Source organism: Papaver somniferum, unplaced genomic scaffold (genome assembly GCF_003573695.1).
Source record: "Papaver somniferum cultivar HN1 unplaced genomic scaffold, ASM357369v1 unplaced-scaffold_21, whole genome shotgun sequence".
NCBI lineage: Eukaryota > Viridiplantae > Streptophyta > Magnoliopsida > Ranunculales > Papaveraceae > Papaver > Papaver somniferum.
Window position 1 is genome coordinate 7,256,899 of NW_020631041.1, and position 144,179 is coordinate 7,401,077.

The following is a 144,179-nucleotide window of genomic DNA, read 5'->3' on the forward strand; positions in this document are numbered from 1 at the left end:
TTCTGAAAGGAAATAAGATGAAAGGCTCACCTTTTCTACACCGATATATCTCACAATTTTGAGCATTCACATTGAAATTGTGAAAACGAAGGAAACAGAACAAGAAAAAAGGAAGTATGATTATTGAGGTTTCCATTTAGCAAACACAGACTCATTTTCCTGCTCCCATCTCAATTGTATAAGAACTTTAAGAATATTTCATTATTTACGAAAGTTTCAAGAAGTTAAGTATCCAATGTCTTTGATTTCTTCTTCAGTTGAATTGTAATTTTAATATATTTGAAGTTTTCAAAAGGGAATTATAAGGGTCATGTCACATGAGAGTTCTTGCAGAGTCACACGACATGTTGAGTTCCGATGCAATAACACAAATTCATGGACCCAAATTCGTAGTCCATATATCCGCCAAACATACATACTAGTACTAAATAAGATGCACAACCATTTCCACAAGAAAAATAAATAAAATAATAATAATGAAAAATACATCTCGAACCCCATCATACGTGAGGATGAGGTGGCTAATTTTATACTCCTAATTAATGCCTAGAAATTCATTTATATCCCGTCCATAATTCTGCTTCACCCATAAATTTGAGGACCTGGAGTGGAGATTATTCTGATAATTTTTGGCAAACAATGAAATTTAGAAAGTAATGGAAATAGAATAAGAGGAAAGGAAATATGATTATTGAGGCACCCATAATCTAAACTGGGGGTAAATATTGATACATTTTGTTCCTCCATTTTGAAAATGGGTAGGATGAAACAATTTACATCCTGGTGATTTTTATATTTTTGTCCATTTAAACAATATCAAAATTTAAATGTCTTTTTCACCCAGAAATTGTTGATTTTGGTCTTTTTAACCAATTTTGTGGAAATTTAAATCTCATGTTATTGTTAATTTGATTTCATCAAATTTGAATTGTTGTTTGAATAGATTTTCAAAGGGTTGTTCTATGAAGACCTGGTAGCTTCTTGGAAGGAGAGATGGTATGTGAAGCTTTTGTATGTAACCAGACGAGGTTGTATAATGACCGGTGGAGCTTATTCCCGAAGTGTCTTTCATTTTTTTCCGAATTACCGCTCATCCATCTCTAAATAACGGCCGAAAATGTACATGTGAAGAAGAAAAGGTGTTTTCTGGTCAGATTGTTATAGTGCCAGCTGCACAGTTAGCAGGTGGAGATTGTAACTATGCGTTGCGTCACCTCATCTGTGGCCACAAATTAATTCTTCCCATAACTTCTTGTGTTCTACCAAGTCAGCATAATTCTTCTACGCATAACATTTCTCTCGAAATCAAAAATGCCCGATGAATAAACTAGTTAAACAATAAACATTGATGCTAATTACATTGTAAACTTCATGAGTAGAGAGGAGGTATCCACAAGTCTCTCGGAAGTTTCAAAAAGTTAAGAGTGCAACTCTAGTCCTTGATTTTCTCAAAGTTGAATTTTTAATTTATAGTACATATTTGATGTCTTCAAAATGGATTTTTTTTTCCTGCTTGAGTTTGTCAATGGAGGATGGTTAGCCGTTTTAAGCAACGAGAAATTTCCTGCAGACAGGACATGATGACTTCAAATGTAGCCAGACATCAATGCAATCAGCATGAAAACAATGATTACACGAAGGGAAAATCTTCAGTGTCTCTTTAGGTTTATATTCTGACAGACATATTGCACAAGTATTAATTTCTGGATTTGGTAGACGTCCGCTCTCTCCAAGAACTACCATGGGAAATGATTGTATTGCAGAGCCACTGAGACCGGTGGTGTTTATAATTGATAGTGGTGTAGTTTGTACAACTCTTGATGATACATCTTGTGTGGGGCTGTTTGCACGGGAGATACAGTACATAACAGAGCCAAATAGAATTGTAAATGCGATGCCTATGCTGATAAGGAATTTTCTAGTATCTGCAATAAGTAAAAATAAGAAAAAAAAACGTAGGATAGCTTGTTGTTAGTAATTTATAACAATTGGCTAAAGGCTGATTAAGGTCGGGGGACTCGGGAAGAAAACTCTTTCATGCAAAGCTTAATTGGGAAAAGAAAATGTAAGGAGAGGATGCTAACCAAAATTATCAGCAGTATTAGAAACGCCGGGGTTCTCATTCCATTCCCATGTAAGATGAAGAACAATTTCATATGGAAACCGATCAGTGTAAATATCCGAATAAGCACGGCGGTTTATTGGAACTTTTATGGTATCAATTAGGGAACACTTTAATGAAAGCCATGAACTATCTCTACTTGCTTGAGGTGTGGCAAATACTTTGTGTGTGGAGCTACTAAGGCAGCTAATGCTCGTGGAATAGGACAATATGGATTCGGAAACATTTGAAGAGCAATTAAAGAATGAATAACTCTTAAACCTGATAACATTGAAAGGTGTACCAGAGGGATTGAACTGGTTTAGAAAACGCCTAGCGAGACAGTTATCTGGATCCTGAAGTTGTATCTCGTTATAAATACTGTCATAGTTGATTTTGTTGACGATGAATCGTCCAGAAAATGGAAACTCTAGTACTGTTCTGGTCATATTATCACAAGTAAGATCAAAACCTGGAAAACCACATCGTTCGTCTTGAAGACCTTTTATTCTGAAAGGATATGAGATAACAGGCTCATAATTGCTACACTGATTATTCCGGCAATTTTTGGCACTCGCTATAAAATTTGGAAAATAAAGGAAAGAGAACAAGAAGAGAGGAAATATGATGATTGAGGAACCCATTATCTAAACTTGGAGTAAATACAGGTACATTTTCTTGCTTCAACCTCAATTATATTAGAACTAAAAGAACATTTCCAAATAAACATTTAGAACTAAGAAATTTAAAATCTAATGTTAATGTTAATTTGATTTCTTCAAAGTTGAATTGTTGTTTAAGCTAGTATTCTTCGAAGACCCGGTAGCTTCTTGGAAGGAGAAACGAGGAAGTGCATATTATGTAGCTTCTTTGATTGGGTTGTATAATGTTCGTTGGAGCTTGTTTAATGTGAACTTGTTCCTAAAGTGCCTCTGATTGTTTACTTATTACTGGAAATGTACATGTGAAGAAGAAAAGATGTTCTCCTGTCTCATTTTATTTTTTTTAATTTATGTAAGAAGGTTAAAAGAAAAACGAGAAATAAAATGAGCGGCGAGGTAAAAGGCAACCATGCAATCACCAAGGCTCTTCTTGGGCAAATGGGTTCTTTTCCCAAGGTCCTTATAGCTCCGGTCTCATCGTTATAGTGTCAGCTGCACGGTTAGCAGCTGGAGGCTGTAACTATGCATCAGCTGTGGCAATTAAGTCAGTCTTCCATGGCTAAGTTTCAAAGGAACCCAAATCCTCAATGAGGAGCTTCTCGAATCATACTACTGAGACCCTAACCTTGTAGTGTGAATGTAGGATGGGCTAAATGGAATAACAAAAATTTGTATTTATATAAGTTTCAAATTCTAGTTTGAATTGGTCCCGACCCAAAATCATCCGGGCCGATATAACCATGAATCAACGGCCCTTGACACTGAGTTATACCTCAGATTGGATTCGACTCAATTACCAATCGTCGGAGTACATAAAGGCAGGGCCTGCCATGATTAGGTAGTAGGTCAATCCAAATTTAGTTTCGAAACAACTCACAATGAAATCCATATATGTCAAGAGAAGAATTTTGAGATTGTATTAGTTCATTGATCTTCCTTTATTCCTCCGTTTCTGGAAAAGTGTTACTTTTACTTTATCAATTTGGTTTATTCACTTTTCCAAAAACGGAGGTAGTATGTCGGAGTCTGAGAAGAATCTGTAAAATGCTAGTCATGTGTAGATACAGAATACCACACACTAATAACGCATGCGAAGCACTGCTTATCAAGACCAAGCGAAGACAACCGTGTACAACTCGTTCAGAATGACACATTTGGTGACGTCAGCCTAATTATGAGTAAAGTGTGAAGATCGTGCGATGTTATAGAATATGTGTGAAGAGGCAGTGTAAGCGTGCGTTAATGACGAATGCCAAATCCGAAAATAAGGGCTTTATTAGCTGTCATCCACTATGTAAATCCCTATATAAGGGACCGAGCGACATTGTATTGAGAGAGATCTTTTTGAGAGCTTAGATAAAGGAATTTAGGAGACAGAAAGATTGTTTGTTCTCCAAGTTAGAGCTTTCTTATAACTTTGTATCCAAATTAAAGATCTAATGAATGTTCTTATGAATTTTATGATGATTACTTGAGTTGTTCTATAGATTTCATTAAGGTTGTGGTTGTGGGATTTCATGCAACTACATTTTGACGCTAGAAACAGGGACGGAGTGATACGCACTGTTGGTGGAGTTTCTTGAAAACAAGTTAAAAGATATTCATAATCTTGGAAAATTTGAAAGTTTAGATCTAAAAGATTTAGTGAACAATCTTTGTTGTTTCAAAAAAACAATCATCATTAGTACATTGTTATAGACAGAAAAGATGGTGAGACAAGCAATTGCAGCAGGACAAGCAATTGCAGCAGAAAAAGCAGTAGCAATTAGAAGGAGTAGAAGAATCTCCGGTAGAAGAAGGAGCGAAATGGCCGAATCCTCAAAGATGGGAGAAAGAAGCAACAGAGGAAATCAAGTCCAAACTCATATTCAAAATGAACCAATGCAGAATAGAATTATCGATTACGATAGAGTAAGCGATCATACTTCACAAACAGATTCAACAAAAGAAGAAGAACAAACAACTGTGGAGGAAGGACTTGTAGAAGGAAATGAAGAGAACATGACAATCTAAAAACTTTGACAGAGACTAGTTGCAGAAAGGAGGAGAGAAGATGAGGAGCGTGCGAATCTAACACGACAAAATAATGAGTTAAGAGAAGATAACCTAAGATTACAAGAGAAAAGATCAAGAAGCACCACACGCTCAAGGTCAAGGTCAAGTAGTAGTACATCAAGACGTGGTCGATCTAGTAGGAGAGATATTAAAAAGAACCACCTTCGGATAACATTGCCGATAACTTTCAAATAAATGATGATTTACAGGATCCACGCGATGAACATCGCATAGAACAACAACAAATTGATGATCGGTACGTACAACATGACGATGATAACCGCATGTAAGAGGGAAACAAAGGTAATATACATGAACAACAAGGCGAGCGGTATCGCGTGCGTCATGATCAAGATGTTGTGAATGACTCGGAACAAGGGAGAATTATATTGCACGGAAGGGAATTGCGAAGACATCAACGTGATCGTGCATATGAAGCTGAGAGATATAACACCGCATAGATTGATGCAAAATACAAAAGAGAAAGGCTTATGAGAAGAAGAGAAGAAACCAAAGAATAATAACTACAAGAGTCGATACGTCAGAACAGGCGTGAAAATAGAGAATAACAAGCAAAGGTTGAAAAGGCCAATGAAACAACACCAAGTGGTGAATGGACAAATCTTAAGAGAGTTAGCGTAGGTAAGAGAAATGATAACAACAAGAAGAGAGGGAGGAAGACGATAATTGGATGAGGCCATTGAAGAAGCAGGAAAAACACCATTTGCAAGGCAGATACATATGACGGGAATACCACCTAAGTGCAATTTACCTGTGTACACTAATATTTTTGATGGAACCACTTGTGTTATACAACACATAAAATCTTATGTGAGATTTTTATTATAGTGGGAAGATCATGATGCGGTTCTATGCAAATATTTTCCATCCATCTTATCAGGAGAAGCTCTAAAGTGGTTCCAGGGATTACCCAAGAGAACAATAAGGTCATTTAAACCATCTACAATTAATATTCCTAGGAGTATATATCAGTAATAATGTATTACACCCAAGTGTAAAAGAGGTGTTTGGTCTGTGAAGAATGACAAATGAGGGCCTGTGAAGCTTAACCATGCAATGGAGAACTATGTGTAGTAACATGGCTGGTAGATTAGATGAGAGAAACCTCATACTAGCATTCATTAACGCACTCTTCACAACAGACTTGTTGTATACGCAGATATTCAGAATCAAAAATACCATATCAATGACAGAGTTACGCGAGTATCAGGAGGAGTATATCGCTCTTGAAGAAAAGCAGAAAGAAATGGAGTCTTATCCTGTTGCGAACGCAAGTACAAAAGAAGGGAATGCAAGTCTACTCCAAAAGATAACAAACACAGTTGCAAGCACATCTCAAGGAAGACAAGAAAAAGTGATGGTTGAAGATCAACAGAAGCTATTAGCTATGGGTAGTCGGGATCAAGAAGAATCTCAAAGAGAAAGACAATTCAATAATCATGGAGGAAATAATAAGATTAAAAGACTTAATAACCAACCAGAAGGATATGGAGGTCAAAAGCAATATTATAATCAAGGTCAAGGAAGTAATAAAGTAGTCTGGGGCACATAAAGAAGCCACATCTAAATACTGCAATAGACAAAATCTGGGAAGCCATTATGTTAATGAAACAAATACCAGCACCACCAAAATGGGAAAAGAACCACCACCATGGAGGAGAAGTAGAGAATTATGTGGTTATCATTGCTTTCATGGTCACACAACAAAAAACTGTAGGAGTTATCTTGTATATTTATTAACTCCATGATGAATACACTAAGTTTCGACTATGTGAAATCATCAAAACAAAGTTGATATGTTATCTTTTAGTCATGAAGTATCTCTATGAGAATTTCATTATGATCCCGTTAGTTTTCGTACCGTTGCCAATTTATATTGAAAAAAAGGGGGAGAATTATTTTGTAGTTCACACTACATACATATGTTTCATTGTGAGATGAAGTATTGACTAAGGGGGAGTGATATATATCACCATGGTATTATTGTCAAAGTTGTGATATAACTGAACTTTGATGCTGTGTAATAATACTATGACACTGTGTAACAATATTTGAGAACAACTTTTTTCGTATTGTTATAGCTACGGATCTTCAACAACAATCATGCTGAGTCGAACACATTCAGAATCACTGTAATACTTGGATCGGCGAAGAATTCAAGGAATGTTGAAAAACCAAGGAAATCAAGCATGATGGATGAGAAGCTACAAAGTTTGTTTATTTTGAAATCCATATGTATTGATAGTTTTATTACTATAATTATAAAGGGGGAGATTGTTAGAGCACTGCTCGGTCAAACTCGCAAGCATTGCTATCTCAAGCTTGTTTGTCAAGTTTAGTTGATCAAAATTATAGTCTTGATTTCTAGTCTACTTATATGATTTTCGGATTAGGATAGATTGTGTAGTTGAGCTTTAGACTTCACAGCTCTTACAACTGAAGATGAAGATCTACTGAAGAACTCGGAGGAACTTCATCAACAAAAGGTATGCGGAGACTAAAACTTATCTATCACTCAGAAGTCTTTCAATTCTATTATATCTCCTATTCAGACAAAAGTCGTATAACGCACTACAAAAATAATCATCTTTAGCCATGATAAGGTCCCATGGATATAAGTCAATAATCCGTGGCAAGAGATATTTTGCCACGACTGTCCCCTCGTAACTAATAGTCCAGTGGCTAATAGTTTTTGCCACGATGATAGCCACGATTTTCCTGCCATGTCTATTGGTGTTATTCCAATTGCCACGAATTATTTCGTGGCTAATTAATAGAGCAGATTCACACGTTTTGTGTTAATTAGCCGCGGAAACAAACCACCTGTGGATATTGGTTTAACTATTTTTTATGCTTCTGTTTGACAAAAGGCCATTCAAGTTATTTGATTTTTGCTTCTTATTTCAGTTTCAAATAGTCATGAAAAAATAATTATTTACATAAGTGATTCCAACAAAATTATCCATTCATTTAAACAAATATTACAAGGTTTGCAATTGATTACATTCAAACATCGCAAAGAAGAGCTAAATGAAATATAATTTCGAGTCTAATCTTGAGTTTCCAACTAACAATTAATTTGAACACTAAAAATTAAAATTAAAATTAAAATGAAAAAGAATAAACAAGGGATGATGTACATTCCTCCACTTCCAATGTGAATCAACAATTGTATCTCCACCGCAACCTTCAAACATATCATTTAGTGAACCTGGAGCATAAAATAGGTACAGTTACACATCAAATCATCAATAGAAACTTAGTACACAACAAGACAAATAAATCGATCTTTTAGCTAGGAGAATTAACCTGCCCAGTGACCAACATGCCAACTTAAACCGAAAGCAACTAGTCCACCACCTTGTAACAGAGTAAAACTAAAGGTTTTCCTATAAAACATACTCTTTTTCACCAAATTCCATCTTGCAACTCTTAAGGAAGACATACCTGCATGTGTTATAAAAATAAATAATCGAGAACTCTTAATATTAGCACCGCTCTTTTTATAGCTATGTTTCAATGATGGTGGTGGTTACTCTGATGAGCTTTCAGTTTCATGGAACAATAAGAATGCAAGTTCAATTAGAAGGCAGGAAAACGCACTGGCAAGAACAATGTGACAGAACTATCAACTCAACCAAAAAGGGTGTGCCAGCGCCAAAAATTGCATACTAAGTTAAAAAGGTAGCATCCAGAAACAAGAATTAATAGACATAATACCATGGACATTTTCTATGTGCGGTTACTTCCGGAAAGAGATATATTGTGCGCACACGACCAATCCCTTATCTCATCCTACACTAGGAAACCAACTCAGTTTAAACATCCATATGGGATAACAAATAAGTCAATCTGGAAATTAAACTTAGACCTTAAGAGAAACATAAAAGAAACATATTCCACTACAAGCGCTTATAAACCATATATGATTTCAAGAGTAAGAGTTAGAAGACTTAAATATCTACAATTACACCAATCAAAGAACTTCAATAATACTCCGTTATATGTGTATGACAACAAAATCACAATGTTTACCATTACCATCATCGAAGTTATCTACTGTTAAAGAAAGTTCTTTAATCACACAATTCAAAGTTTGGTAGTACCAGGAAATCGAAGGAACAAGAGATTTACTTCCAGCCGAGCTAAAAATCAAGGGACTTAAATCCTACAACTACCACTTCACTTATTTGATGAGTGCAACCAATGCATTTGGAAATGACCATTAGTACGAAAACAAGTATCTCCAAGACTAAGTTTAACATATGAAATTGGATAGAATGAAAAATTACCATATAAGAACTTCATCATTTACAACTTCGAAGAGATCATTAGTCAAAGAATGTAAAGGAATTTCTTTAGAAATAGATCTTCTCAGATAACTGTTGATATGAGCAACATATGATGACTTTGCAGATTCATCAAGTGTATGTAATAACGTCGTCGTCCTTAGCAGCCTAGAGAAATGAAGATAAGTCATTTGCACCACCACCACCCGTTTTAGCATTTGTATGGGCTATCAGTTTCAAATACACCTGCCAATGAAGACAATAGGTTATAATTTCATTTCTTACAATAACAACAAAAATAAATATCAAATCACTCCTCTGCAACGTCCTAGTAGTATCTTCAAACCCTGAACAATTTAACTTACCAATCAAAAATTAGATTTTTAAAATCTCAATTCTCACTAGATGTTCTATTTGTATCAAACAAATATCTAACTTTTAATCAAGAATAAAAAGGTTACATGACTAATACCTGAGCAAATCAATTGAAATTCAATAAATTCAGTATAAAATTGAAATCCCTAGAAACAATTTCCTTCGGAAACTAATATCTTGATGATTTACTTCAATCAATCCATTAGAACAGGTACATAAATATCAGGAAATCAAAGGAACAGGTACATAAATTTCGTTCCAACTTGGCAGAAGTACCACCCGACCTATAAATCAAATCAATGAAGTAAGAAAAGAAGAAATTGGTTGATTTCTTGATTTCATCTGTTCCAACATCAAAAAAAAAAAAATATAACCCGAACAATATAGAAAAATGAATGATATAAAATTAGGTGAATGGTACAAAAGGCTTAGGGCCGTGTCGAAAAGTTGATATTTTTGTAGTGACGATATAGACTTTCATATCATATACATTTTTATTTCGAGTTGAGTATAACTCGCTTATCTAATTTTCGAAATATGTGTTGGTAGCTTTTTCCTTTAGCTACATTCATCATTATTCTTGACGAGTTTAGTTGGAAAAAATTTATTTGTTCGAAACTGAATAATAAGTAAAAAGATGATCATGTAAAAATTTCCTTGAAACATCTTACATGATTTGTTTGAGAAATAAATTGCCCGGAAACATCTTAGTATTTCTCACACAAATCATGTAAGATGTTAGAATACAATTTCCACATGATCATCTTTTGACTTATTATTTAGTTTCCAACAAATATATTATTTCTAACTAAACTCGTCAAGAATAATGATGAATGTAGCTAAAGAAAAAAGCTATCAACACGTATTCCGAGAAATAGATGAGTAAGTTATACTCAGCTCGAAATAACAAATGTGTATGATATGAAAGTCTATATCACTATACGAATTTTGTCTCAATAGGAGATATAATAGAATAAATATATTTCTGCGTGACAGATAAGTTTTAATCTCCAAATACCTTTTGTTGATGAAGTTCCTACGAGTTCTTCAGTAGATCTTCGTATTCAGTTGTAAGCACCGTGAAGTTTAAAGGTCAACTACACAATCTATCGTAGTCCGAAACTCCTACAAGTAGACTAGAAATCAAGACTATAGTTTTGATCAACTAAACTTGACAAAAAGCTTGAGATAGCAACGCCTTGCGAGTTCGACCAAGTAGTGCTCTAACAGTTTATGTTTCTAAAAACACATATATGGAATGGCGAATGTGTGGGGTTTATATAGTTTCAAGGAGACTCTTGGAGCTATCCTTTAGCGAATAGTAAATTCTTTCACATCCCTTGGGGGAAGACACCATATGTTGAAAAGGATTAAGTGAGTGTACATACTAAATCGTATTTCTATTCAAAATTTCCAACACATTATATGGAAACCTACAACATCTCTTAAAATCAATTTCCTGATATGGTGCTTGATACATGGTAAACTAAATATCAAGGATATGTTGCACCGAAAAAGTATGAGTCTGTAAAAAAATTGTGAATTGTGTGTAAATGGTGTTGAATCACAAGATCACTTATTCATGCATTGCATAATTGCGCGTAATATTTGTTCTGCAAATCCCTAGTAATTATTGGTCTTATGTTGCTCTTCGTTCCATGAGTATGGTGACAGATACTTGGCATCACAATTATTTATCTGATTCTAGAAATTATTTTTGGATTTTAATCCCGGTTGGTGTTTTCATTTCAATCTGGAATGAAAGAGATTGAAGGACATTTGATGTAAATTATCAATTCAAGACAGATCCTGAGTTAATATTCGATGTTAAGTTCTCTGTTGATTGTTTTGCGTGAGAAGCAGCAGTAGATCAACGAGTACACCTCTAACCGGGACACAATTTTCATCTACTTCTTCTAGAACGTACTTGTGCATTCTTCTCATGTCAATATACATTCTCTTTTGATCAAATATAAAAATTTGTGTTAGTTCTTATTTTGTGGGAGTTTATGAAAGTTGCAACAAATACTATGTGTGGCATTACTAAACAACTGATGTCTAACCCATGGCATATGGATAAAGTAAATGTATATATACTTTGTTGTGTTGATGCTTTATCTGTCTTACTTTTCTTGGGTTGAGTTTACCTTCTGTTTTTGCGCTTAGGCACCTCTTGTTTTATTTCTCTTTGTTATTTTTCTAATATTCTAACCTTCTGAAGATAAACTTATTTGGAGGTTGACAAAGAATGGCAGTTTTACTCTTAAATATGCTTATAACAAGCTTTTTGAGAATAGTCTGGGCAATTTACAAGTCTCAACTATTATTCAAAACACAAACATTTATGGAAGGAGTTCTGGAAAATCAGCACATGGCCAAGGGTTAGACACTTTATTTGGAAGTGTCTTACTGATATTCATCCTACCAGAGTTAGATTAACAAGATATAGTGGGCATTTGTCTAAATTATGTCCATCATGTGCTCAAAATGATGAAGAAATCATGCATGTTTTCTTCAGTTTTCCTTTCTCTAGAGCAGTTTGGATGTCAGTCCCAGGAGGTAGTAATGTTCTCTCAACATCATTTAACATTGGATTTGAAACAATGTTTGAAACCTGGTACAATCAAAGTATGGCGCAGAATGATCAGCATGAATGGCTGAATATGGAAATGGTGGTCACCTGGAGCATTTGGAATGAAAGACGTGAAGTAGTTTTTCAGAACCAAAAAGCCAATCCCAAGGCTACTGCTACCAAAGCCATAAACTTTGCTACTTATATAGTAAATATCCATGAGAGAGATCCACCTCTGCATAACACAGCTTCCGTACCCTCTTTACCCCCTGCTTTATGGAACCTTATTCTGCACCTTACTTAACTCTTAGCTGTGATGCTTCTTTTGACTCAAACACTAGACTAACTGGAATAGGTCTGGTTTTACGTGATTTTGCAGGAAACTGGAAGGGAATCCGTGCAAAATACTATGCAGGATTAGATGACTCAGAGCAAGCAGAATGTCTTTCTCTCTTAGAAGCGGTCACATGGAGCAAGGAGTTGTGGATATCTCATCTTGTACTGTAGACAGATCTGAAGAACATTGAGGGGTATATCAATAATAAATATCCTGTCATTTCCTGGGAGAATGAAGCTATTCTGCTTGATGGTATGAACTATTTAAACACCAACATATCTAGTTGGAAGTGCTTTTTTATTCCTAGAGTATGTAATAAAGCTGCTGATGAGCTTGCGAAATTCAGCAGAAAATTTAGAGTTGAGAGAACATAGTTAGATAGACCACCTACTGTTACTGAAGCTCAATTGTCTTTTGATTCTTCGAACTTTATTGATTAATAAAATCATAATTGTTTACGGAAAAAAAAATAAAAGATAAAATATTCTAACCTTTTTGAGTCATGCAAAAAGAAAGGTGAGATCAAAACCTGGATGCCCACATCGTTAACCTGGATTAAATAATAGGCTCACCCTTGCAACACTGAGGAAGGAATAATTTTCTTTCTCCATCTTAATATGAATTTAGTGAATATATCCTGATAAACCATATTGACGAAAGTTTCAAGAAAGTAGCCCGGTTTCATTGTCGTACAATGGTAAAATTATTAGGTGAGGATATCAATGATTTGAGTTCGAAACTCGCCAGCACCAATAACGATCAACAAAAAGAAAAATCAAGAAATTTACGGTCTTTGATTTCTTCAAAGTAGGATTGTAATTTATAATTAAGCATTTGATCGTTTCCCTACAGTTACAAAGTCAGCAGAACATTCTCCATCATTTGAGTAGACACTCAATATCAATAAGTGAAAACTACAGGGAGACCCATTCTCCCGGACTTTTCTACTATGAAACCCACGCACAGAAAAACACAGGCGCGCACCCATTTTCTGGAAGAAAATTATTCTCAAACCCACAATTTCAAAAATTATGTTTTCGTCTGTTTTAATGGTCGAATTACACTTCTTCTTCAGTTCCTTTTCCTGTTCCACCAACTGTGAAGTAATCGTTAAAATCTCTGGTGAAGGTTCAGGATTTGTCTCACAAGACCTATATCTTCATGGGTTCTTTAGTGTTTCGATCAAATTACCAGCAGATTATACAGCTGGGGTTGTCGTTTCCTTCGATGAAGAAATCAAGTTAGAACTGGAAGATGGTGATGCTATTAATGTTTGTGATTAATCTCTTCCCTGTTGCTGCATCTAGGGTTTGAACTTGATGCTGCCACAGATCGAGAAAAAGAGAAGAGTTGCTCAGAAATTGAAGCTCGGATTCTGAATTTGCTTCTGAGATTCAGATGGAAATGGTGGTGAATTTTAATTCAAAGCGGCGATTTGAGAAACAGATGATTAATAGAAAAATGGTGGTTTAGATGAATTTCAAGGGTTAGAAGATAATATGCCGTTGTTGTGTATTGGGGGTTTTAAGTGAAGAAATATGAAACTGGGTTTAGTGTTTGAGCAGTTGAGGAAGAGAATAAACTGAGATGCTCATGTCACTAGATTCATCATTGTTTTGTTGTTGGTGATGACTTGTAACCGATAGTGTTGTCTCAATATCTCCAATAGTTGAACCTAAGTAGAAGCTGTGTTCTGGTGGTTGTAGTTCAATTTGCAGGTCAATTTGGGTATCGAAATGGTGGCTGCTGTTTGGTGAAGATGTCAGTGGAATTGAGATTTGTTCATGAGCAGAAGCAATGGGTTTTTGAGAGCACTTCGATTGCAACAAGAAAAAGGAGATGTGCCTGTGCTTTGGTGGTTTTGCAACCGAGTTTGGAGCTGAACTGGGTTCGATTTGAGCTGATATTTCAGCAGTAAAATGTTGCTTCTATACAACTGAATGATGAACTGTTTAAAGGGATTCGAATTGGATTAGTGTTGACAGCGGTGTGGCTCAAGTTTGTAAGGGTTTGGTCAAGTTTTTCTCAGGCGAAGGAGCTGGTGTTGCTGTTACGTCGGAAGTAGAGCTGTTGAATAAAGGGCAGTTCAGGCAAGCAAGGAATGAGGCTGGAATGACCAAGTTTGGGACTTATTTTGGTTGTATGTTAAGCTGAAGTTCAGTCTTAAGATATGTATTGTTGCAGCTGTTTTCCAGGGATGCTGATGAATATTTACAGAGAGTCAGTGAAGGAGATATAACAATAGGAGGCAGATATGATGGCATTCTAAGCCGTGTACTGCTGGGATGATTTGCGTTTGTGTTTGAGGACTCAGGGCGTGGTTTAGAAGCCTGAGATGAACAAGGATAAGGAGGTTTATGGCACATATATCATGGGTTTGTATATGGCAGTAAAGATCTCTTACTAACTCGGCATCATCTTCTATTGACCCATCAAACCAATTAGTTGCTGCTCTTAGTAAATATTCCTCCATTACGATGATCTTCAACTTAACGTATACAATTCACCGTATTACCAGAAGAAAAAGAAGTATTGATGGTAGTATAAGTAAAGATGATGAAATAAAGGGATAGGTGTTGTTGGTTGGAAAGCTACATATGTATTGGTGTTGTTGTTGTCCATAATGGCTGAATAATCTGTTATGCAACTCTAAAAACAGTTGCATAACCTGTTATGCATCTACAAAATTTGTTGCATAACGTGTTATGCAGTCCGAAAAATGATTGCATAACACGTTATACAACAACATTTTTGTTAGTATTGAAACCAACAAAAAATAAGGTTGCATAACTTGTCATGCACCTACAATAATATCTACATAACATGTTATGCAGTCGTGAAAATGGATGCATACCCTGTTATGCATCCGAAAATATGACTGCATAATGCATTATGCATCGAGAAAATTGTCGCACAATCTTTTATGCATCGAGAAAATAGATGCATAACATGATATGCATTCGTAAATATGGATATATAGTGCATTATGCATCAATTTTTTATACTCAAGAAGGGTGCGAAAACAATGGGTACATGACTTGTTATAGATGCATAACTTTGTTATGCAGATGCATAATTTGTTATGCAGTCGAGAAAATGGTTGCATAATTCGTTATGCGTCTGCATAATGCGTTATGCATCCTTTTTGGTGGCTGCATAATGGTTATGTATCAAGTTTTCGAAAATTTTGCCTAAAACGATGATCACCTCCGATTTTTTCATGAAAAACAAAAATTTGATATTGTTGTTTGTACTCGTTGCGTAGGTCTCTTTAAAAGATTTCCAACCATGTAAAATTTGTAAATTTCTAAGGTGCGGATTTTTAGATATGTTATGTCCAAGTTGAGTTGCCAATTATACCCCTGATGCATAACTCAGTCATGCAGATGCATAATCCGTCATGCAGAAGTTTTTAATAATTTCATATAATTATGAGTGTCACGGAAATAATTATGGGTGTCACAGTATCCAAAATTAATTGTGGGCCTGAGAATGAGAATTTTTTTTTTTTGATCTCCCCCTAATTTTCCCTATCAATAAATTACATGAAAATATTTTAAACGGTCCGCGAGTTATAACCCCAAAGGTGTCACCATCCTTCCACAAAAAACCCATAAAACAAAAGTAACACAAAAACCCCATCAAAACAAAATTAACACAAAAACCCCAAATTTAAATGTTGGTTTCATCAAATTTTATGATGAAACCAAAATAAAATTTGATGAAACCAACATTTAAATTTGGGGTTTTTGTATCAATTTTTAAAAATTGGGGATTTTTGTATCAAATTTTGTTTACGATGGACTTTTAATGGATCCCAACATTTGAGTGGGGTTTTTGTACCACAAATTTGATCACCTTGAGTTTTTATGACTAATTTTGTATTTTAAAATATAAAGAAGTGCGCAACATAAAAAACGGATGGGAAAGGAAATTTTCTTTTTTAAGGGAAAGGAGATGTCCGGCAGACAGGACACGTCAAGTTCAAACGAAACCAAGAATCAATACAATCAGCATGGAAATAGTGGTTACAGATTGGCATTATCTTTACCACCTCTTTAGGTTGATACTCTGACAAACATATTGAACACAGATTAATGTCTTGATTAGGCAGTCGTCCACTCTCACTAATAACTACTGTGGGAAAGGATTGTACTGCAGACACATCAAGACTGGTGTTGATAGTGACTACTTGTGAGGAGTTCGCTATCTCAGCATGACCACGACCACCATCAGAGAAAAAGCCTTTATTTCTTAAAACATGGTAGCACAAAACAGCGATCACTAAGACAGTTGGTATAATGATGCCTACGACAAGATGAATTATTCTATCAACTGCGATATTAAATAATTTGTTATCAGAAGGGTAGTTTATTTAATTTCATCTACTGAAAATGCATAAGGATGGTGCAAGAAAGGAAGGATGCTAACCATTACGGATATCACGGCAATAGTAAGGTGGAAAGTTCGATTTTTCATTGCAATTTCGTTTGCAGTATGGTGCTTTCCAATTCCACGTAAGACGAATGGTTTCATATGGAAACCAAAGATATCTGTACATAATCGAAATGTATTCAACTGGAACTGGCATAGTAGCAATTAACGTACAATTTGCATTAATACCAACGGAACTTGTTGAAGCTGTAACGAATACTTTGTGTGTAGAGTTACCAAGGCAACTGATGTTCTTCCAAGAGTAAGAAGACGAAAAGAAAGTATCTGATGGGCAGCTAAAAAACGAAAAAGTCTCATACTGATTAGCAAAGAAAGGGGTACCCGAGAGATTCAACTGATTCGAAATACGTCTAGGAAGGCAGTCATCCGGATCCTGTAGTTCTATCTGGTTAGAAGTTATACCATAGTTGATATCATGAACGAAGAATCGTCCCGAAAATGGCAGCTCTACAACCGTTCTGTTCATATTATCACAGGTAAGATCAAAACCGGGGTGACCACATCTTTTACCTTGACGTCCTTTTATTCTGAAAGGAAATAAGATGAAAGGCTCACCTTTTCTACACCGATATATCTCACAATTTTGAGCATTCACATTGAAATTGTGAAAACGAAGGAAACAGAACAAGAAAAAAGGAAGTATGATTATTGAGGTTTCCATTTAGCAAACACAGACTCATTTTCCTGCTCCCATCTCAATTGTATAAGAACTTTAAGAATATTTCATTATTTACGAAAGTTTCAAGAAGTTAAGTATCCAATGTCTTTGATTTCTTCTTCAGTTGAATTGTAATTTTAATATATTTGAAGTTTTCAAAAGGGAATTATAAGGGTCATGTCACATGAGAGTTCTTGCAGAGTCACACGACATGTTGAGTTCCGATGCAATAACACAAATTCATGGACCCAAATTCGTAGTCCATATATCCGCCAAACATACATACTAGTACTAAATAAGATGCACAACCATTTCCACAAGAAAAATAAATAAAATAATAATAATGAAAAATACATCTCGAACCCCATCATACGTGAGGATGAGGTGGCTAATTTTATACTCCTAATTAATGCCTAGAAATTCATTTATATCCCGTCCATAATTCTGCTTCACCCATAAATTTGAGGACCTGGAGTGGAGATTATTCTGATAATTTTTGGCAAACAATGAAATTTAGAAAGTAATGGAAATAGAATAAGAGGAAAGGAAATATGATTATTGAGGCACCCATAATCTAAACTGGGGGTAAATATTGATACATTTTGTTCCTCCATTTTGAAAATGGGTAGGATGAAACAATTTACATCCTGGTGATTTTTATATTTTTGTCCATTTAAACAATATCAAAATTTAAATGTCTTTTTCACCCAGAAATTGTTGATTTTGGTCTTTTTAACCAATTTTGTGGAAATTTAAATCTCATGTTATTGTTAATTTGATTTCATCAAATTTGAATTGTTGTTTGAATAGATTTTCAAAGGGTTGTTCTATGAAGACCTGGTAGCTTCTTGGAAGGAGAGATGGTATGTGAAGCTTTTGTATGTAACCAGACGAGGTTGTATAATGACCGGTGGAGCTTATTCCCGAAGTGTCTTTCATTTTTTTCCGAATTACCGCTCATCCATCTCTAAATAACGGCCGAAAATGTACATGTGAAGAAGAAAAGGTGTTTTCTGGTCAGATTGTTATAGTGCCAGCTGCACAGTTAGCAGGTGGAGATTGTAACTATGCGTTGCGTCACCTCATCTGTGGCCACAAATTAATTCTTCCCATAACTTCTTGTGTTCTACCAAGTCAGCATAATTCTTCTACGCATAACATTTCTCTCGAAATCAAAAATGCCCGATGAATAAACTAGTTAAACAATAAACATTGATGCTAATTACATTGTAAACTTCATGAGTAGAGAGGAGGTATCCACAAGTCTCTCGGAAGTTTCAAAAAGTTAAGAGTGCAACTCTAGTCCTTGATTTTCTCAAAGTTGAATTTTTAATTTATAGTACATATTTGATGTCTTCAAAATGGATTTTTTTTTCCTGCTTGAGTTTGTCAATGGAGGATGGTTAGCCGTTTTAAGCAACGAGAAATTTCCTGCAGACAGGACATGATGACTTCAAATGTAGCCAGACATCAATGCAATCAGCATGAAAACAATGATTACACGAAGGGAAAATCTTCAGTGTCTCTTTAGGTTTATATTCTGACAGACATATTGCACAAGTATTAATTTCTGGATTTGGTAGACGTCCGCTCTCTCCAAGAACTACCATGGGAAATGATTGTATTGCAGAGCCACTGAGACCGGTGGTGTTTATAATTGATAGTGGTGTAGTTTGTACAACTCTTGATGATACATCTTGTGTGGGGCTGTTTGCACGGGAGATACAGTACATAACAGAGCCAAATAGAATTGTAAATGCGATGCCTATGCTGATAAGGAATTTTCTAGTATCTGCAATAAGTAAAAATAAGAAAAAAAAACGTAGGATAGCTTGTTGTTAGTAATTTATAACAATTGGCTAAAGGCTGATTAAGGTCGGGGGACTCGGGAAGAAAACTCTTTCATGCAAAGCTTAATTGGGAAAAGAAAATGTAAGGAGAGGATGCTAACCAAAATTATCAGCAGTATTAGAAACGCCGGGGTTCTCATTCCATTCCCATGTAAGATGAAGAACAATTTCATATGGAAACCGATCAGTGTAAATATCCGAATAAGCACGGCGGTTTATTGGAACTTTTATGGTATCAATTAGGGAACACTTTAATGAAAGCCATGAACTATCTCTACTTGCTTGAGGTGTGGCAAATACTTTGTGTGTGGAGCTACTAAGGCAGCTAATGCTCGTGGAATAGGACAATATGGATTCGGAAACATTTGAAGAGCAATTAAAGAATGAATAACTCTTAAACCTGATAACATTGAAAGGTGTACCAGAGGGATTGAACTGGTTTAGAAAACGCCTAGCGAGACAGTTATCTGGATCCTGAAGTTGTATCTCGTTATAAATACTGTCATAGTTGATTTTGTTGACGATGAATCGTCCAGAAAATGGAAACTCTAGTACTGTTCTGGTCATATTATCACAAGTAAGATCAAAACCTGGAAAACCACATCGTTCGTCTTGAAGACCTTTTATTCTGAAAGGATATGAGATAACAGGCTCATAATTGCTACACTGATTATTCCGGCAATTTTTGGCACTCGCTATAAAATTTGGAAAATAAAGGAAAGAGAACAAGAAGAGAGGAAATATGATGATTGAGGAACCCATTATCTAAACTTGGAGTAAATACAGGTACATTTTCTTGCTTCAACCTCAATTATATTAGAACTAAAAGAACATTTCCAAATAAACATTTAGAACTAAGAAATTTAAAATCTAATGTTAATGTTAATTTGATTTCTTCAAAGTTGAATTGTTGTTTAAGCTAGTATTCTTCGAAGACCCGGTAGCTTCTTGGAAGGAGAAACGAGGAAGTGCATATTATGTAGCTTCTTTGATTGGGTTGTATAATGTTCGTTGGAGCTTGTTTAATGTGAACTTGTTCCTAAAGTGCCTCTGATTGTTTACTTATTACTGGAAATGTACATGTGAAGAAGAAAAGATGTTCTCCTGTCTCATTTTTTTTTTTAATTTATGTAAGAAGGTTAAAAGAAAAACGAGAAATAAAATAAGCGGCGAGGTAAAAGGCAACCATGCAATCACCAAGGCTCTTCTTGGGCAAATGGGTTCTTTTCCCAAGGTCCTTATAGCTCCGGTCTCATCGTTATAGTGTCAGCTGCACGGTTAGCAGCTGGAGGCTGTAACTATGCATCAGCTGTGGCAATTAAGTCAGTCTTCCATGGCTAAGTTTCAAAGGAACCCAAATCCTCAATGAGGAGCTTCTCGAATCATACTACTGAGACCCTAACCTTGTAGTGTGAATGTAGGATGGGCTAAATGGAATAACAAAAATTTGTATTTATATAAGTTTCAAATTCTAGTTTGAATTGGTCCCGACCCAAAATCATCCGGGCCGATATAACCATGAATCAACGGCCCTTGACACTGAGTTATACCTCAGATTGGATTCGACTCAATTACCAATCGTCGGAGTACATAAAGGCAGGGCCTGCCATGATTAGGTAGTAGGTCAAGCCAAATTTAGTTTCGAAACAACTCACAATGAAATCCATAATATGTCAAGAGAAGAATTTTGAGATTGTATTAGTTCATTGATCTTCCTTTATTCCTCCGTTTCTGGAAAAGTGTTACTTTTACTTTATCAATTTGGTTTATTCACTTTTCCAAAAACGGAGGTAGTATGTCGGAGTCTGAGTCTGAATCTGAGAAGAATCTGTAAAATGCTAGTCATGTGTAGATACAGAATACCACACACTAATAACGCATGTGAAGCACTGCTTATCAAGACCAAGCGAAGACAACCGTGTACAACTCGTTCAGAATGACACATTTGGTGACGTCAGCCTAATTACGAGTAAAGTGTGAAGATCGTGCGATGTTATAGAATATGTGTGAGAAGAGGCAGTGTAAGCGTGCGTTAATGACGAATGCCAAATCCGAAAATAAGGGCTTTATTAGCTGTCATCCACTATGTAAATCCCTATATAAGGGACCGAGCGACATTGTATTGAGAGAGATCTTTTTGAGAGCTTAGATAAAGGAATTTAGGAGACAGAAAGATTGTTTGTTCTCCAAGTTAGAGCTTTCTTATAACTTTGTATCCAAATTAAAGATCTAATGAATGTTCTTATGAATTTTATGATGATTACTTGAGTTGTTCTATAGATTTCATTAAGGTTGTGGTTGTGGGATTTCATGCAACTACATTTTGACGCTAGAAACAGGGACGGAGTGATACGCACTGTTGGTGGAGTTTCTTGAAAACAAGTTAGAAGATATTCATAATCTTGGAAAAATTTGAAAGTTTAGATCTAAAAGATTTAGTGAACAATCTTTGTTGTTTCAAAAAAACAATCATCATTAGTACATTGTTATAGACAGAAAAGATGGTGAGACAAGCAATTGCAGCAAGACAAGCAATTGCAGCAGAAAAAGCAGTAGCAATTAGAAGGAGTAGAAGAATCTCCGGTAGAAGAAGGAGCGAAATGGCCGAATCCTCAAAGATGGGAGAAAGAAGCAACAGAGGAAATCAAGTCCAAACTCATATTCAAAATGAACCAATGCAGAATAGAATTATCGATTACGATAGAGTAAGCGATCATACTTCACAAACAGATTCAACAAAAGAAGAAGAACAAACAACTGTGGAGGAAGGACTTGTAGAAGGAAATGAAGAGAACATGACAATCTAAAAACTTTGACAGAGACTAGTTGCAGAAAGGAGGAGAGAAGATGAGGAGCGTGCGAATCTAACACGACAAAATAATGAGTTAAGAGAAGATAACCTAAGATTACAAGAGAAAAGATCAAGAAGCACCACACGCTCAAGGTCAAGGTCAAGTAGTAGTACATCAAGACGTGGTCGATCTAGTAGGAGAGATATTAAAAAAGAACCACCTTCGGATAACATTGCCGATAACTTTCAAATAAATGATGATTTACAGGATCCACGCGATGAACATCGCATAGAACAACAACAAATTGATGATCGGTACGTACAACATGGCGATGATAACCGCTTGTAAGAGGGAAACAAAGGTAATATACATGAACAACAAGGCGAGCGGTATCGCGTGCGTCATGATCAAGATGTTGTGAATGACTCGGAACAAGGGAGAATTATATTGCACGGAAGGGAATTGCTAAGACATCAACGTGATCGTGCATATGAAGCTGAGAGATATAACACCGCATAGATTGATGCAAAATACAAAAGAGAAAGGCGTATGAGAAGAAGAGAAGAAACCAAAGAATAATAACTACAAGAGTCGATACGTCAGAACAGGCGTGAAAATAGAGAATAACAAGCAAAGGTTGAAAAGCCAATGAAACAACACCAAGTGGTGAATGGACAAATCTTAAGAGAGTTAGCATAGGTAAGAGAAATGATAACAACAAGAAGAGAGGGAGGAAGACGATAATTGGATGAGGCCATTGAAGAAGCAGGAAAAACACCATTTGCAAGGCAGATACATATGACGGGAATACCACCTAAGTGCAATTTACCTGTGTTCACTAATATTTTTGATGGAACCACTTGTGTTATACAACACATAAAAGCTTATGTGAGGTTTTTATTATAGTGGGAAGATCATGATGCGGTTCTATGCAAATATTTTCCATCCATCTTATTAGGAGAAGCTCTAAAGTGGTTCCAGGGATTACCCAAGAGAACAATAAGGTCATTTAAACCATCTACAATTAATATTCTTAGGAGTATATATCAGTAATAATGTATTACACCCAAGCGTAAAAGAGGTGTTTGGTCTGTGAAGAATGACAAATGAGGGCCTGTGAAGCTTAACCATGCAATGGAGAACTATGTGTAGTAACATGGCTGGTAGATTAGATGAGAGAAACCTCATACTAGCATTCATTAACGCACTCTTCGCAACAGACTTGTTGTATACACAGATATTCAGAATCAAAAATACCATATCAATGACAGAGTTACGCGAGTATCAGGAGGAGTATATCGCTCTTGAAGAAAAGCTGAAAGAAATGGAGTCTTATCCTGTTGCGAACGCAAGTAGAAAAGAAGGGAATGCAAGTCTACTCCAAAAGATAACAAACACAGTTGCAAGCACATCTCAAGGAAGACAAGAAAAAGTGATGGTTGAAGATCAACAGAAGCTATTAGCTATGGGTAGTCGTGATCAAGAAGAATCTCAAAGAGAAAGACAATTCAATAATCATGGAGGAAATAATAAGATTAAAAGACTTAATAACCAACCAGAAGGATATGGAGGTCAAAAGCAATATTATAATCAAGGTCAAGGAAGTAATAAAGTAGTCTGGGGCACATAAAGATGCCACATCTAAATACTGCAATAGACAAAATCTGGGAAGCCATTATGTTAATGAAACAAATACCAGCACCACCAAAATGGGAAAAGAACCACCACCAGGGAGGAGAAGTAGAGAATTATGTGGTTATCATTGCTTTCATGGTCACACAACAAAAAACTGTAGGAATGTGAATAAAATCATACTAAGAATGATTAATTAGGGGAAGTTAAATCACTTTCTGGTACAACAACCGTAGAATTTACCACCACCACCACCACCACCAGAAGGTCGCGCAACAGGTGTGGAGACATGAAGGAATACATATTTGATTGAAGTAGGTGCGAACGCAAAGGATCTATATTGTAATTCCATAATACATTCATTCAAGAGTATAGAAAATTTCCATGAAAATGTCTTGAGCCGGGTTTATGCAAGAGATAGTGATAGAAGAGAGATACCGAACCTTGCGAAGATATCACCCTTGAAGGAATGGCAAAAATAACCTATTTACTTTAACGCAGAAAAAGTATCGGGAGGTGGAGAACCGCACGATATCCCGTTAGTGGTCAATCTAGAAATCAATCAAAAAACAAAAGATGATGATGATGAAGAGGAGAACGAAGATACATGGGCCATGATCCTGGAAGATCAGTTGATATTATGTTTTATCACATATACAAAACTATGGCTAGTAGAGATGAGGACCTAATCCCATAAACTTATAAGATTTATGGTTTCAACGGAACAACCAATAAGCCAAAGGGGAAGATAAAGATGCGAATTCCTCTAAATAGTTTATCAACAGAAATCATATTCTACGTCGTTGATGTAGAATCACCCTATGATGCTATGATAGGAAGACCATGGTTACATGGTATTCTAGGAGTGGCATCCACTTTCCACCAATGCATCAAGTTTCCTCTACCTCAAGGTGTTGGAGTAATCATAGGGAGATCCGAATGAGAGTAAAACATGTTATGAGATTGATGTTGACAAAAGTGAAGAACGTGCAAGCAAGCATAGAAATTGGAAGAAGCAGATACAGGAAAGCCAGAAAGGCCAGCGATTAATATAAATGTTGTAAGTAAGGAAAGAAAAATAAGAAGGACTTCTATAAAGGTGACAACAGCCGCACAAGAACACCAAAGTGAATTTCAGAAAGGAGATTTAGTGTTGAGGCAGAAACCTCCATACAAGAAAAATAATAAAAGAAGCATGCATAACATATGAGAAGGACCATACAAAATCAGAAATGTAATTGGGGATGGAAAGTATGAGTTAGCAGATGAGAAGAAATGAGAATCATATAATGAGCTATGAAATAAAATGTATCTGAAGAGATAAGGTGTTTCAGGAAGTTCTCGCACACCAGAAGAAATAAAACTTATGCGAATCAATGTATTGGATAACATACGCGAACTTAAGGAAGCACAAAAGGAGAAAAAAACAAGTAAGAAATCTCAGATATAAAATTTTTTAGAAGACAATTATCAATCATGCGAATAATAAAAGAAAAGAAGATAGCAGAATTGTATTAATCATAAATATGAATGTGATAAAAATGTTTTCGTTATGATGATACTACACCAAAAATAGGCAAAAATAAGACCTTATAATAAGACCTTAATAGAATGCATCAGAAGTAAAGACTCTAATTAGGGAGGCTAGGTAACCAATTATGGCGTGCAACCTAGTTCTCATACATCAAAAGGCAATAATAAGACCTATCGCAAGTCATAATTAGGAGAACCTAGTTAGCATGGCTCAAGCGACAGCCACACCGACCCTGGAGCTTGAGTCATGGAGATTTGGGGTAAAATAAAAGCCCATCCAGGAGAGGCGCCTAAATTGGAAAATTAAGGTGATAAGGTCTCTCCTAAGGAGTGCAGAAACTCGATCAAGGCGCCGAGGTATTGATAATTGCTTAATTTGTTTAGAATGCCAATTCCTTATTGTTTTAGCTATAATTCTTGCATATTACTTGTTATTATGATTATTTTCTAGTTTACGTGTCATATCTGGTGAATCATCCTAAGAAGATTTAAGATATCTATAAAAGAGCTATAAAGTGGAGTTCTTCAAGAATCCAAGTGTTTAGAGCCGAAACAAAAGCAAGAAGTGCGACGAAAAGGAAAAAAGAATGCTCAAGATCATAAGAAGGAGAAGAATACCAAGTTCAAATCATCCAAATTAAGGATTTACTATCCCCATCTTTAAGAAAATGCAATTCTAAAAAGAATTTCGAAAGAATGAGGTCATTCCGAGTTCTGACGAAGAAGTTACGGCCAAAACAATCGGGACGTAAAACTGCTTTAGCAATACCGAAAGTAGTCGTATTTCAGGCGTAAAAGGTGTATTTTTGAGCACAAATTTCGATGACGACTGAGACAAACCTATGGGGTCCCGTATGACGTATTTTGACTTCCAAATCAAGGTAACACGGTCACGGATGGATTATAATACCTAGGTCTCATGAAAACTATATAAGGGGACTTCCACAACAATTAACACATCATCACATCTCATATTATACTTTCGTTCTTAATTAAAAACCTAGGGTTTACCCCTTTGGAGGAAACCAGGTAACGGTGTTATCATGAGTAACTAAATTTTTTTTGATTGAGGATGAATTCAATGTTTAGCGTGAAGCTTTATTATTATATAAGTTTGTTATAAGTTTTAATCATCATCGATTGTATTTTCTGTATTTAGAGTTTATGAATGATTCTTAGATTGATTTGGGATGCATACTAGATTAGTCTATTGATTGTTCTATTGCTAGTAAAGGGTTAGAATATGCGTGTAATTGTTGAATAATCCCTACACAAGTAGAGAATGCGAGACCTTGCAGAGGGATTCTGTGGAGGAATCGTGTGTGAAGACAACACTGGTAAGTGGACCTTGCGCTAAGAGTTTAACTGCTAGGATCAACCTAAGTTCACATAACTTCCAGCTTCCGTTGGGTTACACCTTGAGTGCGCTACTACTTGGTGGTTCAGTTGGATGAATTTGATATGCGAGCGCTTTGGTATCCGCTACAAGAGGAAATTTGGGGATAACACTGCACCGGATGCTTTCCTACGGTTGGTGATGAATGGTTCTAACGAAGATAGATAAGTATACTACTGAGTCAATGTTTGGTAACGGTGAAGGACACCTTGATCATCCCTTTTATCTTATTCTCTTTTTATCTTTTATTTATTTCATAAACTAATCCCCTTTTTTACTTTGTTTTGCTATCTAAATAACATATCAATTACACAACTCTATGTGGGAACGATCTATTACTTCCGCTATATTACCAGTTAATTAGTGGGAAATATATTAATTAATTTTTGTGTCATAACCAGGTACACGGTTGAGTCAAGAGTGCCTGGGGCGTCTGGAGCATGCCTGGCCGCTCTTGACAAGTCTTGTCTATGATGCACTCGGTCCGAAGAAACCCCACTTAGGGTGAGATCTTGTAACCATAAGACATATTGGCAGAGGTATAAGAGGTCGTGAAAAAAATTGGTTGTTGCATCACTGGATGAGAGGACCCTACCCTAACCCGGTAGGGGTAAGCATCCTTGAAGGGCCAATCAGGGGGAATTTAAGGAAGACACCCTACATTTGGGAGATGAATTGTGTCAAAATACGAAAATATGATGAGGCTTTTTACTCATGAGAGTATTAAGGCTTGTCTTATTTGCGCGTCAATAAATCCTGAAGAGGCAATAATACTAAAAGATGATAAAGTGAGATCAACGGGACGTTACACGAACATGTAAAGGCTTCCCGCGATCTCGTCGCACAGAAACAAAATCACATACTAGGCAAAATAAGACCTTTAATTAGGAAGAAAAAATAAGACCTCGTGAGAAAAATAAAACATAAGTTAATAGTCATTGTTTTGCTGGATATACTAATGAGAGAGAAACTAGCTTGCGAATATAATCGCGTAAGGAATTAAAGGGTATTTCCCAAATCAACAGATGGATAGATGTGACATATTAAAACAGAATATAGCTGAGGAAACAAAATAAGGTACACTCGTAAGATGAGGTAAGACAAAGTAATTGAGACAAATAGACACATACTAGATCACCGCACAAGTTAAATACACACATATAAGATAACAAATAAGCTTTCATAACTCGATACTTGCTTAGTTCACTCATCTGGTGGCAACTAACATAGGCAAGTATGAAAATGCAAGCATATAAAAGGGTGTTATTCGCCCCCATATGATAGACTTACGCACATGTTATTTGTCGTTATACGTAAATATTATTATACATGTTATTACCATCAAATTAACTCCAACTGTTAGAAATAATGACTTTGTATAGATGCAGGTATATCACAAGGAGAATTTACATTAAGAGATCTTAAATACTTAAAGAGTTTGCATTGATGGAGAAGTTTCAAAAGTTAGAAAATATCCGATGTACAAAGAACTGACAAAGGATTGACAAATATAACAAGATACAAAGGATCTACAAGAACAAAGAGCTACTTCTCGCCTATGTTATCTTCATTAACCTCATAAGTTTCAGAACCATTATCTTCTTCATCAATCTCCTCATACTCCTCGTTTTATCCTTCTCTATCAGAGATATCAGAACTTTCTTCGTTGGGAGGAACCTCAGCAAGATTATACTGAGAAAGAGGAATGCCATTATCAGCACAGACTTTCTTAATAGCCGCATCACATACGCCAATAGCATCCTTGCTATTATTGGAAACAATGACAACCAACTGCTTCTTAAGCCTGCGATATTTGGAGTCACGAGCGGCAAACTTCTCCTCAAAACCTTCATACGCGGCAAGCTTCGCCTCAAGATTCTTAATTTGCTCACGAAATTCCTTCTCAGCCTATACGAAAGACGATCATAAGGTTAACATCACTTAAGAATATTTTTCGAGAAATGAGAAACAAAAAAATAAAATAAACAACCTTCTCTATTAGAAATAATATCCTTAATCAAGGCAGTGTGATTAGACTCAAGGCTAACATTTACAGCTAAATCATTCCTGGCATTATGTAAGACCCTAGACGCCCATTCAAACTCAATATCACTCTTTATAAGAAGTGGGGAGCGGATCAAATTCCCTCGTTCAATAAGTGCGTCTTTTTCTCTTATAACACGATCTCGCTCTATTTGAACTTGAAGGATGGTTCCTTGAAATTCCTTCAAATCTTTAGCACCTTTGAGAGCAACCTGATCCTTATCATTAATAAGGGTATTAATTCTTGCTTCTAAGACTTTAATCCTTTCTTTGGATTCCAAGAAGCGACGTTTAAAACCATTACTCGTAGATAAAATACTCTTGTGATCAGTCTTAAGAAGTTGGTACTTCGCCTTGAGCTCCTCCAAGGAAAGGGTTTTATTTTTTGTCATCTGCAAATTTATTTAGGGAAGCAGTAAGATGCTCAAGGAGAGTATCATCATCGATAGGATGATGAAGGGAACAAAATAAAGATGATGTCTCATCAGTAAGGCTGTAAATCTCTGCAAGGATAGACAATTACAAGAGGAGCAAAAGATACGAACAAGCAGATTGGCAGAAGAAATAAAAAATTAGGCACCAACTAACTGATTGTTTCTCTTATGAAGATCGGATATGTGGTTCTTACAAGAAGAGACGTCAGTCTCTAATTGACTGTTTTTCTTGCGAAGATCAGATGCATCATTCTCATGAGTGAAAACTTGGATTTTGAGTTTAATATTTTCAGCCTCAAGATTACGAAGTCTCTTTTGATAGTCTGATGAAACAACATAAGACATGCGGGCCATCTGCGAAAATATGGGGTGAGTATTAGACATCATCCTCATCAAAGACATCAAAACATCATCTGAGAAAAGGCGAAAGCATAGAGATTACCAAAGAGCCAAGTGAATTCTGGAAGCTTGGACTCAATGCCGAGGAAACTACGCAAAGGGATTCATCCTACAAGGTGGGGGCATAACATATCTTCACAACAGTTTCACACACGCGAATTATGGCTCATTTCCAATTGCTGACATCGAATCAAAAAAGATGCTGGATAACTTCTCCATGTAAGAGATGACTGAAGGATCTTCAGTGAGAAGGATATCATCATCATCGCTAGAGTGAGAACTTGAAGAAGAGGAAGAAGGTAATTTCCTCTTTTTTGAAGGATTCTTGGAAGAGGATTTAGAAGCATTCTTCTTGCCGCGAACTACACCCTTACCTTTAACACCTACAGCTTCGCCAGAACCACCAACCTCTCCGGGTTCAACCTTCGCACATAGATGAAGATAAGAAACACTAGTACAATTATGGTTTTTGGTCACGGTTGACCTCGTCACGGTCATATCTATAAACGAGACTAAAGCTTCGTTTTTACCGGCTAAATGTGTTTCCGGGACCATTTCACTTACCTTTGGATACAGGTATATTTGACTCGTGTCTAGCTTGCATCGTGTAAATCAATCCTTAACTTCTAAACATGATTAAAGTTAGAACTGCTTTGGTTCTTAACCTAACTTCTAAACTCCCAGTCTCCCACAATCTGTTACTACTCCGCCCACCTTTTCACGTTTTAGGTAATCAATCCTCTGTACTTCTTCGTCTCTATGTCATTCAATCCCAAATAAAAACCGTAATTTTTCTGGACTGTTCAATCTGATTTCATATTCCTATGTGTAAATCAATCGGAATCTTTTTTTCTGTCTCTGTAGATCGGAATCAAATAGTTCAAGAAGTTTTATGGTTTAAATTAGAGGAGTAAGCAGTAATCAACGCGTTTCGTTATCTGATGGTGAAACTGATGTTCCATTAAGCTTAGGTTGTTTTTCTGGTAAGAGTCGGAAGTTTTTAATTCTTGGACAATTTTCTAAGTTTTGAATTATTAAATTATTTGGATATTAGAGTTTTGTTATTTGAAACATGGCACATTATTTTTTACAATTTTGATTGTGTATCAATGTATGAATTTGAAAGTAGGTACCCTAAAATAAGCATTGCTAGAGTGTGGGAGATCAATGCCTTGTCTCTTTATTTGAAAGGTAAGTTAGTTTCTTCGTCAACATCTTATTTTCTGTTGGGGATACCTATTTTAAAGATGAATTGGTTTTCTATGTTCCTGACAGTGAACCCAAAGATCACAAGGGCAACTAATCTAGTAGACATTAGATTCTTGTGCTTATAAGGCTGTAAAATCAAACTCTATGTAGGTAAAATAACCTTCACTTGTGCTATAAGGCCATTGATGATAGTGAACATAGTCGTCCAAGATGAATTTTGTTTGTGCCGCGCACTGGACGCACGCCTTATACTAGCTTGGATTTGGAGTACTGGGTGTGGGCGTTAAATAAAATGGCTCATTCTGCTTAGGTTTCTGTGCTGGAAGCCTGGAACCCCTTCTTACATTATTCTACAATTGGAGTGGCTGCATGTTTATGTGACATTTTCATAAAGGTTACTCTATGTGAAGGTTTTCGTTTTTTATGGTTTTGGTTTCTTAATTAAATTTAGAGAAGTAATGATCTTGTCTAACGACATCTGTTTTTTGCTCAATTTTCCAGTTTTGTAAACCAACCCAATGGAAATAGGTTATCAGGCGATACATGCAGTACTACATGGGTTGTTTCATTGGTCTCTCTTCTGATTTGTGAGATGCTTGTTGTTATTCCTAATTGATCCTGCTATTATTTGATTTTAAATTCTTCTTTTGTAATTTGTGCGACTTATTCTATATTTTTAGGCCTTGCAGACTTTTCAAAGATTTCTTATGTGCTTTTCTGTTCAGGCTTAAGGTTCGTTTATGTCATTGATTACATGTCCCCGTTTCTACATGTTTCCTTGTTAGTCTTGATTTGATCATGGTTTTTATTAGGAGATATACCAGTATTATTTACAGTTTAGTGTTATCTGATTCAGTTTACAGATGGTTCTTGGTGATGTAACTTTTCCTCACTGAACTTGAAATTATCTCTCATTGGTATGCAAATATTGTCCTAAGATAGGATTATAAGAACTGATGTTATTCCTATGTTTTTAAATAAAAACAATTGTTGTCTTTCAGACTGTTCGGACAACTATTTTTGCTTAAGGGTCAGCTACTGATGAAGCTAAGGAAGCCAGAACAGATGTTGTTGGAAGAGAGGAACTTATTATGGAAGTTCCAAAAGGTATAAAACACTGCAACACATTTCGATAGTTTACAGTTTACATTAAACAAAGGCAACAATATTGTTAAAATATGAGAGAAGGTATTTCTTACTTCATCAGTGATCGAACGTAGCGCTTCCAACGTGCTCTGTTTCCCATGAGTCCTTAGATCCTTCTTCATCTTGGTAATATGAAATCAATGAAGATTAGCAGATCAAAAAATATGGTTAATAATGAAAAGTATACAAGCGAAGTCATGAATAACATACCACAGTCTCTCTCTCTCTATCCACTTGAACTCCCAAGGATTGTAAACGGGAAAACCCTCAAGGAGAGGATTAATTGATTCATTAGCATTAACACCAGAAATGTAAGGTCCTTTTAGGATAATGGGGAAGACATTCCAACGATCATCCTTTGAATGTCGTGTGGAATTGTTGGTTTTGTCATGAAAATCGATATCTCGCATGATTTTATTTTCTTTTGCAATGCCATCCTTCCTTTGCAAGAGAATTCCCCAATAAGATGACTCATTCTTTACGATAACAATATCATAGTGAGCGAATAAATTCTCTACCGTACACTCTTCAGGATTGATCTCTAAGTCCGCATACTCCGCTTTCCTAACCTTTTTTGGGTAGATGGATTTTAATCCATCCGCACGACGAGCGTACTCTACCATAATTCTAATACAATCACCGCTCAGTTGATAGACCGCGCGTGAGAATCTTGCATCAGAAAGAATCATATAGAATAAAGGTATCTGAGGATTATAGAGAGGAGTGAGAAGGCCAGCGAGGATTTTCCCAACTGAAATGATGATCTTTTAGTCATTCCAGTGATCAAGCGAGAACCACCTAGGGTTAAGATTATAAGTTGATTTTGAATTGGGAGGAACAGATAATCCAAAGCCTTTATTCTTGAACTCCTCTTGAATCCTATCAAATTCTCTGTCGTTCTTCCAACCAACAGGAGGCATTTTTAGTATGGGAATGAAGGATAATGAAAAAACGATATTCAAAGATGATCAAATAGATCAAAAATAGGGTGATGATCAAAACACGGGAAGTAAACCACGAAGATGAAAGGATAAGAAGAAAAGGGTAAAAAACAGGGTAAGATGGTGATCTATTTTAAATCTTGAATCAGAAGAACAACAACGGAATCAGAAGAACAGTAGCAGAAGAAAACAATAGTTGCAGAGAAAAAAGGAAGAGAATAGAAAAAAGAAAGAAGAAGACAGTCGAGAGTAAATAAAAGATTTACTCCCGATTCCCAAGATATTTACTCCATCAATGGGATGATTGAAAGTGAACGGATAGGAAGAGGCGGTTACAACTGACGTGTCAAATAATGAATGGTTGAAAGGACACGCGTAAGTTAACATGCCTGAATTAGGGAAATTTGTCGGCAAAAGAGAATATGAAAAGATAAACGGGTGCGACAGAATAAGTTAAGGCTTCTCATATCGCTCTCTTTATCAAAAGAACGATATGAGAAGAGGAAAAATGTAGATACAGAATACCGCACACTAAAACGCATGCGAAGTACTGATTGTCAAGACCAAGCGAAGACAACCGCGTACAACTCGTTCAGAATGACACATTTTGTGACGTCAGCCTAATCACGAGTAAAATGTGCAGATCGTGCGATGTTATAGAATATGTGCGAGAAGAGTCAGCGTAAGCGTGCGTTAATGACGCATGCCAGATCCGAAAATAAGGGTTTTATTAGCTGTCATCCACTATGTAAATCTCTATATAAGGGACCGAGCGACCTTGTATTGAGAGAGATGTTTTTGAGAGCTTAGATAAGGAGTTTAGGAAAAAGAAAGATTGTTTGTTGTCCAAGTTAGAGCTTTCTTATAACTTTGTATCCAAATTAATGATCCAATGAATGTTCTTATGAATTTTATGATGATTACTTGAGTTGTTCTATACATTTCATTATGGTTGTGGTTGTAGGATTTCCTTCGACTACACCACGTATGCTTTTTTCTGATCGCTAAGACACTTTTTATCCCTCTTCCCTAGATGGTTATATCCCAGCATTCCCCCACGAAAAGAAACAAACTACGGGAATCTCCAAATACTATGCTCTTAAAGAAGACGAACATGTTGCTTTAGTAGGAGAAAGCCAACCTGTATAGGATTTGGAGTATGACGCGTGAGGTACTGGGGATAATTGGGTGGAGATTTCATGGACGTTTACTTGGTATGTATGCACAGAAAACTACTCTTCAACAAAAGAAACCTCCCCCCTCTTTCACTCTTTCATGGGTTGCAAGGATCTGTGAGCCACCACGGTGGCCACTCCTGCTCTAAAAGAATTTACTTGAATTCTTTCCACGGCTGCTTGCTATTGCCATAATTGTTGGCTAGTCCTGCTCTAGACGGTGTTGCTCGAATTTTTGGTCAGGTTGAAGTGCTGCAGGGCTATCGGTTGATGATACCCCGTCACTATGAAGTCCCATTCCTACATATTGCTGCACCACCAACACGGACACTGATAACGCAAAATCTTCTGATGCAAGTATATCTCCAATGGCTCCCAACTCCGGACATTCACTCCAATCAGTAAGACTATCAGTAAGAGGTGATGGCGTACCGTGTCCTCTTCCAACTATCTAAAGATCATGAACATGATCCATAGATCTAATAGCTGAAACCGTGTCTTCTCCAATGTTTGTGACTATCTCCTTATAAACAACCGATTCATTGTTCGATATCTTCATTCTGAAATCACTAATACTATCCTCATCCAACTGTCTCTCTCTTTCGTTATTAGTAACAACGCTCAACATGTCATTATCCGTAGAATCATCGTCATGACGTCTGGACCACCCTCTTGCTTCCTCCCCAGGAATAAACCGGTGAACCGTAAGGCTTACAGAAGGATTGCCTGACATTCTAAAAGCATAAGCCAAGGCCTCTCTATCATCAGGGCCACCGAAGAACAACACGGAAATATTGTTCCCGCCATCAGAATTTGTAGCTCTTGCTGAAGCACCTAATCCTCGATCTACAAGAATTCCAACAGAACAAGGAGCATTTGCAAGTTCATTTTGATCTATTGTTCTAAAAGATGGATTTGGTTCTTCCATTCCTCCATCAATCGTCTGTTGTTTGTGGAAAGGAAGAATAACTATTGAAACCCTTTTGTCTTCGGCGAGATTACATATATCTTCATGCATTGTTGAGTAAGGGGTTGAACTGCTACAAATTCTGCATTTTGCTCGTAATTTTCAAATGCATTTACAATTTGATTACTTTTGGCTTGGGTTCTATTCATAGCAGGCCGACCAGACTTGCGAGTGTTATGGACAATAAGCATGGCAGAAGCGCGGCCTGTGAGTTCAACGAGTTGGAGGGCAAAAACGTAGATAGGGGATCTTTTGCTTGGGTAAGTGATATCAAGGAGCCTAGTAATAGTTGGGACGTTGCGAGGATTGTGGATGCATGCTAGTAATCGGATCTCGGCATCTGGTTTGGATTTCTGTATTGCTCTACGCTTGTTGGGAACAAAACGTCCTCCAGGACTGTACACTGCAGTTACAGTTGGAATTAAAATGGCGGTTGTAACTACTGCTACAATCACCATGAGGGCAAAGGCTTCATCATCAAACACCCACGAAATAACAACGAAAGTATTTCAAGGAAGAAATGAAAATATAATTTCGATACAAATGAAAATGAAATGTACGTACCTTCTGGTCTCTACCAAGATTCAACACAATTATTTCGTTAAGACCTTTAGTGTTCATAAGCAATCCAAGAGCGATGGCTTCACTGGTACGCATCTCAAAATACAAGGAAGCCAAAAATGTCGAACCAATCTTGGCGAGACTACACACAATTATACTCCGTCCGTCCCACTCCTAAGTGACCTATTTACTTTTAGATTTTGTCCCATTGCTAAATGACCTATATCACTAAATAAGGAGATATTTTTAAAATTATCATTTTAATTGATTATAAAAAATATAAGAAATATGCATAATTTGATAGGCATGTTTATACTCGTTACGTAGGTGTTTTAAAATGCTTTACAATGATATGAAGTTTACGAACATCCGTGGTGTAGTTTGAGAGATAAATCATTTCAAAATTTCACTATTTATTATGCATAAGGATATAATTGTAAAAAATACTTAACGATACTCTTTCCCCTTACTTGTCTTAAAAATTGTGCAAACTTGAACTAGAGTCACTTAAAAATGGGACGGAGGGAGTAAATAACAACAACCATGCAGACTGAGATGAATGAGTGATGCTTCTGAAATTAGTCCTCAACCTTACAGTGAAAAACAATGGTACAAGCAAACCAAACACAAAATCCTCCAATTTCTCTATCAAATTAGAAGCTAAGGGTCCATTCGGTATCACCAAGCCGAACATAAAATCACAGAAAATTGAATGAGTTCCGATCGAATCAGTTACAAATCCACAGAACATAACTCCTGTTAGTATCAAAAGTATGTTGAACTCACTAGCACTCTCTCCTTCAGGTGTTCTTCTTATAATCCATTCAATTCCTGGCCGGATTGCGAATATACATAAACCCACAAACACAACACTTCAAAGCACAACGTATACTGCACCAAATTTGACATTGCGATGTGTGGTGTGACCGTTTTTTCCAACGGGGACGTGTTTATTCTCAGCGATGGATATAGCCAGAGCTAATATTATCCATGCCAACGTCGTTAACAATCGCAGAAGACATTGCTAGTTTACCAAGTTCTGTTGTTAGAAGTTTAAGTTCTGCAAGAATTCTAGCTAAAACAGTGAACGCAGTGACTGAAAGAGCAGCACCAAAGAAAAGAATGAAAGTCCCTGTTCTTAAATATATGAAGGCCACTGCCATGCAATAACTTGTAACATGAAGCTCCTGCTATAAGAAATGGTAATCCCATGCGGCTAGAGCAACTACTAAGGATTTTTTACCCGTATGTCTGACAACGGACAGGTCCATTTCAAGACCTACTAAGAACATGTAATAAAGGAGACGTACATTTGTCATTGTTTCTAATACCATTATACTTCTACTCGGATAAAGCCTCGTCCAACCCAGAGAAATCCTCCGATTCCCGACGGACCTAATACTATACCACCCTGCATATATATACAATAGTACTTGCAAGTTTACGATCGCGCCATTCGAAAGACAAAAAAATAATATACATGTGTGCAGAAGAAAAAAAAAAGTAGAGATAATGATCAATTTATGAATCTTACTAGGATGTCCGCGACGACCCTTGGTTTGCGAAAAGGTTTGAGAATAACAATAAAGAGACGAGTGACAAAAACGACGAGGACTAGTTGCAGAATGAAGAGAGGAAGAGCGAAGTTCAATGGATTATCACCTTGATGTATTCCGCTTGATGTGACCTTACTTGTTTCATAACATACCATGCCATTATCGGCTGCTGTTCCATTTTTAAGAATCACAAAAAAATCCCGGCGTCATCAGATTGTTCTGAATTTCCGGGTTCGTACCAGTGATCCACCATATTTCTCTTTCAATCTATTTCACCCTACTTGCAATAACATCCACCACCACCACCTTCTGATATCCTTTTTTGTTATTTTTTTTAATGAATTTTGGTGGTTTTAAATGAAGGATTTAAAATGATTTTCAACAGTCCTGGGAATTTCATTATAGCACAATGTCTGATCTTTCGGAGGGTTTTTTCTATCTATATATAGATTCTAATTTTAACCACCAACAAGTTATTTAATAATCCAAGTTTGATGATCATGTCATTGCCAGTTGCAAATGTCTATATAAATTATCACATGCAATGTCTAGTAATGTACGTAACAGTAACACTAAAATACCTTGTTTGTTTTCTCCTGATTCAACTGACTCGTTTCAGTCTGATTCGCTTGGATTTCACTGAAATCGAGTTAGCAAATTAATCCGTTTGGGTTGGGTATCAACGTTTCAAGTTCATATTCTTTGGTTGTAATCTATGTTTTGGTGGTAAAGTTGCCTGAGATTATGACCGCCGCCCAGTATGCATGTCCGAAACTTGGCCAATGCACTCAGCAGTATTTAAGATTTTAGGTCGCGGAATGTCGGATACAAAAGAATTTGTAGCAGCATTTATGGAACATCATGATACCCTTGGCCAACTTTTGACAATTAATTACATCTCAGACTTTTTGGGTTCACAAAAGTACACTTGGAACCGAAAAGAATGAACCCTATTTCTCTCTCACGCTTACATGAGTTGCCAGGCTCTACGTGTTACCGCGGTGGTTTTTGCTCCGGCAATCTGAGTTGGAGGATCTTTCTCTATGGTTTCTGAAGAATTTGCTTAATATCTGCTAACGAGGGTTTACCTGCGTAATGTCCTCTAGAATTTGCTTAATATCTGGTTGAACTGCTGGTCAGATTGTTGTTGTGCGGGGCTATCAGGTGTTTCTACTCCATCACCTTCAAGTCCCATCCCCACATATTGCTGCACAACTAATACTGACACTGCTAAAGAAAAATCTGCCGATGCTAGGAAATCTCCGATTGCACCCAGCTCTGGACACTCACTCCAGTCAGTAAGACCTGCAGTAAGAGGTGTTATCATGCCCTGTCCTCTTCCAACAATAAACAGATCATGAATATTATCCATAGATCTAATAGTCGAAACCGTCTCTTCTCCGTTGTTTGTGACTTGCTCCGTATAAACAACCGCATCATTGTCGGAAGTTCTCATTATGAAATCACTAATACTATCATCATCCATCTGTCTGTCTTTATCCTTGTCAGTAACAACGGTTAGCGGTCCGCTATCTGTAGAAGGATCATTTTCATGACGTTTGAACCAACCTTTTGCTTCATCCCCGGGAATAAAACGAAGAACCGTAATGCCAACATGAGGGCTGTCTGACATTCTCAAAGCATATGCCAAGGCCTCTCTATCGTCAGGGCCACCGAAGAAGAGAACCACTATATGGTGGGAACAATGGGGATTTGTAGCTCTTGCTGACGCACCTAATCCTCGATCTACAAGGATTCCAACAGAACAAGGAGCATTTGCAAGTACATTCTGATTTACAGTTCGGAAAGCTGGATTCGGTGCTTCCATTCCTCCATCAATCGTCTGTTGTTTATGGAACGGAACAATAATCATAGAAACCCTTTTTTCCTCGGCGAGGTTACATATATCTTCGTGCATTGTTGAGTAAGGAGAAATTGCGGTGAGAGGTTGAACTGAGACAAATGCTGCATGTTGCTCGTAAATTTCCAATGCAGTGACAATTTGATCACTTTGGGCTTGAGTTCTGTTCACAGCAGGGCGACCAGACTTGCGAGTGTTATGAACAATAAGCATGGCAGACGCACGTCCTGTGAGTTCGACAAGCTGGAGTGCATAAACATAGATGGGTGATTTTTTGTTTGGGTGAGAGATATCAAGCAGGCTAATAGCAGTTGGCACGTTGCGAGGATTGTGGATGCACGCTAATAATCGGAACTCGGCATCTGGTTTGGATTTCTGTATAGTTCTACGCTTGTAAGCAACAAAACGCCTTCCAGGTCTGTAGACTGCAGTTACAGTTGGGATTATAACCGCCGTAGTAAGGATAGCTATAATCACCATGAGTGCAAAGGTTTCATCATTCAGTACCTACAACAATAAATACCAGTGTCACTGCAGTACAATGGTAAAATTATTGGGTGATGACACCGGTCACCTTAGTTGGAAACTCTCCAGCACCAAATTCTTTACCGATGATTAAAAAAATGACAACAAAAAATCCGTTACAAGCGAAAACGATATATAAGTACCTTCTGGTCTCTGCCAACATTCAACACAATCATTTCAATAAGACCTTTAGTGTTCATAAGCAATCCAAGAGCGAATCCATCTCTGGTTGGCATCTCATAAAACACCGCAGTCAGAAATGTCGCACCAATCTTGGCCAGATTACACAAAATTAAAATGATTAACGTCCATATCCATTCAGCAGAGTAAGTCATGCTTCTTACATTAGTCCTCAACCCACTTATAGCGAAAAACAGAGGTAACAGCAAACCAGACACAAAATCTTCCAATTTTTCTATCATATTAGATCCCAATGGTCCATTTGGTATCACCAATCCGAACATAAACGCGCCAAAAATCGAATGAATTCCAATTGAATCCGTAATAAATCCACATAACATTACTCCTGTCAGAATCAAACATGTATGGAAATCACTAACAGCCTCTCCTTCAGGTGTTCTTCGTATAAGCCATCCGATTCCTGGCCTGAGAACAAAAACACAAAAACCCACAAAGGCAGTACTTGAAATTACAACCCAGTAGAGGGGGATATCGGTATTTTGATGTGCTTTGCCATGTTCTGCTGCATTTCGGCACTCCGCAAGAGCGATACCCAGAGCTAATAATATCCATGCCAACATATCGTTAACAATCGCAGAAGACATCGCTATTTTACCAAGTTCGGTGCCTAGAAATTTTAGTTCTGCAAGAATTCTAGATAATACAGGGAAAGCTGTGACTGAAATAGCAACTCCAAAGAAGAGAATGAAAATCGTTTTATCCAACATTGCCTCACGGCCTTTATGATGCATAGGCAGAGGCATTAACTTTGAAGATGCAGCTGCTGCTACAAGAAAAGGTAAAGCCATGCCAGCCACAGCAACTACTAACGATTTCTTACCCGTGCGTCTGATAATAGAAAGGTCCATTTCTAGACCAACTAAGAACAAGTAATAGAGGAGACCAATATTTGCCATGGTTTCTAATACCATTATACTTCTAATAGGAAAAAGTCTGTCAGAAAACTCCTCTATTCTTCCCAGCACTGATGGACCTAAAATAACACCGCCCTGTAAATAAAACAATGTTCAATGTATGACAAAATAAAGATTATGTTTAGAAATGTATTTTATTCCGAGAACTCACAAAGATCTCAGCGATGACTCTAGGTTGGCGAAACGGTTTGAGAAGAAAAACAAACACACGGATCATAAGGACAATGGTTGCTAGCTGCAAAATGAAGAGGGGAAGAGCAAAATCCAATGGATTATCACCCTGAAAAAATCCATTAGATGTGATGAGAGTTGGTGAGTAACAAATAACGAAAGTTTGCGCCGTTGTTCCATTGTCTGCAAACGATATTTTATTTAGTGACATCTCTTTCTTTGAATCTTTTGTCTCTACCCACTTACAGAACACCACCACCACCACCAAGGAGAAATCTTACTAATTGTTTCTTGTTTTGCGTACAGTTAACTAAAACGGTTTTACCATCAAAATCTGTCTTTTGTTGTTTCACTTAAGACCAGACCCGATTTCTAAGTAAGTTCATCTTATTTTTTCTATGAATAGATTTTCATTTTGACCCCCGTATTTTAGGACTTCTCTAAACTTAAATACTTTACATAAGATGAAAAGATGAGAAAGAAACTCGCAAGAATGCCGGGAATGACTCTTGGCTGGCGAAGGGGTTTGAGAGCTAGCTGCAAAATAAAGAGAGGAAGAGAATAACGAAATGGGTCATCATCACCCTCCTATACTCCAATTCACGTGATCATTGTAATTTCTAAAGTTATTTTTTCGAAATCAACTTACTCATGTCCATTTAAACGACTATTTCTCATAAGGTTGACATAGACAAGGGAAAAGAAAATTTCCATTTTGGGAATATCAAATATATTTTACAGGAAATGGGCTATATAGCCAAAAACACAAGTTTTCTGGGCCATATGGACTGGTAGAAGTTTCGTCTGGGTCAAATGGACAGTTCAACTTTTTAATTGAAACTGACCCAATTACCCTTTTGTAACTGCACGTTCTCAAAACCACGTTCTCCTTCTCTCTTCAGATGAAAACCGCCAACATCCTTCTTCTTCATCTTCTCACAAACTAGAAGAGGAACAAATTCGTCCACTGTTTCCCTACACCAAAAACCATCAGAAATCGATTTCCTCCACCGTCTCCTAACCATCAACAGTAGCAGATTCATCAGAAACCATCTGAAAATCAGTTTCCTCCACCGTCTGCTAGTTTCATCAACCTTCAACACCTTCGTGAAATTGGGTTTCATTCACCGTCAACACTTTCGTGAAATTGGTTTTCATTAACCGTTTTCAAACACCATCAACACTACTCTACAACATCAGAGGTTTCTAGGGTTTCAATCAATCTATCAGTTCAGTGAAGAATCAGGGTTTTAAATCAATTTGAAGAATCAGGGTTTCAAAATATATAGGATGTAACTGGGTTTCATCTGATTCCTGCAGAAACTGGTTTTCATCTAGCTTTGAATATAGGATATAATTGAGTTTCATCCATATTTAAAAATATGATTTAACTGGTTTTGTGCCAAATTGTTGCAGGAAGCAGTAGCATAACTACTTATGCAGATAACCTAAACAATGCATAACTTGTCATGCTGTCAATGTTGGATCTGCATAAGATGTTATGCATTAAAACAATAAGTGACGCATTGAAGGCGTAAAAACCCTTTTATATGCATAACTACTTATGCAGATAACCTAAACAATGCATAACAGGTCATGTTGTCAATGTTGGATCTGCATAAGATGTTATGCAGTTAAACAATAAGTGACGCAGGGAAGGCGTAAAAAAAATTTATATGCATAACTACTTATGCAGATAACCTAAACAATGCATAACTTGTCTTGCTGTCAATGTTGGATCTGCATAAGATGTTATGCATTAAAACAATAAGTGACGCATTGAAGGCGTAAAAACTCTTTTATATGCATAACTACTTATGCAGATAACCTAAACAATGCATAACAGGTCATGCTGTCAATGTTGGATCTGCATAAGATGTTATGCAGTTAAACAATAAGTGACGCAGAGAAGGTGTAAAAACCCTTTTATATGCATAACTACTTATGCAGATAACCTAAACAATGCATAACTTGTCATGCTGTCAATGTTGGATCTGCATAAGATGTTATGCATTAAAACAATAAGTGACGCAGGGAAGGCGTAAAAAAAAATTATATACATAACTACTTATGCAGATAACCTAAACAATGCATAACTTGTCATGATGTCAATGTTGGATCTGCATAAGCTGTTATGCATTAAAACAATAAGTGACGCATTGAAGGCGTAAAAACCCTTTTATATGCATAGCTACTTATGCAGATAACCTAAACAATGCATAACTTGTCATGCTGTCAATGTTGGATCTCCATAAGATATTATGCATTAAAACAATAAGTGACGCATTGAAGGCGTAAAAACCCTTTTATACGCATAACTTATGCAGATAACCTATACAATGCATAACTTGTCATGCTGTCAATGTTGGATTTGCATAAGATGTTATGCATTAAAACAATAAGTTATGCAGTTCAGCATAGTTGTTTTTACTGCATAACAAGTTATGCATAATAAGTTACGCAGTTATGCATAGTTGCTTTTTCTGCATAACTAGTTATGCAAATAAGCTATGCAGTTCAGCATGTTTGATTTTACTGCATAAGCAGTTATGCATAATAAGTTACGCAGTTATGCATAGTTGCTTTTTCTGCATAACAAGTTATGCATAGTTGCTTTTTCTGCATAACAAGTTATACATAATAAGCTACGCAGTTCAGCATGTTTGATTTTACTGCATAACAAGTTATGCATAATAAGCTACGCAGTTATGCATAGTTGCTTTTACTGCATAACCAGTTATGCATAATAAGCTACGCAGTTATGCATAGTTATTTTTACTGCATAACAAGTTATGCACATTATGTTTCCTGCGTACCATATGTTATTTAAAATAAAAAGAAAACTGAATTTTGAAAATTTTGGGTTTCGGCAGAATTTATACGCCGATTTTGGGTGCACGTGTGAACTTTTACCATGATTGATCAACCAGATCTGAAAAAGACACGAGCTCTGAAACTTTGATCGAATTCTGCAGGTGAGGAATAAACGAGCTCTGCCGGGACGGGGAGGTTTTGAAAAGAGAAATAAATTCTCTTTGAAAAGAAGAGTTTAGAGGTTAGGGGTATTTTAGGTAAGACATATTTTTTTATTTTAATTTTCCTGGGCCAAATATCCAAATTGGCTATACAAACATATATTTCTGATGTTTGGCTATATAAACAATATCAAAAGCTAATAATCTATTTCACCCAGGAATTTTGTGTTTTAGTCTTTTTTGACCAATTTTGTTTATATTTTAAACACAAATCAATTTTTGAAGAAATCAAACACTGACGTTGGGCTTCAGTTTACTTGAACATTCCTGAATTAGACGTACGAGGAAATATTCTTTAGTTCTTATATAATTGAGGTGGGAGCAAGAAAATGCATATGTATCGGTATGGGAACCTCACTCATCATACCCCGTTTCTTCTTATTCTGTCTCCTCTTTCTACCAAATTTCAGTTCAAGTGTCGAAAATTGTCCGAGTAATCAGTGTAGTAAGGTTGAATCTGTTATCTCATATCCTTTTAGGATAAAAGGCCGTCAAGATGAACAATGTGGTTATCCAGGTTTTGATGTTACTTGCGATAAACCAAATAGAACGGTTCTGGAGCTGCCATTTTCTGAACCATTCTTCGTGCACGAGATCAACTATGACGGTACTTATAATAACGAGATACAACTTCAGGATCCAGATAACCGTCTTACTAGGCGTTTTTTGAACCAGCTGAATTTCTCCGGTACCCCTTTCGTTGGTATCAGATTTACAGATTATTCATTCTTTAATTGCTCATCAAATATTTCTTTTTCTTTTTTCGTCCCCTTAATGCCTTACATTACACGGATTGGCTGCCTTAGCAGCTCCACACACATAGTATTTGCTACATTTCACGGAGGCGTAGATAGTTGGTGGCTTCAAAGAAATTGTCCGCTAATTGCAAGCTTACCAGTTCCAGTTGAAAACTATTATACGCGTAGGTATCAGTCTACACATAATGAGACTGTTCTTCATCTTACATGGAGATGGAATGAGTCAAATTGCAAAATAAACTGTGACAAGACTAACGTTCCATATATTCCAAGCCGTAGTCATGATCAACGTGGTTAGCATCCTTCTCATACTATTTTATTTAGATTTCCTACTGGTATTAAGCTATGGGTGAAATTCTGATGAATTATTTCAGGTAATAAAGCAGTTCTAATCAGCATAGGCATTATATTACCGATTCTAGCTTCCTCTATTATATATTGAAAATCTTATTGTGGTCCAAACAGCCGCTCACAAGATCTATCATCAGGATCTCGTCAGACTACACAACAACCGGTCATCACCACCGCTCTCGAAGTCTCTGCAATACAATCCTTTCCCACAATAGTTTTTGGTGAGAGCGGAGGACTGCCCAAACCACACATTAATAATTGTGTAATATGTCTGTCAAACTATCAACCAAAAGAGACACTGAAGATTTTTCCTTTGTGCAATCACTTTTTCCATGCTGATTGTATTATTGTTTGGCTTCGTTTGAACTCAACTTGTCCTGTCTGCCGGATATCTTCCGTCTGATAGAATTGCTACCTCTCACCTTGTCATACTCAGATAGGAACAAGAAAGTTTCGAATTTCCTCCTTATTGGAGTTTTAGACTTGATCATGTGTTAATTTTGTGTGATTAGTTTACAAACGTATGTCATTTGCTTGTTAATTAACAGGAAATGTACAACTATTTAGTGAGGAGAACATAAATTGTCATGAAAGTATTTAACGAGGAAAATCTTTTACTGCCACGAGAGCTAATAAGCCAGTTTCCCTTAAACGTATTAATAATGTGTGTCAGGGACGGGCGTAGCAAGGGGCTAACCCGGGCTATAGCCAGTCCCTAGTTTTGCTAAATAATTTTTCAAGTATACGTACGTATTTTGGTCAATTCCTATGGCAATGACCATATGAATTGTTTTGTTGAGCCATGTGGAGGGCCACATCGGGTGTTCCACTATGGTAAAGCATAGGGTGTTGGATAAACAGGCGCGTGATCATGGGATAGACACTGGCGTTGGAAGGAAAAACTCTGGCGCAGGAAGAACCAACGCAGCGAGTGAAGATAAAACGCTGGCGTTTTTCCTACAAATGCCAACGGGTGGTTTTTTAAAATTCGAAATTCACTTTTTACCTCTATAAATTATCACCATCTTCAAACAATTCACTCACACCAAAATTCACTTCTCTTGAATTTTCTCTTCTAAAATGGCCGAAAAGGCGATCACACTTTTTTCCGATGCAAAACTTGAAGCTGTTGTTTCTAAGATATGTGGGAGTTTTAAAAAGATTGAAAATTGTAAAAGGTAAATGCAAGTTTTTGAAGTTGCTCCAAGAAAATGTTCAGCTAAAAGGCAGAGAAGAGCTCCAGTTTTGAAAGTTAACAACAAAAAATTCAAAAACAAAGGTGAAACTGTCAAAGAGCGCGTTGAATGGAAAATACGTCAACTGAAAATAAACAAGAGGCCAAAACTTGTACTTGATTTTTTTTTTGAAGTTTTTATTAGTACTTTTCATTATTGTCTAAGTATATATCTTGTAAAAGAATTGGCAAAATAGCAATGAATGAAAATGTTTATATTTTAAAATAGATTTCCACTTCAGATTAAGTGAAATTTATTACAATTTAAACTTGCAAATCACATCAAACTACATTTTAATAAACCACAATAAAAATATCAAACTACATCAAATCCAGCGACATTCTCTATGTAGAGTTCATAGCATTCAAAATGCTTAAACTCTCTTCCGCTTTCTTCAGTAAACTTGGTCTGAGCGATGGTTTTCTGTATAACAGATAAACAAAAAGTTCATATATTTATGATGCAGTTGATTCCATGAGGACGAAGGTAATATATTCACCAGTTCTTCATAGGAAAGTCCAGAATTGCTACGGTGAACCATCCACAAAACTTCCGTATAATATTCGTCTTCCTTAGTGATGAATGCAATTCTTAGTTCTAGGATCTTACGGTTTCTAATGGTTTCGTTCCGTGATGCTACAAAATGTTCCAGTACTCTTTCCCAGAATTTTTCATTGTTCATTGGTCTCATTATACACCGTAACCAACATCGAACAAGAGAAACATTTTCTTTCATTGTAAATAACGGGAGCGGCATTAGAGTGCAGTAACGATGTGCTTGAGATGGACCATCTTTTAGAATTTTGAAACACGCTTCGTAACGAAAGGTTAATCGTGAGCTTCCTCCCAATTATCAAGAGCTGTTTGGATCACTTAATCTTCAGTTACACAGACGAACTTTTCTCGATCAATTTAAATTGCCAGAGCAAGAAATGGCTGGACTGCAAGCCTAATAGATTGAAAACTAGCACACAATCGACAAGCATATCGATTTCTCGTCAGTGAGATGAACATTGAAAAAACGTTCCCCAAAAAAAAAACGCCTTGATAAAGGCCACCAGTGATTACCATAAGAAGAAAATATGCTTTGCATATAGTTATATCTTATTCTTCAGTAAACTTGGGACCACAATTTCTAAAAGACATTTCTGCAGAATAAGAGATATTAAGAGATTTAGCAAAAAAGAAGAAGAAGAAGATGTGATATTGGAGATGGAAGGAAAGAAATTTACAGGTCGAGAAACAAAATCGAGCCGTTGGAAATTTATCCGTTGGCGTTTGAAGTAACACCGTGCGCGACTTTCCTTTAAGCGCCCATTTGAATTACCATAGAAGTTGGTGTTTGTATTAAAACCGCGCGACTTTACTAAAACCTCCTGTTTAAGTTACCAACCCCTATTTTCTTGTTATAAATACGACACACTAGGGTGCCTCTCAACCAAACCAACAAATTTCTTTCTCAAAATCCACCATGTTTTCTAAAGGCAAAGCGAAACAAATATTATTTGTCGAAGAAAAATAGGTTTGTCCATTATGTTTCATGGATAACCACGGTCTTATGCAATTCCCTTGGATGTATTCAAAGTGTCCGCGGGAAGGTTGTTCACGCATCAGAATGGTCATTGAATCACCACCGGAAAATCTCAGGTATTTGCAATGTCAAGATCCCAATTTTCCAGAGGAATCACATATGCTATATGATGGTATGAAGATTAAAAAAGAAGAAGAAGAAAATATTGCAACACTCTGGAAAAACTTTAAACTTAAAGCGAAATTGAAGAAAGATTTATTACACTGTAAGAATTGTGGATATGGAGATCACGAATACAAACGTTGTCCACATAGAATCAGTGGATGCTTAAAGCCCAGTTGCAATACGTTTACGCATTTGCGGACTTCTTCTAAAGAAGACACATATGAAAGGCATTAGAGCATTGCTCGGTCGAACTCGCAAGCGTTTCTATCTCAAGCTTGTTTGTCAAATTTAGTTGTCATAATTATATGTCTTGATTTCTAAACTACTTATAGCTAAGTCTCGGTTTAGGAGAGATTAGTGTAGTTGAGCTCCAGAATCCATGGCGATCATCTTATGAAGACGAAGAACCACTCAAGGAACCAGTGGAATTTCATCCGACTAAAAGGTATGTGGAGACTTGAACTTATCTATCACTCAAAAGTCTATCTTCCCTATCTCCTACTATTGAGACAAAGTCGTATAAGTATGATACTTTTTATACATACACATTTGTTATTTCGAGCCGAGTTTACTCGACTATCTTTTTCTCGAAATACGTGTTGGTAAGCTTTCGCTTTTAGCAGTTGTAATATTTATCCGTGACGAAAGTCATGATGACGTTTCAATCTTGTAAATGGCTTTGATGAAGATAGTTGTCAATAACGACTGTTATAACATTATAGAAGAATGTTTCAATGATTGAAATGTAGAGCTGATATTATGTAACCAACTATGGAGATAAGCATATATAGTGTGTTCGCACATTAGTATATAAATCCATGTGCCGGAAACCAAGTATGTGCACTCGTGCATACGGTTTTGTAAAGGAGAAAGGTTGGGTATGCGTACTGGCGGAAGTTTTTGAACCGAAAAATTCTGCTGACGTTTTTAAGTTTGCAAACTGATAAACCAGTCACCTTAGGTACGCGTACTGATGAAAATTTTCAAACCGAGTATTTCTTCTAAGTTTTCAAACTCAAATCCGTAATCTATAGTACGCATACCCGTACACGTACCCAAGCTGGTCACTATCTCAAATTGGTAGTTCATGGACTGAAAACAATAAATCAATAAGGAATGCGATATTTGCAAACCATGAAAATATTTTTCATAAATTGATTCAAAAGAATCAAACCAATTTTGCTTCAATTGTGTCTATGCATAAAGACCTAAACAATTGACAACTCTTTAACTAGTTCTTTTGAAGTCATTTGAACTAGTTGTGAAGAACATGAATACGGTTGATATGAAAGTACTCATATGGCTAACCATTGGTTAACTAAATGTGAACCAAACTAGTTATACACGTTTAGGTACAGTTACTCAAACCTAAATGAAATACATTTCATTTGTGTGTGACAAGCTAAGTTTCGATCTAACGGTTGAAAGATATTAGCTTGGTTGAATCAGGTTTTCATCTAACGGTGAATATTGAATGATTTGTTACCAAGATAACTTCGATTGTAAACCCTGATTTAAAAAATATATATTGGGGAAATCTAGCAACTGGAAAAACTAATCCCCGAACCTCATGTGTGATACAAGTTGTTTTTGCGAGAGTTGATTCTCCTTTAACCTTAGGTTTCTTCTCGATAACCTGTAGGTTAAAGACTTAAAAACTTCATTGGGATTGTGAATCTATACGAAACTACTTCTCTTGTAGTTGAGCGATCTGATATTGCCATATTCTATCGTATCAGTTCAATTGAATAATTGACTCGAGATTATATCTCCTATAGGGCAAGATAAAAAGAAATCATAAACATGTTTGTATCATCGTTTGTGATTCCGCAATATCATGTTTCGCTACCATACGATTAAGATTATTCTGAGGTGATTGATAATTCTAGGGTATTCTTCGGGAATATAAGTCTGGGTTATCGATTGGTTCTTGTTCACCTTGATTTATCAAAAGATGGAACAAAACTCTTAGGTTTATCTGTAGGAGACAGATTTATTTATCATAGACTTTTCTGTGTGATACAGATTTGTTTATTCAAGTCTTCGACTTTGGGTCATAGTATCTCTTGGTTATGGGTGAGATCAGCTAAGGGAATCAAGTGCGTAGTATCCAGCTGGGATCACAGACTTAAGGAGCGCAACTGTACATTGAGTCAGTGTGAGATTTATTAGGGTTCAACTACAGTCCATACAGAAGTTAGTTCGTAGTAGGCTAGTGTCTGTAGCTGCTTAATACAGTGTGGTGTTTAATCTGGACTAGGTCCCGGGGGTTTTCTGCATTTACGGTTTCCTCGTTATCAAAATATCTGGTGTTTTTGTTATTTATATTCCGCATTATATTTTGTTACATAATTGAAATATCACAGGTTGTGCGTTGTATCGATCAATTGTGAAATCCAATCTTTGGTTGTTGCTTGGAAATTGATTAATCCTTGGATATTGGTCTTTGGTACCATCCAAGTTTATATTCCTTGTATTTGTTAAAGACTTGCAAATTTCTATTTGCTTGAGTAAAGATCAAATCAAGAGATTGAGATATTAACTCCTCGATATACTTTTTATTAAGATTGAGTCTGACTGTCTAGTTGATTCTCTTAAAAGTATATTGGAGTTAGTCTATACAAATTGTTAATCGAAATATTGGGTGAGGTTCTTAGACCCCCGCATTTTCAATTGGTATCAGAGCAGGCAAACACGTTAAAGACCTTATAAGTCTGTGTTTGTAGCGATCTGATTATGGACGAGTCTATCTCTAATAACGTACCAGTTCAGAAATTACCAGATGATTCTAAAAGCTTGGATTCACCTTAGAAAACTGCCACATCTAAGTCAATATCTAAACATTCTCTTGATGTAAAAACTGTTGATTGGGAAACTCTCTTAGAAGAACAGTTGGATGAACTTTTTGATGAACGTGATTCAGATATTGATAGAGATGTTGATGAGGAATTCTCGGAGTATGTTAAGTTTTTGGATTCGTGGAATATGAATAAGATTACAAATTCTTATGTCTCACATCTTCTGACTCCTCTCTGTCGATAAAAAAAAAGAAATTGAGAAGATGTTACGCAGGTGTTTATTTTTCGAATCGTTCTAACGGATCGATCCTCAAGGATTCTGAGGAAAACCTACGTATGAAGTCACTTGAATGTGATAATCTTTATCAAAGATATTTTTTGTTGGAAGAGAAACTTCCAGAAACTGAAGCAAGGTTTAACTCTCAACAAATTAGTTTTGATGATAGAGAAAGTGCTTGTCTCGTTCAAGAAAAACGCTTTGGGGCTGATTTGACTGCTGCTCTTGAAAAAATCAAGATATTGGAAGATGACTTGAAAAGTTCAATACTAGTTCAAGCAAATTAAACATTATGCTAGGAGCAAGTAAAATTAATCGTGATACACGAGGATTGGGCTATTAGAGAGTAGATGCTCCAAATATTAGCAAAGAGGTAAAATTTGTCAAGGCTAGCGATTCTTCTCAACAAAAGGTTTCCACTGATGTCTAAAGTGAAATACCTTCAACGACAGTTAAGGTTCAAAATAAAAAAGTATATCAACCTCCAAAACCATCACACATGAATACGGGTAAGAACGTTCCTTATATTTGTCATTATTGTGGAAACAAATGTCACCTGGAAAAGAGATGTCGTTTTCGTATAAGGAATGAAAAACTTCATGATGTTTTTGTTTGAGTGTCAAAAGAAGTGATTAAACCGGGATCAAGTTAAAGCTAACACTCTCGACATTATGGGTTGTATATGTCCAATATTTAGACAACAGAGTCAGTGTTGTGGTACTCCTAGATTTCCCTATAAACGTCATACGAAGTCTTTTAACAATCGTAATGGTTATCAAAAGGATAAATTCGTAAATACTAAGACAAGATCCGATGTTCCCAATTGGAGAAATACTAACTTGCAAAACAATAGTCAATCTAATTCTCTTCCTAGAAATATTGAAGAGAGTAATGTGAAGAAGGTTCCGGTTATTCCTAAACACACTCAGAAGTAGGTACCAAAGAAAGCCAATGATGCTTTGATTGTGAAAATGAATGATCTTCCAGAAAATTCCATGACTATGGAGAAGGCAGTATACATGATGTTGGAACTTAACAAGTTTTTTATAAAAATGGAATTGGATGTGAAAGGTTATAAAAGTGATCTCTTTCATGATAATCCAACATTTTTTACCCCAGCGCAACTTGATTATGTTGAAAGTGCATCCTCACCAAGGAATTCCCTGCTATGTATACAGTGAGGGAAGCATGAGAATTGGGGAACCCAGATTATGTTCGGTAAGGCTGTAGAATTTGACTAGATTCTTCTAAAAAGGTACGTCTATAAACTTGAGAAAAATTTATGTTTTTATTTCCTTAGAGTACCTATAATGATCCATGTACCTTGTTTATTGTTCTCTTATACCTAACTTGATCTGTGTTTAAGGTTCTTAAAAGTTTAGGTTTGAAAATAGTAGTTCGGGATATTTGGACTTCATGGTACACCTACCCGGTATGCATGACCTCATTTAAAATTATAATATAGGGGCTTAAGTACGCATACACGTTTGCATACTCTCCCAGGTCATGAAAATTCGTTAGCAAACCCGTATGCATACTTAACATTGATATTCGGTAAACATGTTCTAGCCGTAATTTCTTCTTACGAACTCGGAATGACCTCATTGTTTTTGCATTCTCTTCCTATTTGAATTGTGTTCAAAATAGAGATGATAATTCCTGGATTTGGTTGAGTTAAGAATGGTCCTTTTCCTGTCTCTTGTTTTTTGGTGTTGCTCCATTGCGTTGCACTTTTTCCATTTCTCTTGGACTTGGGCACTTGGATTCTTGGAGTACCTCTCTTATAAGATCTTGTGTAGATTTAAAAGAATGTTGTTGGTGAATCACAAAGAAGGAAGTTCAAGAATGGGCAGTAGCATGCATTTCTATGGGATTCTTGAATGTTCACAACCATCTTATGTGAACTATGGTGCATGGTCGTTAATAACTTTGTATGATCTTTCTTGTTAAGAAAATATTTTTATACGCCTTTGGTAGCTATTCTTAGTGTAAATCTGTGCGAAAATATTAATTCTACCTTCTAAGGACAAAGGTAAATTTTTGCAGTATTAATCTTTATGGTTTTATATATTGCAAATTTATTATGGGATATATGTGTGCGTCCGTGAACTATGATTGTCCCATACCTTGTCAAAAGTTAAGTCTTTCATATGTCGATATGCATCTATTGATAAAATAATGAATGAACTTTTGACATTACAAAAGTATTAAGCCTATTATATGTCATTATGCAAATATTGATGGAAGAAAGGATGAACTTTTGTTTATGAGGATTATGTCTATTATATGTCATTGTGCAAATAGTGATGAAAAATATTATGAATCCTTTTCTATTCCGCAGTATTGATCTTCCCTGATCCATATTTTATGTATATATTGTGCGGATCCATAAGTATTCTTATGTGAACATTTAAAACTAAACTAATCATGAATTAATTTGTGGTTAACTTGGTTGAGTATCCCGACTAAATTAATCATGGGTTCTATTGTGATTAATTTAATTGTAAATTTGGATACAAAATCATTTCCTTTGTTATTTTTGGTGTCAAATAAAATCCTTATTTTATTGTGAAAGTAAGGTCGCTCTTGTTGTTCCTTCGGGAATGACATTTAATTGGGGGGAGTTCTTTTCAACTTGCGCTTAATTTCCATATCTTTGTGGGGAATGCGGCTGTGGAATTTTTAGGGTTATCTTGTATCTTTATAAATTCCTTGATGAATGCATTTAGCTTCGGATATATGATTGCATCTAAACAAGTTGATATGTACTTTTCTTTAGTCTTGAAGCATCTCCATGGAAATTTCATTAGGATCCCGTTTTCGTACCTTTGCCAATCTTATTGACAAAAAGGGAGAGAATTAATATGTAGTTCACACTACAAATACATATGGCTTTCGTATCATTATGTAAGAGGGAGTGGTTTTCATGTTGAGATGAAAGTATTGACTAAGGGGGAGTGATACATATCACTGTATTATTGTTGTCGAAGTTGTGATATAAGAACTTTGATACTGTGTAATAATACTACAAAAATGTATAACAATGATCGAGAGCTTTTTTTTCTCATTGTTATGGCTACGGAACTTCAACAACTATGATGTTCAATTGAACATCTATGGAATCATGGGAGTACTTGGAAAATACGAAGTTTTCGAGTAATGTTGAAGCACCAAGGAGATCAAGCATGTGGACGAGAAGCTACAAAGTTTTATTTATTTTGTAATCCATATGTATTGACAGTTTTTCCACTAAAATTGACAAACGGGGAGATTGTTAGAGCATTGCTCGGTCGAACTCGCAAGCGTTTCTATCTCAAGCTCGTTTGTCAAATTTAGTTGTCAAAACTATATGTATTTATTTCTAGACTACTTATAGCTAAGTCTCGGTTTAGGACAGATTAGTGTAGTTGAGCTTCAGACTCCATGGTGATCATCTTACGAAAACGAAGAACTACTCAAGGAACCAATTGAACTTCATCTTACTAAAAGGTATGTGGAGACTTGAACTTATCTATCACTTAAAAGTCTATCTTCTCTATCTCCTACTCTTGAGACAAAGTCGTATAAGTATGATAGTTTTTATACATACACATTTGTTATTTTGAGCCGAGTTTACTCGCCTATCTTTTTATCGAAATACGTGTTGGTAAGCTTTTGCTTTAACAACTTTTCATCTTTATCCGTGATGAAAGTCATGATGGCGTTTCAATCTTGAAAATGGTTTTGATACGATAGTTTTACCATTATAGAAGAATATTTCAATGATTGAAATGTAGAGTTGAGATTATGTAACCAACTATAGATATAAGCATATATAGTGTGTTCGAACATTAGTGTATAAATCCATGTGCCGAAAACCAAGTGTGTTCACTCGTGCATACGGTATTAGTAAAGGAGAAAGGTTGCGTACGCGTACCCGTATGCGTACTGATGGAAGTTTTCGAACAGAAAATTTATGCTGAAGTTTATAAGTTTGCAAACTGATAAACCAGTCACCTTAGTTACGCGTACCCATACGCGTACTTACGAAAGTTTTCGAACCGAAAATTTTAGCCGTTTTCAAACTCAAATCTGGTAGCTAAGGTACGCATACGCATACGCGTACCCAAGCTGGCCACTTTCTAAAATCGACAGTTCATGGACTTAAAACGATAAATAAATAAGGAACGCAATCTTTGCAAACCATGGATATATTGTTTATGAATTGATTCAAAAGAATCAAACCGATTTTGATTCAATTGTGTTTATGCATAAATACCTAAGCAATTGAACAACTCTTCAACTAGTTCTTTTAAAGTCATTTGAACTAGTTGTGAAGAAGATGAATTCGGTTGATATGAAAGTACTCATATGGCTAACCATTGTTTAAGTATTTGTCAACCAAACTAAGTGTACATGTTTAGGTGCGGTTACTCAAACCTAAATGAAATAAATTTCATTTTTATGTGACAAGCTAAGTTTCGATCCAACGGTTTAAATATATTATCTTGGTTGAATCAGGTTCTTCATCTAACGATGAATAGTGAATGCTTTGTTACCAAGGTAACTTAGATTGCAAACCATGATTTGAAAACTATACATAGGGGAACTCTAGAAACTTGAAAAACAAATACCCGCACCTCCTGTGTGGTACTAGTTTGTTTTGCTAGAGTTGATTATTCTTTAACCTTAGGTTTCTTCTCGAGACCCTGTAGGTTAACGACTTAAAGACTTCATTGGGATTGTGAATCCAGACGAAACTACTTCTCTTTTAGTTGAGCGATATGATCTTGCCATATTCTATGGTACGAGTTCAATTGAATAATTGACTCGAGATTATATCTCCGGTAGGAAAAGATAAAAAGAAATCATAAACATCTTCGCCTCATCGTTTGTGATTCCGAAAAATAATGTTTCACTACCATACGATTAAGATTATTATGATGTGATTGATAATTCTAGGATGTTCTTCGGAAATAAAAGTCCGCGTTATCGATTGGTTCCTGTTCACCTTGATTTATCAAAATACGGAACACAACTCTTAGGTTTATTTTTGGAAGACAGATTTATCTATCATAGACTTTTCTGTGTGATACAGATTTGTGTATTCAAGTTTCGACTTTGGTTCATAAAAACTCTTGGAATTGGGTGAGATCATCTAAGGGAATCAAGTGCGTAGTATCCTGCTGGGATCAGAGACGTAAGGAGCGCAACTGTACCTTGAATCTGTGTTGGATTGATTAGGGTTTAAATACAGTCCACAACGAAGTTAGTTTATAGTAGGCTAGTGGTTGTAGCGACTTAATACAGTGTAGTGTTCAATCTGGACTAGGTCCCGAGGTTTTTCTACATTTACGGTTTCCTCGTTAACAAAATTTATGGTGTCTATGTTATTTCTATTCCGCATTATATTTTGTTATATAATTGAAAAATAATAGGTTGTGTGTTGTATCGGTCAATTGTGAAATCCAACCTTTGGTTGTTGATTGGAAATTGATTGATCCTTGGATATTGGTCTTTGGTACCATCCAAGTTTATATTCCTTGTATTTGATAAAGTATCGCAGATTTTGTATTTGCTTGAGTAAAGATCAAATCAAGAGATTGAGATATTAACTCCTCGATATATTTTTTATTAAGATTGAGTCTGAATGTCTAGTTGATTCTCTTAAAAGTATATTGGAGTTAGTCCATACAGGTTTCTAATGGAAATATTGGGTGAGGTTGTTAGACCCCCGCATTTTCAATTTCTGGGAATGTCCTAGTTGTTTTTTGGTGGAGTGGGCTTATTGAAGTTGAAGGACCAACCAATTCACATTGGTATTATGTTATTACGATTATCTAAAACCAAACATGTGGATTATATTAAACAAAACATGTGTATGTCTTCACATTTGCACATCAATATCATAAGTAATTTAAATTTTTCCTGAATTAAAAATTGGACCAGCAATCTCATAAGTAAAAACGTACTGCATTGAACAACCACATCATTCATGAAAATAAAAGAAGTACATTATATTAAAACAACTACTACATAGACGTCAATTCTCGGTGGGTGGTGAAACTCCTAGAGTAGGGGATTGTATTTGTTGAGCACCCTAAGAATGTTCGAACAAGCATGGAAGTCGAAAGGACGACCGTCGTGAGTTATCGGCCACATCGCTAGAGTTTTGGGTTCCACTTCATGTTCGCCTTCACCGTTGAGCTTATTTTTTTGATTCTCCATTAGTAACGCCGTGAACTCCAATACATTGATACTAATTTTATTAAAACGATGTAACAATCCATGAGAATCAATCCCATAAATGTTCCCCGTTTCAGCGGTGAACATTATGTAAACTTTCTCCCATAAAGTCAACGTCGGTTCGGATACATTACTTAAGACATCTTTTTTTGTGTGAAAGACAAAGGCTCTACAAATAGCTAGATCCTTTTGTTGAGTGAATATAACACCAGGAACTCTGGGATGCCTTTTTGGAGATAATTTGAGAGTGAAGAATGTGTTAATTTAGAGTTGAAATGAGGAATATTTATAGAACTCAAAAATTATATGTGACGGACTGGAGAATTACGCCTTTGGTGTGTTTCCCCGCAGCCCGTAACTTCCCCGATGCGCCATGATTAAGCTACGATCTGTATCTTAAATTTAGGCAAATACACGTCTATTTTCCCTTTCAATCATGCTCGAGGAGGATGATGCAGCTATTTTAGCTTCCACACCATTACAACTTATCCTTGTTCCGCGAAGGGTTTATTAAGAAAACAAAAACTTTCCTAAAACGGAAAAAAAAATGCCTTTTGAGGCCCTAAACGATGGAATTTGGCTAAATTATGGTGACTATGTGGATCTATAGATTGACATGTCTTGATTTTTGGGTCGTTTCCCATCAAAATGGACTCCTCTTGAGCTAAATTATGACACTCGAGTTTTTAGCCTATGTTGAACGCCTTGATAGGAAGTATGAGCATATAGTGAATGGAATGCAACTAGCCTCATCAAGTATGGAAACATAAATCTCTTGTGTCGAGTTTCCGATCCAGATGACATGAAAGGCCAAAGTGCCGCAATCATCTCTAAATTAGATGATATGAGCGATAACGTGCTGGATCGGCAATGTTGCAACTCATTGTGGCTGCCTACGTACCATTCCCTACTCTAAAGGGATCAAGAACAGACCGTAGTTCATCCTCGGAGGGACATAAACTCAAACCAACTCATTTGGAAGGATGTGGCCTAGCAAAAATGGTAATGACCTAGTCCGCATAGGCCGTTCCGTCAAGATGCACAATGATTATGCATCATGGGGTCCGCGACATGGAATAGTGATGCCTAAGCATACAATTCCCTCTTCGCAAGGATATGCAACTATAAATGAGGCTTACGCATCATTTATACTCTTTCGGCTAAGGTATGAAGCTTATTTGGTACATAGTCCGCATATGCACCTTCAACCAAGTACCCCTCCCTATATATGTCTTAATGGAATTTCTACAAGTATGGAAAAGGGAACAAACTGACATGCCTGCTTCACTGTTCATCGCAATGATTGCGTGAAATGATCGTGCGCACGTAGCACCCGTTCCTCTGATCGCGCTAGCTGTTGCACAATGATTGTACAACACTGATTCTATCTATCCCATAATGATTGCACGACATTCTCTCTGGTGTATTGCGTAATGATTGTTCAATACTCTATGGGACATCCCCCTCTGGCCTGATACACAATGATAGTGCAGTGTTGGGTTTAAGCCAATTGCCTTCATAATGCGCAATGATTACGCTGCAAGATCCACGACACCTAACCAACTGGCCTAATGCATCAAGATGATGCAACATTGGATTTTTTCCAATATGCCTACGCGATGTGCCTTCCTTGGCACCAAATATGGCCCAGAAAAAAATGCATCTCATTATGCAAAGGAATCTTTGATGAAGCTTCATCACAAGCAAATGGCGCATCTTTTAGCATGCGCCATGCTAGAAACACGGGGTGTTACATTATAGCCGTTAGATCACAAGATTTTTTCAGCCGTCCAGATTCAGCCGTTGGCGCTTTTGTGACAAACACTAGAAGATTCAAGCTTAATGCTTGCGTGTGAAGTAAGAATGCGTTATGGAAGGAAAAACGCTGGCATTTTTGTCTCACACGCCAGCGTTTTTGGCAAGCTCTCCCGACCTTCCCTCAAGCGTGCGCTGGGCGGTCCGACTCAATGTTCAAGCCAAAAATTTTGTTGATTTGAGTATCCAATTTTAATGTTTGTTGAGTCCATAGTGTGAGAAAAATTAACAAACTTGAAGTTTGTTCATTCCATAGGAACTGCTCTTAGTTTTGGTATTATAGCCCACTACTGCATTGAGTTGGCCCAGTAGTGAATTGATTCGTGTGACGGCACTGAGTGGGAGTAAATAATTGATATGTGTGTATTTTATGCGAACTATAGGGTCCTAATCCACCTTCATTCGAAGTCAAAAGCACTCATTTTCTTTTCCCAGAAAATATGACTTCTTTATCCTGGCTAAATTGGGGCCTACTGTGATTAATTTGGGCCTACCATTAAAAAACAAAAATGGTCATTAAGAAGTAATTTCTAGAAACCCCTTATCCTTCTATTTATTTTAATGGATAATATGCCCTTATTCATTACTGATGATTAAGTAAGTTAGTATTAGTGAAATTAATTAGTGTTTGATTTTGATTATAGTGTTACGATTAGAGTAGAAATTCATTTTCTCTTGTAAGGTTTGGAGGGAAAGAAGAAGTAGAGGGAAAAAAAAAACTAGGGTTTGTGATTTTCTTAGCAAAAATGAAAATTTATAGTGATGATGAAGTGGGTGCATCTGATAGTCTTGATTTCGATCCTACCTATTTGGATAATTTTTTGAATGAAGAACATAGTGTCAAACAAAGAATGCTTGAGGATATTATTCAAGCACAATAACAATATCGTCAGGAAGAAGAAGGTGATGATGCTTCGAATAAACAGGTATGAGTTGTAACGATCTAGAAACATGTATTTGCATGTCTCGATCGCCAAAAAGGAAAAAAAATTCATTTTTTTTCCAAAATCGGTTTATTCGATATCACCACATAAACCGATATTGGGTATCATGCACGGTTATTGTGCATCACCATATAATCCGATTGTAGTAAATTTTTGGCGCGATGGGTACGTGACAAAAATCGGTTTTTGTTGGTGATGTGCATATACCGGTTCCTTCACTTGGATTTTCCATTAAAATTCACGAAGTTCACAATCGGTTCATTGACGTATATATTTAATCCGATTGTGGAGACGAAATGATACAGAAAACAAGATGACAAAAATCGGATTACATGTTATGCAATGTGAACCGGTTGTGAAATATGTAAATTTTTCTCTGAAATCATCAAGTCCTTAATCGGACTTTATAATTGCTTATATAATCTGGTTCCTATCAATCGGTTGTCTCGACTGTGACACATAAAACGATTAAATTTGTGAAATATTGCAGTGATGCACAATTAGAAATTCAATTATTGAGGGTATTTATACTTTGTGATTTTTGTTTTATCTTGTCAATTTAGGATATTTGTGTTGTTAGTGAGATGGAGATATCTCTTTGTGTTGTTAGTGAGATGGAGATATCTCTTTTTAAAAATTTAGGGCTTCAATTTGGTAATGCATTTCTATAGTTCTAATTTTGTTATCTTGATTAATTGATTTTGTGGAAATTGATATGGTTTTTTAAGTGTTGTTGTAGTAATGAGTTTCGATCTCTCGGACTTGTAAAGATTAATGTTTTTAAAATAATAAAATAAATAATTATATACAAGAATTATAAATAATGGGAGAGAGGTATTGGGATCAAGGACTAGGCTAATTCTCACGCATGTGGTACATTTTATTTATTCTTAACAATTACCGCTCAATACATAAAATATATGGACCCTTATTTTGCGAAAATAGATTCTCAGAATATTAGTTATAAATCGTAAGCATGAGACATCAAAAATTTAAGCAAGCATGCCTTATCAAATAAAATAATAACTAATTAATTCAAATCATAAATCAATTTAAAATAAATGCAAAAGTCATAAAAAGAATAAATTAAATTACCACATGAAGAAAATCGACTCCCTCCGTCGTCCCAATGTTGGGGTTTAACTTATCATATTAATCACTTGCTCAAAATACATGTTTGTTGCCCAAAAGTTGATTAAAATGATGAAAAGGTGTAGAACAGGGAATATACGACCCACATAATACGTCACAAAAAGAACGATACAAGAAAGGTGCTTCTGACGCTGTAGTTCTAAGACCCACAACCTATTGCCGCTGTCACTGTTCATAAACGACTGCTCTGGCGAGTCTGTTCTTCGTGTTCTTCATGTTCTTCAGCAGCAGCAGCAGCAGAAACCGAGTTTGGGGAACTCGTGTGCTTCTTTGGCCCTCCTCTCGACCCCAAACTCTCGACAACTTTTCTTAGCAACCATAGAAGCCTATTTATATCCAACAGACACATCGAATCTCGCTCATTCACTCCATATAATCCTCCAAAACTCGGCAGTAAATGGGTACCCTTATCCAGAATGAGAATGCCCTTATCCAGAAAAAACTGCACATTTTTCCCGCCAAAACTCCATATCCAAATGAAGGTGACATGAACCAAAACATGGGATCCTTTAACGCCTGGGTTGCATGGGGTGCCCTTATCCAGAATGAGAGTGCCTTTTACGCCTTTTATGGGTGCCTTTAACACTTTTTCTGGGGTGTTTCCAACACATTTCTGGGATGTCTCCGGTGCATTTCTTGAGTGTCGTTAGTACTTTATCCTGGGGTGTAAAACACCGCTTTTCGACCCAATTTTGCTGCAAGAGCTTATTTCTCTAAAAATACCTACAAAGACAAATACAAAATCGAGCACTAAAAATACGTACAATTGAGACACATTAGACACATAAATGTGTCTATCAAGTGTTATGAGGGTTCTTATATTGTGTCTGCGTAGAGCAGTTCCTATGGACTCAACAAACTTCAAGTTTGTTGATTTTGATCCCACTATGGACTCAATAAACATGAAAAATGGATGTTGGTTTGAGTGAGATGGAACATGTAGGCACGCTTGAAGGAAGGGCGGGAAATCGTGGAGCAAGCGCTGGCGTTTGAGCCAGAAACGCGCGGGCCATCATCAATCGCTGGCAATTTTCTTCCAACGCCCTCTGCTATTCCTCACAAGCCCAGTACAATTCCTGGTTCCCAACAATCACTTTAATACTTTTTTATTCACTTTATCCTATTTTATCTCACCTAAATATTATATTTTATATTTTATCTTTATTTTACAAAATATTTTATATCAAAAATAAATATTAGTAGTGCTCTGAAAAACCAAATCTGTTCATTTTGCTCTAGTTTTCCATAGTGGAAAACACAGTTTGTTCATTGCCATAGGAACTTCCCTTAGAAATTAGAGTGCCTACAATGTAGTTTTGTTGTCATCACGTCTCATTGTCATGTTCTCAACGTCACAATCATAATATGGTGTAAATACTAAATACTATAGTATGAATGAGACCTTATTTATTTTTGCTAGTAATGTAGGCTTACAAGAACAGGATATTTAGACCTATACAACATTTTAGTGGCAGGTCCAAGAGCAACCAAAATGGTGAATTTCGGTAACCAATATTAACTCTAACTACACTATCTCAATATCAACAGTTTGGGATTTGTTTGAATGTTTCTTCTTCTTATCTCTGACTTAGATATCTTCTTATATGTTGTAGCTAAATTATGTACAATGAACACTAAATTATTGTGTTCCAAAGATTCTTCAACAACACCACCACAACTATTTGTTTGGATTATTGGTTCTAAATAGTTTTTCATTTGCTTGGGATGAAACCCATATCGCATTGTAAATTAGCATTATTGATGTGCTTCCGTAAATGGAACTACTGAAATAAGCCTTTGCTACTTAGTAAAACATTTCCTCCATCACCTAATATTCGTCTATTTCTAGATACATTTGTATATATGTAAATCGTCAGAGTATTTTGATTTTTGTAACTTAGAAGTTCTTCTTCATAACATCCTCAACTGCCTTTCGTCAAAGGTTTTCATACGCTTTGCCGTTTGAACCTTGTCTAGATGGAATTAATGTCAAAATGGAAATTTTGTTTGAGATTGTTATTGCTACCTCTCATTCTGGAATAGTACCATAAACCGAGTATCCTTGTAAGATCATCTTTGTGTGAGGTCAGTTTTTCATAAATGTCGGTATGCATCTTACTTTTTTGTTTTATCACTGTGGGGTGTTTGCAATATGATATTATTGTTTTGGGTTTTACTATTGGGTATCTTTTGTTATCAAGTAGTAGTGCATGTTTAATTTCACGAATCTACTAATCATATTCATGTTAGAATGTCACTAGTTCACCAGCTAAGAAGTTATCTCGTAGAACAAAAAAGAAAAAAATCATAACTTTAGTTATGTGTAATCACAATAATTTTTATTCCAAACCCTATTTATCCTTCTTAAAAACACAAGAATAAATTCTCATAAGAAGTTTCCTAGACATTAAGATTCTTGAAATATTATTTATCGTCCCCGAATCCTTGTCGTCAACAGATACTGGAACATAAGTTTTATGAAGAAAGGAGTCAATTCCAATGAACCTTCTAGACTAATGCCGAACCAGAGCCTTATGAATTTAAATAGTTCTTAGAACAATAGCCTTTATTTGTTCAATCTCCATTCTTGTTTCTTTCAACTCTTCAAGGACACCAGAAAACTTCTGAAGATTGGAGGGGTTAGCCCTTAGTTTCTTTATATTTCCTTTTGCCTTACAGAGTTATGGAGGAATGAGATTTATCTTATTCCTTTATGATTGATGGATTAACAATCATATTACATCTTTTCCATCAGAAGATATGATGCTTGGAGTCTCCAACAAGAAATGGAATTGTGAAGAAACACATAAAACTGAATCCACAAGAAATCTCTTGATAAAAAGAGTTTTAGAGAAGGAAAAAGAAATGTAGGGTTACGGAACCTGTATACAAAGTAAATAGGATTCACGTACGACCAACTCATAACCCTTAAAAAGGTAGAATTGTCGATTTAATCCTCTTTTAATAATCTAAATAGGATAAACCTTTTGAATATCAATTGTCAAAAGATCAACAGAATTTCCGGAAAAAAAGTTACAAAAGAAAATAAACAAATTTTCTTCTACTAAAACCCGATTGTACATAAATCTTGTCTCTTTTCAAATTCGGGTGCATGACACAAGATGCACCTTCAACACAATCAAGATGTGTTGGGGTGAAAAATAATATGTCCACCATACGACTCTTTTACGGAATTCTTAATACCCTTTTTCATATAAGGTATAGACCTTGTTATTTTGTGTAGAAGTCAAATTTTTTCTTTAGAAATTAACTTATTCGAAGGTGAGTTTCATCTACATACCTCAGATGAATTCGAATCCTGAACAAATTTGAGCTTGTTTGCTAATCGATTTGCTCTCCTTTGAAGTTTTTTGACATATCTTATTTTATATTTGTACTTGAAACACTTAGAGAGATCATGACTCTTAAAAGTACAATAAGAACATGTCAATGTGGAGGACGGTTCAGACACCATAGTGAGCATGTTGCTAAACAAATTGTGGTAACTGAAACATGTAAGATATTTTCAATAGGAAAGGAAAAATTCATTTTATCCTCTAAAGTGGTTGAAGGAGTTTCTCCGGGAATAATATCATGATTGATGTGCGTATTGCTACAATTATCAAAAAAAATATTTTCACTAAGGAGTGCAACACTTGACTTTTCATCTTCATTTGAATCATATTGATCAAACGTTTCATCAAGAGTTGCAGCAAGACCTTTGTTCCAAGTGTATTTCCTCCGATTTGGACACTTGTTAGCAAAATGACCAAAACCTTTACACTTGAAGCACTGTGGCATATCCTCATCATTAGTATCGACAATTTCCCTTGTTTTAGGAGGGACTGATGACATGGGTTTATCTCTGATGACCTGGGTTTATCTCTGATGAACCGTTTACTTCCCTTTAAAAGAAGATCTCTAAACTGTCTTGTGATCAGTGAGACTGAGTTGTCATGATCTCATCTGATGAATCAGTCTCAATAGGATCAACAACATAGTTTCCAACATTTTTACTTTTTTCAAGTAATTTAGTGTTCTTTTGTGCTTCGAAAGCAATATCTTGTCCAGATTTGGATGTATGCTCATGATCAAAGATCTTTAACTTCGCAACAATAGTATTTCTCGAAAGTTTATCAAGGTTAGTTCCTTCAACGATGATATGTTTCCTAGAATCGTATCTAGCTGGCAATGATCTGGGAATTTTCATCACAATGTCCTTTTCAGGAATAGTCATACCCAAGGCAAAAGATACATTAAAAATTTCAGACACTTTGTGATTAAACTCATCAAATGAATCTTTATCATCCATACAATGGTTTTCCCAATCAGAATTTAGATTTTGAGTCGAAGCTTCATTTTCAGAGGTATTCCCTTCAAATACGGTTTCTAAGATATCTCAAGCATCTTTAAACCGAGTGCATGTAGTCACATGGTGCTGAAGATCTGGGGTAATGGCATGTATGATAGAAATTATTCCGTCAAAAATTTTCTTTGCAGCAAGAATCTCGTCAGGCTCACATCTACCAATATCCTTTGCAACAGTTACATCTCCTATTTTAACCATTGGAGGATTATAGTCATTAACAACATAAATCCATGATTGAAAATCACGTGCTTGGAGAAAGGCACGCATATGAATCTTCCACCATAAGTAAGTCGAGCTATCGAAGACTGGCAGTACGTTTATAGAGATAGCTTTCTGTCCATAGAGTCGTATTGTTGCAAACATAGACTTATGAGGTCTTTAACGTGTTTCCCTGCTCTAATACCAATTGAAAAAACGTGGGTCTAACAACCACACAAAATATTTCGTTCGACGATCTCTATGGACTAAATCCAATATAATTCCAAGAGAATCAACTAGATATTCATACTTAATCAAGGAAAAACATCCAAGAGTTATATCTCAATTTATCAATACAATTTGCAATCGAACAGATAGGAATCTGTGAGCCCAATTGATATGAGAAATAACTTGAACGGTATCAAAAACCAATGTTCAAGTGTCAATCAATTTAAATCAACAACCAAAGGTTAGATTTACTAATTGATTGAACTAAGCACAACCTGTGATATTGCAATTATATAAAAAAAATATAATACGTAAAAGAAATAACACACACCAGTAGTTTTGTTAACGAGGAAAACGAAAATGCAGAAAACCCCGGGACTTAGTCCAGATTTGAACACCATACTGTATTAAGCCGCTACAGACACTAGCCTACTAAAAGTTAACTTCGGACTGGAATGTAGTTGAGCTCTAACCAAGTCTCACACCGATTAAGGTACATTTGTGTTCTTTACGCCTCTGAATCCCAGCAGGACTCCAAGCGCTTGATTTCCTTAGATGATCTCATCCACAACTAAGAGTTCCTACGACCCAAAATCGAAGACTTGATAAACAAATCTGTCTCCCACATAAAATTTTATTCAGATAGATAAATCTTTCTCCGAAAAAAATACCTACGAAGTTTTTTGTTTCGTCTTTTGATAAATATAGGGAATAAGAACCAATTGATAATCCGGTCTTATATTCCCGAAGAACAGCCTAGAAATATCAATCACCTCACAATAACTTAACTATATGGTAGTAGAACAAGTTATTGTGGAATCACAAAGAATGAGACGAAGAGATTTGTGATTGATTTTTATATCTTAATTACCTATCGGAGAAAAATCCCGAGCGAATATCTTAGAGAAGATAGTACTAAACACGATAAAACAAGTAAGATCAGATTACGCAACTACATAGAAAATAGTTGGTTCTGGTTTCACAATCCCAATGAAGTCCTGATACGGGATGTATTTAGGGACTCTATTATGCCGAGTCTTGTGTCCATTCCAAGTCATTTAAGTTATTAGGATTTACTTTACTTATGTTAGTTTCTTAGTTGCAAGTTCAATAAGAGATAGATACTTAGGATAAATGAGAACGAGTATCTTTAGGAGAACTTGTTAGGATTCTGATCATTCCAAGGTTTTCTAGGGTTTAGTTAGGACTATAAGTAGTCTTTGTTTCTTTCATTGTTTTTCATATTACGAGCTCGTTTATCTTTTAATATTATTATTGTTTCAGTATTTGGTTTATAAATATTGTTTATCTTCACTCTTGGATTAGAGTTGTTATCGTTTTAACTCCTGGATTGGAGTTATACTACTGATTATGAGTGGATTCTCATGTGTGTTACATTTAAAAACTACTGCTTCTTCTTGTGCTATACCAAGTCTTCAAGTCATTAACCTATAATGGTTTTATGAAAAACCTATGTTAAAGGAGAATCGACTCTAGTACGCAACTATCACACATGAGGTGTGGGGATTAGGTTTCCATCTGCTAGAGTTCTCCCTTTTATAATCTTCAAATCAGGATTTGATAGCTTTGATAAAAAACAATCCATAAGCCTATTGAACTACAACCTAAGTTGGTAGTGAAGGCGACAAGTGAGTCGAAACGAAGGAAGCCAGCACTTAAAACACCAACAGAATCACCGACTGCGGCACCTACTTTTCAGCCTCCACCACCATCACCAAGGGTTCCCACAGTCGACTCTTCTGCCGTGAAGAAAGTAATAATCATTCTTCGAAACCAATGAGTGACATTTGTTATCATTATAGACTGCCGGGACATCACTCAAACGAGTGTCCAAAAAGGCGTTCATCAGCACTAGTTAAGGGCGGGGAAAGTAAGTCTACAAAACATATGGTGAGCGAGGAAGATGAAGTAATTGATCAAGTTTACGCTGATGACTTGGGGGGGGGGGACTATTCTAGTGGTGAGGAAGGTGCTGCAACCTGAACGAAATAAAGTAAAGGTACTCCTTTCCCCAAAAGTAAGAGAAGAAACCCAAAGAAACAAACTATTTGAATTTAAGGGCATTATTCTGGAAAAGGTTTGTGACTTTATTGTCGACAGTGGGAGTATTGAGAATCTTGTATCATGGAAGTTTGTCCGAGAACTCGGTTTTCCAACGGAATAATACCCCCATCCTTATCGTGCTAGCTGGATCAAGACTGGGTTGGAAACCAGAATCGAAAGAGTTTGCAAAATCCACATTGCGTTTGGTAAGGTTTATCGTGATACTATTATTTGAGAAGTGATAGACATGGATTCATGTCATGTTCTTTTGGGACGGCCATGGAAGTATGATGTAGATCGTTGTTTCGTGGAAAGGCAAACACCTATGAGTTCTATTGGCGGGGGACGAAAGTGTTGTTGTTACCGACCAAGACACAACAAATCAAGGAGGAAAAAAGAATGCTTCCTAATAGGTCTCTATGTGTTATCACTATTGGAACTTGTGAAGATCATAAGAGTGTTGCTGATCAAGATAAAATCTAGGCGAGTTTAGTCGCAGAAGGGGAGCCTGATACGAGACGGACACTATTATGTTGAGTCTTGAGTCCATTCCAGGTCATTTAAGTTATTAGGATTTACTTTACTTAATTTAGGTTCTTAGTTGCAAGTTCAATAAGAGATGGATACTCGGGATAAGTGAGAACGAGTATCTTTAAGGGAAGTTGTTAGGATAAACTTCACAGGCGCGTGAAGTTCTGATCATTCTAAGGTTTTCTAGGGTTTAGTTTGAACTATAAGTAGTCTTTGTTTGTTTTTCAGCTTGCGAGATCGTTTATCTATTAATATTATAACTATTATTTCAATATTTGGTTTATAACCGTTGTTTATCTTCACTCTTGGATTAGAGCTGTTATCGTTTTAGCTCCTGGATTGGAGTTATACTACTGATTAGGAGTGGATTGTCCAGTGTTACATTTAAAAACTACTACTTCAACTTGTGCTATACCAAGTCTTCAAGTCATTAACCTATAATGGTTTTAGTAAAAACCTATGTTAAAGGAGAATCGACTCTAGTACGCAAATATCACACATGAGGTGTGGGGATTAGGTTTCTAGTTGATAGAGTTCTCCCTTTTATAATCTTCAAATCAGGATTTGATAGCTTTGATAAAAAACAATCAATATTCACCGTTAGATGAAATCCCGATTTAAGATTCAAGCTAAGTTTGCTTAAAACCAAAAGAAATATCTCTCCACCGTTAGATGGTCATAGATTGTTAAACACAAATGTAATATACCTTCATTTAGATATGGGTAATCGTACCTAATCGTGTATACTGAGTTGTCTCAACATTGGTTAACCGAAGTTAGCCATATGAACAATTTTCTATCAACCTCATTCATCTAACACTTCTAGATCAAATGATAATTAAATGAATATAATCGTGTTAATCACAGGGTTGTTCAGTTGTTTATATATCTCATAGAAGTATACAAGACATACAATCAAAGCAAAATCGGATTGATTCAAAAGAATCTATTCATGAACATTTTAGTCATGGTTTGCAAAGATTAACTGCATTCCTTAATTTGTATATGTGTATTTATTCATGAGTATGAAATCATACTTAACCAATTTTAGAACTTAAACCAACTTAGTTTGCAAATGGATACTCAAAACCTAAGTTCCGGACATTGGTCATGTACGACAGTTTGCAAAGGGGTACGCATATTGTCGTTCCGGGCCGAACTCTGGTGAAACCGTTTGCAAAGGGGTATGCAAACTTGGTTCCCGGACTTTGACAATTAAAACTGTTTGCATACTGGTACGCATACTTGGTTCACGGGCCTGAATCACACTACAACAGTTTGCATACTTTGTTATATCCAGACAATGGTTAATTGTTCTAAACTCTCATTTCAAGCATTGAAACATCCTTAGAAGATGACAATAGCTGTCTCACATAAACTATTAGCTTATAAGTAATTTTCAAATGATCGAATGACCAATATGATACATTCCGAGTCTACATCAAATGACTGTATCGCAGAAATCATGTAAGATGTTTCGAGGAGATTTTCACATGATCATCTTTTGACTCACTGTTTAGTTTCCAACAAATAAATCTTTTCCAACTAAACTCGTCAAGAATAATGATGAACGTAACTAAAGCAAAAAGCTTTCAAACACATATTTTGATAAAGACATAAGTGAGTTAAACTCATCTCGAAATATCAAATGCGTATAATGTAAAGTCTATATAGATATACAACTTAGTCTCAATAGGATATAAAATAGGATAGACTTCTGAGTGATATATAAGTTTTAGTCTACACATACCTTTTTGTTGATGAAATTCCTCCAAGCTGTCCTAAGTAGATATTCGTCTTCAATCGATGAATGCTTTGAGGTCTAAAGGTAACTTAAAAATTTTATCTTAGTCCGAGACATAGCTATAAGTAGACTAACAAAAATAGACTTGTAGTTTTAATCGCCTAAACTTGACAAACAAGCTTGAGATATCAATGCTTGCGAGTTCGACCGAGCAGTGCTCTATCATAAGCGAACCGACGGCAGCAGTTACAAGTGGAAAGTGAAAAGAAATAAATACGTGTCTGTATAAAATGACTATCAACACATGTAGGAGGTTACATGCGAATTACAAAATTATGTCGGTGGTTATAAGGAATGTCAAAAGACAGGGCTGATCCTCTTACAATTCTTCCTTCGTCAAAATAGTGCGAGAAGATGCAAGATTTGGATACAAAATATCGCAGTTCCTACATGGAATGATTAAGAGCACCTAATAAATCTAAGATAAATTCATAGAAAGCATTATAGTATAACCAATCGGTCATTATTGAGGTAAGCAATGACGTCAATTGGACAGTGAACAACATGAATACCATTACAATGGAGATAGGATGATGATTGATGAAAAATACTCTTTACTATGCAAAGAGGATAAGGTTCATGTGAAAATTGTGACATTGTCTGCGAGGAATAGGTTGACTTACTAGCATCAGCATGATGGATGGAGAAAGCATCGCGCAAAAATAGCCAAAATGTTAGGCATAGTGATGGGCTTTGAGGGAGGAGCTACATGACTAGGGCTAGCTTAAGCCATCCCCAACAAAAGAAAAATCCATTTTTTACATAGCCTTTTTTTAGTTGGTCCATAGCATGTATTTGAATTTTATGCTTAAGCCAGGCCTAAGAAAAGGCTCAAGCCCACCCTGTAACTAATGTCTAGCTCCACCATTGAAGGGTTTTATTAGCTGTCATCCATTATGTAATATTAGTTGTCATTATCCACTATGTAAACATCTATATAAGGGACAATGGAGCATTGTAAACGGGATCGAGTAATTTTGTATACTAAGAGATATTTTGATAGAGCCGATATTATCTTGGAGAGAAAGTGGTAATAGTTCTAAGTTAGGGTTTGAGAGAAAGCTTGTTCTTCAATAAATGCCATCATTTTGATAAAATTGCAAAATCATAATAACTATGTCTTGATTATCTGTACCACAAGTTTTCCGGAAGCTATAATGTGAGTGAACAGATCTTGACGGGAAGTGTGATTGATTTCCCAAAATCTTCCAAAAATGGTCGATATTTGAAAATGTTCCAAAAGTAGTGGTGGGGGGTCTTTTGGGACATATAAGCCCCCAAGTTTTCAGAAATACCCTGTTATGTTCGTAAATGTGTGGACATCCGATCTTTTAATTATTACTTTTTTATAATATTATAGTAAATTTATTTTTGACTGAGACCCGCCATTTTTTTACCGATGCCACGTGGATGTGTAGATATTACATGTAAAGATATTTAGACATCCAGAATCTAGGCATGATATTATGTTGGATAAGTGTAGACATTCATGTTTTAAAGTCTATACATCGGACATTATTCATAACATATGTAGACATCAGGCTATAAATATGTGGACATCGGTCAAAATATGTATACACCAGATTATAAATGTGTAGACATCGGGCTATGAATGGTACCTTGGCTATTATGTAAGTTCAATCCTATTTTCAGAAGATTTTCAACTTCAATACTATATTCGGAAGATTTTGACCAATCAATACTATTCCTTGTAATTTCCACTTTAAACGTCATGTTCAGATTTCTCCTACATAATGGTGGTTTGATTATCATTATACATACTGAGAAAACGTTTATAATGTTGTTCCTCTGTGCTCTCTCTATAACTTGTTTTTCAACACTCCGGACTGGTTTACACTTTATCAGCTTGATGTAAAAGATTTGCATAATCCTACTTTGTGGTTAATTACGACTGAAGAACTTTATGTTCTACATATACACACAAATTACGCATCTCTCAATCCCCGTACATGCCTAGACGTTACCTTCAAAATGTAAATCTCACGGGTACACCGTCACCATTTGAAAGTAAAGAAGCGAATACGAATTTATACCAATCTTATGAATACCAAAAGATTCATTTACATAACTAGGAGTAGTGCAGTTATATTAAGGAGCATCAAGCATGCACACTTTAGGATGAATTTCTGATTCTTTTTCTATTCCTCTCTCTCTGAGTATCATGGCGCAGTTTCACTATTAGCGACGGGTGACATTGTATTGCAAACAGGACATCTTGAGTTTATAGGAAGCCATTCATCAATACAGACAGCATGAAAATAGTGGTTACATGCCGGCAAACTCCTTAATATATCGTTGGGCAGATACTCATCTAGACATAATGCACAAGTAGTATCACTGGCCTCATTTGGTAATCGTCGGTTCTCACCAAGTACTATCATTGGAAAGGATCGTATAGTGGATTCATCGAGACCGGTGTTGACGATGCCTGATTGGTGTGGCAGGTGGTTGCCCCTATATATATTACTCATGACCCAAGCGCGGAAGCAAACAAAAGATATTATAGCCATGACGCCCATGATGATAAAAACATATGCAAAGCCTGAGACAAAAAAAAAAACAATTTCTCTACATTTTAATAGAATTTCTCAAAAGTCTTCGGACAAATTATACTGAAATAGAATTTTAATGCTGGAAATGTATTCGGAGATTCTTTTTCTTAAACAGGTATCTTTTCATTCGTAGAATAATCCTGGAAATTACTAAGCAAAAGATTAAGTAAGAGAAGGACCCTAACCATGACCATGCTTCTTTGACGGAGCTTTCGGATAGTTACAGCTTTTGCAATCCGATGTACTCCATGCCCAGGTGAGATGAATATCATTTTGAAGCAAAGAATAAGCTATATGATCAGACGTTTCGACCGGCACCTGTAGATTAGCAATTAACTCACAGTTTTGGTTAAGCGATAAACTATCGGAACTTGCTGCAGATGTAGCAAAAACAACACGTCCGGAGGTGCTGAGGCAACTGATCATTGGCGTGGACGTACTGTTGAATGAACGAACAGACGAGCAGTTGTAGAAAGAATAATTCTTATTGTGAATATGAATGAAAGGGGTGCCAGAAAGATTCATCTGGTTATCCAAAAGCCGTTCGGAAAGGCAGTTATCCGGATCATGAAGCTGTATTTTGTTTGAGTGACTACCATAGTTGATATCATGAACATAAAATGAACTAGAAAACGGCAACTCTAGAACCGTTTTATTCTTATCATTGCAAGTAAGATCAAAACCTGGGTAACCACACCATTCATTCTGTCGGCCTTTAATTCTAAAAGGAAATGAGATGACAGGCTCGTTCTTGCTACACCGAATACCAACACATCTATCGGAACTTTCACCAAATTTCGCAGCACAGAAGAAGAATATGAAGAAAACTGTGATGAATGGGACACCCATCGGAGCCTTGCCGGTTAAGGTATAATGGAATGGAATCATGAGACTAGATCCTTGTTCTATTAATGTTTGATTTTCTTGGAATCCAAATTGCAATTTTATATGTTAACTGGAAATGTTCCTATGACCGTGTCATGAGTATGATTAAAAGGTTGGACATCTTTTCCTGTTGTTTCGATTAATGTGACGCGAGAGATTTCATTGGTCAAAAAGGGTCAAATGGGGCTTGAAGCCTTGAACCTCCCCAAGGGAACAACAAGAGAAAGAGGGACAAAATAAAACGAGTGACGATACGCATAATACCGAGGAAAAAATCCCCTAATTGTATGTCCAGACTCCAGACTCCTACGGAGTTGGGAGACCGCCGTTCGCTCACCGGAATTAAAAGGGTCTCCTTTTATATGGGTCCCCCAACTTTATAAGAGTTCGCAACATAATACAAATTTCTATGCCCCTTAAAATTTTGGTTTGATCCGGATTAATTGGGGTATACCGAACGAGATAAAATATGAGTCATTTTGAAGTAAACCAAGCCACCCCTTAACCATGTACTTTCTAAATGGTTAAATTATCCTTGTTTAACTAACACAAAAAAATCTGATTAGGTTAATTAATTAAGTTTAAATTGATTGAATCATTAATATTTATGAATTTAAGTTATGAACTTTTATTTTTGATTGAACTTTTGTGGGATGATTTTTGATGATTTTTTTTTTTGAGAATATCAATATCTCTTGCAACGAAAATGAAAGCACACAACCGAAACACTTCTAAAAAGGGGATTGCAAATATGTTGTATGAAATCATACTCAAAATCAAAGAAGAAATCAACATTTTCAGTTCTGAAAGTATGAAAAGTCGGCACGGTCGACTAATGAATATCATGCCGACCAATATCGGCCGGCAAGGTCCACGAATGAAGAAAATGCCGACTTAAGATGGCCGGCAAGGTATACGAATGAACTGAATGCCGTCTTTATTATTTTTGATACACAAGAGATTGTTGTAAATGCTTCACTAGTCGGCATGGTATTGATTTTTTACCTTTCCGTCTATCAGTAGTCGGCATTTATTAACTTTCTTATCTTGCCGGCTAAAATTGAGTCGGCACTGTAGTAGTCTTACAACCTTGCCGACTTTAGTTATCCCCAAAAAGAAAACTGAATTCTAATAGATGCAATTCACTTTATTCATGCAATTTTGGTTACTACATTGATTGAAACATAAAATATAAATCCTTGTCGACGGAAAAACGAATGTAGTTAGCATGTGCATCAAGCCTTTGAACCCCTAGGCGACCCTAGTGGACGAGTTATAGTCTCGTGAGGGTTTACATTGAGATCTACCCACAAAACCTACACTAAAACCATCAATCTTCGTTAGAGGAATCTCAATCATCTTCGTCCTACATGAAGTACGGGGAATACTCCGGAATTTTCGAGACCATGAATTCATAGCTTGCATCGAATGCGAATGCTTACCCCTTTTCCTCCAAGTAGCGCGCTTTGACAACTTCATGTTACAAAAACAAAAAACAAACTTACTTTGTTAGTGGTGTTTAGTAGGAACATCAAACAACATGGATCACGTAAAATAAACCACAAAAACACTTACAAATTGTTCAATGGACAAGCTGAAGTTGGTAGCGTTGAAAATACGAGGTTGGAGAGCTAAAAAAGCGAGTATCGCATTTTCGAGGACTAGGTTCTTATCATGGATATTTTGAACACTTCTTCCATTAGGATTCCCAAAATCATGCCTAAATTTGTTGTGTCACCTAGCCCAAAAGGTTACGACATCCACCCTTGTGGAGGACTGATGTCTAACCCGCGTTTCCGCGTACCACGCCTTGGTGATTTCTAAATATTCTTTTGAATTAAATGATGCCATAGTAGTTGTATGTAGTAGAGCAATTGGGTGAGTTAGATGGAGTATATGATGATATGAGCTTTGGAGAGTATATGCAAATAGTTGTGTGTTGTTTTGTAGAGAGAAGTAGTGTATTTATAGGATGGTGCCCAAATTTGGCCGTTATACTGCCTAAGTACAAGTCAATCAACGCAGTTGTACTTGAAAAAATTTGAATTTTGAATTCACCTGCGAGGTTTTTGTTTCCCCAATATGTCGACCTTATGACGATTTTAGGCATCAGGAGTTGATTTTCTTTTGAATAACCATCGGAAAGTTATTTTGGTTATTAGCGTGTCGGCTACGGTATAGTCGGCAAGGTCATATTTTATAACCATGCCGACGTTATGATGATTTTAGGCATCAGGCGAAGGTATTTTCAGCAACACATAGTCGGCACGGTAGATAGCATAATACCTTTTCGGTTGTAATACAACCGGTTAGGTATTAATCTGCTTACCTTGTTGACCCTGGTAGCTACACCATTTCTGTTGTCAGCGCCGACAGTCTGACAATTCACAACCTTGTCGGCCCTTGTTTAGTCGGCAATGTGACTTAAAAAAATCATGCCGGTATAAGTATTAACACTTTACATAGATAAACAAACCATTCGTTCAACAACTAGAAATCCAACACTTTTTGTCCAAAATACGAAAACATGTCCCATAAACCTTAAAAAAAACATTTGTCCAACCGTTAACCTTAAAATTTGTCTACCACAACATAAAAAAATAAACTAGGAATGCATTCATTCACCACCACGACCACGACCACGACCCCGGCCCCGTTTAGGAGAACCACCTCCACAACTACCTTCACCACCACTACCACGGGAACAACCCCAATTTTTGTCAGCATTCATCTTGGCTTGTGCTTTCCTCCTGGATTTTTCTTCCCTATTTACTTTAGCATCAGCTTGCTTGAAAATTTCGGTGGCATCCTCATTGTCAACATTGCTAGCAAATTCAATGTGCTTGCTTTGCTCTTCAACCGACAAAGGCTTTCCTATTTCTCTCGCGCAACACATCACCCTCACAAGCCTGTTCAAATGCTCATTCTATTTCAATTAAACAACAAACAATTAATAGAATGATTCGATAATTTAATGTTAAAACAGTAATAGAAACTCTAAAATACTTACAAAGAACTTAAGACGTGTTGCTGGGCTTTCGATATCATCTTCCTCTTACGAGCCAATTCTTTAGCAGTCATTTCCCTAATCACAGTAGGACGAGCCCAACCCAAGTACCACGACATGTATCTATCATGATCTTCATGACCTTCTGTCACCTCGTCCAAAAGACTCGTATCGACTTTACAACCACTTCTACCGTCCCTCATCCGCAGTCAATTTGTCAATGGAGATTCGGATTTTGATAAGCTCTTGCGGAATTTCCTTATATTGACCACCCTTAAAACTGTATCTCTGTACTCTTGTCCTATCAATCGCGACATTTTCATTCACTTTGACGTATGAGTTGCATTTCACTAAAGTAGGGAAGTGCTCATATATCCAAACCTATGCATACACAAAGTTTAGTAAGAATTTTACATTACGAGCATTTTGCAAATATAGATGATGATTTATACAATAAAATTACCTGGAAGAGACATATATTTTCGTTTACTTGCACAGTGAGTGCCTTTGAAGCCTTTGTCAGCTCATTGTTCAAGAAGGCGACCACCGCGGTACCCAAATAATACTCATGCATCTCGTTTAAGGGATGAAATAGTTGAACATACCAGGCGCCGAGCGAGCTTCCGGAACTGTCGGGGAAGATACATTTTCTCAGGACGTATAGAAAATAACCTGCTGCCGTAGCATTGATTCACACCAAGTCCACCCTTCCTTTCTCATCAAAGATTTTCTTGGTCCAAGATAATGTAACCTTCAACTTCTTCAGATTAAACTTCTTGGATAGATGACCATCCTTCACCTCAAGTACAAACTCCGTATGAATCTGATTCCAATCGAACAAATCTCTGGTCAATTAAAATATCTTGTCCTAAGAAATTTTACTATCGAAGCCGTCATTGACTGCTTTTCCCTCAACCGCGAGACCTAGAATTTGATGAGCATCATCGGGAGTTATCTCCATCTCACCTAATGGGAATAACATAGTATCAGTCTCTCCGTAGAACCTCTCACAGAATGCATATACGGTAACTCTGTCATACGCAATATTCGAACTCTCCACCGCAGGCCAGAACCCGGAGTTCAAGTGACCAATTTTTAATCACATTGTTTGAATCTTGGCGCCTCAAGATACGGATGGCATGCTTGTGATCCTAAATACCAAAAACATAAAATGAAAAGAAATTCAAACATTTGAAGAAAATTTAAGATAGATACACTTAAATAAAAAACAAAGACGGATTGAGATCACTTACGATGGTATTTTGGATTTCACATGCCCAGGAGTCTTTGTATCGAAACAGAACATTTCCACCATCTTACAGGGTTCCTTTTTAAGGCTCGCCTGGTGTCAATTTAACCTTCAAATGAGCGGGAGGCATGTGGGAATCATCTGGTTTAGTGATGTTCCTCTTCGGTCTTTCAACGGGGGCAGTTGCAGCTTGGGTTTCTTCTTCATCTTGTTCCTTTTCCTCACTTGTTCCTCTTCAACAATTTCACCTTCTCTATCATTATCTTTATCTCGATTACCATTATCATCATCACCATTACCTCCTCCAGCAGGTGGCATGTCTTGATCACCATCATCATTATAATCATTGTTACCTCCCCCAACATCCGGAGTTCTTTCAACATCCTCATCATAATGACCACTTTCACCAGATGGCGTTGATTGGTCTTCAAATGGGGTTCCATCTGAATCACTCGGTTCCGATGGTTGTTAAGAATTATTCCATAAACGGATCTTGAACGTTCACGGCACAACGAATTCCCATCGATGTGTTGCAGTCAAGAGTTTGTCACCAACACGAGGAGGTTTTGAAGAAGGAGTAACAAATTTCTTCTTTGCCTTTTGCAACCTAAACAAGATCAATAAAGAAAATACATAAGTCGGCATGGTATACTTATATAACCCATCCGGAGGAACAATGCTCTGAAGGGTAAAAATATAAATACATGCCATCTATAGTATAGTCGGGGTTATATTCAAATAACACGCCGGCTAAACACTACTATGAACACAGGATTTTCAAAATCAATATTCGGCAGGGATCTATAATCAAAACAATATCAACGACAAAAAATCCGGCAAGGTGGTATTTAAATACCATTTCGACGTTTAACATTTAGGGCATCACGAGATACTAAAAAAATAAAATACAGGCGGAAGGGTATTTGAATTTTAACCACCGACGAAAAAAATATAAACTAACGCCGGCAAGCTTTTAGGTTGAATAACTTGCCGGCCCTGTAAAATCAGTTACAGATGCTACATAGCCGGCAAGATCTTCAACCAAATAGCTAGCCAACAAACCCTAAACATGAAAAGTCTGCAGGCTCGCGAACATACACCCTGCCGGCAAAATAACTGCAAATTCAAACTTTCGATTTTTCTGACCTAATTTGACATACAAATATGAAATTGAAGTACTGGAGTGAGTTTAAGTAGGCCCTTACTTTCTTAATCGCAGCATTTCTTCTGTTTGAGCGGCTTCAATTTCTTCTTCTTCAACCATTTTTTTTCTTCACTTTCTTTTGAACCAAATTTGGAATTCCGGGGTTGTACTGATTGGGTTTTCTATTAGCGTCTTTTATACAACTTTCCCTAAGTCTTGGCGGATCCATTGTTGAAGATTAATCGTAGTTTTCGAATCGACGATTACAACGAATTAATCGACGAGTTTTGATGGTGGTGTGATAGAGAGCCGGTATGGTTGTGGAGGAGGAAGAAGAAGAGAAGAAGGAAGATGAAATGAAAAGAGTAAAACTAATTTAGGATAATAGGATTATAAAGGATAAAGATAATTTTGTAACTTACCCATTAGGACTCCCCCTATATTGAAAAAACATTTTGTCTAGGTAGTTTTCGCTAAATTTTTTCTTTGTAGTTTATTTAGAATTTTTGTTCTTCGTTCTTTCGCCTATAATAAATCAGATTTTTTTAGAGTTCTTTTTTTTGGAAGGTTGATAGAGGTCACAAGCTCGAATAGTTAGCAATTCGGGATTCGGCAAACGTACGGAACGACAAACGTACGAGTATTATACGGTTTTGTAAAATACAGATTCGGTCCAAAATTCGGTCAACGGGACGTGATTCGTCAGTAATTCGGAACGGCATACGTACGTGTATAATTCGATTTATAAATGTGAGTTCGGCTCTGAAAATTCGGTATCTATATATAACAAATAATTTGTATTTATAAGGTCATAGACCAATTTTTATGCATATGTGTGAGTTATTTAAAGAAAAAATAAACTTAATATGATGATATTAATAATATATACAACATTAGTTATCCAAGAGGACGTCGTATGGTGGTTTAGATGCTTGGTTAGTGAGTTTGAGATCTCTCTCACCTTCACCTTCAAATCTCTTCAGTCGTTTTTGTTTCATAAAAATTACAACACGTCTAATATTCGGTCGTGTATGCTCGGAAGGCAGTAAAGCCCAAAAAGTGGAGTCTTTGAAAAGTAAAAGCTAAAGAATTTATGGCGAATTAAGCGGACGTATCATTCGGAATACGTAAAATTCGTGAACGGTTCGCGAATAATCCGGGAATGCCACATAATACTCGACTTGGGTTCGGAGTTGCAAACGTACGCGAATAAGACGGTAAAATTCGTGATACGAAAAAATTCACGAATGATTCGCGAATCATTCGCGAACTTACTAACTAGGAGCTCGATCCTTGCCCTACTTCTGTAGATATAACATTTAACTATATGATAAATCTAGAGCATATTTTTGATGCTCAATTGGTTACAGAAACAGAAGATGACTAGCGGTAGTGGTTAAAGTATGACTAAAGAATATAGGACTGTGCCGTTGAATAAATGTTTGTGTCAGTTCACACTCAACGTGTACCTATTTTTAAACAAAAAAGTTGTGTGACATGGGACACTTGACTATGAAAGCTAACCAAATACATTTGAATTGTTATTCAAACTCGTGGGTAATTCGGGGTTCCAGATAACTTTCTCCGGCAGTCATCCAGATTAAAGCTAGAGTCACCAGATACCTTACTCTGGCAGTCATCCAGATTAAAGCTGGAGTCACCAGATACCTTTCTCTGGCTGTCATCTAGGATATGAGGCTCCGCGTCACCACATGACGGAGGATATAGTTAAACACTACGTTTTACATGTCATCAAAACAGGAAAAGAGACTAGGAAGAACAAGAGAATACAATTTTTGATGAACTCATCTATGAATAAATCGAGAATAATTCTCATTTTCACACGTGAATTCGTATTAAGAAGTTGAAAGTTACTTGCACTTTAGTAAACAAGTACGTGTAGCCGTTACCAATTCAACTACTAAAAGTTAAATTTATACGAAAAAATGGGGTCAACTGTCCGGATATTTTTAAAACATGGTTCTAATTGATGAGTAAAAATTAATATGGGTGAAATGGATATCAAAAAAATAATTTGAATTTATCCCGGCTTAAACTTAAAAATAGCGAGAATGGTGTAAATTTAAAATAAAAAAAGAATTTGAAAATTGACACGATAAATACTTAACTTTATAAGAAAAAGTATTTGAAAATGGATAGGATGAATGATTCACACGTATTGTTCACACATAATTTATACCACAACAAAAGTTAACCCTTCTGCAGTCGTTCACTTATCTCCTTAACCATAACTTATTCCACCATTACCAGAACTTAAAACTTAACTTTCTTTAATGGCGATTATGTTCATTCCACCGTAATCACTTTTAATATTTCTTTAATAGTTTGCATCGTTATTTAAAACATTGATATTTAGAGATAAATTGCAAAACAGAAACTAAACATGATTAATAAAAGATCCAATTAATAACGAAATATTGAACAACAAATTAAATACTTCTCCATCGTATATCACTGTATCCATATACTCGAGGAACACAAAAAGTTTTCTTTTGTAATCTTCATCTTACTTACTGGCTAGTACTATATCCCCTTTATATCACGCTAAGACATGGCCACTAAACCCCCAAGATCATATTCATTCGTCTGGTAGGTACCACGTACCAGCAAATATATTCAATAAATTTAATCTCTTCTATCTTGTGGATTTCTTTTATGCGTACTGTATCATTAATCCGCAGAAAAACAGATCCTAAAATGTGTCTTTTAACCTAATGTTTTTATGTAAAATGGTGGAAATTTTCATAAATTTGTACAATAATTATTCGTAGGAACTTGCAAGATTCGGCAAATAAAGCTCATTATGTTCCAATAAATCTAAGTCTGTCGGATAAAATTCATTTGCAAGGGTCATAATGTTTTTCGAAAGAAGAAGGTGAAAGAAGTGTTTTAAAACGTGTGCGAGGAATTCATGCGAGTAATAAGGACATTTTAGTCTGAGTCCGGAAAATATATTGACTAGGGTACAATCAACGAGTCGACCAGGATTTTTGCACCTCAGATCATATTTTACTCTCTCTCTAATAAAAAGAAAACGCTTCTCAATTTCTTTTTTGATTTGTGGGGCTAGTGGGTCCCACTCCTCGGGAGGCTAGCAGGAGGCCACCATTAATGTGTCTGTCGGGTTATTCCGTGGGTTTTTTTGCTCGGTTTGCTAAGACTTTTTGTTATCTCTTTTGATTTATCCGTTGACATATATATTTATCTATCTACAGAAAAACCAAAAAAGAAAGTGAAAAGTGCCAACATTTGCAAATGAAGCACACAAATCTTATACCTTCGATAATTGTTCAATTGAAGGTTATACCAATCTTATGAATACATACACGATGTATAAAGAGGACTTAAAGTTGTCTACCAAAAGACTCATTATATAGCCAGCAGTATTTCAGTTACTATAAAGAGCATGCGCCATTTAGGATGAATTTTGGATTCTTTTTATTTCCCGTGTCAATATGAGTATCATGGCGTAGTTTCACTAGCGACGGATGATTTTTTGATGCAAACAGGACATTCTGAGTCCATAAGAAGCCAAACATCAATACAGTGAGCATGAAAAAAGTGATTACATGCCGGCAAACTCCTTAATATCTCGTTGGGTTGATACTCCTCTATACATATTGAACATGCTGTATCAGTGTCATTGGGTAATTGTATGCTCTCACCAAGTACTATTGTTGGAAAGGATTCTATGGTGGATTCATTGAGACCGGTATTGACGATGACTGATTGGTGTGGCAGGGCTTCTGCTTGTGGCGGGTGGTTGCCCTAAAACTTGCCAAGGTGCAGACGCGAGCAATGCATAATACGGCTATAACACTTACGACGATAATAAGATATGTAAGGCCACCTGCGACACAAATCTATACATTTGAATATCTATATATATCTTCCCATAAGCACGTACTGAAAAGTTACATTTCTATGTTTCCGGACAAAATTATACTTGAACAAGAATTCTTTAACTTAGTGCTGGAAGTGTATTCGAATATTTGTTTTCTTAAACAGGATTATTTTCATTCGTAGAATAATCGTGTAAAATATTAAGCAAACGAGTAGGTAAGATAATTAAGGACGCTAACCAAGACCATGCTTCTTTGAGGGAGCTTTCTGGTTTTTACAGATTTTGCAATCCGATGTACTCCATTCCAGGTGAGATGAAGCAAATCAGCAAGACCAGTCGACGTTTCAACCGGCACCTGTATATTAGCAATTAACTCACAATTTTGGCTAAGCAGTAAACTATCGGGACTTGTTGCAGATGTAGCAAAAACAGCATGAGCGGAGCTACTAAGGCAACTGATCATTGGCGTGGACAACATGGTACTGTTGAATGAACGAACAGATGAGAGTTATAGAACGAATAATTCCTACAGTGAATTTCAATGAAAGGGGAGCTAGAAAGATTCAACTGGTTATCCAGAAGACGTCTGGAAAATAATAATTCCTATAGTGAATTCCAATGAATTTGATGTGAGGTTCCCCGACACCACATGACAGAGGATATCCACAGTATGCTAATGTTTCACGTGTAACCAAAACAGGAAAAAGGAAAAGGAAGAAAAAAACTAAGATTTTAAACAAACTCATCTGTGAAAATGAAATAACTCAAAGTTTGATTGTTACTGCTGCTCACAGATTCTTATTGAGAAATTGAAAGTTGAAACTAACCGATAAGTAGATATATGTGTTCATTAATGATTATTTCTTCAAAGAATAGAAATTTACTTGCAGAGGTAAACAAGTACGTGTAACTGGTACCAATTCAACTACTAAAACTGGCATATGATGTCACAAAAGAATATGTCGAAGGGACAACTAATATTGAATATGTAAAGCTGCATTTATAGGAGAAAACAGATCGAAAGAAAATCTTGACTTTTGCTTTTGCTCTCTGCTCAGTATGACCGAGTCTTTTTTTCTTACCGTCGAATGGGAGAATTCTTACGGACAGGACATGTTGAGTTTATATGAAGTCAAACATCAATACAATCAGTATGAAAATAGTGGTCACACTCCGACAAACTCTTCAATGTACTCCAACAATGGTGAATGTCATAAAAGGAAGACAAATCTGAATTTTACAAGAAAGACATCCTGCAGACATAACTTCCAAATATACACGGGAGTTTAAACATAATAATAATACTGGTTGAATGATGGTGGAAGAAAGCAAAAGAAAAGAAAGTTAAACCCAGGCACCAGCAGCTGGAAGCAATACTGAGCATTGCAGAGACTTCCGGCAAACTGGACATGTAGTGTGCATACGGAGCCAAGGATCAATGCACTTAGCATGAAAACAGTGGTTACACGGTGGTATAAGCTTCAGTGACTCTGTTGGTCGATACTCAGATAGACATATCGAACACGTAGTATCTGTTGGATTGGGCAGTTGTAGTTTCTCATCAAGATGTATTCTTCGGTAGCTTTTGATAGTTGCATCATCTAAGCCGGTTCTGATAATGATCACTTCTTGGTTCGTAACTGTTGACTGCAGTAAAATCCCATCGGATAGAAACAAGCTGCGGTGGTGGTCACGGAACAATCCGATGACCCACGGACAAATACAGCATGTGAATGCTAGTATTAGTACCAATGCAAAGCATAAACCGAGAAGTGCATAGACAGCTTCTGTCACTTTGGTACCTGCATCATAAATTTCTCCATATTATATTGAATGTTCTCAAAATTCAGACTTTGTAATCAGAAAAGAAAGTGAAAAGTGCAATTTGAAAATTGTACCTTGTGATCTGTCAGGGAGCAACTGCCATTTGAGAAGAAGAACATCACTAGTTTTGTAGGAAAGGCCATCCACTGTCCTTACGGCAGGTGATGACACCGTTGCAATTATCTCGCAGGTTGCTTTAAATGGAAGATTGGGATTAGAGACGTCTGTAGAAAATATGGTGTTGGTAGAGCTACTCATGCAACTAATGGGTGTATATAATAAAGATGTGTTGGTGACATCAACAGACGATGATGAGCAATTAAGGATGGTATAATTCTGATTTGAACCAGCAAGCTTGTACGGGAATAACAAAGGGAACCGTAGCTTTAGAAGCCGCCTTGTGAGACAGTTATCAGGGTCATAGATTTGCATTTCCTGTGAAGTGTAATTGATTTCCTTAACAAAAAGTTGTTCAGAGTATGGCAGCTGCAGGACTGTTTTATTTGAACTGTTGCAAGAAAGATCATAGCCCGAGTTACCGCATGACTTACTCTGACGGCCATATAGAGCAAAAGGGAATCGGATTTGAGGTTCTCCAACACCACATGACAGAGGATATCGACAATATGCTAATGTTTGGCATGTAACCGAAACAGGAAGGAGTACAAGGAAGACGGAAAGTAAGATTTTCAACAAACTCATCTCTAAGTCGAGATTGATTGTAAGATTTTTAACGAACTCATATGTGAATCGAGATTTATTGTTACTGCTGCTCACAGATTTTTATTAAGAAGTTGAAAGTTGAAACTAACTGATTAATAAATCATTTCATTAATCAAAGAATTGGAATTAGTCTAATGTATATGTATTCATCAATGATTTCTTCAAAGAATAGAAAATTTTACTTACAAGTTACACCAGTACACAAAGAATATTGTGAAGGGACAAATAAGAAATCGAAAACGTAACAGCTGTATCTATCTCTGAGTATGACAAGCTGAGACAAAGTCGTTTTTCTTACTGGTGGAGGGGAGAATTCCTGCAGACAGGGCATGTTGAGTTTATACCAAGCCAAACATCAATACAATCTGCATGAAAAAAATGATCACATGCCGATAAACTCTTCAATGTCTCTTTAGGTTGATACTCTTGCAAACATATGGAACACGTATTCTCGTATGGACTGGGTAATCTTCGACTTTCACCAAGAACTACGGTAGGATAAGACATTATAGTAGAACCGTCAAGACCAGTTGTTACGACAAACCATTGTGGTGGATCATGAACGACTTCAGGTGATACAGCGTTTGCAGGAAGGTTTATCAAACTAGCACCACCAAAGATATATTCTTTATTGATCAACATAGTGCAACCAGCAAAGCCTAATAGAATTGGTATTATGATGCCCATATAGATAAGAACTTTTTTCCAAACTGCAAAATACAAGATAATTCTCGATAAATTATACCGAAACCGAATGCTATGAAATTAACAAGAAATTACAAGGTGATACTAACCTGGAAGACCCTCAGAGCCTCTTCTAGGTGGAATAACTTCTTGGGTATCGCAATTTCTGCAATCTGATGGAGTCCTCCAAGAGAGATGAAGATCATTTCCAAGTCCATATGACCGATTCAAAGAACTTTCCGGAACCGATATAATACCAATCAACCCACAATTTTTCGTCAAACTATTGGGATTTGTTGCGGATGTAGCAATTACTCTATGGGTGGAGCTGCTAAGGCAACTGATATTGTCCATTGACCTTGTGGACTTAAAAACATTTTGCGATGAGCAGTTGTAGAATGAATAATTCTTAGAGGGCATACTGAAGAAAGGAGTACCTGAAAGATTCAGATTTTTCAGAAGACGTCTTGGAAGGCAGTTACCCGGATCGTGCAATTTTATTTCATTTCTAGTGCTATTTGCAGTACTATTATGGTAGATACTTTGAACAATGAAAACTCCAGAAAATGGCAGCTCTAAAACTGTTCTATTCAACTCATTACATGAAATATCGAAGCCCGGATAACCGCATTTCTCACCTTGACGTCCTTTTAATCTGAAAGGAAATACGATAGCCGGCTCATCCTTGCTACATTGATGATCTTGACAGTTTTCGATACTTGCAATCAAATACGGAGAACAAAGGAATTGGAAGAACAGAAAAATGAGTACAGGCATACCCATTATGTTAATTTGTTGCAGCAATAGATTTCCATTCGCTGTCTCAATTAAATGGGAATAATCACAAGAATATTTCCTAATGAATACCATACCTAAAATGAATTCTTTGATTTCTTCCAAGTCATAATCATTTCTCGAAAGAGTTGTGGGAATCGTCGTCAGAGACCCTTTCGTTACGCCTCCGTTCAACCTGTCATGAATGAACAAGTCATATCAAGATATGAAGTTAAGACTATATTCTACAACCATGTCCTTTCAGAAAAATTCCGTTTCTGTCTATGATGATGTTTTAAAGGAAATATCAAAGAATATCCATTTTTCTGCTTCCGTCGACATTTCTTTTTCTTTTTTCGTTCTTCTTTGAATTGATCAAATGACATTTGAGACTATTTGCTTATTAAATTATTAAGAATAAAAAAACTCCATAGAAAGTCGTACACTAAATCTACATTATCAATTTAGAGATAACCCAGCTGGTCTGATAACAACATATGTGAAGACTAAACTTGGGTAAGCCGGTTTGTGAGATCAGGGCTTTTACAGGCGATTTTCAAGTTCACAAAAATCATTTCTATCTGCATGCACATGCTAAACAAAATCCTAAGACTACACTCAATACACTACAATTTCAAAAGAGATAAGAAAAAGCAACTTTGTTGTAAGGAATAGCCAAATCTCACGGAAAAATTACATAAAATATGTCGCTTTTATGTATTTTTTAATGTATAAAATCCATTTCCTAATGTGTAAAAACCCAGTAATGTCATCTAAAACCTAAAATGAGACGAAAAGAGTATCACATTCATCTTAACGACAAAAACAACAAATTTAATTATCCCAAAACTCAGAGGAAAAAAAATACAATAATTTATTCAGTAATCCTAATAACATCCCCGAACTAGCTTAACAATGATCAACCAGACAACCACACAATGAATCGGAGTTAACTCACTGACTCAATCACTCAGTCCTGCCAAGCCCTAGAAATCGGGAAATCTCATCCACCACAACAGAACCGAACTACGTTGAGAACTTGTGAAATTCATCGGCTTTCCTGAGTCCTTCCTACAAAACATTCTCCTTACAAAAATTGATATTTCTCAAACACTGGTTGTATAGTCGGTCCTTTTCATCATGTCTTTCTTTGACAATATCCTCTCCAGCACCAAGAACGTATCATCTCGGTACAAACCTGAAACTTGATGTTAGGGTTCTAAACCAAAACAGTTGTTAAGAACACAAAACTAGATAGAACCCTAAAGATAAAATCCTTTTTTTATGGGGATTAGCCACCTTTGCTGTGTAAACAATAATGTAACTGAATTTTGTATTGATTGAATGACTTTTACAAGCTCAGGGTTGAAGTATTTATAGCTAACTAGATTCGTTTAACAAGTAATACCAAATTTAAGAAACCAACTAAATAAGGAAACTAACTAAGCTAAAATAGAGTTTAACTAAATAAAGCAAACTAGCCTTGTTGAGGTATTGGCACCGAAACATCCCTCCCTGCTCGAAAAATTGCTTGTCCTCAAGCATCGAAATCTGGAAAACGAAGTAGCAGTTCGTCAGCATCTTCCCAAGTAGCCTCCTCAGTTGGATGATCCTTCCATTTGACTAACCATTTAGTACCTGCACGAGCTCTTTTTTTGAACATTTTACGTTCCAAAATTGTATTTGGTTCCCATTTGCCATAATCCATAGTAACAGGCAAATTCGTATCAACCAGGATTGAAGAACCAAGTTTAGACTTCAACTGAGAAACATGAAACACTGGATGAATACGACTTGTATTAAGTAAGTCCAACCTGTAAGCAACATCTCCAATCTTTTTTAAAACACAAAATGGTTCATAAAATTTAGGATAAAGCTTAGAATAAGCTGTAGTAGCAACCGTACTTTTTATGGATGGTTGTAAACGAAGAAAAACCAAGTCATTCGCTTCAAAATGTCGTTCAGTACGATGTGAGTCAGCATAATTCTTCATTCGTACTTGAGCATCTTGTAAATGTGATTTCAAAAGCCGTATACTATGGTCTCTTGCTCTTAAATTAGCATCAACAACATTCACAAAAGTAGACCCTGAAAAATAAGAAGATATTATTGGTGGTAGTCGACTATAAGTTGCTTGATATGGAGACATCTGGATTGTATAATGAAAGCTTGTGTTATACCACCATTCCTCCCAAGGCAACCATTTAGACCATTCACTAGGCTTATTTCCAGAAAAACATCTCAAGCAGCATTCTAAGGTTCTATTAGTAACCTTTGTTTTCCCATCAGATTGAGGGTGATATGCAGAGCTACGACATACCTTAGTACTCTGCAAGGCAAAATAAGCTTCCCAAAAATTGCTCATAAAAATTGGATCACGATCACTGACAATACTTCTTGTCATACCATGTAGTCGTACAATTTCTTATACAAATAATTCAGGAACAGAGCTAGCTGAATATGAATTCTTAAGGGCTATAAAATGTGCATATTTGGACAATCGATCTACAACCACAAGAATAGAATTTTTGGGGTTTGAAGTAGGAAATCATCAACAAAATCCATAGAAATATCCAACCAAACATCAGCAGGTATTGGAAGGGGATTTAACAATCCTGGTAGAGTTGCTGCTTCAGATTTATTACGTTGGCAAACATCATAATGAGAAATAAAAGTTTTGACTGAAGTCTACATAGATTTCCAGTAGAAAATTTGTTGTAAACGTTTGTACGTACGTAGATAACCAAAATGACCACCTATTGGATAAGAATGAAACTCCTCTAACAACTTATTGCACCAAGTAGAAGATGAAGGAACCACCAAACGTCCTTTATAACGTAGTGTACCATCTGTATAAGAATAATGCAATTTGTAGCTGGGATTGCTGCTTAGCTGTTGAATCAAATTACTCAATTCTGCGTCACTATGGCATTCTTGAATGATGTCAGTAATACCAGAGAAAATTGGTGGCGAAAGAAGAAAAGCATATCTGAAATTCGTGACAAAGCATCAACAGCAATATTTTCCTTACCTTGACGGAAAATGATCTCATAATCATATCCTAATATTTTAGATAACCTTTTTTGCTGCTCCATGGAAGATAATTTTTTATCTAGAAAATATTTCAGACTACGATGGTTTGTATATATTTTGAAATGTTTCCAAGTAAATATGGTCGCCATTTTTGTACAGCTGAAACAATAGCAAGCATCTCTTTATCATAGATAGAGATATTTAAATTCTTTCCAGATAAGGGTTTATTGTAATATGCAATTGGCCTTCTAGATTTCATAAGAACAACACCTAACTGTTGCCAGAGGCATCATATTCCAACACAAATTCTTTTGAAAAATCTGGAAGTATTAAGACTGGTGTTGTTGATAGAGATTGTTGCAGTAACTTGAAAGCAGCAGTGGCGTTGTCATTCCAGACAAAAGCATCTTTCTTAATCAACTGAGTTAATGGAGCACTGATAATACCAAAATTCTTCACAAACTTACGGTAATATCCATCTAAGCCAAAAAACCTCTTAATTCTTTAACTGTAGTAGGAATCGGCCAAGATGATATAGCTTGTATTTTTTTTCATTGTCAACCGAAACTCCTTCAGAAGATATCACATGGCCGAGATATCCAATATATTTATGTGCAAAACTACACTTTGATTCCTTGAAGAACAGTTTATGAGTACGTAACAGTTCAAACACTATAGATAAGTGTTTGAGATGATCCTCAAAACTTTTAGTATAAGTTAAAATATCATCAAAGAAAACAAACACGAACCTGCACAAAAAGGGCCTAAAGATATGATTCATGAAGCTATGAAAGGTAGCCGGTGAATTTGAAATTCCAAAAGGCATAACAAGAAACTCATAGTGACCATCATGAGTGAAAAATGCCGTCTTCGGAATGTCTGGTTTATGCACTTTCAGTTGATGATAACCATAGCAAAAATCCAACTTAAAAAATATCAATGCATCATGTAATTCATCCAACAATTCATCCACCATGGGAATTGTAAATCTATCCTTAATTGAAGAAAAAGACCATAAGTCTCTCAGCATAATAAACACTGCATCGGAAATGAGTCCATAATCATTACAGATATTGAGTTGTCTCCAAATAAGGTAATATCGTCTTACTTAGTCTGAACTACATGGTTAATTTAGTGAAACACCATATGATTGGTCCCAAAGTACGGATCCATTGAATACCCAAAACTGCATCACAACCACTAATATCCAAAAGATGAAAATCAACCTTAAAAATATAGTTATGTAGATTAACTGGTATGTTGAAGCAAGAACCCTTAGTTTGTAATTCACCACCATCACCAACTATAACACTGAGAGACGAATTCTTGGACTCAATGAAATAACCACACTGCTTAGCAAGAGTCGGGTGAAGAAAATTATGAGTAGCACCTGAATCAACTAAGATTGTAAGAGGTCGAGATTTTGTATGTCCTGAGATGCGCATCGTATTGGGAAAAGTAGAACCCATTAAATAGTTATAATAAATATTAACATATTTCTCTTTTAGATCATTGGTTTCATCAAAAGGAATTGGTACAGATTGTTCCTCAAAAATTGGAGTTGTAGAATCTCCATCTGGCACAGCATCTAGGAGTAATAATCGTGTCTTAACACACAAATGAACAGGCTTATAATAATAATCACAATTAAAACAATGTCCTTGGTCTCTTTTTGCTTTTTATTCTTCCCAAGTTAGTCTCTTAGATCCAGGAGGTAAAGTCCGCTTTCTAGGTTGAGAGTTTGTAGCTATTGCTGGTCTGAATTGGCGGAAAGGTTTGGAGATAGAAGAAACTGCAAGTATTTAATCCTCTTGTTGTATTTCCTTTTTGAAAGCCTCATACAAAGTCTTAGGTTCAAACAAACTTACACCAGTTCTAATCTCAACTTCTAAAGAAGCAATGAATAAATCCACAAGATATTTAGTAGGAAGATCATGCACAAAATTAAGTAACTTTTCAAACTCAGAAATTAATTCTCAAACCGTAATTGTTTGAGATAACTTTGTTAGATCTATATGAAGGTTGACAAATTTGTGATCCGCAAATCGACTTCGCAATAACACATAAAATTCTTCACAAGTCAATGTAGGGAGAGATTGTTTAGTCCAACGATAGCAAGAGTTGGCATCACCCTTGAGATGGGCAAAAGCTATGGAAACTTTAAAAGATTGAATTATCCCATGCAAACTAAAATACGGGTCAGCTTGAAAAAACCAACCATCAGGATCAATATCGTCAAAAGTTGGGAATTTGAGATTAGTTTTACCAGCACGAATAGTAGGTATAGTTTCAGCACCACCATTACCCCCATTACCAGTATTATGGCCATTAGTACGTTGGTGATTACCAGTATCATCAGGTCTCCGTGTACTAAAAGCATCATCAATAGCTTCTTTCACAGCAACGGCTAACGCTGTAGACAAAGATGTTGTCAAAGATGTAGACAAAGATGTTCTTAAAGCAGAGATATCCTCCTTACGATTTGCCCTAACAACTCCTTCATTAATCTCAGCTTTCTGAATTTCATCAACACGTTGTTTTTCTAAGCCCTATACCAGCTCTTTAATTTGATCCTTCAAACCCGTAACTTCCTCTGTTAAATCCGAAACCGTCATTAAGAAAAAAAAATTGCTGAAAATTTAAGGATAGAATAAACCTGCTATGTACCAGATGTTAGGGTTCTAAACGAAAACAACTTTTAAGAACACAAAACTAGATAGAACCCTAAAGATAAAATCCTTTTTTATGGGGACTAGCCACCTCTGTTGTGTAAAGAATAATGTAACTGAGTTTTGTATTGATTGAATGACTTTTACAAGCTCAGGGTTGAAGTATTTATAGCTAACTAAATTCGTTTAACAAGTAATACCAAATTTAAGAAACCAACTAAATAAGGAAACTAACTAAGCTAAATAGAGTTTAACTAAATAATAGAAACTAGTCTTGTTGAGGTGTTGGCACCGCAACACCTGATGAATCGGAACCACCGAGATGAGAAGGTATAAAGTAACAGCAACCCAAGAACATAGTTTAGCCATCACGGGAACGAATTGCGAAAAACAAAACTAACAAAAGATCTATATTTATAGAGATGTATAAACATAGAATTCTAATCGGTTTATGGAAGTTGAGTTGCGCCAGGACTGGAAACCGGTTATAAATAATGAGTCCTACACGAATATCAGAATGTAGTGTACCTAGCATTTAGATCTGGACCATTGCTTCCAAATGGATTAATCATTGGTAGACCTAAAGTTTGATAGGTGTCACCAATCCGGTTTTGATAACAGCTTCTCTAAAGATTAAATCGGTATTTTAAGTTCAACCACAAGTAATAGTGCAGTGGAAGGCAGAATCAACGAAGTTTGCCCGAAAACTCTAGGGAGAATCGCCTTCTCCTGCAAACAAGCAGGGTGGAGCTAGGAATCTACCTCTGGGTGGGTAAAAAAGATACTCCAAATGGGAAGAAACTTGTTCTGGGGAGTCCAAAATGCCGTTCTACTAATTTAAAAAAGCTAAACCTAATTTGATTAATTCTATTATTTTTCTTCTTCTGCTCTCTTAGCCGAACTTAAATTTACGAAGAAAAACTTATTTTCGGGTGACTTATTTTATGCTCCAATCAACCGAACTTGGTGTTATTCTTGCCAATCAAGAAAAATGAAAAGTTTCAGTTGTTAACATGTCAGATGTACCTAGATATGTGCAAGTTTAGGCGACAACTTGTCAGCCTAACGTATATATGTTTTCAAAATACCTAAGTCTAACTGAAAAACTATCAACCGAATCTCTGGATTTTCTTCTGATGCAAAGAATGCCCAAAATCCGGCTGATAACTTGTCAACCGAACCTAGATATGTGCAAGTTTAGTCGATAATTTATCAGCCGGACGTAGATATGTTTTTAAAATTCCTAGGTCGAATTGAAAAATTGTCTACCGAATCACTGGATTTTCTTCAGATGCATAGGACACCCAAAATCCGGCTGATAACTTGTCAAGTGAACCCCTTATAACAAACCTAAGAACTTAGGAAAATCTTGAGACTACTATTTCAAAAGTTGCGAGATAAAGCAAGGCTTCTACAAGAGGTTCACAAATTCCACTAAAAATTGAACGTTTTTTTGGGACTACTCAAAAATGGTGGGGGATTACTTTGTGATAGGAATGTATACCCTACATTTATAAGGGGTGTCCTAAAGTGTGGAAATGACTAATCTATCTTTAATCTAATTAAAATTCAAACTAATCTAAACACACACACGTGTATATATATATAACCTAACAAAACAAAATCAAAGTCAAAATTATAACAAATCTATTACTTTTAATTTTTCACAAATCCGTTACTACTAGAGGGTTTATTTTCTTCTTTTTTTTCCGCTTCATCGTCTCAATTCAAAAAAAAATCCACAACCCATTACTTAGTTCAACAAAATGAGTAGTAATCGTTAAAGCGAGTTGAAAATGGAAGTTGCGGAGAGAAGCTCGGTTAGAAATTATCTGAAACAGTTTGTCGAACTAGCCAAACTCAGCTTTAATGGAGTTTTTTTTTTCTTTCAGAGAAAAGTTCGGTTACCTCTCAAAAAAAATTCCCAGCCGAACTTTTTGTTCGGTTACGTCGCAACTTTTTTCCTAGCCGAAATTTTAGTTCAGTTACGTCGCAATTTTTTTCTCTAACGGAACTTTTCTATGAAAACCTATATATTGAGTTCGGTTACGTCGAATTTTTTTTTCCCAACCGAACTTTTAGTTCGGTTGCGTCGCAATTTTTTTTCCTAGACGAACTTTTTCTCTGAAAGCAAAAACTCCATTAAAGCTGAGTTCGGCTACCTGTGTTTTCAGAACCATTAGTCGAACAACACCTGCAGATGAGTTCGGCTACTTGTTCTTCGGATGTCGTAGCTGAACTTTATTTCCATGGGCGAAATCAGTTTATAAATTTTTCATTTTTTCGAAATTTTTTGTCAATTCAAGCAACATTAACTAAATCTGAAGTATACCTAAATACCCAAAACCCTCATTTCTAAATCAACCATCTAAAAAAAAATTAAAAATAAATAAAAATAAAAATCCCCTTCTTCTCAAAAAATATTCTTTTAAAAACAACCAACTAATTAATCTAACCTCACTAATTAATCATTAAACTAATATTAATTAATCACTACACTAACTAATTTAATTACCAAGGGAAAGTTTCGTATTATAAAAAAAATTAGATAAGGGGTGACTCAATATTACTTCTAATATCCACCCAAAAAATGGAGAGTAGTCCCCCACCATTTTTTACTAGTCCCCAGAAAACCGTTTTAAAAACTACCCACTCTTCCTTTAAAGGGTATATTACTGGGGGCGGAACTAGAACCGGGCTTTTCCTAGCTGACGCCCTCCTAAAGCCCACTAAAAAACATTTTTCACATCCTTTTTCTGATGGGCCAAAATTTAGTGTATTATTAATAGGGGAACTTAGGCGCAGGCCCAAAAAAAAAATTATTACCGCCAGGCCCATAATTAATTTCTGATACAGTCGCACCCATAATTATTTAAAAATATTTATAACGTACTGAAAGACTCTATTACCCTTCATCGTTTTTGGGCATAATTTTTTTTCTTCTCCGCCGGTTTCTTTCCCTATTCCTCCATTAATCTCTGTAACGGATCTGCAAAGATTTTTTCTCCATCATTTAAAGAAATAAATCATTTAAAATCGATGATTCAAAGAAGTAAATCATTTTTGACTAAACCCTAGAATACATTTCAACAAAAATGGATGAAACAGACGAAGAAGAAAAAATCAAGTAGAAGAAACAGAAAAAAAGTTATGCAGCTAAATTTTCCATTATATTGTCTTATGCACTAAACAAAATGATGCAGAAGACATTATGCACGTGCATAAAAATCCATAAATCAGAAAAGTGAAAAAAGTAATGCATAAGACAATATGCAGCTAAAACAAAATAATGCATAATGTCTTATGCATCTAAAAAAACTGATGCATAACCAGAAAAAGTGAGAAAAGTAATGCATAAGACATTATGCAGCTAAAACAAAATAATGCATAATGTCTTATGCATCTAAAAAAAACTGATGCATAACCAGAAAAGTGAAAAAAAGTAATGCATAAGACATTATGCAGCTAAAACGAAATAATGCATAACCAGAAAAATGAAAAAAGTAATGCATAAGACATTATGCAGCTAAAACAAAAATAATGCATAATGTTTTATGCAGAAATAATAATGGCATAATGTCTTATGCACTAAACAAAATGATGCATAAGACATTATGCACGTGCATAAAAATCCATAAATCAGAAAAGTGAAAAAAGTAATGCATAAGACAATATGCAGCTAAAACAAAATAATGCATAATGTCTTATGCAGCTAAAAAAAAACTGATGCATAACCAGAAAAGTGAGAAAAGTAATGCATAAGACATTATGCAGCTAAAACAAAATAATGCATAATGTCTTATGCATCTAAAAAAAACTGATGCATAACCAGAAAAGTGAAAAAAAGTAATGCATAAGACATTATGCAACTAAAACAAAAATAACCCGTAATGTATTATGCATCTAAAAAAAACTGATGCATAACCAGAAAAGTGAAAAAGTAATGCATAAGACATTATGCAGCTAAAACAAAATAATGCATAATGTCTTATGCATCTAAACAAAACTGATGCATAACCAGAAAAGTGAAAAAGTAATGCATAAGACATTATGCAGCTAAAACAAAATAATGCATAATGTCTTATGCATCTAAACAAAACTGATGCATAACCAGAAAAATGAAAAAAGTAATGCATAAGACATTATGCAGCTAAAACAAAAATAATGCATAATGTTTTATGCAAAAATAATAATGGCATAATGTCTTATGCACTAAACAAAATGATGCATAAGACATTATGCACGTGCATAAAAATCCATAAATCAGAAAAGTGAAAAAAGTAATGCATAAGACAATATGCAGCTAAAACAAAATAATGCATAATGTCTTATGCATCTAAAAAAAACTGATGCATAACCAGAAAAGTGAGAAAAGTAATGCATAAGACAATATGCAGCTAAAACAAAATAATGCATAATGTCTTATGCATCTAAAAAAAACTGATACATAACCAGAAAAGTGAAAAAAAAGTAATGCATAAGACATTATGCAGCTAAAACAAAAATAATGCATAATGTCTTATGCACCTAAACAAAACTGATGCATAACCAGAAAAGTGAAAAAGTAATGCATAAGACATTATGCAGCTAAAACAAAATAATGCATAATGTTTTATGCATCTAAACAAAACTGATGTTATGCATAAGACATTATGCATAACATCTTTAATTCAAATCTAATCATAAATTTCCGATTGAGATCAAAAACATGGAGACAAATAAGGTATGAAAATTTCCAATTCAGTTGATATCGAAATACTGCAACACACTTCTTACCCTTTTCAATTTCAATTTTAATTTCTTTTTACTTCTCGAATAATCAAAAACAACAGAAACCCAAAATCCCCAGATTTAAACCGCAGATTTTGAAACAGAAACCCTAGTTTTATTGAGAAGATTATTCAGAAAAGGATTTGGGAAAAGATTTGACAAAGGGAAAAATCCAAATGTTAAAAACGAAGAATCGGAGTTCACCATTGTTTTCTTCTCGCTTCTCCCTGTTCGTCGCTCGAAGAAAAGGGTAGTTTGTCCTTTAAAAAACTGAGAAGCAGAATTTCATAAATTATGGGTCTGCTACGAATTTTTGACGGGAAAATGGGTGCGCGCCTGAACTTTTCTGTCCGTGGGTTTGACAGTGGAAAAATCTGGGAGAATGGGTCTCCCTGTAGTTTTCACTTATTAATAGGCTTAAGTGCGGGGTAAAATTTTAGTCAAGCCGTAGGTGTCCTATGTTTCAAGTTCCGCCACCGTATCTTACTCCGATAAAAAACTATTTGGAGTATTATTTTTGCTAGATAACGATAACAGTGTGGAATTTGGAACCCATTGGAGATAACCTTGAAAGAACTTTGTTCCATTTTCTGCTATAATGTAGAATAGAGTTCATTATGCATAGTCCATTGTATGCATAATTCATTATGCATAGTCCATTGTATTTGGGTATTTATGTAAAAATCCATTGTACACAATGTATATAGTAAGCTATATATAAATATATGTCTCTACACCCTATTAGGGTTGTGCGAGAGTTTATACAATTGTTCATGGTATCAGAGCCAGAACGATCTCTCTAAAAACCCTAGCCTCAGCTTCATCCTCTCCTCAAGAAATATTTATCCTACTCTTCTTCTTTTCATCGCCATGTCGACTATATATTCTTCATCCTTTTCTTCTTCCTCTAGCACCATGTTTTCTCATTCAATCACAGGAACCCCAACTATCCCTGCATCTACAACAATGAGTGTAGGCTCTCTTATGTCTTCTTCTTCTTCTTCTTCTATCTATGAACGATCACCTTCTCTCCCTTCCTCTACCAAAATAATTCTTTTAGACAGAACCAACTATCTTCTTTGGGAATCTCAGATTCTACCTATTCTCAAATCCCAACGACTTTATAAATATCTTGATGATTCTTATGAGATACCGAACAAAGAACTTGTTATTGAAGGAACTCAAGACAAAACTTTCAACCCAGCTTATGAAGAATGGGAAGTTATTGATCAAACCATCATGTCTTGGACCAACTCTTCTCTCACTGATCCTATGAAGTCTGAATGTGCTCGTCGTGGAAACTCTCGTGAAGTATGGAAATATCTTCGTTCCACTTATGCTACTATCAATCTAGCTCGGATTCTTCATCTCAAAGCAAATCTCTCAACCATTCAGAAGGAAAATTCTTCGATATCTGAATATATTTTGAAGATAAAGGAAATCTCCGACTCTCTTGCAACAGTTCTCCAACCAGTTTCTGATCTTGAACTTGTCTCCACAACTCTACGTGGTTTAGGTGTTGATTGGTCCAACATATACACCGCTGTCATTACTCGCACTACACTTCCAACTTTTACTGAGCTTCATGCCCTACTACTCCATCATGAGTCTCATCTTCAATATCTACAGAATCTGCAAAACAATTTTTCTGACGTACAGAATCCAGTCTCCTTCTTTGCTGGTGCCCCTGATCGAGGTCAAGGCTTGCACAACCATTCTGGTCGTGGTCGTAGCTCCAACAATGCTCCTGGTCGTGTTCTTGGAGGTGGTAATGGTCGCGGAAACTATTTCAACATCTATAGAGGAGGTAATCATCAATCCGGTAATCGCAACAATGTGAACAATGGGTGGAACACAAACAGAAACTCTTCTGGATGGAATAATGGTGGTGGTTGTGGAACTAATGGTGGCTCTCAGTACAACGGTGGTTACAATCCTGGCAACTATGTATCTGGCTATCCTGGTCGAGGTCGTGGCCATATTAGCAATGATGCATCCGTCCTTGGTCCTCCTCCTCAGAACTCAATTGTTACATGCCAAAGGTGTGGCATCAATGGTCACACTGCTCAGACTTGTCATCGTCTCACTCAATCTCAGAATTCTGATATTCCTCAATCCTTTTCGGCAATGCAAATTCAGTCCATGCCGCATGAAAATCAATGTTTTGCTGATACTGCTGCCTCTGCTCATATGACATCCGATTCTTCTCAGATGACAAATCGCATGGAGTATAATGGTAATGATAAAATTCTTGTTGGTGATGGTAAGATGTTACCGATCTCATGGATTGGTGATATCACTCTTCGCACACCTTCCTCTAGCTTGTTTTTGAAAAATACACTCCATGTTTCATCTATTGCCAAGAGCTTGATTTCGGTTGGCCAAATCACCAAATATTCTGATTGTGTTTTCACTTTTGATCGTCATGGTTTTTGTGTGCAGGATCGACTAACGGGAACTCTTTTGTACAAGGGAAATACTGAAGCTGGAATGTATCCTATTCTCCACAGTTCTCATCCATCCTCTAAGCCCTTATCAGTCTCAGCTCTCTCATCTATCTCAGTTGGTGTTCGTGCAAGTCCTACCATATGGCATATGCGCTTAGGAAATCCCAACAACAGTGTTTTTCAGCACCTTAAATCGAGTATGTCTCTTGATTCTAGTTCCTTTTCTCATTCTATTTGTCCTAGTTGTGTTGGTGCCAAACATCATCGTCTTCCCTTTCAATCTAGAGCTACGTATTCTAATAAAATTGGTGATGTTATTCATTCTGACTTATGGGGTCCTGCACCCTTTAATTCAAATTGTGGTTTTCGCTATTTTCTCTTATTTGTTGATGAGTACTCTCGCTTCACCTGGATTTATTTTATGTTTGATAAAACACAAGTATTTCGTTGCTTTCTTAACTTCAAATCTTTGATTGAGACACAATTCTCTACAACCATTCAGATTCTCCAAACTGATGGTGGTACTGAATATGCTGAGCCCTTGAAGTCTTACTTATTTGAGCATGGTATTATTAGTCAATCTTCTTGTCCGAGCACGCCTCAAAAAAATGGCATTGCTGAACGTAAGATACGCCATATCACTGAAACTGGTCGGGCCTTAATGATTCAAAGTGGTTTTCCTGAAACCTTTTGGGCTGAATTTTACGCTACAGCTGTTTATTTGATTAATCGCTTTCCTACTGCTGTTTTATCAAATCAATCTCCATATTCTGCTGTGCACAATCGATTTTCGGACTATGATTTTTTGAAGATTTTTGGTTGTCGTTGTTTTCCTCTCCTGACTCATTTTCGAAAGAACAAACTTCAACCTAAAACTCTACCATGTATATTCATTGGTTGTAGTAATCGTCATATAGGTTATAAGTGTCTTGAAGTTAAGAGTAATCGTATTTACATATCTCTTCATGTAATATTTGATGAGTCAATTTTTCCGTATGCTACTGATGTTGTTGTTATATCTCCTGTTCTTCCCTTAAATCCCTCTACTGCTACCATCTTAAGTTGGCCCAACACTATCTCCGCTACTCATCTGAATTCACCATCAACTTTTTCTCCCACTGTTTCTATCACTCCACATCCCAGTCAACATCCATCTTCTCCCTTATCTTCTCATTCATCTGATTCTACAGATACACCAACTTCTCACACTTCGTCATCTTCCCCTGCTTCGTCTATAAATCCCAGACGACTTTGTTTCTCTACTGATGATGATTCCTCATCTCCATCCTTGTCTATTATTTCATCTCCATTCTCTACTAGTATTTCTAGTCCTTCATCCACTTCATTATCCTCATCCCCAGATTCTTCCTCTACTCAGTCCACATTTTCAGCAGACTTGACGATTGTACAAGAGGATCCTCAGTCAATTCCTAATGCACATCCGATGGTTACAAGGCTCAAGGACAATACTATCCAGCGTAAAAGTTTTAAGGGATACTTTTCTAGTAAATGTCCACTTTTACCTTGCTTTGCATCTCACTATGCATCTCTCCCACCTGAGCCGTCTTGCTTTACTGCTGCCTCAAAATTCCCGGAGTGGTAGGATGCTATGCTTGAAGAATTCAATGTGTTACTTCGCAATCGTACTTGGTATCTGGTTCTTCGACGTCCTGGAATGAACGTTATTGGTTGTAAGTGGGTTTATCGAGTCAAGCAGAAGTATGATGGCTCCCTGGACAGACGCAAATCTCGTCTTGTTGCTAAAGGATATTCTCAACAACATGGGATTGACTATGATGATACATTCAGTCCTGTTGTTAAACTAGTTATCGTACGGTTAGTTTTCAGTCTTGCATTTTCTTATGGATGGCCACTTAAGCAGTTGGATGTTAAGAACACATTTTTGCATGGTTTTCTTGATCAAGAAGTGTATTTGGAACATCCTCAGGGGTTTAAGGATCCACGTTTGCATGCTGCATAAGGCTCTTTATGGATTGAAACAGGCTCCTCGTTCCTGGTTTCGTCGATTTGATACTTTTATTTTGCAGCTTGGTTTCAAATCGTCTCACTCCGATCACTCCATGTTTATAAAGAACTCTGGTACTGGTATAGTAATTCTCTTACTGTACGTTGATGATATCATCTTGACTGGTAGTGATACTGTTGGTATTCAGTCTCTGCTTCCACAACTTCAAACTGAGTTCTTTATGACCGATTTAAGAGATTTACATTATTTTCTTGGTTTGGAGGCTACTAAGACTACTAATGGATTGGTCTTAACTCAGAACAAATATATGTTGGATTTCTTGAAGCAGATTGATTTGCATGATGCCAAACCAGTCTCAACTCCAGTTTCTCCTCGTTCTAAGTTGTCCTCCAATGATGCTTCCTTATTTCCTGATGTTACTTTGTTTAGAAGTTTGGTGGGAGGTTTGCAGTACCTCAATTTGACTCGCCCGGACATTACTTATGCTGTCAATCAAGTAAGTCAATTTATGCATCGTCCAACTCATACACATTTTATGGCTGTTAAGAGAATTCTTCGATATCACAAAGGTACACTCGGTCATGGAATTTGCTTCTGGCGTAGTAATCAATGCAGCTTACAGCCTACTCGGATGCTGATTGGGGTGATGACCCAGACAGTTCTCGTTCAACTTCTGGTCATTGTACTTGGGCCGCAATCTTATTTCGTGGGGATCTAAGAAATAGCTTACAGTCTCCACAAGCAGCACTGAAGCTGAATATCGTGCTCTTTCTTCCACATCTGCTGAGCTTATCTGGATTCAATACTTGTTGCATGATCTTGGCTGCCATCTACAACACTCACCTGTCTTATATTGTGACAATATTAGTGCTACGTATCTTGCGATCAATCCAATACAGCACTCCAGAACCAAACATATTCAGATACACTACCACTTTGTACGTGAGAGGATCACTTCTGGTGCTCTTCACCTATCTTATATTAATACAGAACATCATCTTGCAGATTTGTTTACAAAGGGCCTCTCTACATCGTGTTTTTTGTTCTTATGTAACAAGCTTTCACGTTGCTTACCACCGCGTACAGCTTGAGGGGGTATAGAATAGAGGTCATTATGCATAGTCCATTGTATGAATAATTCATTATGCATAGTCCATTGTATTTGGGTCTTTCTGTAAAAGTCCATTGTACACAATGTATCCAGTAATCTATATATAAATATGTCTTTACACCCTATTAGGGTTGTGCGAGAGTTTATACAATTGTTCATATAATCTCCAGATAAGTCATACATATTTTTTTAGTTATTTTTTTAAGAAGTTGGGTTAAAGCCCAAAGGTTATCAAATGATTCAGTAGCTTAGTAGTTATCATCCAAATCGGGATTCTGAGTTAACTCAATGACTTAGTCATTTGTTAAGTGATATCACCACTCAAATTGAAGCAAGGTAACATACCTTGTGAAAAATATCTTTTATGCAGCCTATCCGCATAATAATTCTCCACATGAAACCTGTTATTGTTCAGAAATTGATTGAAGAACCTGCGACCTCTAAGGAAGACAACAATTTGGTCATGCAAGTATTTTCTTGCCAACATATCTGAAGATCTGAATCTTTGCTAAGTTCCACTGCAAGTGCATTTCTATTTACATGTCATATGCTGGACAAAACCATGATGTTGTTACAGCTTCGGAACACACACAGAAAATGACTATGCATCGAAGAAAGAAGAATAAACAATGTTTGCCAGACAGGAAAGACATCATGGGTAGAGAGCTAGGGAGCAACAGCAGATGGAAACAGTGACTGGAGACTTTGAGATTCTCGGCAAACAGGACATGTTGAACTCATGCTAAGCCATTGATCGATGCACTTTGCATGGAAGTAGTGGTTACAGGATGGTATAATCTTCAATGTCTCCGTCGGTAGATACTCTGATATACATATTGAACAAGTTGTATCATTTGGATTTGGCAGTCGTAGCTTTTCATCAAGAAGTATTCTTGGAAAGGATTCAATGATCGAACTGTCAAGGCCAGCTTTGACAGGTTGTTCGCGCGCGGCTATGAAAGACCGCTGATATCCGCGTGCGGCTATGAAGGATGGCTGATATCCAAATGAGGAAAATATCGAGCGATCATTCGATTGCGGCGGAACTGCAACAAATAACCTGCGATCCCCGTAGCAGTAAGACCTTATGACCCATGGACAGTAATAGCATATGAAGAATATTAGAATTGGAAACCCAATGCAAATACCGAAAACAAGAATCATTGTTTTGCGGATAATACCTGCAACACATATTACTTTACAATTATAAACTCACTTGGTAAAAATAAAAATAAAAAATCACTATCGTCTAAAGAATCACAATCTTTAATCTCTAGAACTTTCTTTAAAAATGGGAAATTTGGGGATATGGCCCAAAATCAACTGTTATTTTGGGGATATGCCCCAAGATTCCAATTTCTAGGTATATATCCCAGAATTACGATTTTCGTCAAGGAACCGTTAAGTAGTTAATTTATCGTAAATATGTTTGAACCTTTTCTCTAATTTCTTCGAGATTTTTTCTGTCTGAATATGTTCCTGAATCTTGTAAAGGTGTTAGTATATAGTATATCTATTTTTTAATTCGCATATGTAATCCCAAATATGTGCAAATATTGACTACTTAACGGTTTTAGATGGAATTTTAGACGGTTGGGACATATTCCCGAAAATTGAAATCTTGCAGCATATCCCCAAAATGACAGTCGATTTTGGAGCATATCCCCAAGATTCCCTTTAAAAAACCTTTCTCATAGTGTACCTATATACACCAAAATTCCATCCAAATCCTGTTAAACACGAGTACCAAACATTGGCACAGATGCATGATAGGTTCTGACTAACAACCAGAATTATCCATTTGAACTAAACTAGAACGAACTAATAACATTTCTTTAGCACTAATGCAAACAAGATTTTTCTTCAGCAACAAAAACATCAAAAGAATGACAAGATTGACAAGATATTTTTACCCTGTGATGTATCATCAGCTGGTGTGCGCGACCACGTGAGACGAAGAACGTCACTAATTTGATTAGAAAAACCATCAAGTGTGCTCATCACCGGTACTGATACAGTATCAATTACCTCACAGCTTGAATTCAGCGGTTGAATACGGTGAGTAGTCACATTTGTTGCCAATATGGTGTGTGCGGAACTACTAAGGCAATGGATGTGAACGTATAATGAAGAGATATTGCTCAGATCAACAGAAGCTGATGAACAATTAAGAAACGTGTAGTTCTCATTTCGACCATCTGACTGGTAAGGGGAACCTAAGAGACTTAGGTTTAAAAGACTTCTTGGGAGACAGTTATCAGAGTCGTAGATTTCTATAACCCGTAAATTATAATAGATGTTTTGAACAAAAAACTTTCCAGGTAAAGGAAGCTCTAAGACTGTTTTATTTGAACTACTGCAAGAAAGACTGAAACCGGGGATACCACATACCTCTCTATGTCGACCTTCTAATCTGAAAGGGAAAAGGACTCCAGGCTCCCCATTACCACACGACAGAGGAGTATGACAGGTTGTTCTACATGTAACAGAACCAGGGAAAAGAAGAAAGAAGAAGTTGAAGAAGAACAAAATGGAGATTTTCAAAGAATTCATTTGCTAGTGTTCGACTGAGTCTCTAGTTCTTCTTGTTTTGCTTCCTTTCTTTGTTTTATCTACCTTTTATAGACTTTTGTATATTCTCCTCTTTTTAATAAATCTTTCACTTCTCATCAAAAAAAAAAAAAACATCAAAAGTCACAGCTACTAACAATACCCATATAATTACAAGTTGAGACCAGTCTAAAGAAATGGAAATAAGTCTAAAATTTATACAAATAAACAAATAGCGGTAGGTAGTGTACCAATCTTAAAAATCCATAAAAAATCATGAAGTCAAAATGACAACCGCTTTGAAGATGCCGATAATCCCAAATACAGCAGGGTGTTTGCCAAAAATATATTCCACCCCGTGATTGCATTTGGGAAATTTTCCATGGCAAGCTAGGGAATCAAAAACAAAAGAAAAAATAATGATACCATTTGACATAAACAAAACCAACATGACAAGGACTGAGACGCTTCAATAATTGTACACAATGCTACACCCTGCTTCCATTCAGGTTGTTGGAAGCTAGAGGTTTCAACCCACAATCTTAGCCTCATCGTGGCACACATAATTGATAACAGCCCCTTATGCAACTTAAACATATATTCGGGACTTACTTCCCGATCGCTAACTATAGTTCTCGAAATGATCAAACAACAGATGAATCCAACACCTAACTCACACCACCTAATTTCAATCGAAATTCAATACTTCGTATTAAAACCATCAAATTTCACCAACACAAACATTTATTCATATTCACACATAAAAATTCCATCATTTTTATCTCAACAAAAACAACAATTGATCCTCAAACTTACATAAACCGTATCCTGAGACTACAATTTCATAAGAGGTAGAAAACGTACGCAAGACTGCTACGAGGGTTTACCAAGTTCTATGAGAAGTTACCTTCGCTCCATATGATTTAAGGTATTGCGTATCCATGTATTTCTTAATATGTGTAAAAACTCGGTAATGTCTTCTAAAATGAGAACAAAAGTATATCACATTCATCTTAACGACAAAAAGAAGCAAATTTATCCCCAAATTCAGAAGAAAAAAAAATACAAATTTACAATAATTTATTCAACAGTTTAATCATAATAACATCCCCAAACTAGCTTAACAACCAAATATTGAATCGGAGTTAATTCACTGACTCGATCACTCGGTCTTGCCGAGCTCTAGAAATCGGGAAATCTCCTCTACCACACTTTCTCGTACTTGATACCGTCACTTAACCGAACTACGCCGAGATCCTGTGAAATTGAATACTTTTCTTGAGTCTTGCCTGCAAAAGCATGCTCCTCGTAAAACTTGATATTTCTCAAAACCAGGTTGAATAATCCTCATCAGGGCGGAGCCAAAAACTAGACTACGGGGAGCAAAGTCTTGTTAGGGATAGGAAAAAAAAAGGGAGAATTAGGGGGAGACCCAAAAAAAATATTATTTTCATTGTCAAGCCCACAATTAATTTTAGGTACCATGACACCCATAACTATTTACGTGACACCCATAATTATATGAAATCATTAAAAATGTATGCATGAAGGATTATGCATCCGCATGACAGTTTATGCATCGGGGGTATAATTGGCAACGTAACTTGGATATAACATATCTAAAAATTCGCGCCTTGGAATTTTACAAATTTTATATCGTTGGAAATCTTTTTAAGAGAGATACGCAACGAGTACAAACAAGAATATAAAATTTTTGTTTTTCACGACAAAATCGGAGGTGATCATCATTTTATGCAAAATTTTTGAAAACTTGATACATAAACATTATGCAGCCACATAAAAAAATGCATAACACATTCTGCATACGCATAACGAATTATGCAACCATTTTCTCCACTGCATAACAAATTATGCATTTGGATAACAAAGTTATGCATCTATAACAAGTTATCTAACCATTGTTTTGGTTGATTTTAGTGCGTGCATAAAAAATATTGATGCATAATACAGTATGCATCCATATTTACGGATGCATATCAGGTTATGCATCTATTTTCTCGATGCATAAAAGATTGTGCAACAATTTTCTCGATGCCTAACGCATTATACAATCATATTTTTGGATGCATAACAGGTTATGCATCCATTTTCTCGAATGCATAACATGTTATGCAGATATTATTATAAGTGCATAACGTGTTATGCAACCTTTTTTTTTGTTGGTTTCAATACTAACAAAAAGTAGTTGCATAACGTGTTATGCAACCATTCTCTGTACTGCATAACAAGTTATGCAAAAAAAAAAAGGTTGCATAACTTGTCATCCACCTACAATAATAGCTGCATTATGTGTTATGCAACCATTTTCGGGACTGCATAACAAATTATGCAACATATTTTTTTAGATGCATAACACCTGCAGCACAACTTTTTGTCGATCTCCAACCACTGTTAACATCATTTCAACTTCCTTCCCAACATCTTCCAGCATTAAGACCATAACTAACCGACTAACCAATTCAATCAAATTAATCAAAACTCCCTCTAATCCAAATTCTAAGTACGTTCATACAAGATTTAAACATAAGCAACATTTTATCCATATGAACAATTACAACATTCGGTAAGCAAATAAAGAATTAAACAAACATGTTATGTAATGGGGCCTCTGTCATCACGTTTAATCAACATACACAACATAATGATTGGTTGGTTTCATTTTAGAAAACATAATTATGTCATGAGAACACAAGCCAATAAACCATTCTTCAATATACGTATGCGTAGTGTTCCTACGGCCTTACCTTGTGTCATTGCTGACCCCCATTCTTCAATAACTGGTCGGTCATGCTTTTTCTCGAACACTTGATGTACGTCACTGACAATGGATAGGAACTGCACATCAATTCCAACAACAACCGAAATATATAGACGCATCAAAATCATCACAGCAACAATCTTCTTCTCTTATTGTCTAAAAAGTTCTCCGTAAACCTCCAATTACGACTACATCTTGTATGGACTTGATACATTCCACTGTCATAACCCGTGAAAACTCCCTTGTTTAGCATAATTAATTTCACCAATTTTGCTGGCCATAGGTGAAACCAATTGAACCAGCACATTCGAATTTCTTCTTCAATTAGTTGTAACGCTCACGGAGCTAATACCAGTGAATCCCAATTTAAGACCATAACTAAACGACTAACCAATTCAGCTAATATAAATCTCCACTTCCTTGACCAAACTTCATAATACAGATTCACACTAAAACCCATGATTCAAACAATCAATAACCCATGATTCAATTCCATAGCATCAACGCAACACCTTTCTTCACCTAATTGATTTGTTCTCAAAATTCAGACCCAATCAAGACACCACCGTAATGATTTTCCCATCTGATTCTTCATCTTTTCCTCCTCAATCTCAATCACTACCACCCAATCTCCATTACCACCACCACCATTACCAGACGAAGTCAGAAAAAATAGTTCAGAGGAGAGGAAGGGGGAGGCGCAGTGATAATGGGATACGAGAGATTGAAGGTTAGAAGAACAGAAAAGACCGAAATCTAATTTTAGAAATTCTGGGTGTGAGAGATATTTTACCCTAGAAAATAGGCGCGCGCCTGAGAATTTCTGAGCGTGGGTTTCATAGTGAGAAGAATCTGTAAAATGGGTCTCCCCGTAGTTTTCACAAAAAAGAAAAAAGAAAAAAATTAGGCTTCGAGGAAATTTTGGGCTTGTAAATTTAGGCTTGGAAGCCTAATGGGCACACCCTTGTTATATGCTAGATTGGCCGCTGGCTTGCATCGATTCGTGGCCTGCTTCGGAGGATTTCCTCGTCAGCTCCAAGAAACTGATTGATCAGAACTTGATTCGGTTTTCCATTAATGGGACATATGTGAATGTCATTCGTGCTATGTGTCGCCACGCATAGCATTTAGTAGTTCGCATTCAAGTAGGACTCTTTGCTTCCAACTGGATTCACCATTCCTAATTCAAAATTTAGTTCACCATTGCTAGATTTAAAATTTAGATAGGTGTCATGTGACCAAAATTAAGATAGGTGTCATGTCACCAATCTGGTTCTAATAACTTGTTGAAGGTTAATAAACAAATTTTACCTGAAAAAATTTAGGGAAGGATCGTTGCAAACAGGCAGGTAGAGCTAGGAATCTACTTATTGTAGGTAAAAAATATCTCCAAATGGGATGAATTTGCCTTCTACGAATTGATAACCATATGCTAGGAAAGGTATTAGGTTAAGTGATGAGTGCCAAATATTGTATATATTTATCCCTTTTTGTTGGCATTTTAACTCATCTTTTGTGCATTAATTCTACATTTTATCCCATATTCTGTATTTTCACTGTTTTCAAGAATAAATATTTTTCTTACTTAATTTTGCATTTTTAGGTAATAAATAAAGTCTGGATGACTTGCGGAGCGGAAAAGAGCTGAAGAGTAGTGGAAAGCCGGAAGAAATTACGCAAGGAAGCCGCAAAGAATGGTGCGCACAAGACCAAAAAGCTAGGAATGGGCTCAAGAAGGAAGAATTGTTCTTAAAGAAGATATGGGCTTGGCATACCCAAGGCCCAAAACCCTTACCCAAACCCATTTTCTATATCCATACCCGCATCCATTCTCAGCCGTTAGATTGGATCCATCTCATCATCCAATGGTCGCTTCTTCATAGTGCATCAAAATCTGAAGTCCCTGCAAAACACCATAGTGCCTAAATTCCAAGCCTTCAGATTAGATCACATCTAGATCCTACGGTCGCTTCTTTGCCTGTGCATCAAATCTCGATACTTCCGCTTAACACTACAACACCTAACTCCATCTGGTGTCGTTAATTTTGTTGTATTGTATAATCCAACGGTCTCTGCAGGATCCACTTCATCTCACCGTCAGATTGATCTTTCATCTCCACATCCCACGGTCGAGATTCGCCAAACATCAAAAATCCTTATCCTCGCTCAACACCCTAGCACCTAAGATTATATCCCACAAAACAAACACGCCCTAGCCATCGAACCCACCTTCTTCTTCTCCCTTCTTCCCTCTGCAGAGAACAGCTCTGCCATCACCATCACCTTCTGCCATCGCCATCATCCCTACCAGCCATTACAACCACCCTACATCAAATACAACCAAAACCCATCCTTCCCCTATCATCCTATGCTACCTATTTCACTGATTTCACACTCCCTCTCTCTGTTAGGGTTTTGAAATCGATGAACTAGGTTGATAGGCAGAGGAAGCTCGAGCTGGAGCGTAGCGGCATGGAAGACATGAAGAGGAGCAGGAAGAAGAGCAGCAGGAGTATGGGTGAGAATTGTCATGTCAATTTCTTTAATTTCAAAAACACCAATTCACTGTTTTGGGAATTTGGGGGAAAGTGTAACCCTAATTCGAATTGTATAAATAGGAGATGTGAGGGTGCTATTGAGGGCATGCCTGGGCTAGCCAGAGCACCAATTGAGACTTGGGTTAGCCAAGCTCAAGAGTCCAGTTCAATTTCAATTCCAGTTTTAATTTCAGTTCATGTTTTATTTCAGTTACTAGGGTCTCAATGAAGCCCTAACATGTGTTTTGTGTCCACTGATAATGCATGCTTGATTGTTAAAAATGCTTAGTAGAAAATCAAATTGCAATGTCTTCATTTAGCTTTCACAATTCATGCCCTGTATGCATTGTAGTTAGACTCCCTCTATGTGGACATAGCCACCAATCATGCTAAACCAGGCCACTGTTGAGCCTTAGACTAGGTGTACTTTAGCCAGACACTTAGTACTATGGAGCAATACTTATGTTGGTTTTGATTTCTCTGATGGAGAAACTTCTTAGATAAAGGTAAGATCAATATCTTCACCCATGTCAATACAAGAACAAGAGTGTATTCAGTGAATGCTTAAACATAAGTTAGTGGTGGAGTTGAAAACCTTAGTATCACTCTCTCATTGCTCACTGCCCTTGGCCTTAGGCCTTGGTTCATCCTTTGTGTCATTTTGTTTTGCCTTTGTGTTCTGTTGTTGCTGTTTAGTCTTTCCAGTGCTTGTACATTCTATTTGCTTCTCCTGCTGCTTTCCTATCTTGCTGTGCAGCTCCTTTTCCTGCCTGCTGCAGCTCCTTTGCTGCATTGTTCTCTTCAGCTGCTGCTGCAGCTGTTGCTGCCTAGCTGCTACTTGCACTGCTTGTGCAGCTGCTGTGCAGATTTGCTGCTTCCTGCAGCCAAGCAAAGGCAAAAACCCATTGAGCCCAAAAGCCCAGAGCACAATTTGAGCTCATCTGAAGACCAAAGCTCAACTCAAACTGAAGCCCTATTCAGCCAACCTGTGGGCTTAACCAAAGCCCATTTGTCTAAAACCAAAAGCCCAAGGTCTAGTTCACTGAGGCCCATTTCACTAAGGCTCAAAGCCCAGTTTAGGGTAAGGTTAAGACCCAATCCAATTCAGGCTTAATCAAAAGCCTAAGTTAAAGGCCCAAAACCCATTTGCACTTTCAAAGACTAACTGAGCCCAAGCTCAGTTCCTTTTATTGTTATCAAACCAAATAGCACATCAAGACCAATACTTCCAAAAGGCTTCTAAGCCCAAAGCAAATTTAGGAACCCAATTAGCTAAGACACATTTCCGAAACACACCCGATCTCTGTGGATCGACCCGCACTTGCACGAGCTACAACCGACGACCGTGCACTTGCGGTATTACTGTAGGCCCGTTTCCATCGCATCAATTTCATAAACACTTTCCGGACCTGCCAAGTTTTTGGCGCCGTTGCCGGGGATTGGTGCTGTGTTTTATCTGTGTGTTTTCTTAGCTATTTTGTATTTCATTTCATAGCATTTGCATCTGCATCTGCTTCATTTCATTTGCTATTGGACCTGCTGATTCTGAACCTGTTTTCCTCTGCTGGGACGCCACCAAGGAAAAGAACCAAAACCCAACTGGGTTTTTGCAACAATATCAGAGCAGCTGGGCTGTGCTAAAAAGGTAAGCCTAAACCCATTCAATTGAGAGAACCCAATTTGTGGGCTTCCAAATTTATTTAATTGTGGGCTTGTAATAATTAACCCAATTTTTTTGGGCTTTTTATTTTCCTATTTTGGGTTTGTAATAATTTATTTTTGGGCTTGTTTGTTTAATTTGTGGGCTTGTATTTATTTTGTGTGGGCTTGCTTAAATTCTTTCATTGGACTTGTATTTTGGACTCTGGGTTTAAACCCAGCTGAGCTTATAACTAATTGTGGACTTGGACCTCGAAACCAAAGTTTTAAAACAAACGTCAGGCCTTAACCAACTGGGCCAAATTAAACTTTCAAAATTAAAACTTGGATTTTCGTAGACCGCAGCCTTCCTTCCATTTCATCAGAGGCTTGCACAGTGGGCTTGCTCCCATTCAAAAACCAAAATTTTCTTAATTTTATTTTCTAAAACCAAATTTTATTTTCTTAATTTTATTTTCTTTAAAAAAAAAAAAAAAAAAAAAAATATTTAAACTTTGCTCCCAATTTTAAAACCAAAATTTTACTTGCTCCCATCTTAAACCAAATTTTTATTCCCATTTTAAACCAAATTTTCAAATATATCCCACCAAAACCAAATTTTTCCCAAAAATCCAAACCCTTTAAAAACCAAATTCTGAGCTTTGTAACATAGTCACTTAGCTTTTTGAGCCAATCATGTCTGGATTTTGGTATGCTCATGGAGATGGAAATAAAACTCTTAGAGAAATGGCTTATGGGCATCTGCCACGTTATGAACCTTCCACGGACCATGATGTCAATAGTCATAGGGATTCTTATGGACATTTTCAAAGTCCCGACCTGCAATACATGAACCCTAATGACTATTCATACATGCATCATTCGCCACAACGTGAAAATGAACATTTTGCTAGTGCCTCACTCACCCAATCATCACTTATGGATCAAATAGAAGCTCGAATCACAGCTTTAGAAATGCAAGCACATGAGGAATCTGTCACATCTAATTTTCTTAGGCAACCTGAAATCTATGCATGTCCCGCATGTGGTAGTTTAGACCACCCTGTTGAGAATTGTCATATTTTGCATAATTTTAGGCAATCTAGAGAAAATCCAAGGTATGAAATGCCACTGAATTGTGAGAATGGTAGTCATTGGGACCATAATCAATCCTTTGAGGGTTGCGATCAATATTTTGTAGACCCTAATGACCATGCACACATGTACCATTCACCACAATTTGAACATGAAGAATTTTGTACTCCCATGAATTTAGACTCCACTACAGAAGCTTCCAAACTCAGTGAGCAAAACTTCGATAGATCTACATCACGAATTAAGGCACATTTAGATCAGATTTTGCTTCACCTACAAAAGGAGGAAATTCATGAGGAAATGTATGTTGTCCCTAATGAAGTGTCTAGTCCCATCCATGTAAATGATGATTATGAACCTAATTTAGAGGAACATGAATCGACTAATGACACCACCACTTTTAATGAGGACCAATATGCATGCTACCATGATGATGATTATGATGATTATGATGATTATGATGATTATGATGATATGTTAGAAGAACATGAAAATATTGTGGAACCTGTTGGTTCAATAACATATGGCTTCTCGCCCTCGACCTTCATGAATGTTGTTTTTTCTAATACTCATTGTAATTCATATGATTTTGATATTGACATGGGATTCGTACAATTATTCTGTGAAGATGAACATGACATAGGAATAGTTGAATCTTCTGTAGACACTGATATGCATGAAAATATATTTGATGTGTCTGATTCTCTACCTAGGTCACATTGTGATATTTCTCCTGATTTGCCAATGCATGAGAATAAATTTGTTGATGATGTTGATGATTCTGAGTGTGAACTTGCTAAATTGATTGATGATTGTGAGCATGATGTGACATGTGTAGATGATTTAGGAGATTTTGATTTGATTGATAATGACACACCTATTCTCCTACATGAGTCACAATCTGTTGGCCTTCCACCCAACCTAGATTTGGTTTGTCCCAATATTGTAAAACCAATTTTTCTGAGAATTCCTAACCTAGGTTTGGAACTGCGTGCTTCCCAAGTCCTCTTGGACTATTTTGCTTCCAAATATAATACATTTGAGGAACCACAGTTGGAAATTGCATGTTTGCCCGTCCCTAGCACAGTTCATTTCGAGCTAGACCTTTTGCATGATGAACCCCCGAAACTGCGCGATTTTGTTTTCAAAACTATATCTTCTGTAAAATCCAGGTTTGGGGGTAACTCATTTTGTTTCACAGTTTCACTCGCGTTTCTTTCCTGTTATTATTGTGTGAAGCTGTTGAAATGTCTACACTTCGTCTTTTGGGTTGATCCTCAACTCTTTAGACTGTTAGTGTATGGTGAATTTTTTTTTGTATATAATCCAGTAGTTAAAATTTCTTAAAATTTCTTAAAAACCCTTTTTGTTCCTTTTGTATATATTTTGCTAATCCAATATGATCTCGGCTGAGATATGTCGGATTTTTGCCTTAAATAACGGAGTTTTAATTCTGCTTTCGCCGAAATCGGGTATTCTCTCTCCTTTCACTCTACTCAGCATGTCCCTTTCCATATGTTGTTTTATAATTCTTTCCATATTTTGAAACATTGAGGACAATGTTTAGTTTAGGTTTGGGGGTATAGAGTAGACACCATGATAATTTGCCATAATAGAAAACGAACTCCATCTTTTTGAAAAAAATTGAAAAATTCCAAAAAAATTAAAAAAATCAAAATTCAATAAAAAATTAAAAAAATGAAAAATCATAAAAATGGAGCTCATTTACCTTGAAATGTTGACTCTTGTGCAAATATGTATTTTTATTAGGAGTCTTAGTCTAGATATTTAGGCACCCTGATTCTAGCACAATTCACATAGTGATAAGAAATTTGCACGCGCACGATCTACCAATACATGTATGGCCTCGATCTTCAAGGTGTTGGATAGGAAGTCACGATTGCCAATCACTTTAGAATACTGAACGAAACTTGACTAGCTTGTTCTTTGGTTGGTTGGGATAGAAGATGGAGGTTACATTAAGAAAGACAACCATCGAATTTAACTGGGTGCATCAAAAAGGGCTACCTCTTGCAAAGTGTCATGTAATCTTTTGTTTCTTTTTGTTTTATATCATAAGTGCTACCATATGGCATTAAAAAAAAAAAAAAAAAAAAAAAAAAAAAAAAAAAATCGATGTATATATTCAAAAAAAAAAAAAAAAAAAAATCAAGTATTTATCAATTCCATCATCTCTTGTTCCAAAAATAAAAAAAAAGAGATTTGTCAATGTAAATAAGAGTCATGTAAATAGTCATTTTGTTGTTTCATTGTAATAAGCAAGGAAGGGTGTATGCCATTGATGTACAACGCGAGAAATTGTGAAATACCTCCAACTCATTCACAATTCTCGTAAAGTCCGGACAGCTAGCTAGATTTCGACCTCAGTTCTTAGCCTGAGAAACTATCTCTTGGTGATTAGTAGTCATGACTTCAGATCTTTCTTTACACATGTGTAGATACACTTTACACTCTTATCACATGTCTTATTTGTTATCAGTGCTAGGATTGTGCCTTCGATAGCTAGATTGACATCTCCATTTTGCTGTGAGCTTAACTGTTTTGCACATGTCACGTTTGATGGAATCTGAGCTTATATTTTGTCCTTAGGTTTTGTAGGCACACCTCTGGTAAACCTTCACGAGACTTCAACTCGTCCACTAGGGACACTTAGTGGTTTAAAAGGCTTAGTGCATACGCTAAATGCATTCGAGAGACCAGCGACAGTGGTATAGTTAGGATTTCCTTAGTTTTGTTTTACTTGAGGACAAGTAAAATTCAGGTTTGGGGGTATTTGATGAGTGCCAAATATTGTATATATTTATCCCTTTTTGTTGGCATTTTAACTCATCTTTTGTGCATTAATTCTACATTTTATCCCATATTCTGTATTTTCACTGTTTTCAAGAATAAATATTTTTCTTACTTAATTTTGCATTTTTAGGTAATAAATAAAGTCTGGATGACTTGCGGAGCGGAAAAGAGCTGAAGAGTAGTGGAAAGCCGGAAGAAATTACGCAAGGAAGCCGCAAAGAATGGTGCGCACAAGACCAAAAAGCTAGGAATGGGCTCAAGAAGGAAGAATTGTTCTTAAAGAAGATATGGGCTTGGCATACCCAAGGCCCAAAACCCTTACCCAAACCCATTTTCTATATCCATACCCGCATCCATTCTCAGCCGTTAGATTGGATCCATCTCATCATCCAATGGTCGCTTCTTCATCGTGCATCAAAATCTGAAGTCCCTGCAAAACACCATAGTGCCTAAATTCCAAGCCTTCAGATTAGATCACATCTAGATCCTACGGTCGCTTCTTTGCCTGTGCATCAAATCTCGATACTTCCGCTTAACACTACAACACCTAACTCCATCTGGTGTCGTTAATTTTGTTGTATTGTATAATCCAATGGTCTCTGCAGGATCCACTTCATCTCACCGTCAGATTGATCTTTCATCTCCACATCCCATGGTCGAGATTCGCCAAACATCAAAAATCCTTATCCTCGCTCAACACCCTAGCACCTAAGATTATATCCCACAAAACAAACACGCCCTAGCCATCGAACCCACCTTCTTCTTCTCCCTTCTTCCCTCTGCAGAGAACAGCTCTGCCATCACCATCACCTTCTGCCATCGCCATCATCCCTACCAGCCATTACAACCACCCTACATCAAATACAACCAAACCCATCCTTCCCCTATCATCCTATGCTACCTATTTCACTGATTTCACACTCCCTCTCTCTGTTAGGGTTTTGAAATCGATGAACTAGGTTGATAGGCAGAGGAAGCTCGAGCTGGAGCGTAGCGGCATGGAAGACATGAAGAGGAGCAGGAAGAAGAGCAGCAGGAGTATGGGTGAGAATTGTCATGTCAATTTCTTTAATTTCAAAAACACCAATTCACTGTTTTGGGAATTTGGGGGAAAGTGTAACCCTAATTCGAATTGTATAAATAGGAGATGTGAGGGTGCTATTGAGGGCATGCCTGGGCTAGCCAGAGCACCAATTGAGACTTGGGTTAGCCAAGCTCAAGAGTCCAGTTCAATTTCAATTCCAGTTTTAATTTCAGTTCATGTTTTATTTCAGTTACTAGGGTCTCAATGAAGCCCTAACATGTTTTGTGTCCACTGATAATGCATGCTTGATTGGTAAAAATGCTTAGTAGAAAATCAAATTGCAATGTCTTCATTTAGCTTTCACAATTCATGCCCTGTATGCATTGTAGTTAGACTCCCTCTATGTGGACATAGCCACCAATCATGCTAAACCAGGCCACTGTTGAGCCTTAGACTAGGTGTACTTTAGCCAGACACTTAGTACTATGGAGCAATACTTATGTTGGTTTTGATTTCTCTGATGGAGAAACTTCTTAGATAAAGGTAAGATCAATATCTTCACCCATGTCAATACAAGAACAAGAGTGTATTCAGTGAATGCTTAAACATAAGTTAGTGGTGGAGTTGAAAACCTTAGTATCACTCTCTCATTGCTCACTGCCCTTGGCCTTAGGCCTTGGTTCATCCTTTGTGTCATTTTGTTTTGCCTTTGTGTTCTGTTGTTGCTGTTTAGTCTTTCCAGTGCTTGTACATTCTATTTGCTTCTCCTGCTGCTTTCCTATCTTGCTGTGCAGCTCCTTTTCCTGCCTGCTGCAGCTCCTTTGCTGCATTGTTCTCTTCAGCTGCTGCTGCAGCTGTTGCTGCCTAGCTGCTACTTGCACTGCTTGTGCAGCTGCTGTGCAGATTTGCTGCTTCCTGCAGCCAAGCAAAGGCAAAAACCCATTGAGCCCAAAAGCCCAGAGCACAATTTGAGCTCATCTGAAGACCAAAGCTCAACTCAAACTGAAGCCCTATTCAGCCAACCTGTGGGCTTAACCAAAGCCCATTTGTCTAAAACCAAAAGCCCAAGGTCTAGTTCACTGAGGCCCATTTCACTAAGGCTCAAAGCCCAGTTTAGGGTAAGGTTAAGACCCAATCCAATTCAGGCTTAATCAAAAGCCTAAGTTAAAGGCCCAAAACCCATTTGCACTTTCAAAGACTAACTGAGCCCAAGCTCAGTTCCTTTTATTGTTATCAAACCAAATAGCACATCAAGACCAATACTTCCAAAAGGCTTCTAAGCCCAAAGCAAATTTAGGAACCCAATTAGCTAAGACACATTTCCGAAACACACCCGATCTCTGTGGATCGACCCGCACTTGCACGAGCTACAACCGACGACCGTGCACTTGCGGTATTACTGTAGGCCCGTTTCCATCGCATCAATTTCATAAACACTTTCCGGACCTGCCATTAAGTCCAGTTGATAAATGATTACCCTTGACTATTTTAAATTACCAAAATGTCATTCTACTTACAAAAAGAAACTAAACCTAATCTAACCATTTCTATCCCATATATATCGAAAAAATAGTTTCAATTCTTTTTTCTTTTCTTTTAGCCGAAATTCATTTTATGAAGAACAATACTAAGTTCAGTTGTCTTATTTTCCGTTTGAATCAGCCGAACCTAGTGTTATACTTGTCTATGAAGAACAACCTAGTTGTCTTATTTTCCGTTTGAATTCATTTTACGAAGAACAACACTAAGTTCAGTTGCCTTATTTTCTGTTTGAATCAGCTGAACCTAGTGTTATACTTGTCTATGAAGATATGTTTCCAACAAATATACGTTCGACTTGTCAACTGAACCAACGTATGTTTTGGAAAAAAAATAGGTTCGGTTCATGACGAATCTAAGAGCTTGTGAAAATATTAAGACTACAATTTCAAAACTTATGAGAAAGGGTAGGGCTTTCATAGGACGTTACCAAATTTCACTGAAAATTTCCAATACTCCAATTTCAATGCTTATGAGAAAATCCAAGGCTTTCAAAGGACGATACTAAATACCGCTTAAAATTACCAAAGCCCCGTATGATTAAAAGGTGCTTTCTTTCCTTCTGCTAGATACAAATAATCCCATGGAATTTTAGCAATCTCTGGTGGAAACCTTCAAAAAAAAACTTTGTTCCATTTTCTGTTATACTTTACAAATTATTCATAGGTTTTCTTGAATTAGAATTAAGTTAAATTTAATTCTGAGTAACGAAAAGAAAACAATTAAGCGGATGGAAATTTTTTTTTGCTTCCTTCGATCATATCACTGTAGTACGGTCAATAAATATTACAAAACCATCTGATGTACTTGATTTCATGTCACTGATCTTAAATCAATTTTGTTGTTGAGGAATCATGTTTAGATCAATTACTGAGAAATCAATTAATATTTATGAATGTTTTGGATAGAATTTTTAGTTGTCATGGTGAAGAAATATCTAAGATCCATGAGTTTGATTTAATCAAGGAACATGGCGCTGAAGCTGAATGAAGTTTCGAAAGAGATGATGGGGAGAAAATATGAAAGAAAATCATGTCTTTCAATTTCCTTACAAAATATTGGGAAAGAAACTTATGAAAGTGGAACACAAAAAGAGGTAGTTTTCCAAAAGAAAATTAACTAATAAGCAAAGCCGGAACCAAGGTTTATTAGGGGTGCATAAATTTTGGCGCGTACAATCCTAATTTATTCATGGAAGTTGAGTAGTGTCAAGACAGGAAACCAATTGATCAGAACTTGATTCAGTTTCAAATAATAAGCCATACTTGAATGTAATTTTGCCTACACGTACGTACGTCCTCTAACACATTATGTAATAAGTGGTTCATGACGTTCAGGTAGGACTCAGATAGGACACGCTCCCAAATGGACTTATCTTTCCTGGATTTAAAGTTTAGATAGGTGTTACCGAAAGAACGATTTTTTTTGGCACCACGCTTTTCTTAGGGGACGATGATTTACTAAAGCCATCTTCCCGACATTTATAAGGGGTGTCATAAAGTTTGGAAATGACTAACTTATCCTTTACCTAATCTAAATCAATCTAAGATAAAAAAACACACTTAGACTAAGTTTATTTATGTAAGTGGCGGTCAGGATTTGTCCTTGTCAAAAATAAATCCACGGTTGTGGTCCACACCAAACAAGAATACCGCACGTGTGTCATAGCTTCATGAGAAATCAAAAATACGCCCCATCATTCTCTCGCCCAGAAACTTCGGCTGTTGTTGAGACCCTATGTTCAATCACTCACTCTTCCTCATTTGTCATCTTTAAATATGAACAAGCAGGTTCCTTTTATAAGATTACTTTTATCGTCATGTTAGTCTTCCCGATGTTCTACGTGATTTTGAGATCTGGATCGGTTCCAAGGAAAATCAAAACCTATGAAGCACGGATACTGATACGGGATACGATACCGGAATACTGATACGGGGATTCATCAAGTTTTGAAAAATGGGGAAACGGAATATGTAGGGATACGTGTATTATTAAATTCATTTAATTTTATAATAGTTCATTTTACTAAAAAGAATCACATAAAATAACAAATCCTTAAATAGTTTATAGAATATTAAAATAAAACAGATAAAAGTTGTTTAACATCTGGCTCTCCCATCACTCATTAATATTATGAAAAATTTGTTGATTGGTCCAAAGCCCATATAGTTATTTATAGTAAGGTCCAACAAGAATTTTTTTTTATCCGGAGGTCCAAAATTAATAAAAAAATAAAAATGACCATAATACCCCCTACTACCAAACGTGTGTGTCTACACTGCTTACAAATTTGAGTACATATTTGGCACACTGCTCACAAATTCGAGTACATATATGCTAACAAATTTGAGTACATATATGTCGCACTGCTTACAAATCTGAGTACATATCTGTCGCACTGCTTACAAATTCGAGTACATATCCGCTGCTTACAATTCGAGTACATATCTGTTGCACCGCTTCCAGGTAAAGTACATATCTGTTAGAATCAATTATAAATAAATTAGCACATATTTCAGTATTGCGCATACGTATTCATGGATCAAAAAAAAAAAAGTGACAAAACTCTGAATAAAACAGAATCGAAAGAAGTTTCTATCAGTACGCCTTATACGTACTGCGTATTCATGAAATAAAAATCAACTGCCTGTAAAAAAGAATTGATGAATCCTCCAAATGTCAGAGTTCAGTGCCTTACCTCAAGCCAAACTGATGTAGTTTCACTTCCTGTGAACAGGTATTGACCCAGAAAGATGGTGTCTCCTTTCTTTACTGCCTGCACAGAATCATAAAGCTTATGATAACATAGTCACACAGGTATCGCAAAGACAACAATTGGAAGGTTCAAGGGAACATCTACACTGTCATCCTTCTTCCTAATCATTGTTTTCCAATTTTACGATATACATCAACTGAACGCAAACATATTCGAATTATGTGACAACAATTCCCAAGCCCAAACTGAAATTACACTATGATTTAACCAAAATTTCAGCACACCTTTGCTAATCCATCATAATTGATTGGCAATACATCTGAAGTTGCTTCTTTATCTTGATCCGGAGTCAAAACAACCGATGATTCAGCCTTCAGTGCAATCGATTTTTCACTTTTATTAAGAACTTGCAATTCAGGGCCTATTGTATCTAGCATAACGTGAAACAAGTGAACCACCAGATATGCACATTTATTATCAATTTTCACTCTATAATCCATAATAGCAATTCCAAAAAAACGATTCAAAAACTGCAACAACAACGAAGATCATGACAATTCCTAAAACAATCCAATTCAAATCAACAAAACTTACAGCACAGAGCTTCTTAGTACTCTTAACAAGTATGATTAGTATGATTTTGAGAAAATAAAGAAAGAAAATAACTAGAAAATCAAATTGAGAGTTCAAATAAGCTAAAACCATCAAAATCTAACCAAAAAATCGAATAATTACGATCAAGATTCATAAAAACAGTACGTCATATACGTACTGATGTTTAATACACAAGCAAAAACTGAAACCAAACATATAGAAGCATAGTAAACACAGAAAAATCAGTACGTCATATACGTATTGATGGTTAATACATAAAACTAAACTGAAACCAAACCAAAAGCCAACAAAATGAAACTAAAATTCTAGATCTACAAACGAAACAAACGTAAAACATGATTTTATAACTAGATCTGGACTATTTTCATCAAAAACCTTCAGTACATCATATATGTACTGATGGTTAATACATAAAAGCAAACTAAAAACAAACCAAAGACCAACAAAACCGAGTTAAAACATCAGATCTAATAATGAAATGAACATAAAACATCACTATCTATCTAGATCTAAATTACTTTTACCAAAATTGAAGTAAAAAAATTAACGAATCAAGCATTAAGATCATAAACACAAAAAAACTGAATTTAATTCCTCTTTTCGGAACCTTAAAATCTGAATTTTGAATTCTTTTTCCCATGAAATCAAGAGATTTGGATCTCAGATTAAGATAGAATCAATAAAAAACTTAAAATAAAGATCAGTATAGGTAAATCAACTTACGAAATACCTCAGAATCAAAACAAATATTTCAGTATTACATATACGTACTCATGGATCGAACCCAAAAATCAATTAAAAAACGCTGATAGAATCCAAAAACAATGACAAAACTTTGAATATAACCGAATCAACATCAGATCTAATACCTAAACATTAGATTTTGCTATAAACATAAAAATTTCTCTAATCCGAGAAGAAAAAAAACCTAAATTAAAATTAGCTTTTGAAGAAGAAAGGAAAAATGAAAACCTAAACTATACCAACAGTAAGGAAGTGAACCTACCGATTAATCTTATTTTGAATTCACGAATTGATCAACACCTCAGAAGATCTTCATAGCCGGAGCTTTTTACCGAACCACAAATGAGAAACTGAAGAAGAAGAAGAAGAAGAATAGATCGAGAAATGAAGAAGAAATGGATTTGGTTACTGCTTTATATACTTAAGGGTGTTTTCGGTATTTAAAAATACGTCCTCATATGTTCCACACGTGTACAGGACCTGGGCTTAAAAAATTTGGTCTATTTTCATGTTTTCTTTTAATTATGGACCTCTGATTAGTGAGCTTTAATGGGTGGACCTGCCACTAACTAAGAACACTATAATGGTACCTATTGGTAATTCCTAGTAATATTATCTTCATCAAAGAGCACTGCTTCTTGCTGTGGCTCGTCAAGTGAAAGATTCGCAACTTCAAGTTATCTCACACCGTCTAGTGTATCAAATTTATCTTCTCTGATATCCCACATTCTACTTTCTACTTTCGTATAATTTTCAGTTTTTCATGAAAAGAGATGAATATTACTATAAACAATAACTCCTCAGCCTGTTGGGGTACAATCTTGTTTCTGTTGATTGAATGGATAAAATTATATAACCTCCAATATCTCTCCAACAATAAAAATTATACATGCTCCAATTGTATTTTGAAAGTATCCCCTCTTAGAGTATCCAAAAGGTATCCCAAAGTATCACCTACCCTTTTTGTAATTAATAAAAAGGAATACTTTAATGGAGTATCCGATACGTATCCCCAAGTGTCCCCAAATATCTGATACGGCGTCCGACACTGATACGTCACTGATTTTAAAGTATCCGTGCTTCATAGATCAAAACCAATTTTTTTTGGAACAAAACCACATTATAGGTATGATTTTGCGATTCCAAATTCTATGATTCCCTGAAGAATCAAATATGGGTTCCTTTCAAGTATAAAATTCTGATTAGATGTCCAATTTAAAAAAAAAAAAAAAGGAATGTCAGTGTTCGTGTTACTTCTCTGATTCCCTGAAGATCAATATTTTGATTCATTATTTGTGTCAACTTTTGATTAAATTTTATGAATTTTGATTCATTATGTGTGTGAAATTTCCATGATGTTTTTTTTTTCTTTGAGTTTTTTCCATGGTCCTCCTAATATGACCTAATTGCTAGAGGCCATATCAATTTAACCTGATTGCTTTTTTCATCACGAGTCGTTTCAGGTTCTTTATATTTAATTGCCTTTTCAAATCTGCGGTTACAATCTTCATTTTTTTAACCAGACGAGCTGGATTGTTTTCGCCTTCCATCTTCATAAATTAATGGGTTTCAATACCGATTCATATTTTTAATGATTAGTAAAAAACGTTTCATTTTGAACCCATTAATTGTCCTGGCATTGGAAAAATGAAAAGGTACATCCTATATAAAGGTCACTTGATTGTGCCTGCATCCATCTTCCCTCTATTGAACTTCACAGCCACAGTAATTCCAGGTGGATAGATTTGGCAGCAGCTAATCAACCCAAATTCCATATGAGTTATTCGTATTACCGAATCATGTTTCATTGAGTTTCAAATCTTATTTATATCTGTTGAAAATCATGTAGGTTTTCAGAATGGATTCTGCAGTAATGAAAACGTCTGCCTCGGCCGTACAGACTCCGACAATCCTCACACTGAAATAATTTCAGCAGAAAAATGGTGTTGGACCATGGATAACCCGAGTTTGCATTGTCCGGATGTGGCACGAGTTGGACTTCACGAGAACAAACGATGTTAACAGCCTAGATTTGCTCCTGCTGGGTGACGCCGTAAGTAACAAATTGAATGTGATTCCAAATCATGTTCTTAGATTTGACTCATTTGAGTACTACATAGGATATCATAACATGAATAGCATAAAAAAAAACCTGCTATTTTAAATGTTGTATATCTAGAAATACTTGCAATTGAGTATGAAGGAATAAAGTAAATATAACTCCAGATTATGTTCCTAAATGTGAGCACTACAGATGATATTATAGCAGAAAAATTCGCTCTTGCGGTTTTTAAATGTCCTGAAGTCAAAAAATGCTTGCAATGATGTATGAAGCTATAGTTAGTTATAAAATTACCATGTCTAGGTTAAACATGATAGTAAGTTTCTACAACCACAACAATCAAGCCCTTTTATTTTTTCCCTATATTTTGTTAGTAATTATTATTTATTACTTTATCATATCTCAGGGTGACCTACTGCACGTAACTTTTCAGAAAAAAAACTCACCTGGAAATTTGAACCACTATTAGAAGATGGGATGTTAGGTCTTAACAATTTGACATTTGCACCTGAAAATAAAATGTTCTGACCCACCTGAAAATACTTTAACAAGAAAATATGGAAAAATGATATTAGTATTAGACCACCACTGAGTCTATTCCTCTCCAGAAGTTTTATTTCATTGGGCTTGAGGAAGTTTCAGCTGCTACCGCGGATACCTACCTTACTGGTGACGACAGCGAATATTACATTTGTTTCTTCTCGACAGCGTAAATGGATCAACTAATATTTCCTTAGTGTTGTTTGCGGATATAGTAGGTGTGTTAACCAGCCACACAAATTTGCAACAGGTTAAGCGAAGTTCTAGTGGCGCATCTTTGGTGCGTGAACTAACACTTGAAAAAATAAGGTGAGTCCGAGATAAATTCAACTAAATCCATGCTATGAATTTATTTTAATCTTTGATGGGATGCCTACCTGACCAGTTACATGTTCCATCTGAAAACAGTGGCATGAAACTTAAGGTCACTATGGGGTGACTCAACCTCTGAGTCAACTAGAAACCTTGAAGCCCATGGAGTGAATCCACAACCTGTTGTTGCTGGTCTCTATGTCAAGCAATATCTAGGTACATAAATTTTGTTTACCAGATTGGCTGAATTGGTAAACGAACGTATCTTTACTCCATCCTTACAAATTAAATTGTCCCATTTTATCATCCAGGCAAGGCCCCGGTTTCCTCAACTAATACGACTAAATTTACTTTGACCTTGATATGCAGAGGCCTTGGATATTAGAGAAAGGTATACTTTTTTAACGCCGGATCATGCTTTCGAATGTTTACATACAAATCGAACATAGTACTCTAGCTTACAATTTCATATTGGCTCAGCTCTTACCACCGAACACTGCCACGTGAAATCACACCCCCGGCAAGAGTTGGTTACAATCAGGAAACCCAATCCAATGCTGACGCTAGAAAGACAATTTCCCAATTGTTTGAAACAAAGTGGGACGGTGGGTACAATGTATGATCACGTTCGCTATTTTCCTTTTTACCATCCAGGAAAAGCTATACGGTTACATTCCTCCTAATATTTGTTAACTGTGTTACCATTTTTTCAATTTCTTTAGGAACTAAACAGAAAAGTATGTCGTGCCAAGGCTATTGGTATTTCCACTGAGAAAGGATGGTACTACCTGGGATTCCACAACTTCACAATTAAATTGGTGGGAAACATAGGGGACCAGTGATTCCCTGGCTGCAAGGTCCAAATAGACGAACCAGTTCCCAGGTTTGGCCATTATACAATGCCAAATTATTATATGTTCCTACACTTGCAACTGAAATCTACTGAAAATTGTTATGCAGATACTTTCTGAGATTGGAACTTGATGACTCATGGGGTACCGCCTTTTTTGTTTCCATGGACACCGAAGTTCAAAAAATGGTCCAGATTGTGGCTAAATAAGAGGTAAATGATTTATAATTAAAACCCCCACCTTAGTCTCTGTTATGTTACTTAACTCATCGTGCAAATAACTTCATTTTCCAACCAGGTTGAAGGCCTAGAAGCAGTGCAGGATGCCTTTGAATCAATCATTGGTGTTTTCCAGGATTACCTCATAACGGCAACTCTGTATAACATGAAATATCTTGAAACCCTAAGCTTCACTGTAGCAAAGTTACCATCGCCCCTTCCAGCAATGACTCCAACCACATCTGCACGGGACACCGAAATCATTGGTCCTGAAGATGAGCCTGTGGCCGGTAATGAAGCCCCTCGAAAGAAACCCTGCCTGCAGAAGATTCCCAAATCTGTGTCGGCATCTACCAATGATGAAGATTAAGCACTATTAAGACACGCAACTCTGTTGGTTTTAGGATTCGAAAAATAAAACAGCACCCAGGAAACGTCGACTGTGTTTCTTTGTATCTCCGCAATTTGTTTTAGTGTGTTTCCCATTCTGCAATTCTGGTGTGTGTCCCTTACCGCCTTTGGTTGAGGTGTAATTCACTTTTTTGTTGCATTTTAGTATTGCGAGGTTAAATTTTAGGCAAACCAATGTGTAACCGTGCTGATATAACAAGATTGAAAATATAATATATGTTCCCTTGGTTAATCAGACTCTAAAGTTTTGAATTCTAATTCTAACTCTGAGTATGTATGAACATTTGACGTCACTGAACCTTACACATTACCAAAGTATCCACCTCACAAGTACAATAAATACTCCCTAAAAGAGATGGCTGGATGACTAACAACATAGGAGCGCTTAGCGCATCATCGATTTGTACATACAAATTTATGTCATTTACTGCCTTTTCCCAGAATGGATCGGGCAGAATCAAGAATCAAGTTCTCAGGGCACAATTGGTACGAAATTCAAAATTAACCAACATCAAGGCCCGTGCCGTTACGACACGGGTAAAATCCTAGTAAAAGAACAAAATCAAAACCTTACCTGTCACCTCAGCCGAATTCCTGAGTATGAGAAATTCTCATCTTCTTTTCTTTTTCCCTCCTTCAACCGTTACTTGTCGTCGCCGAATTTTTGTGTTTGAAAAAAAAAAAATCTCACTTTCTTCTCTTTTTCTCACAATCCCATTACTTTTAAAAAAATTTTATTTTAAAATTTGCTAGTAATTATCAAACTATGGTGAATATGGAAGATACAGATAGTAGTTTGGTTAGGTTACTTTTTAAAAAACCCTAGTTTTTCTAACCGAAATTTTGTAGATGAACAACACGAAGAACACTTCGGTTTATAAAAAAAAATGCTCCTAACTGAACTTTTCTTTGTGTAGCCAAGTGATGAGTTCGGTTGAGTCATAAATATTTTCCAAACCGAACTCTTCTTTGTGTAGCCAAGTGTTCCATTCAGTTGAGTCGCAATTTTTTTTCCTTTGCCGGACTCCTCTTTCTGTTTGAAAATGTAGAGTTTGGTTAAGTCGATATTTTGTCTATTAAACCTAACATAAAGTTAGGCTATATTGGCAACTTTGCAAACACGCCGAAAAAATACTTTTCAGATTTCGACATAGAAAAGGTAGCCGAACTCAATACCGGGGTGGCGGAAACTTCATTAAAGCGAGGTATGGCTACCTGTGTTAACTGAAAATTTAGACGAACTACATTTACAGATAAGTTCGGCTACCTTACCGAAATCAATCTGTAAATTTTAATTTTCTGGAAAGTTTTGGCCAATTCAAACATTATTAACTAAATTTAAATATACCTAAGTACCCAAAACATCATCCTCTAGTTTTAGCTCGTGAAAAAAATCCCTCTTCTTCTCTAAACAATTTGTTTTTAAAAACATCAACTTATTAATTTAATCTCACTAATCATTAATCAGCTCAACTTAACCATATTACGATTCATTACACTAATTTAAGTAGAAAGGGTAATTTTAACATTTATATAATTTTTTTTTGGATAAGGGGTGTTTTAATTTACTTCCACATAACATGCTAAAAAAAATAATCATGGTCCCCTTCCGAAATGGAGTGGTGCCCAAGAAATCCTTGCACCAATATGGTTCTGACAACAACTTATCTTAAGATTAGATTTGTGTTTAAGGCTCAACCACCATCATTTGAATTTACATAGCACATGCTAGGCAGAACCCTGATACTGATTTTAGAACAGAGAAGAAAAAAGGCTGCACATAGAAGAAAGCAGAATAAACAATGTTTGTACATGGGAGAAAGCTAAGGAGCAATAACAGATGGAAGCAGTGACAAGAAACTTCGAGATTCCCGACAAATAGGACATGTTGAACTCATGCTAAGCCACTGATCGATGCACTTCGCATTGAAGTAGTGGTTACGAGATGGTATAATCTTCAATGTCTCTGTAGGTTGATACTCTGATATACAAATTGAACAAGTTGTGTCATTTGGGTTGGGAATTCGCAGCTTCTCATCAAGAAGTATTATAAAATATGAATTGATAATAGAATTCTCAAATCCAGAGAAAGGTTGTTCGTGTAAGGGTTGATATCTGCGTGTGGCTATCAACGACGGATCATATATGAACGATGAAAATATAAACTAATCATTTTATTACGGGAGAACCGCAACAAACAACCTGAGATCCTCGTCATGGTAAGACCTTATGACCCATGTACAATAATGGCATACGAAGAATATCAAAATTGGTAACCTATAATCCTCATTAGAAAAATTATCATTAGTGATAAATAACTGAAACTATCAACCGACACCGTGTCCTTTATTTAATCCAAGAAACAATAGAGGCATTATGATAAGATAATGTTAGATTTTTTATATTAATACCATAAGCACACTTATATGTCTAAATATAAATGAAATAACTCAAAAACAGTATATCTTTGAAATCATTTGGAAATCTCTTTGCGATGTCTAATGTTAACAGTGCACTTTAAATACTTTTAAGAGTTTGATACTTTGATCCAACACTTTATATACGTTATTATTTACTAAAAAACATTTTAAAAAATAGATATTGTTAAATTTAATAATGCATTCGTAATATCTTAATGCATATATGTTCTATACTGACACTAACTTACTAATGAAGTATCTCGCGTGTTAAAAACTTAATGTATTAAAAAACAATAAAACGAACCTGGCGAAGAAAAAAATTCTTTAAATGAAAATCTAAATACAACAAGATAAATATTAATAGGAGTGAAAAAATTGAAATATTTGTTTGTTTGAAAAAACATACTCCATATGCCTTTACATTTAGCTGTAGTACGTAACAATAGGTTAACATATATATTTTGTAAAGTTTTGTATGTAAACATTAATTAGTTTGTAACTTTTTTTCGATTTTTTTGTTGCGACGAAAGTCGGAAATTTTGGTCGGTGCCATTTTATTGTCTCACTAAATATACTCAAATTAAACGTGATTTATGTCGGTAACACGGGGTAATCTTAAGTCTAATAAAGGGTTTCTTAGTAAGAAATTTATATAATGCTTCTCAAATGCAAATCGATTCGTATTTAATCTAAAATTTGAATCAAGAAACCCTTTCATAGAGGCAACCAAATGCACAAAACATGCATTTTATTTCCTATGATACTGAAAATATCCAACATCTATTAGTGGTGATATTTAGAGGCATAAGTTGCTCGATAATGAATTGATAACTATTTCATAACTATGAAGGTATATATATACATATATATTGGTTTACATATAAATTGAGGTGAAAGATGGTTCAGAAACTGTATGCTAAATATGTTTGTTGCACAAAGTAGAAAGACAACATGCCACTAATGCAATTATAATGTTTGCATTCACTGATAACTATCTTTGGTGTGAAGAGCTATGGTTGTTGAAGAATAACCTATAACCTTTTGATTGGAGGATACAGTTAAGAAGTATACATTTCTCACTTTATTCATCAAGTTTTGTTCACTTCACCTTTGGAATTTGAGAATAGCACACACTACAAAAAGAAAACTTTGAGATGCCTTACCGATGGTTTTCTACCACTCCATGCTTCAAAAGGATTTTTATCCTATACGGATTTTGTTGGACATCTATGCATAAAGTAGACGGCGGCGTTAACGGCTTCAGACCAAAAAATTTAGGCATATCCTTCTCATGAAGTATGGACTTCACCATCTCCATCAGGGTTTAGTTCTTTCTCTCGGAAACACCATTTTGTTGAGGGGTATAACCCACGCTCAATGGCCTTTCCAAACCTTCATCTTCAAAAAATTTATCAAACTCTTTGTTGTTGTACTCTTTGCTTCTTTCACTTCTCAAAACTTTAATGTAGTGACCACTATGATTTTCAACAATGCTTTACAGAAGGATACCAAATTCCACTGAAAATTACTAGTGCTCCGTATGATTATTTTGCTAGATACCAATAATCCCATGAAGTTTGGCAACCTCTGGTGGCAACCTTTAAAGAACTTTATTACATTTTTTGCTATTGTCTCCAAATAATTCATACATTTTTTAGAATTAGAATTGTTCAGTTATGATTATGAAGCACTAATGGTAACAATTAAATTTAATTATGATCAAATAACAAAAAGTAAGAGGATGGAAAATTGAAGCCTATCTTTTTTTCTAAATAAAAAAGGATGAAAATAAAACCCTACAATGTTTATTGAGTATTTTTTATCCCCAATAACATCCCCAAAAAGTATCAAAATCGAGATCGGGATTCCGATTAACCCATTGACTCAGACATTCATATAATGATACCACTACTTTGAAATTTTGAATTGAAGCAAGGTAACACACTCTTTGAAAAATAGCTTTTATGTGGCATGTCGAAATTCTCCACGTGGAACCCGTTATTGTTCAGAAATTGGTTGAAGAATCTGGGACCTCTAAAGAAGGTTCATTGGTTATGCAAGTATTTCCATGACTACAACAAACCTGGAGATTTAATATTTTTAAAGTTCCACCACAGGTGCATTTTTTTTTATCGAAAGAGAGATATATTAAGATAAGAAGAATATATAAAATGGCTACAAGATGTAGCAAAGAAAAAGAACAGAAAATCTAAAAATTACATCAATCAAAAGCCACCTCCCAACTGTGAGTTGAAACTACAAAATGAAGCCCAAAAGCAGCTGCCCAAGATATTACTAAAGATTTAGCATCCAAAAAAAGATCATCGTCTGTTTTGAAAGTATGTTTTCTTTCGAAAATGCGAGCATTTCTTTCTCTCCATAAAACCCAAACCATGGCTGCTGGGATTAAGTTCCAAATTAAAATGTTTCCTACATGAAAGGCATTGTTCCAGCATTTAGCAAGATCATAAACAGACTCCGGAAAAGTCCATGCCCAGTTAGAAGGAGTAATAGAAGACCAAACTTTGAAAGATACTTTACAATGGAAAAGGAGATGAGATACGGATTCTGCTTCATTACCACACATAATGCAACAATTATCTAGATTTAAGCCCTTACGATTAAGAAGATCAAGAGTATTAAGTTTACCATGAACCACACACCATAAGAGGAAAGTAATATTAGGAGGAACTATCTTGTTCCATATGAAATATTTTGGAAAATCAGCTACTCCATCGGATTCTATAAGTTTGGCATATAAACTTTTTACAGAAAACACACCATTATTTCCCAGAGACCATCTTATAGTGTCAAACTGATCATTAAGTTGAGGAGGGGAGACACCAATACGTACCAGGAGGTTAGCAAACTGGTTTGCTTATGAGTTTCTCAATCTTCTTTTAAAATCAAAGATCCAATTACCATCAGGAGAAATATGAAAGGAAATACTCAAGAATTTATCCTTTACCAAACTGAAAATATTTGGAAAAGCTAAATATAAAGCTTCGTCTCCAGAACAGTTATCAAACCAAAAAGAAACTTTGTTACCAGGGTGAATAATGAAGGAGGAGTATTTATTGATCAACTTTCTTGTGTCTGCAATAATCTTTCAACAAGAAATACCACTAGTTGATGTCAAGATTTTACTTGGAATCCAGAAGGATGAAATTGCACCAAATTTCTCCTCAATAATCTTGTACCAGAGATGATTTTTTTCAGACCCAAATCTCCAACACCATTTGGAAAGTAAGGCAATGTTCATCTGCTTCAGGTTTAACACACCAAGTCCACCTCTCTCTTTACAGGCATTGACCATATCCCAATTAACTAAATGAGAGACTTTTGAACCAGAATTATGTTCCCAAAGAAAATCTCTCATCTTCTTTTCAAGCTTATGAATAATAGAAGCTGGAGCTCTAAACAATGAGAAGTAGTACATTGGTAGTGAAGAAAGCAAACATTTTAAAATTGTAAGCTTACCTCCCTTTGAATAAGAGCATCTATTCCATTGAGATAGTCTAACATCAAACTTAAGCAAAATGGGATCCCATATGGCTTTAGAGTTTGCTTTAGCCCCTAGAGGCATGCCCAGATAAATGAAAGGTAACTTGTCAGTACTACATCCAAGCTCCACATCCCATGATTGCAGATTAGGGCAGTCACCAATAGGAATGAGTCTAGTTTTGGTAGTATTAATCTTTAGACCTGCAATGAGTTCAAAGCACTTCAAGGAACAAAATAAATTGTGAAGTTCTTCTCTATAATTGTCAAGGAAAAAAATAGTGTCATCTGCATAATGTAGATGATTAATCACTATACCATTTTGCACATTAGAAAAACCACTAAATAGACCCAAGTTTGCAGCTCTATCCAAGTACCTAGAAAATCCTTCCATAGCAATATTGAAAAGAAGTGGAGAAAGTGGATCTCCCTGCCTAACTCCTCTTGAGCTTTTGAAGAAACCAAAATAAGAGCCATTAATAAGGACTGAGAAGGAAGCGATGGAGTAACAAAACCTTACCCATTTGCACCAATTTGATGTAAAACCCATTTTCTGTAACATCTTTTCAAGAAAATCCCAACTCACTCTATCAAAAGCTTTTTCTAAGTCAATCTTACAAATCAAACCAGGCTTACCAGAAGTTAGTCTAGAGTCCACCATTTCATTGGCAATGAGTGTACCATCAATGATTTGTCTTCCTTCTATGTAAGCACATTGGACTGGAGAGATGAGCTTGTCCATAGCCATCTTCAGCCTAGTGGCAAGTACCTTTGCTATAATTTTATAGACACTAGTCAGTAAACAAATAGGTCTACAATCTTTAATAGTTTCGATGCATTCTCTCTTTGGCACTAGGGCAATAAAAGTGGCATTATGTCTCTTATCAATACTCCCCTTATCACAAAACTCATGCACCACTGCCATGAGATCATGTTTAATAAAATACCAGCATTTGAAGAAGAACATAATTGGGTAACCATCTGGTCCAGGTGATTTGTCATTCCCTAAATATTTGATTGCAGAAAATACTTCGTCTTCAGTAAAAGTTGCATCCAATATAGCAACCTCTTCGGAATTGATATTGTTAAACTAAATATCCTCCAAATCAGGTCTTATGAGTAATTCTTCAGTGAAAAGAGTTTTATAAAACTCTACAATGTGAACCTGCAATAAAACTTTATCAGAAGTTAAATTTCCCTCAATATAAAGCTGATTAATTCTATTATACCTCCTCCTTGCAGAAGCCAATCTCATAAAATGAGCTGTATTTCTATCTCCTTCCTTTATCCACCGAGCTTTGGATTTAATTCTCCAGTTAGTCTCCTCCATGGTAGAAACTTTCTCAAACTCTGCCTTCAGGTTTAGTTTGTCTTGTAATTGCTGATCAGAAAGTAAAGCATCCTCTGCCACATTGTCAATAACTTGAATATCAGTGAGAATATTATGCAACTTGGTTGTTGTGTGTCCAAAAGTTTCGTTATTCCACTTCTTGAGCAAATCTTTAAGTTCTTTTATCTTTGACCAAAAAACATTACTTGGAGAACCTGCAAAACAAAAAGACTTCCACCAATTTTCCAACATCTCCACAAAACCATTCTCCAAGAACCAGAAAATTTGAAATCTAAAAGGGCTTGGACCCCAAGAAGGGTCAGAGAGATCAAGGATTAAAGGAATATGATCAGAGGTTGGTCTAGGCTTGGCTAACTGAGATGCAAAAGGAAATTTGAGTTCAAAAGTGGAGGAAAAGAAAAATCTATCAAGTCTACACATTATAGGATTGACTTGATGATTGGACCAAGTATACCTTGCACCTTTCAAAGGTAAATCAACCAAATCATGCTCATCAATGAAGTGTGAGAAGTTTTCCATGCTTCTAGTGGTTTTAGAGCACCCCTTCTTCTCATTACAGTTGAGAACCGTATTAAAGTCACCACCAAGACACCAAGGAAGATCCCAAAAATTACAAACATTATCTAGCTCTTCCCATAAACTAGATCTTTCATGGGGTTTATTAGGACCATATACATTGGTTAGAATCCACCTAAAACCATACTGTATGTTTGTACACGCAATAGAAAGCGAGTAATCACCCACTAAAGAATCAGCTACCTCGAACTGATCTTTATTCCACAGAATTATCATCCCACCTGAACTACCAACAGATTGTTGGTAAGTCCAACCAAAATTACGATTTCCACAAATCTGGTAAACATCAAAATCAGAGCAGTTCATCATTTTCGTCTCTTGAAGAATGACAATTGATGCCTTATATAATTGAATGACTTTCTTCACCACGGCTCTTCTTTCAGGAGAACAAAGTCCTCTAACATTCCAAGAAATAATTTGAAAATTCATAACAAACTCTTACTTCCCAAACCTCTTCGTGTAGACTTTTGAGCTGAGTTTCCAAAATCTGACATATTAATTTCTAACCTCTTGTGTTCGGATTTAAGCTTTTTGGGGATCACGGCATTTAGTTTAGAACAACCATCATCAGCTAATTCATTTGGAAGTTCTGGTTCAAAACCTGGTGGGTAAGTTGGTGTCGAGTTTGAGCTAGAACTAGAACAGATATTAAATACTCCCGTATTTTCGCTTTACATGTCACACGATGAACAGAACCATGATGCTACTACAACTTCAGAACAGGTAAGGAAAAAGACGATATATTGAAGAAAGAGGAATAAATAATGTTTGCGTGACATGAAAGATATCATGGGAGAAATATAAGGAGCAACAACGGATGGAAGCAGTGACTAGAGACTTTTAGACTTTCAAACAGGACATGTTGAACTAATGCTAAGCCACTGATCGATGCACAACGAATGGAAGTAATGGTTACAAGTTGAGTACGTTGTATCATTTTGGTTAGGCAGTCGTAGATTCTCATTAAGAAGTATTCTTGGATACGAACAAATAATAGAACTGTCGAGGCTAGAGACAGGTTGTTCGCGTGCGGCTATGAAAGACGGTTGGTTACCGCATGCGCCTATGAACAATGACTGATATCCAAATAAGGAAAATATCAACTGATCATTCGATTAAGGCAGAACTGCAACAAACAACTTGCGATCCTCGTCGCGGTAAGACCTTATGACCCATGGAAAGTAATAGCGTATGAAGAATATCAGAATTGGCAATTCGATGCAAATATCGAAAACATCAAACATCATTGTGCTGATGATAGTACCTGCAACAAAAATTCCTTTTATCATTATAAACTCACTTACTGATGGAAAGAAAAATCACTATCATCTACGAAGTCACAATCTTTAATTTCTTTAACTCCGTTTTTTATAGAATCTGTTTTTCTTATAGCGTATCCATCAAAATGTTATCTAAATCCTTCAAACACAAGTACTAAAACATGGAAACCGATTGATCAGAACTTGATTCGGTCTCAAATAATGGTCCATACATGAATGCCATTTTTTCTACATGTCGTCTAACACGTCACTCAATAAGTAGTTCATGACATTCAGATAGGACTAGATAGGACATGCTTGTGACGGACCGGAAAATTTACGCCTATCGTGTCAGGGCATGCAGGTCATAAATTTCCCGATGCACCATGATGATGCTACTTACCGGGCCTTAGAACTAGACAAATGCACGTTCATTTTCCTTTGAAAGCATGCTCGTGGAGCATGATGCAGCTAAATTAGATTCCACACTGTTCCAACTTAACCTTGTTCTGCAAAGGGTTTATTAAGAAAAAAAAATCTTTCTTAAAACGGCAAAAACGACCTTTTGAGGCCCTAAACGATTGAATTTGGCTAAAATTCCAAGACCGTGAAGTCTTGATCGTTGCGTCGTTTCTAATCAATTTAGACCCGTCTTGAGCTAAATCACGACAATCGGGTTTTTAGCCTCCAGATAGGTTATAACTTGCTCATTTGCATCAACCTGTCTCATCAAGTTTGACCATAATCATCTCCCATGTCGAGCTACCGGGTTAGATGATATGAGAGGCCAATGTGCAGCAATCATCTTCCAAATAGATTATATGAGCGAAAAAGTGCTGGACCGGCAATGCTGCAACTCATTGCGGCTTCTTACGTACCCTTCTGTACTCTAAAGGGATCAAGCACAACCGTAGTTCATCCTCGAAGGGACAACAACTTAAGCAAACTTGTTTGCAAGGTAGTGGCCTAGCAATAATTGTAATGGCATATTCCGTATAGGTCGTTCCGTAAAGATGCATTATCGGGTCCGCAACATGGCATAGTGAAGCCTTCACATCATACGCCTCATTGGCAAGGCTACGCAGCTATAAATGGGGCTTATGTATCATTTATACCCTTTCGGATACGCTATGAAGCTTACTTGGTACATGGTCCGCATATGCACCTTCAACCAACTACCCCTCTCTATATATGTTAATTTGCAATTTCTACAACTTTTGAAAGGGGAGAGAATGTACATTCACCAAGTCCAATTCTGTAATGCACAATGATTGTGCACCACTCGTTCTGGATGTTGCACAATGATTGCGTAACACTGGTTCTGATTGTTGCACAATGATTGTGCAACACTAGTTCTATGTGTTGCATAATGATTGTGCAACACTGGTTCTATCTGCTGCATAATGATTGCGCAACACTCGTTTTGGCGTATTGCACAATGATTGTGCAATATTCTCTCGGCCAGCTCGCTCTGGTCGGATGCACAATGATTGCTAAGTTCTGTTCTGTGATGCACAATGATTTCACACCACTCATTCTGGCTGTTGCACAATACTCGTTCTGGATGTTGCACAATGATTGCGCAACAGTTACTCTGACGTATTGCACAATGATTGTGCAATATTCACTTGGCCAGCCCTCTCTGACGTGATGCACAATGATTGTGCGATAATAGCTCTAGGCCAATAGCCTTCCTAATGTGCAATGATTGCGCTGCAATGTCCAAGGCCATCTACCCAACTGGACCAATGCATCATGATGACGCAACATTGACTCTAGACAAATATTCCTCTTAACACAACTGAACCTTGAGATGAAGCTTCATCTCTAGAAAATGGCATACCTTTTAGCATGCGCCATGCTAAAAACACGGGGTATTACATGCTTCCAAATGGATTCATTTTTCCTGAATTTAAAGTTTAGATAGGTGTCATCAAAAGAACGGTTTTTTGGGAAATACTCAATTTTATAGGGGAGCATGATTTGCATCTTCCCTATATTTTTAAGGCGTGTCCTAAAATATGAAAGTGACTAAATTACCTTTTACCTAATTAAAATCATTAACAAAACAAAATCGAAACCATACCTTCACCTAGCTGAATTCTTGAGTTTAAGAAATTTTCATCTTCTTTTCTTCTTCCCTCCTTCAACTGTTACATCTCGTCGCCAAATTTTGAAGTTTGAAAAAAAAAATCATCTTCTTCTCTTTTTCCTACGAACCCATTACTTTCAATTCATTTTTTATTGTAAAATTTAGTAGTAATCATCAAAGTAAAGTATGTGGTGAAGATGGAAGATACAGATAGTAGTTCGGTTAGGAAACTTTTTAGAAAACCCTAGTTTTTCTAACCAAACTTTTTTAGATTAACAACACGAAGAACACTTCGTTTGACTCGCGAACTTTTTTTTATTAACTGAACTTTTCTCCTTAAAGAGAAATGTTGAGTTCATTTGAGTCGCAATTTTTTTCCTAGTCGAACTCTTCTTTGTCTAACCAAGCGTTGGGTTCGGTCGACTCGCAATTTTTTTTAACCGAACTCCTCTCTGTATTTGCAAATATGGAGTTCGGTGAAGTCGATATTTTTTCTTACTAAACTGAACAGAAAGTTCAGCTATATAGGCAACTTTGCGAACATGCTGAACAAATATTTTTCATAGTTTGGCATGGAAAAAGTAACCAAACTTACTACTGGGGTGGCGAAAACTCCATGGAGGCTAAGTTCGGCTACCCGTGTATACTGAAAAATTAGCTGAACTACATTGGTAAATAAGTTTGGCTACTTATTCTTCAGATATTGTAGCCGATCGACTTTTTGACCTAACAGAAATCAGTTTGTAAATTTTCATTTTTAGGAAAGTCTTGGCCTATTCAAGTAACATTAACTAAATTTAAATAAAACTGAGTACTCAAAATATCATCCCATGGTTGTGGCTCGTGAAAGAAAAAGAATCTAAATTTTTTCGCAAAACCTTTTCTTCTGCTACTCTCTTAATAATTCTTCTTTGGAACAAAAATCAACTTCATAATTTAATCTCACTAATCATCAATTAGCTTAACTTAATTATATTACTAATCATTACCCTAACTTAATTAGAAAGGGTAATTTTGGCATCAAGATAATATTTGGATAAGGGATGTTTTAATTTACTTCCAAATGACCTACTAAAAAAAAATCTATAATCCCCCTCCAAAATGGAGTAGTTCCCAAAATATCGTTCCACCAAAATGGTTTTCACAACAACTTATCTAAAGATTAGATCTGTGTTTAAAGTTCAACCACCAGCATTTGAATTCACATAGCACATGCCAGACAGAACCCGATACATATTTTAACAGAGAAGGAAAAGATTGTACATAGAAGAAAGGAGAATAAACAGAACAAACAATGTTAGTACATGGGAGAAAGTTAAGGAGCAACGGCAGATGGAAGCAGCGACTGGAGACTTTGAGATTCCCGACAAACAGGACATGTTGAACTCATGTTAAGCCACTGATCAATGCACTTTGCATGAAAGTAGTGGTTACAAGATGGTATAATCTTCAATGTCTCTGTAGGTTGATACTCTGATATACATATTGAACAAGTTGTGTCATTTGGATTAGGAAGTCGTAGCTTCTCATCAAGAAGTATTGTTGGATACGAACTGATAATAGAACTGTCAAGGCCAGAGGCAGGCTGTTCGCGTGCGGCTATGAATGACGGCTGATATCCGCGTGCGGCTATGAATGACGGCTGATATCCGGAAGAGGAAAATATCAACCGATCATTTGATTGCGGCAGAACTGCAACAAACAGCCTGCGATCCTCGTCACGGTAGGACCTTATGACCCATGGACAGTAATAACATATGAAGAATATTAGGATTGGTAAGCCAATGCAAATGCCGAAAACAACAAACATCATTGTTCTGCGGATAGTACCTGCAACAAAAATTCCTTTATCATTATAGACTCACTTGATGATGGAAAGGAAAATCAGTATATCTGCGAAGTCACCATCTGTAATTTCTTGAACTCCCTTTTTGTTGAATTTGTTTTTATTATAGTATATCTATCAAAATTCCATCCAGATCCTCTCAAGCAAAAGTACTAAAACACGGCCACATATGGAGGTGTAAAATGTGCCGGCCCAGCACAACCCAGCCCATGAAGTCACGTACTTAGCGTGTCGTGTTGTGCTGTGTCGCAGATTAATGTGCGTCGTGTTGTGCAGTGCTATACCAGAAAACTAAACGTGTTGTGATGGGTGTTGTGATGGGTCGGGCACATCTATTTTGTGTTTATATATAGGTATTTTATGAGTTGGTATAAAAATAAGTCAATATAATGATGATTAAATGTCAAAAATTGGATAGACTAAAAAGACTCTTGTGAAATTTACACAAAATATGATGTATTTTGTAGTGTTTTATTATGACGTGTTTTTTTAGCGTGTTATGATGTGCCACGTGCTTATTGTGCCGCGTGCTGTACCACTTTGCCGATTAGGCTTGCCCAGCACAGCCTACGAAACTAAAATGCTTGGCCGTGTTGGGCTAAGTCACGTTTTGTGCTGGGCTGTGCTTCAAACTTTAACGTTGTGCTGGGCTGTGCTCAAACTTTAACGTGCTGGGCTGGGCTCGCACTGGTACGGCCCAATTTACACCTCTAGCCCAATTTACATGATAGGCTCAAATTATCCATCTACGGAGTCGCAATCTTTAATCTCTTGGACTTCATGCTAGTTGGAATCTGTTTCTATTATAGTGTATCTATCAAACTTCCATCTGAATCCTCTTAAGAACAAGTACTAAACACGGACACAGATACACGATAGGTTCTGGCTAAATTATCCATTTGAACATTGAACAGTTAAAGAACTGTCAAGGTGATTAAAAAATTAAACTAAAACAAACTAATCAGATATCTTTCGGCACAAATGTAAACAAGATTTGTGTTCAGCAACAATAAAAGAATGAGAAGCTTGACAAGAAAAGTTTACCTTGTGAATTATCATCAACTGGTGTTGGCAACCACATGAGATGAAGAACATCACTAATTTTATCGGAAGTGCTCACCACCGGAACTGATACAGTGGCGATTACCTCACAGCTTGAATTCAGTGGTTGAATACGGTGAGTAGTTACATTTGTAGCCAATATGGTGTGTGTGGAACTACTAAGGCAATGGATGTGAACGTATAATGAAGTTATTTTGCTAAGATCAACAGATGCTGATGAACAATTAAGAAACGTATACAACTCATTCCGACCATCCAATTGGTAAGGAGAACCTACAAGACTTAGGCTTAGAAGACTTCTAGGGAGACAGTTATCAGAGTCTATGATTTGTATAACCCGTAATTTATAATAGATGTTCTGAACGAAAAACTTTCCAGATAAAGGAAGCTCTAAGACTGTTTTATTTGAACTACTGCAAGAAAGATTGAAACCTGGGTAACCACATACCTTGCAATGACGACCTTCTAATCTGAAAGGGACCAGGACTCTAGGCTCCCCCTCCCCGCTACCACATGACAGCGGAGTACGACAGTTTGTTCTACATGTAACCAAACCAGGACAAAAGAGAAGGAAGGAGAAGAAGGAGAACGAGACGGAGATTTCTGAAGAATTCATCTGCTAGTAAATTAAGATCAAAATTCATTCCTACTAATACCCATATAATTAGAAGTTGAGACTAGTCTATCATCACAAGTTATCATTAGTTAAAGAAATGGGAATAAGTCTAAAATTAATACAAATAAAGAATTAGCGGTGGGTAGTGTACTAATCTAAATATTCAAAAAAAAAAGCATTTCATGAAGTCGAAATGACAACAGCTTCTACGAAGCCGTAAACCATCCCAAATATTCTACCCCCTGATTGGATTTCAGAATCTTCCATGTATATGACAACAGCTTCTACGAAGCCGTAAACCATCCCAAATATTCTACCCCCTGATTGGATTTCAGAATCTTCCATGTATATGACATAAACAAAACCTCAATTCAACATGACAAAGGCACAGACACTTGCACAACTTGGACAGTATTACACCCTACATTCAATCCGGTTGTTGGAAGCTAGAATTTCAATTCACAACCTTAGCCTTATGCGTGGCACACATGACTGACTATAACCTCTTATGCAACTTAAGGATATATTCCGGACTTACTTGCCGATCACTAACTATAGTTTTCAGAATGATCAAACAAGAGATGATTCCAACACCTAACTCAAACCACCTAATTTGAATCAAAAGTCAACATAAACAATTACTTATCATAATAAAACCTACAAAAATTGTCATTTTTCAGACACTTAATCATATTATCCCCAAAATTGTCAACAAATTTCATCATTTTGATTTCAACAAAATTATCCTCAAATTGCAAACAAAAGACTACATCTTTATTCAATATACTGATCCTAATAACAAACCCAAATGTTTAAGAACATGAAATGGAATCACTCACCCAAATATTAGCAACTCGCCTGACTCAGTGACGCGGCTCCTGGTTAGGTCTTAGAAATCAGAACATCGACCGTTTTTCTCCCAATCTCCATATCTGGTAGGTTCAGGTCCTCTTGGTCCACCAATTTCACCAGTAACTTTATTCATTCCATTATCATCTTCTTCATTTTCTTCATCAGAGCTGCTGCTGCTGCTTTTTTCTTCTTCTACAGAAATTTTATGGGTTTTCTTCTTCTCATCGTCATTATCATGTTGAGTGATTGTAGTAGTAGAAATACCTCTTTGTAATGATGAAATTGAATTGATGATTGATTCAGATTGGAACCCTAAACTGGGTTTATTTGATGATTCAATCAGTGATGAAAATAAACGGGTCAGATTCTTTTTCGCCATTAGTGAGAGAAGAAGAAGAAGAAGAAAGGGGAGAAGTGAACAGAATTCTGGTTTTATAAACGAAGCTTGGATCGTTGATCTCTTTGTTGGAGTTACGTGTACGGTTAAAATTAGGTTGACTACGTGGGACGAAAACAACCTCTCCATAGCGTGGCCGGGACTGTTGGTTGTCCCCGTCCGCAATGTGGTGGTGCAACCGATAAGTCTTAATGAAGAGCTTTGTTGATCTTGGGTTGTACTTTTCTCTTTGGGTCTGACTCATCACATCTAAGTCAGACCTCGAGTCAAAACATTCAAAAACTGAAGGGAAAAGACAAATGATCAGAGGTCCGAGTCCTATCAAAAAACTGAAAGAAAAAAAAAAACAAATAATTTGAGATCTGACTCGGACTGAGTCAGATCCAAAACAAGGTGGTGGATTTCAAGAACCCATTTTATCATGAATATGCAGAGTGGCTGTGAGACCAGTATTCATTCACCAGTTGCCCAAACAACGAACCTTCTTCCTTGATCAACTTCAACGGTTCATCGTACTCCACAATTTTCCCTGCAGAACAACAGTAAACAGTTCTGCTGATCAGAATTGATCGGATTCACCAGAAGAGGGTAACTCTATCTGATGCTAACGGAAAGAAATGTGTAAAACCCACCATCACTTATACCGAGCACCATTGTACTGTCCATAACAGTAGGTATTCTGTGGGCCACTGTGATAACAGTACAT

The 144,179-nt window shown here is 36.4% G+C and overlaps 8 protein-coding genes and 1 pseudogene across 10 annotated transcripts in view; all 9 read right to left on the reverse strand.

Annotated features, from left to right (window-relative positions):
* Nucleotides 1–33,785: 33,785 nt before the first annotated feature.
* On the reverse strand, nucleotides 33,786–37,497 carry LOC113340361 (annotated as a pseudogene).
* Nucleotides 37,498–38,007: 510 nt separating this feature from the next.
* LOC113340295 (cation/H(+) antiporter 15-like) lies at nucleotides 38,008–41,090 on the reverse strand. Its single transcript, XM_026585503.1, has 3 exons — nucleotides 40,812–41,090; nucleotides 39,689–40,735; nucleotides 38,008–39,527 (listed from the first exon to the last, which is right to left on the reverse strand). Exons 1-3 carry the CDS (start codon nucleotides 41,040–41,042, stop codon nucleotides 38,262–38,264), a joined length of 2,544 nt encoding a protein of 847 aa, XP_026441288.1. The 5' UTR covers nucleotides 41,043–41,090; the 3' UTR covers nucleotides 38,008–38,261.
* Nucleotides 41,091–72,417: 31,327 nt separating this feature from the next.
* LOC113339528 (RING-H2 finger protein ATL22-like) lies at nucleotides 72,418–73,733 on the reverse strand. Its single transcript, XM_026584780.1, has 2 exons — nucleotides 73,070–73,733; nucleotides 72,418–72,874 (listed from the first exon to the last, which is right to left on the reverse strand). The coding sequence occupies exons 1-2, from the start codon at nucleotides 73,731–73,733 to the stop codon at nucleotides 72,492–72,494; spliced, it is 1,047 nt and encodes a 348-aa protein (XP_026440565.1). The 3' UTR covers nucleotides 72,418–72,491.
* A 10,454-nt stretch (nucleotides 73,734–84,187) lies between these two features.
* Nucleotides 84,188–85,564, reverse strand: LOC113339818 (putative RING-H2 finger protein ATL21A). The gene is made up of 2 exons (XM_026585039.1): nucleotides 84,933–85,564; nucleotides 84,188–84,836 (listed from the first exon to the last, which is right to left on the reverse strand). The coding sequence occupies exons 1-2, from the start codon at nucleotides 85,558–85,560 to the stop codon at nucleotides 84,379–84,381; spliced, it is 1,086 nt and encodes a 361-aa protein (XP_026440824.1). The 5' UTR covers nucleotides 85,561–85,564; the 3' UTR covers nucleotides 84,188–84,378.
* Nucleotides 85,565–85,707: 143 nt separating this feature from the next.
* On the reverse strand, nucleotides 85,708–87,270 carry LOC113339415 (putative RING-H2 finger protein ATL21A). 2 transcript variants are annotated; one of them, XM_026584699.1, is made up of 3 exons: nucleotides 86,904–87,270; nucleotides 86,376–86,702; nucleotides 85,708–86,291 (listed from the first exon to the last, which is right to left on the reverse strand). In XM_026584699.1, exons 1-3 carry the CDS (start codon nucleotides 87,133–87,135, stop codon nucleotides 85,876–85,878), a joined length of 975 nt encoding a protein of 324 aa, XP_026440484.1. In that variant the 5' UTR covers nucleotides 87,136–87,270; the 3' UTR covers nucleotides 85,708–85,875. The 2 variants fall into 2 exon arrangements, with proteins under 2 accessions (XP_026440484.1, XP_026440483.1); XM_026584698.1 differs by having other exon boundaries at nucleotides 86,376–87,270.
* A 16,404-nt stretch (nucleotides 87,271–103,674) lies between these two features.
* On the reverse strand, nucleotides 103,675–105,618 carry LOC113339890 (putative RING-H2 finger protein ATL21A). The gene is made up of 2 exons (XM_026585112.1): nucleotides 104,970–105,618; nucleotides 103,675–104,237 (listed from the first exon to the last, which is right to left on the reverse strand). The coding sequence occupies exons 1-2, from the start codon at nucleotides 105,607–105,609 to the stop codon at nucleotides 103,723–103,725; spliced, it is 1,155 nt and encodes a 384-aa protein (XP_026440897.1). The 5' UTR covers nucleotides 105,610–105,618; the 3' UTR covers nucleotides 103,675–103,722.
* Nucleotides 105,619–134,512: 28,894 nt separating this feature from the next.
* Nucleotides 134,513–135,658, reverse strand: LOC113339529. Its single transcript, XM_026584782.1, has one exon. The coding sequence runs from the start codon at nucleotides 135,656–135,658 to the stop codon at nucleotides 134,513–134,515; it is 1,146 nt and encodes a 381-aa protein (XP_026440567.1).
* Nucleotides 135,659–139,838: 4,180 nt separating this feature from the next.
* On the reverse strand, nucleotides 139,839–143,279 carry LOC113339976 (putative RING-H2 finger protein ATL21B). Of its 2 annotated transcripts, none has more exons than XM_026585189.1 (3): nucleotides 143,064–143,279; nucleotides 141,591–142,224; nucleotides 139,839–140,530 (listed from the first exon to the last, which is right to left on the reverse strand). In XM_026585189.1, exons 2-3 carry the CDS (start codon nucleotides 142,222–142,224, stop codon nucleotides 140,016–140,018), a joined length of 1,149 nt encoding a protein of 382 aa, XP_026440974.1. In that variant the 5' UTR covers nucleotides 143,064–143,279; the 3' UTR covers nucleotides 139,839–140,015. The 2 variants fall into 2 exon arrangements, with proteins under 2 accessions (XP_026440974.1, XP_026440975.1); XM_026585190.1 differs by having other exon boundaries at nucleotides 141,591–142,227; nucleotides 143,064–143,187.
* LOC113339975 (ABC transporter C family member 10-like) overlaps nucleotides 142,876–144,179 on the reverse strand; it is a 6,503-nt gene continuing 5,199 nt past the window's right edge. Inside the window, exons 10-11 of the mRNA XM_026585188.1 lie at nucleotides 144,106–144,179; nucleotides 142,876–144,002 (exon numbers count right to left, since the gene is read on the reverse strand). The exon at nucleotides 144,106–144,179 is cut by the window's right edge and continues 166 nt beyond it. Coding sequence (XP_026440973.1) covers nucleotides 143,893–144,002; nucleotides 144,106–144,179 — 184 coding nt within the window. The 3' untranslated portion in view covers nucleotides 142,876–143,892. The remainder of the gene's footprint in view (nucleotides 144,003–144,105) is intronic.

Excerpts from the sequence above, each read along its gene's own strand:
- LOC113339528 (XM_026584780.1), bottom strand. The coding sequence starts at position 73,733 with ATGGGTGTCCCATTCATCACAGTTTTCTTCATATTCTTCTTCTGTGCT. Across the intron at positions 72,875-73,069 it reads GTCAAAGAAGCATGGTCATG|GCTTTGCATATGTTTTTATC; the intron begins GTTAGGGTCCTT and ends TTTTTGTCTCAG.
- LOC113340295 (XM_026585503.1), bottom strand. The coding sequence starts at position 41,042 with ATGTCACTAAATAAAATATCGTTTGCAGACAATGGAACAACGGCGCAA. Across the intron at positions 40,736-40,811 it reads GAGTCATCGCTGAGATCTTT|GGCGGTGTTATTTTAGGTCC; the intron begins GTGAGTTCTCGG and ends TTTTATTTACAG. Across the intron at positions 39,528-39,688 it reads ATGTTGGCAGAGACCAGAAG|GTACTGAATGATGAAACCTT; the intron begins GTACTTATATAT and ends TTATTGTTGTAG.
- LOC113339976 (XM_026585189.1), bottom strand. The coding sequence starts at position 142,224 with ATGAATTCTTCAGAAATCTCCGTCTCGTTCTCCTTCTTCTCCTTCCTT. Across the intron at positions 140,531-141,590 it reads AGTTGATGATAATTCACAAG|GTACTATCCGCAGAACAATG; the intron begins GTAAACTTTTCT and ends TTTTTGTTGCAG.
- LOC113339529 (XM_026584782.1), bottom strand. The coding sequence starts at position 135,658 with ATGATGAACTGCTCTGATTTTGATGTTTACCAGATTTGTGGAAATCGT.
- LOC113339890 (XM_026585112.1), bottom strand. The coding sequence starts at position 105,609 with ATGAATTCTTTGAAAATCTCCATTTTGTTCTTCTTCAACTTCTTCTTT. Across the intron at positions 104,238-104,969 it reads AGCTGATGATACATCACAGG|GTATTATCCGCAAAACAATG; the intron begins GTAAAAATATCT and ends TATGTGTTGCAG.
- LOC113339415 (XM_026584698.1), bottom strand. The coding sequence starts at position 87,135 with ATGGTATTCATTAGGAAATATTCTTGTGATTATTCCCATTTAATTGAG. Across the intron at positions 86,292-86,375 it reads AGGCTCTGAGGGTCTTCCAG|TTTGGAAAAAAGTTCTTATC; the intron begins GTTAGTATCACC and ends TGTATTTTGCAG.
- LOC113339818 (XM_026585039.1), bottom strand. The coding sequence starts at position 85,560 with ATGAGTTTGTTGAAAATCTTACTTTCCGTCTTCCTTGTACTCCTTCCT. Across the intron at positions 84,837-84,932 it reads GCTCCCTGACAGATCACAAG|GTACCAAAGTGACAGAAGCT; the intron begins GTACAATTTTCA and ends TTTATGATGCAG.